The sequence below is a fragment of the Macrosteles quadrilineatus genome, unplaced genomic scaffold (assembly GCF_028750875.1).
Source record: "Macrosteles quadrilineatus isolate MER2022 unplaced genomic scaffold, UCM_ALF_1.0 Scaffold_7__1_contigs__length_78375512, whole genome shotgun sequence".
NCBI lineage: Eukaryota > Metazoa > Arthropoda > Insecta > Hemiptera > Cicadellidae > Macrosteles > Macrosteles quadrilineatus.
Window position 1 is genome coordinate 63,315,828 of NW_026542600.1, and position 144,179 is coordinate 63,460,006.

The 144,179-nt window shown below is 33.0% G+C and overlaps 3 protein-coding genes across 4 annotated transcripts in view; 2 read left to right on the plus strand and 1 right to left on the minus strand.

Annotated features, from left to right (window-relative positions):
• The window catches only part of LOC128999047 (uncharacterized), a 120,965-nt gene extending 88,422 nt beyond the window's left edge, over positions 1-32,543 (plus strand). The window contains exons 8-17 of the mRNA XM_054425404.1: positions 3,640-3,902; positions 6,992-7,130; positions 10,248-10,414; positions 11,817-11,955; positions 13,123-13,538; positions 15,621-15,768; positions 24,683-24,852; positions 27,205-27,379; positions 30,349-30,592; positions 31,534-32,543. Coding sequence (XP_054281379.1) covers positions 3,640-3,902; positions 6,992-7,130; positions 10,248-10,414; positions 11,817-11,955; positions 13,123-13,538; positions 15,621-15,768; positions 24,683-24,852; positions 27,205-27,379; positions 30,349-30,592; positions 31,534-31,689 — 2,017 coding nt within the window. The 3' untranslated portion in view covers positions 31,690-32,543. The remainder of the gene's footprint in view (positions 1-3,639; positions 3,903-6,991; positions 7,131-10,247; positions 10,415-11,816; positions 11,956-13,122; positions 13,539-15,620; positions 15,769-24,682; positions 24,853-27,204; positions 27,380-30,348; positions 30,593-31,533) is intronic.
• A 21,372-nt stretch (positions 32,544-53,915) lies between these two features.
• LOC128998683 (probable G-protein coupled receptor No18) lies at positions 53,916-114,123 on the minus strand. 2 transcript variants are annotated; one of them, XM_054424920.1, is made up of 3 exons: positions 113,864-114,123; positions 57,560-57,710; positions 53,916-56,323 (listed from the first exon to the last, which is right to left on the minus strand). In XM_054424920.1, exons 2-3 carry the CDS (start codon positions 57,697-57,699, stop codon positions 54,943-54,945), a joined length of 1,521 nt encoding a protein of 506 aa, XP_054280895.1. In that variant the 5' UTR covers positions 57,700-57,710; positions 113,864-114,123; the 3' UTR covers positions 53,916-54,942. The 2 variants fall into 2 exon arrangements, with proteins under 2 accessions (XP_054280895.1, XP_054280896.1); XM_054424921.1 differs by lacking the exon at positions 113,864-114,123 and adding an exon at positions 62,384-62,518.
• Positions 114,124-142,696: 28,573 nt separating this feature from the next.
• Positions 142,697-143,053, plus strand: LOC128999048 (odorant receptor coreceptor-like). Its single transcript, XM_054425405.1, has one exon. The coding sequence runs from the start codon at positions 142,697-142,699 to the stop codon at positions 143,051-143,053; it is 357 nt and encodes a 118-aa protein (XP_054281380.1).
• The last annotated feature ends 1,126 nt before the right edge of the window (positions 143,054-144,179 follow it).

Sequence of the window (144,179 nt, forward strand, 5' to 3'; positions counted from 1 at the left end):
CCCGCGTCCAGGTTTTACCATGAGTACTACGGTAATAGCTTATTCCCTATATGGGAAATTCGCTAAAATCTTAATATTCTTAAATAACAGATTTTGAGAATTTATTTATTTGTCAATTTCTAAATTACGCACTCTTTGTATTATTTCTTATAATGTTTAGATTATTAATACACTGGAAAATTTATTTTAATTGCATATGTTTCAAAGTAACTAAATCGCCCAATATTTGTATTCACAGATCCAACAGCTGAGCAATTGTTGCGTAGTTAAATCTTTTCGTCAATAGGTTTCAGGTTTCGAATAAAAATATTGAATTAAACATTTAGGAAACATTTAGCTTAACATATAATTGAACTAGAAAGCGAGTTGAATTCTCATACATTACCTTCTTTAGTAAAAACACATACAGTAAAAGTTTGTCCGCACAATAGCTAAACTTATTTCTTTCATATGTCTTTAATTTCGTAAAAATATTTTCAGATATTAAACCTGTACTAAGTTCGTACATCTTGTAATGAAAAATGTAATTGTAAACGATAATAGCCACGACAACTCAATGGGAATACGGACAAAGTTTAATTGATGGAAACAATGCCCTTCGGGAAACCCAGCGGACGAAGTCAGCTAATTTTAAATCTAGTGTCTTCTACTCCAGTTGATCCTTTTTGCCATAGCGATAAAATGAACTACCCTAACCACGCAAAATATATATTGAAAGCAACCTTTTCGCTTCAGTACAAGGAAAAAGTGCTATATAACATTTGTAAGCCAATAGATCGTTTACATGTACACGTCACGTACCATTTGATAACGTAAAGGCATACAGTGAATTTCACTTCACACAGTATATAAATACTCCTTTTCTTCGTTGTATACTACAAGTTTTAAATAAAATACAATACTCCATGCTGGCCAATCACAACATTTTAACAAACAAAATGAAAGTTTGGGCCCCTAAACCATGTGTCTTAGGGGCCCACAAACAAAACGTAAACTTAGAATGAAACATAAAACCACAAACACTGACCAATAAAACCTTACACAGCCAATTATCACCAATATATTGCAATGTCTAGTCCACTTAAATTAAGAATCTATATAATTAATACGCTACATGAAACTTTGTCGGTTGAACTCCTACGCCATTTCTTAACCGATTTTATCCATTGACGTCTTATTGGAAAGAGCGTGTCACGTAGATTTGCAAACTGGCCATACATTTTTTTTAAAGTCCCTTGGGCTCTGCCCCAGTGGCTTTGAAAGTTCCCATGTTATCCTTATGAAGAACATAATTGTTTACATTTTGATCAGCTGTATAATTTAATTGCTGTTATTTATTTTTCAATTCAATGAAACGCATTGAGTACATTTATTTACTATTTGAGTTTGTGTAAACATAACCTCCAAGACGGATCGTGTTAGTATGGTTGTATCTTAAATTTTGTATTTATCGCTGTTTTGTGTCGCTATGACAGATCGTGTAAGTATGATTGTAACTTAAATTTGAGTATTTATCGTTGTTTTGTGTCGCTATGACAGATTGTGTTAGTATGATTGTAACTTAAATTTGTGTATTTATCGTTGTTTTGTGTCGCTATGACAGATCGTGTTAGTATGATTGTAACTTAAATTTGTGTATTTATCGCTGTTTTGTGTCGCTATGACAGATCGTGTTAGTATGATTGTAACTTAAATTTGTGTATTTATCGTTGTTTTGTGTCGCTATGACAGATCGTTTTAGTATGATTGTAACTTAAATTTGTGTATTTATCGTTGTTTTGTGTCGCTATGACAGATCGTGTTTTAGCATGATTGTAACTTAAATTTGTGAATTTATCGTTGTTTTGTGTAGCTATAATTTGTTTATTTGTTGTTTTTTTCTTTTAAATGCCTCCGACGCTATGACAACGAAACATAGACAGGAGGCGTAATCGTGTAACGACCGCAGCTACAGAACAGTGACGCGTAATAGGCTCAACTATTAGGTTAAAAATGCGCCCTAACACTACCCCAAAACAACTTTCCGTTCTCAATTGGCCCTCTATCAATGACCTGTGTTGCCTGTACAGCGAGGCATTTTGAGAAGGAGAAAACCGACCGGAATGCTTTAGGTTTATCAATAACGAAGATAAACATGGTCTGAGTTACACACCGGTAATCTTTGAGTTGACTCTTTTAAATTCATTGTAAATATGACTGTTATTCGTTTTGAAATAACTCCTGTAATACTTTGCAATTGCTCGAATTCGAGCAACATGTACACTAGTAGTTAACTATTTTACATTGAAAAAATGAGTCAAATAACAGTTATAAGCAATTCTAAATAAAAATGAAATATCGTAGGACTACACCTTGAATTATTGAACAAACCACTAATTCCATTTAATAAAGTAAAAACCATGAACAGTGAACAAGGTGATATAAGAAATCCTAGAATACAACGCTTTATCAATAAGGACATAAATAAATAAAACTCGTATAAACCTAAACACCTTTACACTATTACCCATAACTCTAATTTTAACACTACCCAACTACAGGCACATATCTTCGATGTCTCTAGTATTCATTAGCCAAATCCTTCATTTCAGTACAAATTTATTATGGCGTTGAATAATTCTCAACTAATTTAGTAGCCTGTGACATGAGCAATAACATGTGAATATACGTTAACAATTAGAAAATATGTTTGAGTAAAACATTTGAATTTTTTAGCCCAGCTTTGAAGTTTCCCCTATTATTTAGAGCTATCAATTCACTACCTAATAATTTTGAAACTTTAAAACAATAAAATTGATCTTAAAGGTAGTAGATTGAGCTCTTGGAAACATAGATATGATGCATCAAATCACCCCTGATACAAATTACTAAAACGAATGTTTTTTTGCGGAGTTATTAGAGACTTAAAGTTTGTCAAATAGGTGACACCCCAGAATATTCCTTATTCAAGTCCACTATGAACAAAAACAAAAAATAAATATCCTCAAACTTAAAATGGGAAAATGTTTCTAAGGAAAAAAATTAAATACTGGATATTATACCTATCTATCTTGCAACTTTCCATGTGAAGTTTTCAATTACGTTCTCTTTCCAATGTCTAAACTACTTCGTAACGTCGTTTTTTATTATTACAGAACAATTGACATGTGTTGACTAATGATATACATTTATCGCAATTATAATACAAATCCTCTGTACAATTGACTACTTGCCTCAAATTATTTTTGCAGAAGAATCACTTTATCGCATTTAAATCTTGTCTCGTTTGCTTCAGGATTGCTATCTACAAACTTTCGGTGAAGGAAAGTGCAGTGCTATCTGCGAAGGCAGTTTGTTCCATTGAAGTGACCATTACAAAAGTCGTTAGTAAAAATAATGATCAGAATCTTCCTCAGCTACGACCCCTATGGAAAACCTCACTCTATTTTCCCATAGAAATCAAAATCCCATTAATTTTGAAATCACGTGCCTTTCATTTAAGTAACTACAAAACCAATTCTGGGCAACTCTTTTAATTCCACAATTGTGTAACTTGTTCAATAAAATTTCATTGAAACTGTATAGACTTTTTTATCTAGAAAAAGACCTGTTGTACATTTGCCATTGTTGATTCCTTTATATATTTATGTTGGCATTCAGGTTCGACGGGACCGGGCGAGGTCGAAGCAGTTGCCAATTGACCTCTGTGCCCTCTGACCATCTGGACCCAACGATGGACTTCAACGCTGACCGAGACTACGACTTCTTCGAGCGCGACAGGAACGCTCCGAAGTCTTGCACTCGCCCATGGAGTGGACTCCGCCCGTGGACTCAATACGGCTCGCAACGCTTACATGGGGTTATGGGGGGCTATGGGGGCTATGGTGTTGGGGGCTATAGCATGCGCCATCCATCCAGCGATGGTCAGTATACTCTCGCCAAGTATTGTAAAGTAGATGTAAGTAGACTAAGTAGACGCTGGTCGGCTTGTAGCTCACCCACTGTAGCGGGCTGTGCATAATGTATAATGTATCTACCGATAACCCAGTAATAAGCGTAGACATTAGCCATAAGTGTATAGTTTTTGTAGTGTATTAGGAGTGACTCTTTTTAAATTAAATTTTTGTCAACATTGTGATTATTTGTTGTTAGTATTTAAAACTGATATTTATTTAATATTTTTAATTTTAGAAATTTGCTCCTCTCACTTAAAAACCTTTAAGTGATGTAAGTATGGAATTATGAAGGAAATTGTACATAGCGTACATGAAGGAAATCTTTTTAGACGCGTAAAATTGTCCTTCCTTGTATAAATTTGTTTATTTATTTAGGTACTATTTTTTAATTAAATAAACCTCAATAATAGAATCCGGATTAATAGCCCACCTCAAAAGTTGTTCAGTGATCTTTCTCATTGATTTCCACTGTAAGAAGGGAAATACACTAACTTTCACTCAGTTTGGTTGTTAAGTTAAATTTCCATTCATAACCCTAATTATATATATTCCTTCCAAGTGAAAAATTACCTTTAGATTTTAAATTATATGACTACATGGCATTCAAAGTTAAACAAAGTACTTATTACTTTATATTTTGATTAACAGCAAAGATTTTGCTATGCATAATAAATAGTTAGTTATGTTTCAGAGATAAAATATATAGTGCAATAAATAACTCTAAACAAGAATTTAGTAAACTTTTGGTAATACATAAAGTGTATAGTATAAAATTAAATCAATTCCTGAAATAGGATAATCATCTGCATAAACCACTTTAAAAGTTTTTTTAACGGTTTCATTTAATGATTTACAACAACCACAACCTAAAAGAAAATTAATTTTTAAAAGATGCACAAAAAAGTGGTTTTTAATTTTATATATACATTGAGATATTATACGTGTTGTAAATCGACAACTAAAATCTACAGACGTTACCGATAAGAACATGCAGATGCAATATCGACATTTTAAAATATAACGTTACCCATAAAATTTGCATCATAAACTCGATAGGAAGACGGGAATATTCAAACAGTTCCGTTGGATTCACAGAGAATAAATAACGCTGGTGAGATTACTTCGTTTCTCAGTGGCAATACGTCTTATATCAGGGGCTCAAATAATGTTAATACATAAATTCTCAAAACTTCTTAATATTTAGTGCGTTATCAAATGAATTACTTGGGCCAAAGTTAACATATGTTTTGATATGGAAAACATTCCTCTTTTCAAGAAGAGGACCGTAATTCTTTATATTATTATGAGGCAGTTAGGTTAGGTTATGTTAGTTTATTTAGAATAACAAAAAAAAAACAAAAGTAATTATCACGTGTGATTTGATTAAATGGGAAAATATGCATAGACATTGTATTTGTGTCCTCTATTTTATTTGTTTATAAAAAGCAAACTTTGTAAAATTGTTAAATTTTTTATCATCATAAACCAAAATAAGCAAAAATATTCTAGCCTAACCTAACTGCCATAGCACTGTAATGAAAGGCGGCCCTCTTCCGGAAAATACCTGAAAACGCTACCAATTAACCGTTTTCAGTTGTATAACAGTTTCCTCCGTTAGGAATAGGCATTAATAACCTCTCTGACAGAGGCTGACCGACGCCCGTGCACGGATGTGTGAAAATCTAGGGAAAGATCTGCGAGCCATTGTGTGGTAAGGAGCGGCCTACCGTTGCGTTAGGTGGCGGCCGGTCACCGGTCACCGTACCTTGCATATCTCGCACATTCTCTTCGGCCAAACTTACTTCTATCTTGGATCGAACTTAACGTAGCGGTGTCATGCTCTGTCAATTGTAACGTTGTGAAGTAGAAATAATAATCCAACTTTGTCAAATAGATCGGTTCCTTTTCGCTATTAAAATAAATGTTTATCATGATTAAATAAACCAAAAATTATCAGTGACATTTAGTCTTATGTCAACTCAATGAATCAATTTTGATAGCATTTTAACCCTTCTAATTCAGTGTTGAAAAAACGGCTGATGTTTTCTGTGAGTGTCTCCGTTTCAAAATCAAAGGAACCGTTTTCTGTAGCACTGTAATCAATCGTTGGTACGAATAGTAATATATGTTGATATTGACTAAATGAGTTTTTATTACCTGTCATGCAGTTCCAAAAGTAACAATTATGTTACATGTTTCGGCGAGATGCCATCGTCAAACACTTCAGTACAAGGGACATTGAATCCGAGTGATTAGCTTAGTTTTTTTTTTTTTTTACTAAGCTAATCAAGCAGGTTGAGTACATTTATTCCCTGGACTGAAGTGTCTGACAATGGCATCTCGCCGAAACATGTAATATAATCGTTACTTTTGGAACTGCATGACAGGTAAAAAAAAACATTTAGTCATTACTGCAGTTTCAGGATTATCACAATGAAATATAGTTCATGTAATTTTAAAATGTTAAATAATGTTTCTTTTTAATATAACATGAATACTTTGAGCAGAGCAGATAGAAATAAACCATGTTCGTAACCTATCTTTCCAACTTAGAGATAAATTAATGTTTTTGGTGACCACTTTTAATGTAAAAGATAATCCTTTTTACGTTTGCCCTTAACACATTGAGTAAGACAAATATAAACTAGATAATACAAAAGCGTAAACTAAAGAAATCGTAGGAAAACAAACTTATAACAATGAAACCCCCTCATAAACCAAATTGGATTAAGAAATTAATAAATATTCTGATAAATCTTAACCATGTTAAACATTAGGTGAAAATTTTGCTATCGATCATAAAAAATTGATAAAACAACCACTGAAATGGGTTATTAAAATGCGATTAGTATCAATCAAAAATCGGCGTAGTAACTCAAATAACCTGATCCCCCTAAACCGTTAATTTACATTAGTTACGCTTTTAACCAAAACATATAATATCTTTGATCCTTATGCCAAACATGAACAGTATACATATCTCGGTGAACACGTTTAGAGGTGTATAGCGATGTATAAGGTGTACAGTATACATTTTTGTGGTGTATGATGTGTAGAATGTTTCGTGAGGATGAGGCCAGGGTTTCGTCTAGAGAGGTCCATCGTGGTCCTGACAGTATCAGCTCCCACCCTCTACCATTGCGAGACTGAGTGTGCCAATGAGAAGAACTTCGTCTGCAACATCTTCAGCTATCGGTTTGTATTACTGTCAGTTGATGTTGTCGAGAATACTATTTGAAATTCTTGAATACTTTTGAGGATCAAATAGGACCCAAACAACTTTGATCCTTAACGATTTGTACACACCTCACTTTATTGTCTAATCAAATGCCCAATGCAAATTATGTTTTCATAATTGGTAATTTATTTTCGATCTTTAATTACTTCTTTAATTACTGTTGATGCAAATCTTTAGATTCTATCGTTTGACTTATGTTAAAGCGTGTGTAGCGTAAAATACATGATGTCCGACAATATAACAGCAGGAATAGTTAGTACATGAAACTAGTACCAATTGTGACCAAGTTATATGAAGAGTGCGTTCTGAGAGTCTAATATCATGAGCATCTTCTGTTATTTTTATATTCAAACAGTATTTGTTGTATTTTTATTTTGGCTTTCAAATGCCGTTAAATCAATAATAGTAGATAAAAGATGAATATTGGACCCATCTCAGCCATGATACATATTTATATTTTGCAACACGTTATGACTTATGGCCCTAATAAGAACATCTTAGTTCAATAATACTCGTAGACGTCTATCCTGTTTACAAATCCGAATTGTAAATTAAACACGGCTATTCCAGTATATTTTACTCGTAAGTGACATTTGGTTCCTCTTAATAAAATGTGATTTCAAACAATATGTTACCATTGCTGCCATTAAATCTGCATTAAACTGTTTTGACCTGATCTGGTATTGGCCATCTTCCGCCATTATTAGTAAAAAATACCCCCGCCGCAGCAAACCTGCCGACTAAGCGAATTTCCATTTGTCTGAATTGATTTTCAGTTAAATATATTTTAATAACATTAGGTTTAACGAGTACCTAGGTTTGCTGCTTCAAGGAAACTAATAAAGTGTGTTTTTGAGTAAAATATTGATAGCTTAGTACAAAATAAATAAATTTGCCAAGTTTGATCAAAATATATTCATAAACAAGCAAACTACAACATTTGACAATATTCTCCATAAGAATAACATGGGAATTTAAAATTTAAAATTTTTTTAATTTTCTCCGTTACTAATAATTGAACAAAAATACTTTTATATACTAAATTTTTTGTTTTTTTAAGCTCTTTAAAAAGGCCTAAAGAGAAATTGGGAAATTTTGTGTTTTGAGGGTCAAAAGTGAGAAAAACCAATTTTTACCCCATAAAACCCCCCGTAAAGCCCCCTTCCCATGGTCCGATCGTGCTGGTTCGCGAACTCATTCAAGTTTATCCCGCTTTACACCTTTAAACCAAATTTCATCAAAATCGGACAAAAATTACTCAAGTTATCGCGTTCACGGACGTATATATATATATATATATATATATATGTCTATATATATATATATACATATATAAAAATTTGAACGAATAGTGTTTTTGGCCTCTGGGGACATCAAAATGAAAAAGTAAATCGGTCCCGGGTCTAGGTCTTACCGTGCCACCTACGGTAATAGCTACTTCCCTATAGGGAAATTCGCTAAAAACTAAGTTTTTACGTCATTTTTGGATCTGATTCATCTTGCACAGACGGCCACTGTGTCATACACTCTATTCGCACTAATTATTAAATAACAATTTAAATTAAAATAATCATGTTTCACCTTATGTCAGCTACAGCCAACGTCCTCTATCAATATTACGAATTGCCTAATTATTGTCAAATTGTTTCGTGTCCGTGTTCCCGTAAGTGTTTGCGAAGACCCATCATAACCCAAGGAATAAGGTGGATCTGTTCCACTACTTGATATTAAGTTTAAAAATTAACTTTTACGTTCGAAAAATTGGTCACCTGACGAATCCCAGATAATTCGGCAGCAAAAAAAGTATTTAGCCTTTCAATCTGTATGAATGTGATCCAGAGGCTAAAAGGTTTGATGCTAATTATAGTTAGCTTTTAACGTTTTGTTTCTGGTTTATACGACTGTAACTATCTCTGTGTGGTTCCTGTAAAGTCCCCTTAGTGAACACCCAGGTTTGTGTACTCATCTTGTTATTAACCTTGTTATACACCTTTTTATATAGGCATTCTCTCACATGAGAACAGGATCAGACTTCAGATCCCAATCGTCTTAAAATCCTTTATTTTAAATAGTCGTGATGTAAAAAAAATCCTCAATAATAGCATAAAATTACCATCACCAAAAATGGACTTCAACCAGGGGGTGGTCTTTATTGTTGCCGAACGTACAGTGTTGGTTGGTGGAATTGTACCCCACCCAGGGTAGTGACGTCAGGATGACATCTCGTTTTGTCGACATATGTAGTTTTGTACGGGTTGGAATTTTACCTTATTATAAAACCTTTGTTAAGGTATACACGAATGGCTTAACCATCGTCATAAAAAAAGAAAAAAAAACTGGACGGGCCAAAATGTTACTCCCCTGGAATTGTACCCCTCATCTGACTTAGGCTACTGATGCACAGAAATTGGCAGCAAGACCCATATGTATGCCGAAGGGAAGGTTTATTTTCTACTCTCGTTCTTAACCTCCCTTATGGATCCGTACTCAGGGCTTCTCACGGCGTCGCATATATGGGACGCTCTGTAGTGAACGTGTTAAAGCAATCTGTAGAGGCTTAAAGGTCGCGCCAATCTTTAACACCTTAGAGGGTATTCGAAACTACTTCATTGTAATGTAGTACAACAGTCCATTCAAGTTATGTTTAGGCTACTTAGTTGTAATGTAGTGTTCATGTATTGTTGTTTTGTAGCAAATAAGTTTATCGACAAAAAATTGAAAATGTTACTTTCAGGGAGGTATGATTCCAGTCCGTGCTCATTGGTTTTCTTATATGAGGTAAAACGTTTCAGGGCGTATAATCCCATTCTGTACATACGAATACAAAGATTGATGTTGGCAGGGCTTACAAATCCAGGTGCTACAATTCCGGGCCGCATAGGGCTCCTTTTAGTTTAAAATAATCCGGTTCACTGACATTTTGTCAACATTAAATATATTCCGTTATAAGACTAGCAGGGATTATAGTACAATTGTTCAACCCCATGCGTGACGTCAAAATGGGAGTACAATTTCAAGGGGGTATAATTCCGGCAACCGCCGTGTTATCCTAGTGTGTAATGTCCCACCCACAGGTACAGCCAAGGGCCGAGCCTGCCAGGGGACAACTGCCAGCTAGGCGAGCGTCTCTTCAGAGCTCTCGACCTGTACACGGACATCGTGCCTGACCGGGACTTTGACATCTACGCCAGAAACGAGTACGGCCGTCAAGGGTGCCGTCCCCAGCGTCCCTTCGGCAGCGGTATATACCAAGCTATCAGGAAATATTTTATAACATTCTCAAATGATTTTGGAAATCGAATAAGATTTATTTTTTTGTTATTTTCTACTTCACTAAAATTGTGTAAGAACAAATCGCCAAAAGGTTTTAAAGTAAATCGGTCTACACCTTTTAAATATTTATAGATGTAATGGGAATTGAACCCGCACCACTTGTACTGAAGTCTGAGCAACTAACAGCTAGACTGTCCACACACTCCTTTAAGCTAGCTCTCAAAGCTTAATCAATGGGGGCATTACCTCCTTCTTACTCCTTTAGTTTATAAAAAAAAACGAAACATGATATTTGTTTTTAAAATATTATCTGATTGTAATTTCAATGTTTGTACTAAATTTTATACAATTTGGAGCCAACAAATTTTACTTTAAGAGACCATTTTTTTATTGGAGTTTTATAGCTATAAATGCAGACTACTTTAATAAGCAACCTTAAAACACGGGTTTGGCATAGATGAACTAGTTGGAAACTATGTTTGAAAATAAATCCCACAAAGAGAAGCTTTAATGTTATAAATATATGTGTACAAATATATGTCGATATGTTTATAATGATGTTTCTACAGTATTTATTTTTTTCAGGAGTTGGACTACAATTGAATTGATTTTCAATACCTTACAATTCAACTCATATAAGTGATTACAAAGTGTAATGAATTTGTTCTAGGTTTCATCAAATTATTTCCACTTTAAGTTTCTTGTTGAAATAAAACTTATTATGTTCTAATCTACTTATAACACATTATCGTTGTTCTCATTCTAAAAGTCTAAATACACACATCATGTACCAAAAACTGTATTTTGATAGTTGGCGATGATCAATTATTAAACATGGCAAATAAGCCAACATTAGTCTATAGACTTAAGCACCATGCACTGCACTGTGCACAGCATGATTTATTTAGAAACTGTGATATTCAATATAATTTTTTTTTATTTTACTACCTATTTCTAAATAATTACTATTACGTTTTTCCTTGATAATACCTGTGACCCTACATGTATACTCTCAATTTTCTACACGCTCTAAAGTTTTGAAATATTTAATAACCCCTGTTGCGGATTATGAAGTAGATTTTGTATTTAGATGTCTCGAAAATCTTATATTGTTGTATGAAAATGTCTCTCTTTATTTATATTGGAAAATGAAGTTCTACTAAGTCAACAAAGAATATTTGCGTATGCACACACATGAATGTCCAGACGGTTGCAATGGACATTGGGCGTAGTTAAAGCTTCTTGAATTAAAATCCAACAATGTATTCACTGTTTGAACTTCTTTTTATGGTTATTTTATTCATGCGAGAAAAAACAGAATTGCCCTATTTTGAGCATACTTTCCTATTTACCGTTTTTATTTATTTCAGATTGCTTTGAACGGATAAGGAGTGGCCTGGGCCTACATTCTGGTATGACTAGACTTGCTGTGAGAGTCAACTCACTACAGGAGTGTGAACAAGCTTGCCTCATGTCCAGGTTCTTCACCTGCCGAGCCTTCAGTTTTAGGTAAACTTTCCTTAGATGAGGTCTAAATCTACTAAATGGAATTAAATGTGATAAAAATAATAACCTATTTACAGCTACTGAATACTGAACAGCTATGTGTAAGATTTACAATTATTTCCTGGCTCACAATATTTAAACATAGATGGTAGGATTTGTTAGGAATGTGACCGGGCGCGTCTAGAGCTAGCTAGAATTCCCATTGCAACTTTTTTAAACGTAATTGGTACTTCGGTGGGTAACCTTTAACTTTTATCACGAGAGGTAAAGTGCTATTTGTTAGCACTAGTCACATAGTCGACTTTTACTAATCACAATATAACATTGACATTGGTTAACTTATATTATAATTCCACTAAGAGACTAAAGTATGTCTTTGGGATTTGTGTCGTAAGATGGACCGTTTTATAAGAAGTAAGTTTAATAATTGACCTAAAGAGTAGATACATGACAAAATGTGATAAATTGATGATTACTTTTATTACTTATTGTCCATAAAAAACATTTAGTAAATATCCCTTTTAACTTAAACATGCTATAAATAGCACATTAAACCTCCTAAGGACACAGTCTGGATTCCTTAAGAGGTTTACCATATATCAGGACAAGGGAGGATAAATATTCATTGCCCTCTCTGCCTTTAAATTACATCTTCAAAACCATAATAAGTGATTGAATTAAATATGTGATAATAGATTTTTGATTTATTTTTTATGAGTGTTAATTCCCAAAGGTGAAAATGTGAATTTCGCAATGTACAACATTAAAAATTGTTTTTCTTAGAAGAAATATTGATTTTAAGAAATATTTTGACACAATAGTAAAAATTGAATTAAAATAAATCAGTCTTATGTTCTATTTCTTGTGAGCAAATAAGAAAATGGGTCTTATTAGTACGAATGTTAAACAAATTTGAAATCAGAATATTTAAATATTTTCTTACACTGCACTCAACCTTAAACATTCATGATATTACTACAAATATCTGCTGTAAAAAAATAAATTAAATTATTATGTTATACCTGAAAGCAACATTACAACTCAATGAATAGTAAAAAATGGCAAAATTATGTATGTGAAAAATTATTTTGGAACCCCAGTTATTAGATAAGAAAATTTTCAAAGAGACAATGAATCCAATCGTGTTAAGTTGTAAGCGAATTGTTGCAGGTACAGTACTCCAGTTATAGGCCAAGCGCAGGAGAACTGCAGACTGACAGACTGGCCTGTGCCCGAGATGAACCCTATGAAGCACCTGGTGGACGAGGCAGGGTGCGAGTTGTACCACAGGGCGAGCTACGGCCACGGTTGTGAGTTGGACCGATGGCCTCAGGTACAGGGAAGGCCCCAGAGTATACCCCCGGTCTACCGTCCCAACAAGTACCCCAGTTACGGCACCGCCCCTGGCAACTCCCTGTACTACGGTGACCACTCCGGACCCAGTGGCGGAGGGAAGGTGTCTACGTCGTCCCAGGCGTGGTATGGGGGCAGGCCTACTGGAGTGTCTGGTACCGGAGCTGGGGTATACCTTCCACCCTCCGCATATGGAGACACCTCAGGAATGACCTCTAGGCCGCTTGATGACTGTAAGTTTTATATATGTGAATATTTTTTAATGACGTTTTGATATGTTTGAGAATGAAATTACATGGAACAATTTCAGAAACTATCCAAGGTATAAAATGGGACTAAGTAAAAGTATTATTTGGGAATTGTATAATTTAAATGGTTTTAAGCCTTTGTACTTAGAAACAGGACAATTAATATTATTTTTAAATAGTTTTTTGTCACGAATATTTTGGGAAGTATGACATATTCTGGCGCTACTCAATAACACTGTTAGGGATTAAGGTAAAACCAGAAACAGAGAGAATATAAATTCAAAGTACTTTGAATGAAGGCAGATGGCTTCAAACAAATTCTACCTTCAATGTCGCAAAAATGTGTTCTATGAGAACAACATGTTCATTTCAAATTTTAAGGCTGGATGAATTACTTGAAAAGCTTCTGGAATACACTTTAATTCGAGTAACGTGCTTTGTTAGGCAGAATTTTGAATGTTAAACAACGCTTTTACTAAAAGTGAAAGTAATCATCTGAAAACACTTAGCGAATTATTCAAAGCCTTTCATCAGTGGGAGGTCATTAAAATTCACTTTGAACGCGGCAGGTTAATTGTAGTTGTTTTATCTCATCCCTTCTGAAATTCGATTATAAATATTTATGGCTTTGGTTAGCTTTATGTAATGAAATCTTTCTAGAAGAGAATCAACTTTACAACAAGAGATGACAATTTTCAATTTTAGCATTTAATGAAATCCCTTTATACTTTTGATTTGTGACATTAAGGATATCACGAAGGTGATACGGATCCTTGGTTTTCATATCATTCACCGATGTGAGAAACGGTCATAATATTAATGGAGTTAATATCTATTTGCAACTATTTGCAATACTATGCGGGGCCTACACACACGAATAAAAATGGTTAATTTATTCTATTTGATTTTTAAGATCTGTCCAAACCGTGTACTAGCGGATTATATAATTTTTGTTCAATATCTAGCCTCCCTTATAATATTCCTATCAATTAATTTGATAAAAAGAGTAACCCGTTTAGTTTTAATCAAAATCCATAGCCAATTATGTGTCTGCCACATAACATAGTTGTTTTGGACTTAACTAACATAGCTTGAAAAGTCCATGTGCTGTATGGCTTTTTACAAAGTCAAAAATAATTAAATACATTAGCTTATAGTTATTTTATCATAGCATTATTATATATAAAGTAGCTACATATACATTTTGTTCAAATATAAAACACTGAAAGTGTAAAGGTATGAATAGAAAGTTTAACGGCAAATCATACATTATGACTGAATTGAATGTTGAATTTATGAAACGTTGTTCAACAGTATTATTTGCATTATTCGCTGCTGCGTTTTCATTTTCCCAATCAGAGCAACATCATGTTAATGAAAAGTGACTACAAAAATTAGTAAATTATGAATTTTAAGGACACTTCACATAATTATAAATATATGTTTGGGGACAAATTAAGTTATTTTATTATTAATAGTATTATTATTATTATTATTATTATTTTTATTATTATTATTATTATTATCATCTGCTTTGCGAGAATGCATGCATGGGCGTTTCTCAGTGAGGGGTTATGTTAAAATCACTCTTCATGTTTTTTTTTTTTTTTTCAATGAGGTTGGCTCTGCCTAATAAACAAAAAACCTCGTGGTCTAGGAACCATGAAAAACAAAGACAACCAAATATAAAAGCAATCAAAATAGTATTCCGTAGATTATAAAGAAATTTACCTTTTTTCATTACATTTAGAATTTTTTAGTGTTATGCCAATTACTTTGTTTCAAGTTGTTAAAGTGCCTGCCACAAACCACCTTAGAAATAGTAGATTTAGGTACCTACATTTGTTCTAAAAGAGGAGAAACTTTTAAAAATAAATAAATGTATTTGAATATTTGAATTTCCAAACAATCTGATGTCAAAGTCGTATTAAAGAGTCTTTGAAATAGGTAAACAGTTTTGTAAACTCACTTCTAACGAGGGTTTAACATCGATGTACTTCGGAAGAGACCTTTGTTGTTTAAATATGAAAATCTGTACTGTGCTAATATTTGATAATTTTGTTTCAGTCTGCTACGTCAGCTACAACTACCCAGCGAGACTTCTGCCCAAGTCCATCCACAACTCTCTCTATGTCACCTCAGAAGCCCAGTGTCGGGCGGAATGTACACGAGCACGCATGCGATCCATATTCCGCTGCGCATCTTTGAGCTACAGGTTAGTGATGGTGTTCAACTTAAGTCTTCAGTCTTGATAGCAGATAAATACCCTTGACTTGCACTCTGAAGAAGACTGCTACGAAATCACTCTGCTCAATTCCATCTTTCGGAGACATTTTTAAATCCAACTAAATACATTTTTATATCCAACTAAATACATTTTTATATAAGTAACATGTACTACGAGTAGTTTCAAATATAATTGCTCATAACAAATCAATGATCACCTCCAAATTAATACTCAACTACCAGCAGAAACTTTAATTTCCATCATCAATCCAACCTCAATAATTTCAGCCCTGAAACTGTTGATAATGTAAACCTAATTAATAATGCTTGAAAAGCTCTAACCCGGCTAGAATCAAATTCATAGTCTTCTTTATGTTGAGGTTCATTCACCATGTAAGAAAGAAATGAAATGAAATGAAATGAAATATTACTTTATTATCACAAAACATTTCACAGATCCAGCGTTAGCTGGTGAAACAGGTGATATTGTCAGAGATCTTAAACACTAAGTTACATAACAAAACTAAAATCCACATAGCTTAAACTAAAATATATTTACTTATCATTTAAATAATCGGAATACTAAGAAGAATACTAAGATACCGCAGGAAAAAATACTGGCTCACTAGAACACAATATGACACAATGAATTGATCAATCTTTATCTCACAAGCAAGTTTCAAAGATATCAGTTTTGAGATTTATCCATAATGAAATAAGTTTGCCAAATAATTCACTTTTTCTACAGTACTTGTAAATTCAGTTAACCACAATTAACTTTAAGTTTAGTATTAGCTATCCTCACTACTATAATTTACCGTAGTCCAGTGTTATTGTAAAAAAGCTTAAGAAAGTGTCAAATGCTTGGAATACCTTAGCGTTAAGGCTTGATATTAATTAAGAAGAGTGGACTTTTCTCTATGCCAGTGCTCACCAAACACGAAAATCTAACCATCTCAGGAGGAAAGAGTCATACTTTAACGACCACCTTATTATCTCTCCCTAACACTTAAAACAACCATCATAATGTTCTATAGAACAATAAGGTTGTTCTATACAACCTTATTAACAACGATCTCTAATATCAACTAACTGTTTTCCTCTATCCAAGTATATGACACAATCAATGACTATGGTTACTAGAGCAGCTAACTCAAACTAGGTACTTACACCTTTTTAGTATTTTGACATTCTCTGCAAGTCTTTTTTTAATGGTTACACGAATTGTCTTAACAGCAGTCCAATTTGATTCTATGTAAAAAATTGTAAAAAAAAAATTATAAATGTCTACAAAATTACAATGTGTGGCAGGTCATATATCAATAGCCTATTTGCAAAACAAAGCCTAAATAAAAAATAGCCAACATATTAAAGCCTAACTATTTAATCAGTTACTAGCCTAGGCCTAGTTAGGCTCAACTAACTAATTTCTACTGTAAATTATGAATAAATAGTATAAACCTTCTGAAATATATTACATTAGTAGGAAAAATGGATAAAAGGAATGGTATTTGTTTAATAAAATTGTATTCTGATCCTCATAACATGTTAAAAATCTGCATTCAAATCATACAACCAAATCGGTGGGTAAAAGCGATCGTTAACGGCAAACAAAAAACCGTGATAAAAACCTAAATAATGATAATACATATTTTTCTGCCGAAATCGTAAATAATGGTAATTTAGAAACATAACCATAAAACATTGCAGACGGAAAGTTAGATTCAAATCAAAAAGGTGGATGACGTCAGAACTCGAGACACCAAAGAGAACTAAAATAAAGAGGTTAGATCAAAGATCGGGAATAGTTTTCAATCATTTTGCAACGAAACTAAAAAAAGGCTGAGAGAAAGCTACATGCAGACAATATATTTGGACTAAACCACGTAAATTTCTAAGCCAATAGGATTACGAGTTGACATTCAAGTCGGTGTAGGTGAACAATTTCTGAAAATTATCTCGTTTTTAACCAAAAAAAAGTAAGTAGAAGCTAGCCATCTTGAATCTGAGGCAATGAAGAAAAGAACTAACGTAACGTACTTCTCTTTCTTCTTGGGATAACGAGTCAAAGGAAGTGGCCATAAAATTATGTTTTCAATTTTAAGAAATTAACAAACTGTTTTTAAACTTTGAAAATGGCATAAATTCTATTAATAAATCAACTACAAGCAAAATAGGCCTACAATTATTAATTATACATTGAAATTAGCGAAGAAGACTGTAAGTAAAATATTTTGAAGATCTGCACGTTGACCAAATTCGCAAGTACATACCAACTTTTACAAATTGAACTAATATAAAAACTTTTGATAACAATCTATTAACCAAAGACTCCACTATAAACTCTATGATACCTTTCCCATATAGTTTAAGTCAGGTGTAGGTTTAACCTCAATTATCCCATCCATAATGTAGATTAATTAATTTTATCATAAACTAGGCTAACTCTATTACCTATTGTATTTAAATTATAACTTGGGCTATGTAAAATTAACTTATTGTAATTGATTCTAAAACAGTAAATAACTCTTTCCGTAATTGATGTTGTAAGTTATCATTTTCACACAGCTCCACCACGCACCCTAATATTTAGATAAAAAAAAAACGACCCTGAGATTAAGACAAATTAGCCTAATTAGATTTGCGTATTTCAACCAAATTTTCTTTCAAAATTAATTTAGGCTAAAAAGAAGATAAATGCAACAAATGCATATGTGTGGGTGTGTGCGTGTGCGTGTGTTTTATATTATTAAAACATTGGTACTGACTTGTTTCAATCCCTAGAATTTCTTATATTCTAGGACATCGTGAGAATTGAAAGAAAATACGGTTTAAAAATGAGCAGCATCAATGTTTGCATCCGAGCCGTAATCAATCTCTAACACGCCATTTGCCATGTTTCCCTCACATATCATACATCATATTTGGTTATTCGGAGGCGTACGTTATACGATGAAAACATATTTTGTGATTTTTTTAAATCTGAAGGCTGTAAATCTTTTACATTACACCATACCTTGTTTCAGGTTTCATTCATCTATCTTCATTAATGTTATGTATTTCGTATTGTGCAAATTGTTATTTAGGCATCTTTTATTTATTAAATAAATCCAATATTGATTACTTACTCTACATTTCCAAACGTTTATATACAATTATTGACTAAAATTTGAGATAATATACAATAACTTTAACGATCGTAGTATTATTATTGTGTTTATATTTGAAGTTCAACGGGTTTAGAATTCAAGAGCAGCGTCGTTAATATACAGGGTATTTTTCGCAACCTAAATTAAAAGTACCATGAGACACATTTTAATGCCAAAACAACCTTATATTTTGGTATCCCTGTTTTCTTTACTTCATTGTTAATCTGGTGATATGCATTGTTGTATAGTTATCTATGAGGTTTAGTGTAACTGGGAATTTATTGTAAATACGACGCAACACGTCGTTTCCCCAACCTCAAAGATTTATAGTAATACGTTGAAAGTAAATAATTGGTTTTATGCCAAGAAGGGTTTGAATAAGTTCCTAGGTGTTTTTCCAGTACCTAATACAGCAACTATCATTGACATATACAAATATATTGAAATATACAAATATAAGGAAACCAAATCCAAATTTGAGGAAAATTAAATCTCTGGTTTTAAGTGTAAATTAAACCAGGCAAATGAAAATTGGCTTAGTCTGATGGTTTTGCTGTGATCGGAGTATTTTCTTTTTACATCAGATTTAGTTTAATTAAATTTGTACTATTAATGACATGTACAAATTTAAGGAAACCGAATTTCAAACCTTTGTTGCCATAAAAACAATGGTGAATTTTCAACATACTAACTATTCGAAATGGGGAAATGCCATGTTTTGTCTTATTTGTAATAAATTCCCAATAACAGTAAACCTCATAGATAGCTATGCAACAACGCATATCAGCTGATCGACAAGGAAGTAGAGATAACAGGGACACTAAAATACAGGGTTGTTTTGTATTTAAAATGTGTCTCACCATAGCCATCTCTAGTATATTACTAGAGACGGCTATGGTCTCACAGTACTTTTATTTTGGGCTGCGCGTTAAAAAAACACCCTGTATAAGGTCTGTAAATAATAACCATTGTTGTTTATTACTAATTTAGTATATTTATAGAAATGTTTTATTGTTCTATGAAATAATGTATGATAAAATAAAAATGGCTTACCGAGCATAATGGTCTTAGGTGAGCATGTATGGATAATGTGACACCTTTAAATGCACTTATTTTAAGAACCCCCAAAGAAAGATAACAAAACACTGTACATTATACCGTGCAATACAAACTATTAGAGGCTGTATGTAATTTTATATGATTTTAATTTGTGAAATGTGTTAGTTTTGATAATAATTTGAATGAAAGCTACAGTAATAAATAAAAACTAATGTCATTCAATCACTAATCAAACTTGGATTCCAATCGAATGGTGGTGTCTATGTAAAATCGATAGGTTCTTTTCACCAATGAAGGTTAAATAATAAAATGAGTTGTAGGCTATAGAAGTTAGTATTATATCAAATAGTAAAAAAAAACGTTTACACTTACTTTTCGAAAGTAAAAAGTTTGGGTTGAGGTATCACTTCAGGGGCTAGGATCAGAATTGATCTAAATAAAAGAGGCTTTCTAGAATATAACGCTCCTAAAGTTGATGGATAGTCAGTTTTACCCATATCAAGATTGTAGGTTTTTCTTCCATAAACAAGTGTTATACGTTTGTAAAAGAAAGTAAACATACTATTGACAGCAGTGTGTAGTTACATAAGGTGATTTTTATTTTGTAGTTGTGATAGTTTTTTTTTCATTATTCACATAGAAACTAAAAAGATATATAGTATGTCTTTCAACCAATAAAAAACCTTTAGGAATTTGTCCGTATGAGGGTGTCTCAGTAGAATTGATCGTTCGAAATAATTAAAACCTTTTTATTCGATCTTACGGTTCGAACCGTGGTGAACTCAAATGAACAAGTTTTTTGTGAAAGTAAATATGTAGGTGAATTCATCAGTTGATAAGTATTTTATTTAACGATGCATATTAAATGGAGAAGAATATTCAAAGATAAGTGGTATAAGTTTAACTAATGGTTAAATGGGTGAATAATGGGTGAATCAGACACCCGTGCACAACGATTTGGACCAACGAGCTTTAACAAACGACCTTTTTATTGAAAATTTGCCATTTAAAATGTTTTTGTGGGTTACAATTTCAATATGTCAGGTTAGGGACGTTTGAGGTCCAAAAAGTAATTAAAAAAAAAAAAAAAAAACACACGTCAATAATCCAAGACATTTTACATATTCTAGAAGGGCGTTTTTGAATGTGAAGGAGTGCGATTTTCGAAAAATGCCAAAGAGTGCCTTGTAGAAAATATAATTCCTAACTGTGAAAATTCATTCAAATCTTAGCTCTTACCGTTTTCGAGGTATAGCTGGTTTTTTAAACGGGGTTTTCTCTAAAAAAGGAGGATTCAAGGGAATTTGGGGGGGGGGGGTTGTAATTTGAAAAAAGAACTTTTTGGAATTTCCTGGGTGATTTGGGACTGAAACGGACCTCCACAAAAAAATTTCAGATCCCAATAGCTATTCTAGAAGTGGGTAAACCTTTTGTATACCTGATCAGTGAGTTACACAAGCGGCTGTTAAAGTATGTGCATAGGTGGTCTGATTCACCCTATAGTCAGTGACATACAAAAGTAGGTATAACTTTTTACTAATTGGTAGTAATAACTGTAGTATAATTAGAAATAAACTTTTACTATTGATAAAATCAGGCATCCAATATATGGCCAGAATAATCTGCAATATATATAGTTTTCAAAATTAAGACGAATCTTGTCATGTTTATGACTGGCATTATTCACTTAGTTTTGCAGTTTATAATTAGTGTTTATTTGTAGGAAGCCACATTCATACAAATAAACACTAATTATAAACTTCAAAACAAAGTGAATAATGTCAAATATGAAAATAAACACAAAAATGCAACTTTGACATATTTGAAGCTCTTGAAGTGTAAAGGTTCTATGCAAATAAAATAAAAATGTCGAATAAATGTTTTTACAATTCTGTTGTATTTTTAAATGTTATATATTTTAAAAACGAGGATAACTCTTTTCATCCATACATAAATTAAAGTAAAAGGCTCCTGACATAGCTCCATAGCTTGAATGTCAAAAGGTATAGCAATTCAAAGATAACTAAGACATTAAAACCGTTGAAAACTGCAACAATACCAATAGAATACGCCATGAACTGAGTCAGGCTATTTGTACTGACTCGGATCTTGGAGTCGTAGAATCTATTTCGTTTGAAGTAGACTACGATAAATGGTGCATACCATGGATCTTCACCCACAACAGTCTCTTCAAAATCATAAGACAAAGAGTTGCAATCTGGCAAACAACTGCAGTCACACGTTCGAAAGCATCTATACAAGCAAATCTCTACAGAACTGTTGTGTCTAGGCAAGTGATACGGGACACAGCCACAGTATGTGAGTGAACAGTTTACAAGACATTCTGTCTCACAGTTCATCTGACTGTAATGTTTAAACATTGACAGTGGCTTTTCATGCGTAAAGTAACACCCTCTAACAGATGGATCAAACTGTTCAAGGCCACTTTCTGAAGTTACAATGTTGGGAAGTATAGATATTTTTTGGGGGGTGGAGTCGTCCATTGTGATATGATTTTTAAAGGTGAAGGGGATTTCTAGTGGATTGTGGATTACAATGTAGCTTTGTATGCTGTCATTAGTCAAGCAATGTTTTGCAGTTTTATTGTGTATGTGTAGGGTATTACTTACACTACTAAACTGAATCACATCATTCTCAGTCGTATATATTGGTGTCGTACTCATGTTTCCTCCAAAATATATCATATTGTCCAAAGTCAAGTGTTTTCCTAAGTAATCAAACCCAGAGGAAGAATACTGTTTCATCGGGAAAGAAGTAACAACATTTTCTTTGTAAATATCCTCGTGGTGGAGACCATTGATAGTAAAACACATACCTAAGGGCGATAACCACTTTTGGCATTCGTTTTCATCGCATCCTGTTTTCCTCTTCCATGTCAAACTATTTATCCGGGAATGGTATATGTAAACCTCATCAAGGCCAAAAAAATGTCCAAGGTAAGATGAAAACTGGTCATACCTAATAGAGCGTCTTCTAAACACTATTTTATTTGCCACAAACTCCGAACAAATCAACAAAGAAACAGCAAAAGCCATCATCTCATCGTCGCTACATTCTTCATTGATTTCACATTCATCGTACTCACACAGGAAACATTTCTCCAGAATCCCTGAGTAGTTGTAGTTGACGTTAAGAGTTGGTGGGTAACAAACAGTTATTGCAGGAAATGGAACATCATTGGCATAAGTTACGTTGCTCGAAAATACTTTAAAAGCGGGCGAGTTTTGCCATCTGTCGTACTCTATCTTGATAAGAGACAAACTTGTTAATAAAGCAAGAATGTGAACGAACAACCACAAGCAAGTATGAAACCAAGACTGGTTCTTCCCTACGAGAAACTTCATGCCTGGTAGACTCAATGACTGAATCAACTCTTGAAAGTATGTGTGTGGGAAACATTTTGTATCATAAAGTGAATGATTACACTCCTGTGTAGAAACCTTACTAGTTTGCTCAACAATGTCATAATTAACTTGCCTTGTAGATTTAGATTCAGCAGGTTTGTGCGACTGCAGGGTTTTTAAGCTCGACAATACTGTTTTCATGGAATCTTCTAGTTGAGTCACATGTCTCATGATCTCTTCGTTAAAATATTTTTGATCTTGGAGAACTTGGAGAACAGATTCTGTTGCGATGTGCATTTGCGGGGAATAGTTACCATCAAGCATTGAATGATCACGCTCCTCAATATGAACCGTTGTAGTTTTGTCAAATACTTCTGATTCAACTTGGCTTGTAGATCCAAGTACTACAGGATTGTGAGACAGCAGGGGTTTTAAGCTTGAATAAACTTTTTTCATGGCATCTTCTTGTTGAATCATCCTTCTCATTATCTCTTCATTTAATGTTTTTTTTTTATCTTGGTTTGCTTCGGATGTTGTTTCGATGTTCATCTTATAAGAAAATAGAGATATTTAAATACAAAATGTATATATTGAATCTCAAATAAACTATAGACGTAGTTGTCTCGTCAACAAACTCGTATTTATAAGCAGAAAGCTTGTTACACTTCGCTGGTACTCTGCACAATATGACCTAGTACATAATTAAGGGTTTTCATTACAACCACGCCTATTTTAATGAATTTTCGATGGTATGACGTGTATGTTTAAACAAATTCCATTACAGCACACATTACATTGCATGTCCACCACATGTTTAATAACAAACTAAGTTAACGGTGACTCATATAAATTTTATTAAATATTTATTAAATTCATTATTAAGTATTTGTTTGAAATTCTAAACAATAATTTTATTTAAGATACGTTCCGTGTTTGAAATGAAGGATTTACTATAAATATTCTTTACATTAAATATACATAAATTTTCCAAGGAAACAAACCCAATAATACCCATGTTACTCTGTATACAGTTTTAGAATATCGATGGATGCAATTGAGATGAGCCACCAACAGAGTCTACTGATGTAATTTACTAATTTCTATCAAATATGCTAACTTTGTAGACAAGCTAAGTTGAAAGTCAATTTATTGTTTAGCATGTTTTATGTTATATTAATTATCAGAGTATTGAAAACTAAAGGAGAAATCCCATTTTGACAGTTAATAAAAAAATGGCAACAGTTGGAATGTCTACTTCAGTATCTTTAGGTTAATTGCATAACTCTGTGATATATTGATTTCATACAGTTATTTCACTTGTGTGTGGCAGGGGTACTACTTGTGAACTGAGTGCTATCGAGCTACGGGATCTCAGACCGGGGTACGACTTTGTACACGACAGGGACTTCTGGCTGTTCTCATGGGACTTCAGCGACGCCCGCTGTTACGTACCTCCTTCAGGAACACCACAACCCCTCCCAGGGGCCATCCCCCCTACCAGTCAGTTCTATACCATAGTGTTAGTGTAAGGCAATGCGTGTAACGCGTAGAGAAACAAGACACCTATCACAGAAGAGTATAAGTAGCTATCACAGGTACAGCCATCTACTATAGTGGTCAAAACACGAAGCACCTATCCTAAAGATCTGCAGTCAGCTCCAAAAAATCCCAAATGATTTTCAACTAAGAGATAATGCTATGCCTCCTTCGGTCATGTCCTCAATTTAAACCAGAGGCTTCGAATCAAGATGGTATGGTTCCCAAGTACCATATAATCATGGATGGTAAGCTACGTTAGCTGGTGATGATTATAACCATATTATCACTTATGATAGGAACGCGACTGGGTGATTTAAACCCAAATATGAAAGAGGGATGAGTGTAGATACGAGCAAGATACTTTGTGTAGACGTGTTGGTTTAAGATCAGCTTTTTCTTTAGTCAGGATCATTTATTAAAAAAACAAAGTACAGTTGGTTCTAGTTTAAACCCATAAATAATCCACCCATAAACGCTATTGACTACTCTTAGAATTAAACCAACAGCCTTCTGATTTATAGGCTGTTATAGAGAAATGATTTCTCATTACATTGTTTACATAACATATGCTCAATTACTATTGTACCTCTACCGAATTACTCAATCCTCTTCCCAATCTTAGACAGAGTCAATGATAGCTTATACGGTATACGATTATTTAATATAATGTGTAGGGGTAAAATGTAAATTAAGTGGTAACATTTTTTGAACTTAAGTCATAAAACCTCGATTTAACTCATCTAGAAATAAGGTATCAGAATGTGATGAAATGTGTGCTCTTACATTTCGTAAGTAAAAAGTTTGGTTTGAAGTATCACCTCAGGGGCTAGCATCAGGATTGATCGTAAACAGAAGAGCCTGTCGAGAATATAACGATATTAATGGAGATGGATCGTTTGTTTGATTCATCACAGAATGAGTTGGCATGTTGTTAGTAATTTGTACAGTTTAATTTAACACTAATTATAATTATATGTATAATTTTAGGATATGACCTACAGGCTTGTATTTTTTAATTTTTTACAATCCGTAATACTATCAAAAAATCATCAAATGGAAGTAGTGACCATAATTAAATTAAACCATAGTTCAACTCTTAGAGAGCACTATTCTACATAGAACATAATTTAGTTGTCATGCAAAACCTTAGAAGTTATACTTGTAATCATCAGGCAAAATAAATTTCAAGTTGACATTTTCTTCACTTATGGGGTTCAGCATAAAAAAGTTTCAAAACTAATTTATTATTTTTAGAAATAACTAATATAAATATGAAATTCCAAGGTTTCACAGGTAAATTACAACTTTTACATATAAATATAAGCAATATAATACTCTGATATTTTTTGACAGAGAAATTTGTTTTGATGTTCTTTGGTCCGGGATCACTTATTGAATATAAAAATGGTATAACATTCCCTGATTCCGTTTGTGATCCTAAATTTGTTGTAGTGAGCAGCCGGTTTTTAAGAACACACATAGACATTAACATTTAAATAAATATAACACGAAACATACTGACAGACGATAAACATAAATTCGGTAACTATAGTTCCACCAGGTGGCTATAGTTCCACACACGACGCGGCACGGTCAGACGTTTTGTCATGACTCAAAGTCATGCCTGATGATGAGGTGTAGCCTTGAAACCGGTTACTTACTACCAAATTTAGGATCACAGACGGAATCAGTTAATTTTATACCATTTTAATATAGATAAATTCGAACTCCTAACCTTTTACTTATATTAGTTATTTCTAAATCCCAACATAGCCATGCGGCCTAGCAATTTACGCAAATTACGATCAGTAAGAAATTCCTTTCGTAATTTAATATCTCCTGGTCATGCATGCAAGTGGAAAACGTTCTACAGAGTAGCTTAAAAATCTTTTTATGTATGAAATAAGACATGCTATTCCTATGTGAAAGCTATAGCCAGTTTTAGAATGAAAATCAACGAAGTTGAATAGAGCCTCGGTCAGAGTCTGCATGTAGATTACATATTTCTGTCGACTTTGCCAACTTTTCGATCGACCAAGCAAAAAACCCCAGAAAAACTGAAAGGGCAGATCATTATAATATATAACATTTTTTCAACATAAACTATCATAGTAACAAAAACCCTACACAAGGGAGAAAATAGCACTGTATACTAGCACACCATGTGGCTCTTACAACTACTTTCTTGATTTTGTAAGATTTTATACAGAATTACACAGATGTAACCGATTCATATAAAAATGTAGTATGTTTTCAATAAGTCGATGTTTCATAATTAGAGGCAAAGTTCAATATTTCTTATTATATGTGTAGGTGAAACGTGGCAAAGATTCACCGTTAGCGGACGACCCTGTAGAGCGGGCACAGTGTGCTCTATGAACTTCGAGGTGGGCATCTGGACGTGCCCAGTGGACGACGTGGGAGACTGGGACTACTGCTGTAGGTCTGGGCATCACTGTGGCTACTCCGAGGGCTACAGCTACCCTTGGTATGCCACTTGTGTAGAACGTATTGTTGGATTAGAAATAATTTTATGTATTTGCATGGTGGCGAGTCGGTGACCCACTCGGAAGTGACACATACTACGAATCCACGACAGCATTGTCGTGGGCTCACGTCCTGGTACTGACACTAATATTTATCAGAACAATCCATTTTTATATTGTACTGGCTGCTTTACTTTTACTTGTAGCCTATTTCAGTCAGTCAAAGTACTTTACGAAAACAGAACTAAACAAAAGGTTAAATCAAGTATGTGATAGTTTATTTTACTCTGAGAGTTAAAGTAAGGTTTGTAGGCTCAATATTGGGGTTTGGGCTAGAATCGAAGCCGAGAACACAGAAGATCAAATAGTGTTTCTTATTACGCTATTAAAATATCAATAACAATAAACATCTTTGGATATCTCTAAATTTTAATAAAAACACTAGCCGATGAAATAACTTCAACAATGTTTTCAATAATTTGTTGTCAAGAATTTCAACACCAAAACTGTAATGTACCGGGTTTTTCAAAATGAATAGCTGGGTTTTAACGCTTTATAACTTTTATACTATTAATCTTACCACCATAAAATACGCATCATATGAAAAAGCAACTTAAAGAGCTTATGCCTTCCAAAGACACATTATTTAACAAAATCGATCCAGCAGAACTGTAGATTTAATTGTACAAAGTTAAAAAGTAATCTCCAACTTTTTTCATCACTATAAATTCGGAGGTTGCTTGATGTTTTTGCAAATAACTTTTAAATGGTGAGGAAGTCGACCAGAGTGGAAGGTAATATTCCGAAAGAGAATATAATTGCCTACAATCTACTATTATGCAATTTTTGAAAATACTCAAGAAAGGTACTAAAAATTGCCTCAAAATGAAAAAGTTGAAAATCCCCGTCTTCAATGAAGACAATAATAAACATAGCAAACATTAAATTTCACACTTTTTTATTTTAAGCCAAATTTAGGCAACATTTATTGAGTATTTTCAATACAATAAAATATACAGTTCTGCTGGATCAATTTTGTTAAATGATGTGTCTTTGGAAGGCATAAACTCTTTGAGCTGCTTTTTCATTTGATGCATATTGAATAAAAAAGTTTGTTTTGTCAAGCAAAGACAAACCAAAGAGAACAAAATCGAAGTTATCAATAATTAATTTGTGACTAAAACTAATTAAATACGGTTTTGTGGTGGTAGTTGTGTAAATTCAACTATGACTAATCTTTCGCCCTCTAATCAGTAGGACACTGCCCACCCAAAAAAGAAACGTTAAACACCGATGTAGCCAAAAAAGTATATATCTACAGTAGAAGTTTATTAAACGTTTTTAGAATCATATATATTTTGTTCATGAAGACTTATTTTTCTTACTTGAAATAATATATAATTCTTTTGATACATTTTACAAATTTATTTTAAATTTCGTTTTATGTTTACAGTAATTGCTTCACTTGTTTGATAACACTTTGTTTTGAACTATTCATTCTCTAGAATAAATCATGTTAAGTTTAAAAAAAAAAAAATAGCTACTTTAAATTACGTAATAGGTATGCACAAACAAAACAAAGCATGTTCACAAATGGCTTGTCACGGTAATATGGTTTGGGAATGCAGAACATTCCTAATTTAATTAACGTTTCCAGCTTCAGATCACATGTTTACATAGCACGAGACTTAATCTGCTTAGGGCATGTGTTCACCGTTAATCCGATCATGTCAAATCACTGAGGCATTTAAGTATTAGCATTAACATTAACAGTAACACTCGCGTTGGTTACTATTCCAAACGCAGCTCGGTAACACATGTTCATAACTTGTACCATCAATCAGTATTATGGAAGGCTGGATTTGGAAGTTGATGGAATAGTTACTCGCTTAACATCACAGCTGTTTCCTAAATTGATTCTCATTTTCATACACTTTTATCCTATAATACATTCAACATACATCGGGAAATGTCCAGTGAATTTCAACAAGAATGTTTGTTGATATTTTTTCTATGGATGATATATCATAAGGTACGAGTAGTCAACAGATTTTCTTATTTTATGCTAATTATTGTGTTTAATTTCTCCTTAACATTATAACTTTAATTGAAGGGAACAAATTCACATAATATAATTTTTTAAGTGAAATAAAGTAAATATGAGTTTGCATCAAATCATCAGCAATATTCGCAGTATGGGCAGAAGGGAAGTGGAGGAGTGTTTGTATAAAAAATTGTATTTTTATGCAAACAGTTACATTTACGAATTAAACATGATTCTTTTTTATAAGGAAGCTAGTGAGAGACTAATGGTGGCAATTCTCACTGTAATTAAATATATAAACAGTTAGTGCAAAATATATATTTCATTGTATACATAATTATTGTATTTTTATATGAATTAATCATTAGATAGTTGTGGTTCATGTCTAGTTCTAAACAGCATATGTATATTTGGTGAATTGATATTTCGCTTGAAAAAAATTGCGCATTTGCTAAACGCTTCAATGGTGTGCGAAAGATATGTTTACTGCAGTATTTAATAAGCACGTTAATCTATAAAAGGAGGAAAATAAAAACCCACCAAAAGAAGAACTATGCTATTTACCAAAAAAGTAATTAACTGGACAATAGGTAAAGCCAGGAAAGAAAGGTTATATAACAGTTACACTTAAATGCATCTGATCTGAATTATGTTAAACATAGGCATATGATGAAAGATTAAGTGTTTAAACCAAATTAATAATCAGCTGATTTCTTACTCTTTTACACCGTAAAAATGCTTCTTTCGATTATCAATAATTAAATTACGTTCCAAAAACAGCTGATTAGTGATTATAACCTAGTGTCGTGAAATGTAACTTTCATGTAAAGCTCAAAATATGGGAGCTTGATTACATTGTATTTTAAACACATCCAATTGAAATCTATGGCAATCATGGACTTACAAAGCATCTTTTATTGTTGATAGGTGCTACGTAGGCAGTGCTGACAAAGACCAATGGAGACCATGTAGCGATCACTACTACCCCTACGTTGGGGAGGACCGTCCCATGCACTGGCCAGTCGCCTACCTACATAGGGAGGGCCCTCCCAACGGTACCTTCCAACCGTCCCATACTGGCACTCCCAGACCTTCCCTCGTGGATGCCTTCCTCCAGACCATCAACAACCACCTAAACCCTCAGCAGAACACTTCTTCACCTGACTTCCAGGTATTATCATCAGCTCTACCAGAGTTATGTGTTTGGTAACACTTACTTTCGTACTTATTATTGAAAATACAAACATAGATGACTGTGCATGTCTGCATTTTATAGCATACATAGAAAACTATTAATTTGGCTTTTATTTAATCTCTACTTGATCTAGGTTTTTATTATAATGTAGTGTTAAATTGCAAACATCGCGAACGTAAGTCTATTTCGCCAATTCATATAGTTAATTATTCTAAAGGGTTGACTTAGGTAGTAAAAAGGCAATTGTTTGGTCCAACCTATTTCAAGGAATGTAAAAATTGCCACTTCTGTTTACAAATAAAATAAAAAACAATGCCCAAAGTAAAGACACTACTTAATTAAAGGTGTATTAAGGTAGATTCACACACATCAGTCACAGCTCGTCACAGAAAAGTCACTGCAAGCACGTCACAGTTTACAAAAATATTCCTTATTAGATTTATTATTGCGCTATTTACACTCATTCGTCGCAGTTCCGTCAGTCGCTCTGCAGGCGTCCGTCAGTCAATTTAAGAATTCTTTTCACCGATATTTTTGGATTGTTCGGACGCCTGACGGACGTGTTTGAGGTTAGAAAATAGTACTATTTTTATTTTAAAAATCTATTTTATAATTTAAGTAATGTTTGTAACAATCAACAAGACGTATGATGAAAATTTGATAGAATATTGTGTTTTAATTCAACACTTTTTTACTGTAACAAAACTGTAAATTAAGTGACGGAAGGATAACTGAAACCAAATGACTGACAGTTGGACTGAGAAATTGCGGATGCAACTGTGACTGGACTGTAACTGGTCGGTGATGGAACTGTGCTGTAACTGATATGTGTGAATCGACCTTTAACCCCATTGATTTTGGTTGTTATTAACTGTCTATCGTTGTTATTAAATGTTATTGTATGTCTATCGTTACAGGTAGTAGATCTGAAAACAGAACCACCACCCAACAATGTAAACGGCAGTGCAATGACGAAGCTATGGACTTGGGGCCAATCAAAATTTAACTCCACATTGACTACCGTAGACGTCAACAACGGTACTTCCAACAGCAACTCCACGTCAAGCAGTTGAGCAGCCAAGGTCAACCACCGTCAACATCAACAACATCAACATCACAACATCAAACGTCAACCGAGGGATTTGCCATACTCCTATAGCTCTTCCTGACAAGATGTTCGATGATGGTGTTATTTGATAAGTAACGAATATAAGATATGTCAATAGGTCTCAATTGTGTTTTCGCACTGAGAAAATGAACTGATGCTTTTGTGTTAGAAGAACGTATCAACCCAAGATGATTATGGGAGTGAAGGCGGTAAAAGGACATTGATCTCTTTTGTATTCAATTACTTTTAGGTATATAGAGGTAACTTTTTATTCCAAAGGGAGGCAAATCACGCTTTTTATTCATCATTTCATTATGAACACGAGTATGGTTATCAAACCTAATTGCTTATTTTACCAAGCATTTCGTAGGCCTTCCCAAAACTAAAGATAGTCTATGCTGATTATGTTTCAATTCAGCAAACTATTGTCAAAACGTAATTAAAGTGTTTTCAATGCTAGTGAAATTTTACAGGTAACCGATGTTTTATAGTAGTTTTCAAAACAATATAGGTCATGGTAAAAAATATAAAACATGAAATATACTTTTGATGAGTTGATGAGGCGAATCATCTAAACACCCTCATAAATAAAAGTTGCAAGTGTGATAATATTACATTTTTAATAAATACTATGAACACTGTTTAGAATATAGTATATTTGTATATTATTTATTTGTTATATTTGTATTTAATTTATGTTTGTAAAACAATTGTTTAGCTCAAGTGTGATTGAAATGGTGTATTATTGTTATGAACCCATGTGCAATATTTTTGTACGAGTACAGTATATCCTTCGTTCGGACAATGCATTTGCAAAGAAGTAAGACAGACAATGTACATTTTACATTTTAATAGAATAAAAATACATTTTTCAGCCCGTCGTCTCTTTTTCATTTCTGCCTGTGATAATTAATATGTAGTTTGAATTAGTATGAAGCTTTTTTATTTTAAGCAAGGTTTAGATTGTTTAATAAATAGGGAAGTGGTTTAGTGACCATTTGTATTTCTATGCAAAAACTGCAATCATACATTCTTTTAAGATATATTTACAGCCGCCTTTTAGCAAATTTCTCTATAGGGAAGTAGCTATTATCGTAGGTGGCATGGCAAGACCTAGGCCCGAGACCGATTTACTTTTTCATTTTGATATCCCCAGAGGCCAAAAACACCAGTCGTTCAAATTTTAATATATGTACACTATGTGTTTTTGTACTGTTATTGGTAACGGAGAAAATTAAAAAAAAAATTAAATTTAAAATTGCCATGTTATTCTCATGGAGAATATTGTAATATTTTGTAGTTTGTTCGTTTATAGATATATTTTGACCAATCTTGGTAAATTTATTTATTTTATACCAAGCTATTAATATTTCACTAAAAATACACTTTATTAGCCTCCCTCCCTAACTGACAGCAAACCCCCCTTTTAGTAGCAGCAAACTAAAGTACTTATTCAACCTAATGCTATTTAAATGGATTTGATTGAAAACCCATTCAGACGAATAGAAATTCGTTTAGTCAGCAGGTTAGCTGGGGCGGGGGTATTTTGTATGTATTACTGCAGAAGAGTGTATCTACTCTTTACAGTTGTACAAGACTTTTATTCAGGACCCATAGTCAAATCAAGTTAAAATTAAATACATTATTACTTAACATCAGCAAACGCAATAATATTACATTCAATTACAACCAAAGCCAGAACAAACAATAAACGAATCGTGTAATGTTTCAGTGACCTTAATCATATTACTCCATCCATGGTTTTAATAGACCTAGGCTGGTTTCCTTTAATACAAATGTAATATGTATTGGCAAACTGTTTTTTCTGGTGAATCCATATTGAGCATTATCTAACTACATCAAGATGCCCCCTTGAACATATACAGGGTGGGGCAATGAAAGCGCCCTAATTTATAAACAGTACAAACTCAATAATATTCACCCTATGGATATAAATAGCACACCAAAATACAGCTTATCTTTTGCCATTTTAACTTAACAACGTAATTTTTCCATTTCTTGAGAACAAAATCCTACAAGTGACATCATTGTCCTACTTGACATTCCTTTTTAGCCACTTGAAACTTCATCAAATACTCCTCCAGCACTTCTTCAGGAATCACTTTAGTTTTTGGACTATCCTTAGCTTCGGTTCAAGCAAATCTGTGGGGTGACTTTGAAAAACCTAGAACGTCAAGTAGCTTATTAGAACAACCCCCCCCCCTAAAAAAAAATTTGCCAACGTAAAGCTTTCAACAACAAAAGCTTTCTGGCAAATCTCTTCGGACTTTGAGTTACTTGGACTCATATTCTTTTAACATTTGCTGGTGTACAAAGAGTTTTGCGGCACCCACCGATTATTTTTGTTTTGTTTAAGCGATTATCCTAAATAATTTTACCCAGTTCAACATTGTTTTCCAATCTGGAACAGCACCATGTTGACCAAGGATGGAATACGGTCCATACAATATCTGGGTTTTTGCACAAGAACCACTATTTTATAAATATGTTTCCACATCAAAATCTCAGTGTTAATAGCCTCAGGCATAATATTTATTAAAATGGTATAGTTTAATTGATGTTTTAAGCACAGCTGATCATTCATTGTTGCAACAATTATCATGTGACAGGTAAAACAAATTGTAGGGTTCTGATTGCCTCACCCTTTACTAATATATTTCGCATGGTCTTGTTTTATAATTAACTCCCATGGAAAATACATATCTGTATTATTTTTAGCAGAAGATAACAATTCTTATACAATTTATGATAAATTAAAGGGTACAACTCTGTAAGGAGTGTCCCTTTTGCGTGTTGCATGTGCGAATCTTATGTGATTTGGTGTCACATATTTAGGAAAAAGAAAGCTGTAACATTCTTCACTTTAGTGGTCAAAGACTTTTAGGATTACTACCCATATATTTAGAAATATAGCTTAATTATTAATTAAATTGAATATTAATTAAAAAAATATACCATTCAGTACCATCCCTCCAAATATGATGAAGATGCATTTCCTCTTTTAGGTTTTTTTTTTAACAAATATGCCTTTTGATAAATAAAACAGTATGTTCACAAGACATGTTATGCAATATATTTAATTCAATTTAATTTCTCATTAATATTGTGTAGTCATGATATTTAATTTAATTAGATTTCAGTTATTATAACCGATATCTAAAACAGAATAAGTAAAAAAATGATACCATCAGGGAAATTTAAATACAATTTAAGAAGTAAGATCCAAAGGTAAAGTGTGACCAACAAAGACAAGCAGACATTTACTTAGGATCGTCGAAATGCTGATTGAACAACGAATCCATGTTCGAACGGGTAAAGGTTTTTCAGTTTAGTGTCGATTTAGTCTGGTGTAAATAAGCCAGTGAATTGCCTTGTGGATTTTTAAAGAGCGAGATCCAATGGCCGTTTCTATACAGCAATCTCCCTTCAAGTTTCTGTGTTTCGAATATAAATAAAACAATAATGGTAAAAATGTGAATTAGTTGGCAGTTCTATGAGCTATTATTAGGTACTATACAATTTGTCAGGAGCAAGCTGACCTAGTGGTAGTGCACGGGTCTTCGGTACCCATGGTGCCCGGTTCAATTCCCGCGAATCACTAAAGGTTTTTGATTTTAGCTGTGTCATAATACCACCACCCTTCAGGCCTAGCGTGATGTAATGTTTAAAATGTTAACCGGGCTATAGCCTAGCGTCCTAATATATGAAGGTTCGACATTAAAACTCTATACAGTTTGTAAACCATTACTTATTTGTATTTAGTGTTATAATATATATTGCGGGGATTTTTTGAAAGTTTATTTCTGAAAATTTAAAGCATATATTTAAGGTTTATTTTGAAGACAGCGGACGTCAAAAACCTTGGGTTATTTTAGTAGGAGCCCTAATTTACATACTTTTTAAATTAGTTGATTAGATTTGGCTTTACTTGCGACTGAGGAGCGGAATATGGTGTTAAACATTATTTACCGTTACACAGGATGAACCACAGTTTCTGATTTGTAATAATATACATTTTTACTTTATAAATTAATAGATAACGTACATTTTAGGTTAAAAAATCGAATTCGCCATGTTTTACTTGCATCCTAAACAAATTCCATTAGATGTATTTAATTTTTAAAATATATTTTTCAAATACACTTAAAAAAATTAAGGGGATACTTTACATCCGTTACTGTAAACATTTAGATCACGTGGTTTTTTCCTAGTTTCACTTGGAATAAGTTCACAGTAAATGAAAATTTACAATACGATCCAAATTTGGTCCCTGCTTTGGTTTATTTGAATTTAATGTGTAAAACTAAACACAACAATTTGCAAACTTTATGAAGATATATCCACCAACAGGCAAAATTTATTAATTACCGTTTAGGATAGCAAGGAAAACATAGTAATGCGTGTATAGCTTTTAATAATTAATGGAATGTTTATTGAACATTAATACTACAAACAAACATTTTAGTTTTGAAGATGTTTAGAAGAAAAATACATGTTTTAAATAATTTATTTTTTAACAATAACTCCCGAATTTTGATTTAAACTGTTAGTAACCTTCCTGATAATTCCCCATCTCATTGCTTGTTAAATTAAATACTTTAAATAGAACTTAAGATGTATTGTACATTTTATTATCTATTTTCGATCAAGATATCATTATTGTGGACTCTAAAACGAAATTTTACTTTGGCCCCGGAGCCAGGTGTTAACATAAAGATTACGGTAATAGTCCTTAGCAAAGTTTGTTAAAAGAAAAGTTATCCATTTGAATGTGATTATACAAGCACAGTTCGGCTTAATTATATAAAAGTTGGGGTCGACAGTGTGCGGACCAGACAACTTTGTCAATTCAACTTCAGTATTCGCTGCGGGCATTCCCCGCTAGGTCACTACACAACACAGGATAGCATGTTATCTGGTTGAAAACTAAACAACAAAATATCATGTTTCATCTACAATGCTTGTTTTGGTCAAGTAATACAATTTTTAAGAAGATTTGTTATTTCATGCGTTATCATAATATGTGTAGTATAGAAAACAGATAAGTTTATATTAAATTTTTGTCTTTTTGAATAAAAATTGAAAAATATTAAATGTAGATTTTTATGTAAACTTTCTTTAAATTACAGAAGGCTCTTAGTATATTACGTTTATGTAAGAATGTAAAAACAATTAATATTTAACAAACACACACTGTAATTGTATTAAAAAAATTTGAAACCCAAAAAGACGAGGAAAATGTTGCTATCCAAACTATTCAGGTAGGTAATAGTTTGATATATGAAATATTATCGAATACAAATTTGATATAAACAAACATAAGCTTAGTTTGACCATGTTTAATAAATGTTGGGTGTTAACCCCCTGTGCACTATACACATATGATTCCTTAATAAAAACCTAAGTTATCTTTTAGAAATTTCATGGGACGTAACTTTTATATTGAATTTCACCGCCAGAAGATCCGAAGTTATGATTAACTTATTGATTTCTCAACATGCTTGTCTTCTTGTTGTTATGCATTGTTAGTACAAAATACTTTCAAAACTGAGTGACTAACGCTCTCTGTAAAATCCTGAAAAGCAAGCAAATTTCCAATTGGTAACGTCTAATGTAGATCACAGGTTGTAAAATAAATTTAGAACATCCTGCTGAATTCAATAGACATAATTATCATATGTTTTTTATCTAATATGTGGAAACAGATGTTTTCCAGATGTCTAACTTTAGCACATTGATTTAAATTATATCTGAAACTATAGGCTACGGTAACTGTTTTGAGTGTCTTAGCAATATTTAAGGATAAATCCACTGTAATAAATCACCCTTTTTATTATATTTAGTAATTATATCTCATATAGGCCTAGTACTCTTTCACACCACATACAGTTGGCATTTTATACATCAGCTACCTGAACCAGGGACCAGATTTCTGAATGAATGACTGCTAGTTGGGTAAACCAACCTTTTAAATTAGTTCCATAAGTTTAAATTAACAGTTGTGCAAAATGAAAACAGCTAAAACAGTTCCTAGTTATTAAAATAAGTTGTTGTACCATTTTTATTTTTATTTTTACTTATATTTTAACGACGCATTTTTTGTCAAGTCTTCATAAGATAGTAGGTAGGTACTGGGTATTTATGCTGTAGAATTTGCCATCATTCTTTCACGTCATTTTTATTTAAGTCAGTTCACAATAAAATTAATGCTTACAATTATAACCAACAATACCATGCTTATAAGTAGGTTTTTAACATGATAAAACGTTTTAAAACTCAAAGAAAATATGTTGTAAGCATATTTTAGAGCCTGCCCTAGATTTTCTTATAAATATAAAATTTATCTAAGTTCATATAATTTTGGTGCAATATGCTTTATATTGTTATATTTAGTCAGTTTGAATCCTAAACAGGGAATGAACTGTTTCCGTTACGTGCATTTTATGAGCATATAGGAGATTCTGGGCGATTAGTAATGATATTAGTTTAACTAAATGTCATTACGAATTAATTAGGAACAAAAAATCTTAATTGACCGTATTCAAACAAAATACAAGAGTAAAATTCTGGTTTACAGTTGCAGCCTTCAATAATTAACATTATCATGACTCGAGCTTGATATATCAAATTGCGTTTGATGAATTGAAGGCGAAACCTATACCTAATACAAACGTCGACTAGGCTTTGTTTAGTCAGTGAAACAAGAATGAGAGTAATACAATCACAAGAGTGATGCATTACTTATGTTTATTAATACTTACTACTATGATTATTATTAATTATTGACTCTACTTATGTTTTGGAGGTTGCCACAAGGTTAATGTGGTATCCAAATTATATTGGAATAGTAGGAAATAATATATTTGTAATAATAAAGTTAGCTTTGTAAATCCAAACCAAAACGCACCAGCTTAGAAAACTCTATGGAATATTTGTGTAAGTAATAAGACCATTTTTAACAATAATGATAAATAAGGTAGTGTTGTTATGGTGTAACGTTATGAATCCAGAGTTAAATTTTAAATAATCACAAATAATACAGCAATAAAATTTAATACTGTAGTGTAAACATGTTTTTGGATAGAATGGAATATCTTACAATTCGCGTAGGAAATGTAGATTAATATTATATTAACTGCCAAGCAGTTGATTCTAAAAATTGTGCAATGAAGTAAAACCACTATAAAATAAAAAGCTGTAAATATTACTAAATGTTGAAATACACAAGTACATTCTTAGGTTAATAAGCTTTCGTTGATTTGTCATCCTTATTGAATAGTTGATAACAAGTACAGTATGTTAGTCTGGTATCTGTGGGTTTTAATATTTAATGAATCCGTCTTGTATTTTGTCAAATTAAATTTTATTTGAACCAAATGAAAAAAAATCAAAAATATTTCTGGTCCTTTGTTTTCATAATGAAATAATATGCGCATTTTGTATAACCTAAAGAGCGAAACATTCAATAGGTCTTGATGGCTTCTTAGACACTCATCAAAGATGTTTTGGATTTTACAGTAGGACAAATAGTCTACTCGCAGTATCTAAGGTCCATTGCACAAGATGTACCATGACATGATCAAGCAGAAGATTATGTGAGTGTATGTATCTCAAGAAATAAAGCTGATGTTGAGATGTCGTATGTAGCATGATGTGTTAATGTTAGTTCCGTATATGGACTGGTATATTACCCAACACTTGCTATGGTCAAGTAGATAAGTAGGGTGATATATTTGGACGTTTGCCGCCTAGAGGTGTAAGTATACATCAAGTATTTAGGAGTTAGGTATGGAAAAGTGGGGTGAAATAGATCATGTATTTCTGGGTTTGGCACATGATCATATGTTGGAAGGTATGGGAATGATATATGTGAGCGCAGGTAATCATCAACGACCAATCCAATGGCTGGAATCCCTCCAACCATCTTCCAATAAACACCTTTCTTCAGGGAAAAATTTCTAATTTTTCAATTTAATTAAGTACCTTTATTTAATCACATTGCCATTGTAAGATGTTAAGTGAGTTGTGATTTTAAGGCAATAAAATACATACAGTTAGCGTTTTTTATTTATTGAAATTTCTTTTTAGAACAACTATTGTATTGTAAGGAATATTTTTCTAAATCATATTTGTGGGTACAACTGAATTAAAATACAGTTCTATAACAGCCAATCTACAATTCGCAAGTAAATAAAAAAAAAAATAATTTAATTATTTTAATTACGAAGCACATTTCATTGCGTAGATTATTACATTCTTAAGAATCATAAGAAAATCCATCATATTATTAAAATAAATACTTTTCATCTGAAAGTAAGATTTCCACGGCTTCTATTTTTGTCGTTAAATATTTAAAGGGCGTAAGATCCGACTTTTCGTGATAAGTTTCCTGAGTGGAAGGCAATTTCCTCACTGGTAAAAGAATCAGTCAAAGCTTTCACACCAAACTTACTTCACCGGATCTTATTGAGTCACTTTTGATTACCAAGCAGTCTAACCAACTACTACGATACTAGTCTTAGACATAAAACTATTTCGCATTGATGTGTATTACTCTCAATCCTATTTCTAGGCTTTTAATATTTAATAAAAACTACTTAGTTTTAGAATTATTCGTAACATTAAACTTAAGTACATGTTAATATGATATTATTCATGCTTGGTGAGCATGTAAGTGTATTATGAATCTGTACGAAACAAATTAACCGGAAAATTTATGTGTTTGCAGGTTTGCTGTAGATTGTATTTGTTTTTCAAGTGTTCAGCTATTTAAATTCGTTAAAGGTTATTTTTATGGAAAAATTATTATTAAGAGTATGGCGTATGAATAACTATCCTCATTGCATTTTCGTAACTAAATAATTTATAGTACCAAAATAAAATATATATAGTGTACACATACCATTTAGAAATGACCCATTTTATAATATCATGACTAATGCAACACAGGTTTTCATATGTTGATAATGCACCAATTTAACAATGACAATAGATATTCTGAAGGTAAAATGTAATTTAAAAATCTAGTTTCATACAACCAACGACACCTCAGTACTTTGAGTGTTCTGCATTATATGAGAAACATTCAATTATGTGTTTTTTAATTTAAATCATATATCCTTTTTTGCAAAAGCAGTTGTAATGAAACTTATAAAAGTGGTTACAACTCCCCATATAGCTGTGAAAATATCACAACCATTATTACTTCCTTTATATCAATACATATCTGACAACTTTACACGTATCCTTAGTATTGGCAAATGTAGCGGAATTTCCATAAGTTATTTGATTATCCTAAACTTTATCTAGACATATAATGCATGGAATTCACCACCCACAGGAATGCCAAGTCACGAAGCGGTGCCACATGATTACGGTGTTACCACGTTATTGGATATTAAAGTGATAATATGAATAATGTTGACCAATGAAATGTAGTTGCGTAGCTCAGTAGCTAAAATGTGAACTACACTCATCAATGTGGTGTGAAACCAATTGCACAGAAAACATAACCTATAACCTATGAACTATAACCGTAGTATGTTTTCTGTGCCAATTGTTAGAACATTCTCATAGACTTAAACTTTTGAAATGTTCAAAACTACAATATGAGGAATCGAAGATAAGGAACAGCGCTGTTTTAGTCTTAAGTTGTCAGCGAGCAAAGGATGTAGGTACGGCGAACTTTGACACACTTTAGAAATGCAGACTTTTGTTGTAATTACACTTGAAAATTCAAATTATTCATAATTTTGCCTTTACACCTGTCTTCAATTCTCTCAACTTATTTTTAAAACTATATTAAATCCACACAGAATGTGTCAAGTAAAATAAATAAATACATTTAACGTTGTAAATGATTGTTTCCAAAATAAAATTGTACAAGAACATGGGATTGTTAAACAGTTAGCAAAACTATTGATTATCCCTAAACAATAGTGTTTAATCCTCATACATTCATGAAATTAAGGTCTATGATATCATATTTAATATCATAAGCCCAAAGTTTTAGACATTCAAGAATATCCTGTTTAATTAAGACAGTAGTATACGTGTTATATATATTGTTATGTGTCCAAAAACGTATAAAATAAATGGATATTTTTGTGCAAATAAAAAACGGTTCATAGAAACCCACTATTAAGAAAGCCCAACCAAAATGTGCATCGCTAATTTTGAAAAGTGAGACTTTTTAAAACTTTTTGGGCGGTATTTAATTCAGTTTAACAGGAGGAATGGGGACTTGGTCTTAAAGCTGGAATTAGCTTTTAGAGAATTATGTTTGAACCCTGAGATGCCCTTAGCTTTGCTCAGACGATATAAAAAGCCTGAGGGAATTTGTCATTGATGTGTGCGTGTGTGTGTGTGTGTGTGTTTGCGGAAATCGTTGTAGTTTTTCCTCCACATCCTCCTCAATTGGGTAACTATTTTAGTTAGGTTATAGCATTTGACCTCGTTATTTTAGTAATATTTTCCCACATCGGTTCGTAGTACTATAGTTTAGACATGAAATAAACCGACATAATACGGTACAGAAAAATACGCTCTTAAAGATAAAAAGTCATAAACTTTAGAAAAAATATTCATCAGCAACAATGTAACTATTCAATTATAATGGTTTGGCGTGTACATGTTAACAATGTTTAAATTATTGCCATTGTATTAATATTATCGACTAATAGCGAGGATGTATTCAAATATTAACAAAACTTAACTCATAAAAATATCTGTATTAAAGAATGAGATATATTTTATTATTTAAAATTTATTTACATCAGTTTTAGGCATTCAATTAGGAACTTCACATTGTTTGGAAAATAACTAGAGATCTCGACATCAAAATGATCCATAAATGCTTTGCTGATATGCTAATTCGTACTGCATTAAAAGTTATAAATACAATAATTTCAAAGTGAATTTATTGTAAATTTAGCTACTTTATACTATTATTCTACAGGTAAGACAATAATCTTTTTCACGCAATGAATTTCCCCTTACGAGAGTTAGAGTTAATAATGCTGCATGAAGATTCATATTTTAAGGTGTCACAGTCAAGACGTTTGTATGAATGTGATGTGACCTAAGTATATGACTCTCATCCAGTAAAAGCTTTTCAAACTCTACGTTATGAATAGACGGTAAATATACAAAACAGATGGTAAGTGGTGATCGATTTCGATTGGACACTCCAATCATCATCAGACCCAATAGGCGAATGTTGATAACTAAAAAAAATCAGTTCAGGCGAATGTTGATTCGCCTATTGGGTCTGATGATGATTGGAGTGTCCAATCGAAATCGATCACCACTTACTATCTGTTTTGTATATTTACCGTCTTGTGAGTAGCAGTATAAGCGTAAATATATGTTTTAAGTGTTATAAGACGTTTCTTTTATTGTTGATACCATGTCAAGTAAAGTATAAGATTTATTTAGTACCAAAGAAAAGGGTGTTAAGCCTTATCATAGGTGAAAAGTAAATATTTCTAAACATACATATAAATTATATTGATCTAAGCACATATAAACTTATGAGAAATTATAATGAAAATAGAGATTTACCAGAGATTTAGAGATTATTTACGATATCGAGAACACTTAAACAAATTGAAGTTTATGAACTACTAGGATTTTCTATTTGCAAATCTTAAACACTATATATTTTGTTTTTAAGAAAGGTCAGAAGATGATTTGGCCCTAAGGGGTGGATGAAGCTCATTAATGGTGTTTACGTGTAAATGTGAGATTTAATCACCTCAGTAGTTAAGTCTTGGCCCGTGTCATCCTTATCAGTCTACGAGTGTCCCGATGTACTGATAACACCAACACTCAGGGCAAAAGTCGCTGTTTGATATGACCTCGAAAACCCGGCCTTATTCACTTCTTGTCCCTTTATAAATAAAACTTTCCGTCGAAACAGGGGTGCTTGTTAAGCTATAATTTGGTCGATGATCCAACACGAACTGATCTATCAGTGAGGTCAAAAGTGTGCCGGTCTTATCTAAAATGCCTTTTTCTACTTGAGTGCTTTATGTTTTGATGTAGTTTTTTAGTATATGTAAAATCTACAAATCTACAATTTTTAACTGACAATTCGTTACTAAAGGCTTTTGATAGAAGGTTAATATATGTATAGTTTGGATGGTATATAATCAGAAAATCAACAAGGCCAGGTGATTTGACCATTTGTATATGCACTTTAATTTAAAGGTTAACATTTCAATTACGTTGTAAAATTCTAGGAAAGAACAGATTTCATTGCACTATAAATACAGGGGTTTTTGACGTTGTTCGTTAAATATTTTGAAGATTTATAGTTCTATAATCTATATTTTAGTTTTTATATGTATCTTTACATGTGTTTGGTTGTTACATGTTAAATAGCTAATTGATATAAAATCAAACAATACTAAGAAGCCGTTTAAATGTTCCATAAATGAGACTGAATATTCCGATAAAACTGTATGCAGAGAATTTCGAGACTGATTGATCCATGCTACCTGACTGCAAGTCACATCATGGATCTCTGAAAATTATTATATCCCCATTAAACAAATTCGGTCGAATTTGTACAAGCCAATTCTATGGGTTTAATAGTTAATGTAGACCACAGTATGTGAAATTATGTATAGTTAAATCTAATATTAAATATGAAAATTCAAACAATCGACGAAAAAAGGAACCCCTTTACAGCTTCTAAAACACTCTTTAGGAAATGACAACGCACTTATTTTTTTAGATGAAATTTGCGGCATTGTATTTTTTTAGACCTTTAATTTGATGTGCATGTCGTTCATAAGTTTATGATTTTCTTCCGAATTGTGACGTAACGTATAAATAGCATTGCAAATTCAATAACTCTTTGAACAGCTGTAATTTTTTACTCGGTCGTCCGTTTTTTAGTTAGGCTTTGCGGCAATGTGTTTTACTAACAAAGATCTTTAATTTGATACTAAACTCGACCTATGCTGCTATTTTAGAATTTTGTCTGACTCTTCGTGGGCTACCCCCCTTCAGGGATAAAAGAATGATAATAAAAGAGTAGACATTTATGGTTATTATTGATATACCACTCTCATTACTTGATCTATAATGGTAAAAATTATATTACTCTGTTCCAGGACTTTTCAATTACACTGTATGGAAAAATTACATTAGCATTGCCAGAAAACTTGTTAAAAACCAATTGAGCTTGAGCAAATGAATACAGTTAACCCGGCCCAGTCGACAGTTTACTTCTGTATGTATTGTCACCTCAATAGTCGATACCACAACACAGCTCACTTTAAATGTAACTGTATTGCAGCCTACACTTTGATGTAAACGACCCCCGAGACTGAGACTATGTCATTGTCTCAAGTTGAAATGCAATACATGACCAAAATTGGCAAACAGCTTCATGGATAGTTTCTTAGGGAGAATCAATTACAACTGTTAGAAACTTTCGCCTCTATGTGTTTTATTTCTCTCTATAATCGTATATGTCTTTAGGATACGTGTTGGATGTGACTTAAAATCCCTAAAACATGCCTTCAGACCAAGTGGATTTTAAATAACAGGGGCGAAGAAAGAAGGGTACATTAAAATCAACCTGGACATATATTTGCGTCTAAAATAAATAGTATCGACTAGATGGGTGATTAAGTTTACTTTGTAGTGCGCGCAGAACTGCTTTATTTATTAATTTCAAAAGCTTAACATTCAATAAAGAAAAATGTTAAATATTATTGAGCAATATCCAATAACCAGCAATATAGACCAATGATTTATTTTCTATGTGGTTAACATGAGAGTCCAACATTTCACCAACCATTTGGAGTGAATTAAAAATTAAATTACTTTAAGTACTGTGGTACACTGGTTTGAATGATGAGAAAATATTATAAAATAATTTCAGCAATTTTGCTTGAAAGTAAAAACAAAAGACAGTTTTTAAAACCCCCCTTAACCCGTGTTTAGTCAGATCGAGCAGGATGTACAAATCCATCTGTGGCCAAATTATCTGTTGGCTTACGTATCCTAGCCTAGTTATGATTGGAAACATATTTACGATAGTTAAAGTGACTAAGGAATCAAAAACATAAGAATGAGGTTTTATTAATTGCATTAAAATCGCCAGTTCTGTTACCGCACATTTTATGTGTTTTATAAAATGAAATAATGTGGAATAAGCTTCCAACTAAATATTGTATGTTTCAAAATATATTTTGGGTTATTTCTTAAATATTAAATACAGAATTTTCCTCCATAAGACTGTACCACTTGCTAGAAAGGTCTAAAACCTTTCTACATGCATATCATGCAACAATGAATAAATAACACGAATATGCAAATGGTTTGCATTTTAAGAAAAATAAAGCAATTAAAGGTTACTTGGACCATCCGATTTTGTTGATTTAAACAGTTTATTTTGTTTTTTGTTCAAAGGTTAGACTGTAGCGGCACTTCAGAATTCCAAAGATAACCTCTCAAGTTGAGAGTTCTTTGTTTAGTACTCTAAATATTTACAGTAAATAGGTCACATAACTGCTATGTACTATGGAGCCAGTCTACATTTATATTTTACAGCTACTACCAACATACAATACTCAAACTGTAAATGTATTACTGTAAAATATTATATTATATCCTAATTTCCTAGTTTTCTACAAATAACTCAGGATTGGAATTAATTTGGTTTTCATTGGTTAGTCTAAGAGAAAGTAATTACACTTTAAAACCTTAAACTGACTATTTATAACCGGAATTGATCTTAAGAGTTTCAGCATGCAGAATTAAATGAAATAGCCTATATACATTTATACTCTAATATAAAATCTATTAATGAGTGCTTTTCTACATGTAATACAGCTTGTTCAGTTAATGTGGCGTGATAGCAGTGAAAAGTCAAATACTGGGTATTATTTACCTACCGTCGTCCAAAACTCAAGAGTTCAAATTAATTAATACCACCACTTTAGGAACTCTAGCCTGTTGTCATGAAGTGACATTTTAACCAAACTTGATGGTAGTATATTTAGTAAAAAGGCATGCTATAAAACTAACACAAAATGAATTAGCTATTTTAATGTTATATTTTAGCATCGAATGTTTCTTACAAGATGCCATATATTAATAATTCTAAAGGCAAAGGGTTAACTTAGTAAACTTAAATTAACTTAGAAATACACAAGTCTCAGTCAAGTCCCATAGAAAATCACTATACCATAAGCCATTTAATTTATTATTGGGTACGTGAACATTGTAATAAGAGTAAATAGAAAAATAAAAAATCTGGTTTTATAAAAAAACCTGTAGCAGCAATTTAAATCAAGGGAATGTCTAGTTTCTTTATTGAATTTTTATTCGCGCAGGATCATAACATTACGGAATATCGACTTACATCTACTATTATAAATAACTTTGGTTCATTAATTAGGTTTGCCACCACGAAAAAGTTGCAAATTAGAAGACGTTTTAAAACTTACACCGTAAACCGGGGTTACAATGGTGGGGTAGCATGAAATGCTTTTTTTCTACGCATACGGGTTGGTATCACACACCACTGCTTGATTCAGTGCTATACTATGTATGATTGGCGTGTCATTAGATGACTATTAAGATTGTGTTGATATAAGACGTTTAAAAATAGGTAAGTACTTTAACTTATTACATTAATAGGAAGTTTGAACAAAATACAACGTCTGAAAACTTCTTACCTGTAGCCTAAACCAAACAATTTAATCAAACTTAACAAGATCACTACATAACCTCCACTATTACTGCACAGAATGGAGCAGAAGAATTGACGCCCACTCTTTATTTTGTTCCTAAATTTATTTCTATGATGTCAGATGTAGGAAACACCCTCAAACAGCCTAAGAAACTAAAGTAGCAAAGAAGGTACCCAAGAAAAAGAATATTTGGCTGACGAGCCAGAGGAAATAGAGCCAACGAGATAGAAAATAACTTTAAAGAAAAACAAACAAAACCGGATCAAGACTTGATGAAAGCATGAGTGAGGATGACACCAATCACACCTAACATTCACTACATTATCAGTGACAACTTTAGTAGCAGCTTTGAACCTGAGGATGAGATTGATCCAGAGAAACAAAAGAATGTATAGAAGATACTTCCAATATAATTAATCTCAGGAAGGTCTGAGTTCATGGTTGTGTCCCTGAAATATGATGAAGGGACGAAAAAGAATCGACCAAACAATTTGTTGCTCAAAATTTTCAAGATGAAGGTCAACTATATCAAGCGAAGCTCATGGGAAAAACATCAAAAGCAGAAAACATTTACTTTAACTTGTGTTTATTGTTTTAAATTTAATATGCAAAACTATACAAAACAAACAATCTACAGCAAGTGATTCACTTCAACTGGCTAACATAAGAGAAATTGAAATGTATTGTAATATTTGGTAACCATGTGGATAGAAAATACACCTGCCGCAGCAAACCTGCTGACCAAGTGAATTTAAATTTGCCTGATTGGAATTTTATCAAATTATTTCCGTAAGCAATACATATTTTATCCCCTATTTAAACAGCATTAGATTTAACTAGTGCTTAGGTTTGCTGCTATGGGAAAGATAAAAAGAGTTTTTTTACCAAAAGTTAATAGTATAGGACGAAATGAATAAATTTACCGAATGTTATCAACATATATCCATAAACAAGTAAACTACAAGAGTTTTTTTTTTGTTTTCTCCAGAAGAATAACATGGGATTCGAAATATACAGTTTTGGAATTTCTCCGTTACCTTTAATTGTACACCACTTCAATTATACAAAATTATTTGTTCAGTACTTGTAATGAAATGTACTATTGTGATACCCTTAAAATTCAAGTACATTTAGCGTATTTTCGGTTTTCAATTGTTATTTAAAATCTTTTTTGATCATGTTTACTGGTCAGTTAAATTATTTCTCCTCAAAACATATCCCAGTATATCCTTACTATTTCCATACGAACTATACACAACAAAGGCAATTGAATTAAACAAACTTTAACATAGCTGATAATTATTCTTCATCGTATAAATTACTATAGAAGTTTGTGAACTATTTGAATGCATTGTATGGCATCTAGTTCAAATTTATTGTAGGATATGAAGGACCTGCTCTACGAATATTTTACTGTAATTAATCACGGCTAGTGTGGCTCTTTGTTATGGCACAGTGACTTATTGCTGAGCAATCCAAACTCCATATTCGTTTAAAGTTGTGATTAGTTTTAAGCCATGCAATTTTTATTAGTGTTTTACAATAATATATTTTTTTATTTCACAGATGCATTTAGAATCATCTACTGTAATATTATCATATTTATTTCATGGATAACATTAATTACTAAGATAGAACGATTTAAATGAGCACTTTATTTGTATATTTGCCCTTTTAAATCGGATCTTACGTAGTATTTTATAATGATTTATACGGAAAGTAAATAAAGATAGGTCTTATAACACTTAAAACATATATTTACGCTTATACTGTTACTCACAAGACGGTAAATATACAAAAGATGGTAAGTGGTGATCGATTTCGATTGGACACTCCAATCATCATCAGACCCAATAGGCGAATATTCCAATAGATATATTCCAATAATAATATATAATAATAATAATAATAATAATATTCCAATAGGATTCGCCTATTGGGTCTGATGATGATTGGAGTGTCCAATCGAAATCGATCACCACTTACCATATTTTGTATATTTACCGTCTTGTGAGTAACAGTATAAGCGTAAATATATGTTTTAACTGTTATACGACGTATCTTTATTTACTTTCCACCTTATTTATTTATTTATTTACTTTTTTTATTTTAATTTTTTTTATTTACTTTTATACTTTTCGTAAATTTAATAACACGTACAATGCTGATCAAGAAGTTATTTAATGATTTATAGGCTAGTACTACTTAAAACTACGGTTTCAGGACGTATCAGTAGTAATTTTAATTTTCAAAATATATTGTATCACAAACATCCGCTAAGAAATGCAAACTTGACGATCCCTTGTAAGATTAAACGACAACTGGGTCGATATGCTAAAGAGCAAAGGTGTTAAAGAGGGGGGTTCTTTGTGTTTTAATTGAAAAACAACACTAGAGCCTGATCAACTTGTATGCAAAGGGGATTGTTCTTATTCTTACACAAGTGATTGTTTAACTTCACCCAACCGTTTACTTACCGTCCTTGTACAATGAGTTCTGCCTTAAGCCCTGTAGTATATTGTCATACACGTATTACGTATAAATATTGTGATTTATTAGACTGACGGATTTTAAATAATAATATTAAAACAACCTCTCCGCAGCAAACCTGCAGACTATTCGAATTTCTACTTGTCGGATTGGAATTTTCGCTAAAATATTCGTATAAATAAGTCATAATTCTCTTTTAAATAACACTAGGTTTAAAACTTCCCTTAGGTTTGCTGCAATATTGTTTTATAAACAAATAGAATAAAGAGAGAATCCTCAATCCGATTAAAGTTTTTATTTGGATTAAACTCAAGCAAAAGCATCTCTTGATGTATTCATACGTGTTATTGACTAAGTTAATACCAAGATATTATGGATATACATTTCCAAGAATATTTGATTGAAAATTGTTAATGCATGAAATTGTCTATTTTTTGTTTATATTTTACATTAGGTAATATTGAAATAAAATTTAAATGTGATACGACTTTACTAACTAAACTAAGAGTAAAGGTTTATTTAGTTGATGTTTGACCTTTGGCTGACTTTATAAATGCTTTTCGCTTGCCCACATCATTAAAATATTTTTGATATGATATGTATCATTTAAAGACTAGGCATAGGCCTACTTAGTGAAATTAACTCTTGAGAAGAAATGAAAACGATTATAAATATTATTTACAGTTGTCTTTGCTAGAATTATTTATTAAATGCCTAGCATAATTAATTTACAAGCTATAACACCATGAGAACCATGGCACCAAACGTAGTTTAACGATAAGAAAGCAATCATTACAGAATTGTAAAAAAATGTAATATTCGTTTAAATTGGTACAGTAATCTAGTTAACCATGTAGGTCAAAATTTATTATTTAATACAGTTTTCCACATACGAATACATTTTGATTAGCAGTGTATTTAGCACAGGATGTACCCGAATCGTTCAATACCGATCTTTCAAGTAATCATTCCTGGACAAAAAAAAAACTAAAATATCACTATCACAATTTCCCAAAACTCAAAAGTTGCCCCCAGTACAATTGCCACTTAGCTTTTTTTACGAAAATACTATTTTCGTTTTGATATAAACTTGTATAGTTAAATACAAATTGGTTCAAAGATGAATAACGCAAAAACGTATTTTTTTAAATGATGTTTACTTTCAAAATGGCGGTTGTTCAAAGTATTCAAACTTATTTATGTACTAATTGCTTTTTTAGCTAATCTTATTACATGCCAGAGATAAAAAGTTTTATAAAATCAGTTCAAAAGTAAAGGAAAAACTAATTTTTGTAATGCAGTTCACTAACCAAATAATGCGGTTCTTGGGTAACATAACTGCTTGTTAGCTATAACAATCAGCTGTTTAATTGTTGTTTACCCAATAAGTGCAAATGTTGATGTATACAGTATCTTAAAATAAATTTCTTCCTTATTTATGAACCAATTTTCTTAAATTTGGTATCGTTAGAATAAAAATAAAATTGTCTTCATAAAAGTTACTACAGTAGATTTGTTTTCATATATAGTTTTAGATTACATAAGATTAAACACAATAAACAGCCACCATTTGAAACCAAACATTATAAAAACATTACTAAATCATATCAACAAAAAGCAGTTTTCCTACAGTTACCTAACAATGTGCATGTTCTCTCACTGATTTGAGAAAGCAAAGTGGCCAATTCGCTCATCAGTGAGACTATGTTAACATTGTCTCACTCTGATTACTTTGTCTCACTCACTCCAGATTTGCAACGTGAAGGCACGAAATAGTGAGCGCGTAACATGCAGACAAGGTCGTATGCGCGCGAAATATGTCGGCAGCACTGGCTGTAAATCAGCTGGTGAGCTGTTGTACTGTTGTATCATTGAATGTAATATTAAAAGTTCACTTTTGTGTAAAAATATGTCACGTTTCTTTACCAATTTATTTGTTTTATGGTAACTGTAGGAAAAATATAATGTGCAACTCGAGTTCAAAGTACAATTGCCTCACTCGAGAAACCATTCCTCTCGTAAGTAAGTATTTCTCTCGAGTGAGTCAATTGCTCCCTTTGCTCACTAGTTGCACAAATAACTATTTCTTGGTTTCCCGTTGGAATAAATGAATAAGATAGGCCTAATTTATTTTAATAATAGGTATTTGCGTTATTATTCTTTGCACTTTTTTATTCAACTAGAAAAATCAGATATTGAATAAAAAATAGTTTCATGAAAAAGATGAAATGGCTGTATGGGTAATTTTTGAGTTTGAGAAATTTTAAACGTGAGTTTTTAGTTTGTCTTTGGTCTACGAATGAAACCTTCTAAAGAGATTTCGGGTATATCTTGTATTTATGTAACGTTACTAAGGGCTCCATTAAAACATGACGCGTGTGAGTTTATTAATGTATTGTTAGTAAAAAGAAGTCCTAAAAAACATCTCTGACGTGATGTTATTTGGTATCAGGAACAGATATTAAAGCTGTCGTATATTTGAGAGATATAGTGACTAAATGAATACTATGTAATGCATAAACTTAAATTTCCAAATAATTAGAGACATAGCAACCTCGAATTCTTCTTTTGCAGCTCATCCGCCTTCAAAAGAAAACTCCGCAAGGCTCAAGACAAATATGAGTGGTGGTTCTTCTACCATGTCATTTTTTACATCTTTTTTTTGCAACGCTCAAAGCCTATGTTTGCTGTTGTATTTTGTACATTATACAAGGTAATACCTTGTGTTTTGCAAAACCTATTTATGTACTTGGTTTTTCGTAAATTTCTTGTCTCTTTTGTTCCACGCCTAGTTTTCTATTTGTTTGCACTTTGTTACCATTGTGCATTTTGTGTACTTTTGTCACCTTGGTCACTCAACTCATCGCTATTTTTGTAAGCACTCGTTGTTATTTTTTTGTAAAAATTAATTTGTATTGTGTATATTTATAGCTTGCAACCTTTTGTACTTTACTATAACTGCTGACATACTTGTACAAAATGGCTCTGACCGTTGAAATAAATAAAATGACATACCGCCATTGCACTATAGTTAGTATTAGTGTTTGTTCAATACAACGATAATCTTATAAAGAATCAAATATTATAGGACATTTTCTACCAATTTGTACTCTAAATACATATTTTAAATATAAATCAATTTTAATAAAAAAGGGGTTGGAATGCCAGTAATGCAGTCAGTCTGATTTTGAAAACCTTTTTCGAATTGAAACGTTGTGTTTCTTTGATACCAGCAATTTTTTATGTCAATCTAGCAAGTTGTCTGCAGATAATATTACAGTATAACACAACATAGGACTGCCAGATAAAATTTTGGTTCTTCTGAATTATATTCCATCTTACTTCCTTTTCGCACGTGATATTTATTATCTATTATAGTAATATTAAATTACCATCAAATAGTGTAAAAAATTAGAGTTTTAGGGGACTCTAATGCATATGATTAAATGTTTCCGGTACCTTTAAGATGTACATACAACGCTTCTCTTTTATGCTTAAGTTTGATTTTTCCTCTGGCATTATACTGTATATTTGTTAATGTATTTTACATAATTTGTAAGGTTTACCCTACATCTTATATAGACTTTTTGTGTTTTGTATTTGGTAGTTTTTTGTGTGTTGTATCACGACTTGACTGCTATACTTTGCATATTTTTTACCACTACTCTCTGTAGTGTATTCAAACTTAGGTTCGACTTATGTATTGTTAGTTGTAATGTGTTAATTAAGTTTTTTTCACCTGAGGACGGGATCAGATTCCAGATCCCAAAACGTTGTGTATTTTTTTACCACTGTGATGGAAATTATCCACAACAAACCTTTGAACAACATTAACTCACCATCACCAACAATGAACTTCCAACAAAGAATTTTACTATGTTGTAGCCTATTAGGAGATTAAATTGATTGTTTATCTATTGATATTTCAGATAAACGAGGTGGCTGGTAAAAGAATGTTACACAAGTTTAATAACACAAGATAGCTTGGTTTATTCAATACATCAATTTGACATATAAAATTACATAAATACATGGAACTTAGTTAAGTAACGGCATGAAACTCAAACGGCTACTTACCAACGAAATAAATAATAAAATGCTCTAAAATGCAAGTAACAAAACAGTAAATTTTAATACTGCAAATGAAATAGGCATTAACATAGGAAACAGATTCTGACTAAACGTTACAGGAAATCGTCTATTTTCTTAACATAGTTTTTGGTTAAATAGTCATACTTTAAGAGATCATATCCCGCGTCAGCCGGTCAGTACTGTGAAATGCAGTACAATCTAGATACATCACATTTGGCCAGATCTACTCGAGATTCTCATTATGCAATACTTGACTAAGGATGGCACCAAAGTAGCGTGATGGCGACTCGCTACTCACTTTAGCACTACTTACTTCATACAGTATATACAAACACATTTACATCTATATCGATATAGAACCGAAGCACCTAAAGTATATTTACAATGACATAGAGAACGAATACTATAATAATACTAGGTAACGTTCGAAACTCACTAGTTCAATGGTGGGGACTGGGTCGTAAGTAGATGACGCTGTCTCTTCGATCTCTTCAAAATACGAGTTCGTTAAATGAAATGTATAGTTAATGAAGTGAATAAATAAAATAGAGTCGATCGGTAAAATAAATAAAGTTATAGGTGCGATAGAATTATACATATTTGAAAACGAACTCGTTTACTAGGAAGAAACCGATTAGATATTCGACAAATAAATGTACGAAGAGCGAAATTTATTTTCTTCAGAAAATCGCATCCACTCCTAAAAATATCAGTGAGTATAAAAAGTAATCCTAAATATAATGACTCAACAATATGCATAATAAATACTAGTCTTATCTAAATTAGATTAATCGAGTCTACAATTCAGCACTAAACATTTGGTAGTATTTAAGGCACCGGTCTCCTTTGTGAAAGCCCTTTGGTGTAGGCGATGCAGATAGCACTTGGCATTCAGTCAGTAGTCAGCACTCGTCAGCAGTATAGCTAGAGATAGATGCAGCAGACGTGGAGCGCTGCGTCGACGCACTACCACCACTCGAGAACGAGCTTCGACTGTGGTCCACGTCCAAGGCAACCTCCGGCACACAGATCAACGACTTGCCTGACACTTTATCGAACTTAGTCACTATCTGAACACCTCCCTCCCACCAGACCCGGCTTAAAAAAGAACCTGTCTTGACTTGTGAGTTGTTCTCGTCTCCGCCCTCGGCGAGTAGATCTAGAGCAGTGTGGCTGTAGTCGGCGGGAAGCCCTCGCGGCCTCTGGCTTTGTGCTCTCTGCCGGTCTCCAGGCGGGCACATGGCAGTAGATCGTCTTGTGATACCAAACAGCTTCCTGATATCCCTCTGTATCCTGCGGTTCCTATGGGCGAACAGCAGCGGCGAAACTACGGACGCGATTACCAGTAGTGTTAGGCTTAACTTGGCAACGGAGTGAGGTACGTGGATGCCGACCAACGGAGAAGTGAACAGTACGACGAGTGAGAACGGAGACCAACATACAAGACCCATCACTATCACTAGCGCTGATATCCTGGCGGCTCTGGTCTCTTCGCGGTACTTGAACATACTGGCGTTGGAGATTCGGCATCTTAGTGAGTTCATAATGAAACTGGAGGTACTTCTGAGGCTCGATCTTGTTGGAGATCTAGTCATCGAAGGTTTGACGAAAACAGTTGGATCTGCGCCGTCCACCGACTTGACTGAGAGCCTGGGCGACTCGGAAGTATCTTCTGGATCCGCAGATTGCTGCCCTGACACCGGCACTACGGCGTAGGAGACTGGAGGCGTGGATGCTACCGCGTTGCTCGTGTAGAACCCCGTACTGGATCCATTCCTGCGGGTCCTTTGGCTGTTCTCGTGGGCGGCGAAGTAGATGGAAAGGTACATCCAGCAAATGGCCGAAAATGGTAAAACGAAGGTAAGAACTGAGTAAATGACAGAAAATACAGATATGGATGGTTCCGTGATTATTGGAATGAGCGGAGTAAACGCCGATTGACGATCTCGGTCACATGACGTCCATATGATATTTGGAGAGTTATAGAAGAGACCGCCAGCCACGGCCCAGAGGCAGCTAAAGAACCAGGAGACGGAGATCATGAATCCACAGCGGGTGTTGTCGATGTGAGAGTGATAGTGGAGAGGATCTATGACGGCGTAGTACTGGTCGATAGCGATGAGCAGCACAGACATGACGGAAGCAGCACTGAGACCGGTGCTGACTCCCTGGCTGACTGCGCAGAGGCTATGGAAGCTCGGCATCAGCATGGAGTCCACCAGCACCAGCGGCAGCAGCAGCCAGCAGGACAGCAAGTTCGTCACCAGCAGGTTGATTACGAACCTGAAGATAAAATTTATATTTACAATTGTGAAGCTGTCTACAGTAATGACTTTTTAACTCTAAACTTGAAATAAAATGTGGTCAATTCTAATTTAAAATTATAAAAGTTCGATCCTACTTGGATTGTTTATAAAACGACCAGGAGAATCATATGATTATATTTACATTTGCCAGTTTGTAAATATCTGAAATACATTATCCATTTTTTTTAGTAAAGTATACAAGATTGTAGCAAATTATGGAGGGGTTTGTGCCAAAACCGACAATAGAGCAAAAATATGTTGTAGGTCCAATAAATACTTCAGTAAATAATGTAAACGTATCTAAAACAGAACAAATCCCCGTGAATATATGGAAGGATTCATCAAACTGCTCTTAGACATCACTTAACACTCAGCCGTATCAAAGACAACGACATATTGCACATTAGCATAAACCTGAAGGCACTATTCTCCATTAGACGAGCCCTGCCTGGCACACAGAACATTCACTTCTCACGAAGGGAGAGCGTTATAACATGTATTTTATGTTTAATCTTACAATGGTAATAAACAAAATTGATTTGAAAAACTCAAATAAACATCAAATTTAGATACATAAATTACATAGTAAGTTTGAATACATTTTAACTATCCTATGGCTGTTTTAATATTTTGTGCAGATTAAATTGGTTACTTAAAAAAAACTATCTGTAACAAGAGCCAAGGAAAATTATTTTGGTTCAGAATTAGATAAGTATGCCACTTTTTAAGTATAATTCAAATCACCTTAAATATCTATTACGGCAAGCATATGGGACTGAATTTGATTTCCGAAGATATCTTAAAAAGGAAAGGTGTTAACGAGTAGCATGTATTCTAGGTAGAGTGTCTGTTTATGATAAAATAAATATTATGTACAAACAAAATTAATGACGATATGTGAAGCTAGTGGTTTGTTTAAGAACATAGCCGGACCAATAGTTTATATTTCTCTCCGGAAAGGTAGGCTGAAAGAAACTATGTCCTTAAAATTTTTGCTATTAAAAATGTAATAGATGTATAGTTTCTGGAGGTAATGTAAAAAAGAGATAACTCCGAAATTTTTTTCTGTGTAAAATAGTAATTATTTTAGTAATATTAATTTATAAAATTCCATATCCATCCAATTTCACTATACAATTTTTTTAAACTAACTCATTTTCCACAACATACAATATATGTAATTTCTGTAAAGCTTTACCAAATTTGTACCAACCTGTTAGAAAGAGTTCGAAGGCCAGGCTTGCGATAGAATACTAGAAGGACCAGAGAATTGGAGGCGGTTGCCACGACAAATACAACGATGAGAAGTACATCGCAGACCGAAGATAAGTTCCAAGCGATTCCAAACGCCATACGGACGCCTCCTGGAACAAGTTAAGTAAAGTTAGGTCACACCCTCTCATAACTAACAAATGTTACAAGATTGACGACAATAGAGTGCATATGTTGATCGTTTGAATGAAAAATTATAAGTGCATATACACTTTCAGGTATCCAAATTTGAATTAAATTAATTATTTACTAATGTCTATCCAAGCAGTCAGTGAAAGTAATGTTGATCCAAAATAAAACGGATTCTCTTATTAAGGAGACCGTATTTTACAGTATCGCATAATCGTATTTAAGTAAAATGGAATTGTGATAAATCAAGGCATGTAGGTTGGCCTGTCTTCGCCTAATGAGCAATCGATCGTCGGTTGTTTAGGATAATAACAAAACAGCCCGTACTCGGGAAGACCAGATTTGATTTAAATCAATCAGTCCGTTGTGGGAAGACCGGTCCCCGGTGAGTCATGTGTCCAGGGTCGTCACCTCAGAGTATCTATGCTGAAGATCCATAAGCTCAATACCGTGTCTACGTTACGGCTTTAGAACAAAGGGAACGCCTCGATCCTTTCTTGTTGAACGCTTTGTTTTGAAGGTCAATATTAAACATGTTACGCGATGTCCAGCTGTTCAGGGTCAAAAAGGTGCGAGTATGTTATCGCAGTTGTATCTTAGCCTCATTTTACAAAACTCTCGTCAACCAATTTGTACACTAGAGTGTGTGTCATTTTATTTTCCAACATAATCACGTCACATATTCGTCGTTAGTTTTCAAATGTACCAAAATAAAACAAAGTTTGCTTGCATATTTTGTATTGAAAAGTCAACCTCGACAGATATATCCCTGTCCTCCCAAATCCTTATCGAGCCCGAAGCCGAGGTCCAATTTCAAGGCCCTTGCATGTGAAAGTGCGGGCCCACTCCCAGTGCTGGGTCCTCGCACGATGATGTATGGGATAGCGAGGGCGAGGTGCATGTCACGGACGCATCTCTGTCTGTAGCCACGGACCTTGCGGAAATCCGGACGTCCATCCGCAGGACTGGCGTGGGCATCTCGAGTGAAACTTAGCATCTACTGGTTACGTGTTCTACCAGTGAAAAAGCGAAAAAGAAGCTTGAGGTGTAAAATTGGTTTGCATATTAATAAAAAAAGCTTAAACAAGTCTATTTAGTCTAAATTGTCTATTATCTTTGATTATCTTAAATTCCTAATGGTAATAATTCATATGCATTAACGATATAAATATTTTTAGTTAAACATCATTTCCTTGCTCACATGCTTGGTTTATACTTTCAATATCCAATAAGAACATTTGCCTTTGAGATAAGATAGTTTTGGGAGGCTTATTCATAAATCGCTTGATAAAAATGCTTCTTGGGAGATAGGCAATTTGTTTTATCCATTAAGCATATAGTCAAGAATGACATATATAAGCAAATCAGTTTATAAGACAACGATTAAACAGTTGCAAATTCTATCTTGCCTTGAAATGTCTGAATAGTCAACAAGGTTTGGTATCTGTATACCATTATCAGAACACACTGATTGACCCAACCGTTGTTGAACCTAGGTTATCGGCGCTATAAACTTATTCAATTCAATCATTCAGCGATTTATACAAAAAGATAAGTGTTCGCTATGTTTTAAAATTTGTTTTATGTTTTCTTCTACGTTTTTTGTCAATTCAATATACAGCAAAGCTGTTTTTGTGCATTTGGAATGTGTTATGTTTAAGATGTATATACTGTAGCATATACATGCATTTTTTGTGTGCTTCTTTAGTTTTTGTAGTTTTGTATTGTGTGTTTATTCTATAAAGTGATTTGGTCTCCTTGGTTGTAACTTGAAAAATCAAAATTTTTATTGAGAATGTAAATACACGAATTTTCAGAAGATAAGTTGAGCCCTCAGTAAAATGTTTATAATTATTGACGTTTCTCTGTTGATTTTCAATTACTAAGAAGAATGGACGTATCATGTTGCTACGTATACTTAAAAGGTACATACATAATACAGTTACATAATGACTGGGACTGGTGGCGTCGTCCTGTAATCCAGCTACTAGGAGGTCACGAATTGTGGATATTTATAGGGATGCACTGTGGATGGGATGCTCCCTGGTGTGGATTAACGTCCGCACTAGTGATTACTACGACTATCCGCAGTACTATCCTAATAATTAGACCAATTCGTTAATTATGAGGGAAAAATGTGGTTCAGATTCCACAATAAACTGTAGGGTTCTTAGTTGCCATTAGCTGTATGGGCTATTAATTAACAGCTGTGTCTAAGTAACATGTCGGCCTTAGTCACTAACAAGACTACAAGATCGCGCCACTCATCCTACACTCATCCTTCACTCATATTTGGGTAAAAATACGCACATAGTGGCGTCCCCATCTTAAATAATTGATAATTGATAATTGAATTAATGACGGCTCAATAGAATTTTAAGAAAACGGGTTGGTTCTCATATCTTGGCCAACATTTGTTTATTGGTTGTGTTCAGGTATATGCTTTCTCGAGGTCAAAAATCTTAGACAACGAGTGGTAAAATAACGGGCGCTCAATACATCAAATAAAAGAGGTTAAACGGAAGTATAACACCAGGTCAGATAGTGATGTTATCCTGCTACAGTAGTGGAGTGGTAGGCCTACTGTATGTGAGTCATCATAACATTGTCTGAGCCAGCAGGCAGCTGCCAGCGAGCCACGCCGGCGCATGAACGTAGCGCGTGTAGTGCTGGTGTAGTGTGGTAGTGGCCCGGGGCATCACCAAGCTGAACTCGACAGGCTATCACCCGAATTTAAAATTTCCATCATCTAGTCTTACATAATTTATCTTCCTCAGATAATTGTGTGTACATCCACATTTCGCGTTATCAATTGCCAATGTTTCGCGTGAGTTCTTATAGGCCCAAAAACTAAAATTTTGTATATATTTTCATTTTAAAACAGCAAAGTGGTTCGAGTATTAGTAGTAGTTTAAGTTGAAACAAAACTGAAAAATTATTTTATTATTTTGTTTTATTTTGTGGCAACCCAATGGATATGTTTTTCATAATCGTATATTTAAAATAATTACAGTATTAATTTTAAACACGTTTGATAAATTAATGTTTATTTTATATTTATGTACCCAAATAAGTGTAATCCTTTACACAATTAACGTTTTCAATTACCAGTGCTTCAGTCAAAGCTTTTGTAAACCTTTGGTTTTCTATTCGCTCATCCCGTCCCATCACTGTAACTTTGTACACTTTGTACCTATCAGCCTCAGATGTATTACTTAGCTTTTAACCTAATACGAATTATACTTGAACAAAATCGAGAAAGAAATTAACTTTTTGTCTTTATTCTACGATTTAGTAACACATTTTAATTTGAAGGTTTAAATGGACACATGTAGGCCTATCTATGGTAGGGTAAGGATTTGCAGTAGTATGGCAATAAATACTAGTTTAAGCTGCTATTTATTATACTTACGTATAAAAGCACGTCAAGATAAAAGCACAAAAGACCAATTGTTTTTTTGTTTGGAATCGATTCATCAAATTTAAATGGTTGAATTTGGTTGGCCAAAAGACACGCCTATTGTAACAATAATAACTTCAGATAGTTGTATCGCTATAGTAAAAAGCTATTTTAAATAGTATACATTGTTCTCGTACTACGGAGAACCAACAATCGGTTTGTACGCAGTTTCATGATAGTACAGGTCAATGTGCGTTTGTAAAAATCCCCTTGACCTTTATCATGCCTCCTTCACTTGGGCTCGGCAAAGACTTGTGTAATCTAAAGGCTATTTTTATCTAGTAATTCCCCTTACATCGACAAAGTATCACCCACAAAATAAACAAGCTAGTATCAAAGCTACAATCAAGAGACCTTCCACGTAGACTAATAAACATTAGTTATCGCTTGTAAAATTGTTAAATTTCATTCTATGATAAGTTTATTGTTTAGAATGTAAAACTGAGATATTTTGTATGAAGATTAACTGTAGATTATCGAAGCGAAACCTGAACTTTATAGCTTTATAATGCATAACAGAGAGTTAATTATTCTTGGTATTTTTGAAGGTGCCTTGAGGGTCGACAGGGCTTCTCAAAATAAATTATACATACAAAGCCAGGGAGTGTGGGTTTTTCATAATTAAGTCAGCTACTCAAAAGACTAATAACTCTGCTTCTTAGTACAAACGCGATGTACTGTTTTGTACAGAATTTGTTGTACTTTAATTGAGAGAGAATTTTGAAAAATAAACGTTTTAAATTGTAAAATGTAGTTGTTCATATTAAACTCATACAGCTCGCATTTGTTCTCAAATAACACTGATACAAATGCCTTAGGCGTATGAATTAAATACGAATATTGCTGGGAAAATACCAATGTTTTAGTCGTAATGGTGTGCTAGTAAAAAAATAAATAATAAACATGTAGTAAGATTATATTTTCTTACAGGTTGCAATACATGGAGAAATCTTGTTTATTAAGAAACATCAAACAAATGCGTTTAAATATTGGCAGTTTCATAGAGATTCAAACAACGAAAATCCCCACAGTTAGAAAAACCAGGTTCATTCCAATACGATAAGTTACCAATACCACATAAACTGGGAATTTAGATCTGTTGGGAAATTACAATGACATATCTTAAAACTGGAAATCGTATTACAAAAGAAAAATCACGAGGAATAAAATACATACCTTAATGAATCAGTTAAGCCAATCGGAATGTAACCCCGAGGAGTTTGACCATAATGGGCAGACTTCCCACCACCGGACTAACGCCTAACCGATCACAAAACTTACTGACTGTCGACTACAGACTACTGACTAGTGACTACTGACTGACCATTGCGCAAGTCATCTAGACTTTGGCCTGCACGCGGCTCACTAGCGATATTCAGGCGTACACCCTCATTGACCTCTTATCACAAACCGATCACTACTGATAACACGGGTCAAACATGTCTCATCGGTAACGAACGGGACACACTTACATGGAAATTCCCTGCACTCCACCCAAGTGGTCCGCCTCGACGGTCAAAACTAGAGTGGTTACTTTGTCCATTGGAAATGTCCATAGAAACATGTTTACAGCGTTGCGTCAGACATGATAAAGCACAAGAATGTTTATAGGCCAATCTGTTTAGTGTGTCAAATATGTAAAGGCTCGTTGTTATTACAACAGAGGGTTTTGAACAGTTTACCATCTGATTAGGGTGAAACAACTGCTGTTGCTGGATCATAATTTTAACCATAATGTCTGATCACACATTTTGAAACTGTATTCATGCTGTAATATTTTACAAAGTCGTGTATCCCGTCACAATGACTGATTCCATATTTTTTAGGCAAAAAATAACTATCACATTCATATTTCATGATCGAATTAAATTGCACTCAAACCAATCTCAACACCTTCGATTTCCTTTAGTCCACTTTTGTGTTTATAAGCTAACAACCTTTTGTTGTTTTTAATCAATAGATCACCATAACATTTACCATCGTACACGTTTTAGATCATATTAAAATTATATTTTCAGTTTTCCAAGGAAGATCCAAAACAAATCATAGTAAAATTTCACTTAAAGTCACACGTTGAACTTGCGTTTATCAGCAGTCACACTGCGTGCGTTAATCAGTTCGTAGTTTTTTAGGGAGCCACTCACTCGAAAGGCAAGGTTAACCACCTGGTTTGTTTCTGTTTTTTGGTCGTTGTCGAGCCTCATTGACAACTGTCACTTGTTTTGTAAGAGGAAAGTGAGTTGAGCTCTACCAGCAGAGCTACTGCGTTACGTAAAATAGCTGGCGATGTTGCATTGTGTGCGCAGTTTCACTTCCCGTATCACCCAGTATCTGCCGAAATCGCGCCGCGCCGTTGTCACGTATCTTATGAACACCACATACAGATTTTAGGACACGTTGATATGTGAATATTGAAATTTGAACACTGATATAATTCACTTAGCTTCCACCTAAGTGAGACATCTACGCAAAAACATGTATGAAATATGACCAGAATATGGATCAGACTATTGACATTATTCTGTGAAACATCCTGTTATATAGCAATGAAGACTGGAACGCAAGGATAGAAGTTAAGTGTGAGGTAGTTAGAGTAGACTCAGGATAATAATGCAGGCCAATCAACACTCAACAGTCACTAGTGTCAAGTTGAACCGAACCTTGTATTCGTCCTTGAACTCAGATGCCCCGGGTTCTTTGTTGTACAAAGATAGAACCGTCAGTTGTCTCTAGGCTGTAAATAAACGCATTAACACACTTCCTACGATACTTACACTACGTCCGAACTAATAGTTGCTGAAATATCAGTTACTTTTTTGAATAGTGAATTTTAACTAATTAGTTGATGGTGGTGTGCGGTCAGATTATTTGCATTTAACAAAACCCGATTCATAGTAGAAAGTAGTGTAGCCTAGTGCAGTTATATTGCCTGACTAGTACAAGTGCTATTTACAGTAGGCCGGGCCGTGGTCGACTAGCGCGACGGTAGAATGATGAAGTGAATGTGCTATATATAGGTCGGCATTGTATGACAAGTAGCTTGTTTGCTGTTGTGTGATGTGTGATTGGACCTATCCACTACATTCCAACGTGTCTATCTTACTGCCAGACATTGAAACTAACTCTGCTCCAAATTAAAACACGAAATAAAATATAACCAGCATGTGGTCGACTTTGATTCATCTAGTTTCCTTTGGAAAATTCTGATATTAAGCTGTCGCGATAAGAAACCCAAACGTCCCAAACCCTTAATCACTTTTAAGAAACCCGAATTCACAGTTCTAAAAATAAAACATCATATATTCAAGCTATTGGATAAGTAACCCAATCATTGTAAAACTTATAAAAATAACTTTTACACTTATGCCAATACGTTTGTCTGTAAATCATTCTAATAATGCATTATAAATTTATTGTGATGTATGTTTTTTTGTTATATTGTAGCCATTGCTATGAGGTTTGGCTATTAGGAAATGACAATGTAATTCCCAAACAGATCAGTCACTTTGATAACAGCATAGGATTAACTCGGTGACACACAAGGCAAAATTGTATTAACCGAGAGCGTTGATGTTGATGGTTAGAATTATTGAAATAAATCATGAAAATATACAGACTGTCCCAAAAGTCCCGGACCGGTTAAATATTTTCTAAACGACAATAGATAAATCAATAAGATTTGGTACATCAACACCACAACTAAAAATCTACTTTTTTAAGGAAATATCAATTTTCTGCCACATCATGGAGACGTCCCACAAGGAGTCAGAAGGAAATCTTAAATAGAAGCATAGGTTGACATGTACATCAAATTAAAGGTCTTTACTAGCAGAATATATGAACCATATTTCCAGAGTAGACTGTGCTGAATATACTGATTACCTTACGAAAAGAAAATTACAATGACATTTTATACAAAACCTTTTTTATGTAAGAAGGTATTATTTAAGGCGTTGGAACTTTCTGCATTCAAGCCAAATTTCCCCAAATCACCCTCTATGGTATTTGTAGTGCCTATAACCATACATATCAACAAAATAAAATAGATTGGTAGGATTTTATGCTTTTTTACCTAGATGGATATGTGCATAGGTGCAGGGCAGTAGCGAATCTGCTTATACACACCGTACATTTAAGAAATAAACTAATAAACAACAAATTAATCCCGTGTATATGAACAGTTTGTGTAAATCGTTTATAAAGCTCAGTTTCCCCACCACAACAAGGCGGTGTATACACAAACAGCTGAGCGAGCGGTCACTCAGAAGTAAGTTTCATTGACCACTTGCATTGTCACGGTCAACAGTTGTTCTGTGGGTCATCACGTGATGTGAGAGACATCCTCGTTCACTCAGCAGACTCACATATTCAGCACAGTTGCATTTTTGATTCAGTTGTTAAATGCATATTATAACAAAGCAGCATAGTCAAGTGCTCGCTCGCTATAAATTATAGTCTAAATCAGAGTTTACATGTTTGTTATTATGCTTTTTAGCACCGCTCAATTTGCTCCTGCTTATGAGGAAAAAGGCTTATAAGTAATTTATAGCAAGTAATCATAGTGATTTAAGTATGAAAAACATGCAGAAGAAAAGTCGAGGTTTTACATAAAAAATCCCGAGTAGCGCAAAGAAGTATATGAAACTTACAATCTCTATTTAGGAGTTCAGTGGGTTTTTATTTATAAGCCAAAAGACTCTTATGTTCCACAGATAAACGGTTAGCTATCAATACAAAACATAAGCAAATTGGCTTAACATGATAGGTTTCACTGTAAAAAAAAAACTGTTGTAGCATAACAGTCTATTGTTAGCAATTCAAATTGGTAGCATATAGGAAGCTTTAAATACAAATCAAACTCTACAGTAAACCAGTATGATAATATAGTTCAAAGTAAATAGACAACATTAGCTAAATGGATTAGTTTTATTGCACTAGAGAATTGAATAAAGTCTAAATGTTTAAGATTCTGTAACTAATAACAATTTCAAAGAGCAAGAGCATTAAGTGTTTTCACAAAACCTTCCCCTAGTTTGAAAAAAGTTAGACGTAGAACTTACGCACAAAAAGCTATCTTTCAAAGCTTAAGATGGATGGCTTTTCTTGATTTCGTACAAGACGTTAAATGATGGTTTATGGAGCACTTAAGTTTGTGGAAGTGGATTGCGAACTGTGAGGAGCGAGCAGCAATTACACCAGACACGGTTTCTTCAACACTACCTTTGAAGGTGAAATACACTTTAAAATAATTCACCAACATTTCTGAGGAAAGGTTGACATACAATAAACAAAGACAGCTGATCTAAGTACGGAGGGATTTAAAAAACTGTTGGACAGTTTTACAGAAATATGTGAGGAAAAGTAAAACTTGAAGTGCAACTACTGCACCAAACTGGTTTTTGGAAATATATAGATAATAAGCATGGATATGTGAAGACTAAAATGAATGCAAATGTGTAAGAATTGACTATTAAGCACATAAATGATATAAGTAGTCATTTGGGTTGTGAAATATGGCTTATTTGCCATGAATGCATTTAAAACTCATACAAATTACGTCGGATGTGGATGTTTTTCGTGCTAATATTTGCATGAGATGGAAATTTTTAGTCCAACCGTCAAACTGAATATAAAATACACAAAGAGGTTATTCTCAATTTGAATAACACTTTAGTTCATTTTAATACTTTGCATGATTTGATTTTATCCACAACACTGGAACATCTATGTTATGTGTTATTATGTAGGTGTTTTCAAAACATTTAGGTGAATATATTATTAATATTATTTACTATATTCTGCGAAGTGCGAAGTATTCAGAAGGCCCAAGGTAAACCTAAGGATTGACAAGCATGTAAAATATGAATATTTCATGATGTAGTCTACATGTGATCTGACCACCGACACGCTGGTCTCTTTTAGTTGACCTATAGATTTTGATTATTGACACCCTGTAGACCTACTGTCCGAAGATTGATTGTTCATAGCTAACACAGTCACAAACAACATCTTGTCTTATACAACAAAGTAATTACTCGAATGAAAATTCCATTATTTAACAACACAAATGGTAAATAACATTTACCAACAGTTGTTTGGTCAAATTAATAGTACTGACAATTTTATTCTTTCTACACATGAAGGGGACAAAAAATATATTTCTTATTAAACTATATAATTTTTTAAATTGGTTGTCTTATAAAATGAGTTAGCTTACTTGTTTATATGTACAATTATTTATGAAACTCTTAACAAAAAACTGATTGCAGCTAAAAATTTAGGTTTTATTCCACACGTACACGATTTAACGAGTCTTGGTTTCGTTACTAGGTTTTGGAAATTATCATAAATGTTACAGTCATATAATGTTTAAAGCTTTACGGTAAATGCTTGTTTAAATACTTGTTAAATACTAGTTTACTTGTTGAAAAGTACGGAAATGTCGGCAACATTAAAATGAAAATAAAATAATCTATGTAATTGCTCACAAAATATGTTACTACGTACACACTGTTCACATTATTAAAACCTGTTTGGATTTAATATTAGTCTATTTCTACTTTTCACTCATTGTATTAACATTGTACATTGTTTTAACATTGTATTTTATAATTTTATATGCCCAAACCAGGTAAGAAAATCAGGCGTAAAAATAAAATTTCTTATACCAAAAGCAAATTATGAAGTCCAAGCAAATTTAATTAAGTTGATTATTGCTCATTATTCATTTGAGGTCATAACTCCTGCTTAAATTGTAATGAAAGCAAATTGTTAAGTTTACTTATTCATTTATATAACCCTTCATCGTTCACAGGTGTTTTCACAAAATTGAGTGAACACACAATTGTGGTGTCAAAATATATGGTTAACTTGCATATAAAAAGCCACACCAATAGAATCAGCTGTTCCAATGCCCAATACTGTAGAAAACGGAGTTTCATGAAAACTTAATGCTTTTAGTTTGCTCGTCATAGTTTGATTATGAAACCAACTTCTAAGCCAAATAATGGAGTACGATGGACCAGGGGCTTTCCCTTCTGCTTACCAAGTCATTAATTAATTAGCTCAAAGTTTGACAGAGTTGCAGCTCCTTCATACTCGATGGACAACAGTTTGTTATTAGGGACTAGGTAACATGAAAGGGGGTGTAATGAACAAGATTTAAGAAGAACTACGTCGTGTAAGTTCTCTGTATTAATTCTTAGTGTTTACTGACTCGATTCTGTTAAACTTAGAATATTATATGTTCAAAGTGATAAGATTCATAAACTTTCATACAGACGAAACGTTTGACAGGAAAGTTTCTATAGTGGTATTGATAAGTGGATGTGCAACTTTTTGATATTATGATTAAAAACATAGTGGGTGATATTACTATTTTAATTATGCTTAACGTTAAAGGTAAAGAGGTTATTTTAAAACCTAAAATTCCGTTGAAACGTTGATTGAAAAAACTTTTCTTGGAAAAATAGTTTTTACGAGTAAATAGTCGGCTGCGAATACAAATTCATAAGTTCCGATGATTTGAAAATACCTTAGCTAGGCTAGCATTTAACTGCCTGAGTTGGTTAATATGAATTATGATTGCAACAGTTTACATGTGTTAGTGTTATACATTATTCCTAAACTTAATCCTACAGCCAAATATATGAAGCGGTAATTATGTACTAACATCTTTTTCTTATTTCTTCTAAGCTATTCATTTTTTAAATGCCAAAGATTTAAGGGCAAATATCTAGAGCTTGTAGTTTCTCAACAGTTTCCGTACTGTCAACCCTTTATGGACTTAATTGGATTGTTTTTCGCAACAGAACACGATAGCTGTAGTGATTCACAAGTGTTATGTTCAATAGAAAGATATGATTTGGTAGTCTAGTGTTGAATCATGTACTTAGCAGTTTCAGACACATTACCCAGATAACCAACCCATACTGGCCTTCTTATAACGACATAAAAGGTCAAGAATGAAAAACACCCAAAACTCGCGAACCAATTTGGCCATGATAAATCGCATATGCGTACTCGATGGTTCTTTGGGGAAATTCAAAGTTGAGGCGCTCTACGACCGGCGAGGATTACAAATTTTCTCTTTTTGTAGTTTGTGGTTAACAAAATATTTTTGTATAGCAGACTTACAAATTATGTTTTGGCGTAAAGTTAAACGTATTCGTAATGTTACAAATAAATCTGTAAATAAGTAATGTTACATTTTTCAAATATTACTCCTAGTTATTATTTTTTGATGCTAAGAAACATTTCGTTGTTTATGATTACTTTAACCAAGTAACTCATAAAAAAGTTAAGTTTTTCCGGACCTTAATTATTGTGTGGATCAGCATTATTTTGTGACTAGAAGTGAGCATTTTAAATGACACTCGTAAATGGTGCCAATTTACAAAGTCTAGAACATTACTGGCTTAACTGAAAGTATATAATTATTTTTGAAATATACTATATATTATTATCAGCGTCCTTTGATTATTGGAATGTCCAATACAAATTTTCCATCCTCCTAATATATTTTCCTAAAGGTGTGTTTATTAGGTTACTAAGATATTGCAAACGTTTAAAACCATATCCAAACTAAAAATGCTCACTAACACGACCCGTATCAATACAACAAAGTTATTATTTAATAAAAAATTATATCATTGATATTATTTTGATTTGACTATCGGTCAATGCCTTTAACAATTAGCTTGCCACAACCATGGGTGTGCATTAAAAGTATTCGTTTTTGAGTTTAGCAAAAACTAATATAGCAGTGGGTGTGGTGTATTCGTTATGAAGTTTATTCATTTAATGTTTAGGTCCGGAATGTATATTCTTACACGTAATATATCACAACAATATCATTTCACAATATATGGTGATGACAATCAGATGGTTTATGGAGTTATAGATTTCCGTCCCGTAATGAGTTTACTGTACATATATTCTGAAGCTGCCTAGTTCGCAATAAATACGGTCAAATGCACCAAAGCCATCCGGAACATCTAGGTCATAAATTAAACAGCGACCATGCTGCTGTTCCGCCTCGCTCATCGATCCCTTCGCGTGTCAAAAATTACTACTTTTGTCTTCCCATATAAGAGATTTAAATTTTAAAACATGAAAATAAGACGCAAAAACTTTCGTAATAGAATGATTGGACTATCTAGCTTTATTCTAGTTAACAGCTGTTCCTGTAAAACAATGATAGATTCTGATTTATACATGTAATATATTTGATAGTATGTAACAGTAGTTTGGATTCGTCATTAAAACTAATTTTAAAGTAATTTAGGAAAGTGTTCATGATCAGGATGAGGTTTGTAATATTAAACACTTTTGTGATGGCCAAAAACTCATTTGGATCGAGCGAGATTCTACTAAATAGTTTAATGAACTGCAACAATTTAAAATTGAATATTTGACACATAATTTATGTTATGTCAATCATCATTCCCCGTGGTTTAAAAACTCAACATAAACATGTACATTTTTTTACAATGAAAACACATATGATTTTTCATGTTAACTGGAATCATTAATACTTATCTCAAAATGCATAAAGGTGTTTGTATAAACTCAAGACTACTCTTTGGAACTACTTGGCTGTATTCTGACGTATTTTGAAAGCATTGAACCGTTGTAATTACCAGGTTGACAAGCTCAGTGGCGGTGCCTCACTGAGGAACCCACGACATCCGCTAGAGCACGCCCCACGTCACCATAGACGTGTATGTCTATGGACATTCATTATTACTGAACATTCATGGTCACTACGTCACCACCACTTTTAGGGCACCTTAGACATTGTAACCACTCTGTAGGCCCGTTGCAATCCCAGGGTACCTCATCTCATACTTTGTCACACAATTAAAAGTTACTAAGGAACGACGTCAAAACGTAACGGTGCCACAGGAATAGTACCGTAGTACGACGGTGCCCACAATACGTTACTATGTTATCACTGCACCTCGGTATTACACAAATCGTCACTAAGTTACCATGAAATTGTTGTATAACGAAGACGTAACCAAGCCATTTATATATCATTTTAACAAAGGCTATGGTACTACGATCTACAAAAAATATTTTTACGCGACTTTACAGGGTGTCTTGCAACCATATGAACAAACTTTGTCACGTTATTCAGCATGTCAAAAGAAACACAAAATTTGATACAACATGTGTCCTATCTCATTCCGTTTTCGGTCTATCTGTCTGTATGTGATTTTTACTAAACATTCATAACTCCTTGACCACTAGAGCTAAAGCGTTGAAAATCTGTAAAATTTTTTATCTTATTGACCACAATGTTTGTGCAAAATATGAATAAAAACTCGTGAATCGTTTAAAAATGGCAGTTTTTTAAAATAGTTTATGCTAAATTCTACGCATTTTTTTTTGTTAATTTTACCAAATATTTTGAAGAAATGTAAAATCTAGTAAATTTTATGCAGATTATAACGATTTTAAATAGAGAAAACTGTAGGTATGGCAGGAATAAAAGATTAATATCTCGGTTATTTTTTGTCTAAACTAAGCTTAAGATATCGTTGTAATCTGCATATAATTTACTAGATTTTACATCACTTGCAAATATTTTGTAAAATTAACGGTTTTCATGGAATTTCGCATCAAATATTTTTTAAAGTCGCCATTTTTACACGGTTCATAAGTTTTATCCATTTTGCACAGACATAGTGGTCAATAAGATAAACATGTTTACAGAATTCCAACGCCGTAGCTCAAGCAGTTGAGGAGTTATGAATGTCTTAGTAAAAATCACATACATACATATAGACTGAAAACGGGATGAGATAGGACACGTGTTATATTACATTTTTTGTTTCTTTTGACATGCTGAATTACGTGACAAAATTTGTTCATACGATTGCAAGACACCCATATTGTGCTACTTACCAATAGAGCAACACATTGTGAGGTAACATAATCCAACAAAACGGATCGACCACTGTATTCAAAATGGGAATATGTGTTTGTAGGTAATAAAAATAGTGTATATTATTGAAGTTTCACAAACCCCTAGCCTAATACAGTACTCCTATTAAACAAATATTCAATCCGCCAATGACGCTTAGTCCCACATCACAAATATGTTTCCGCAGTTGCCACACCCGTATCATAGCAGTGATCTTCACACAAAAGAATGTGAATTGCCAGAAATAATTAATTGCAATTTATCAGTCCAGTAACAAACACATTAGTTGGATTTGTAAACATTGATTTGCAAGTCACAATGGCCAATCACTCGATTATCAGCTAGGCTTACAATCATCAGTCACGAGACAAAACATCCAGAAAGTAAAATAAATAGTGTGTCATGAAGTATGTATCCATTTGCATTCCTTCACACCTCCATCATGGAAACGAGAGCTCTATCTCATTGATACTGACTGGTACGTGACTAACCTACAGCGTTAGTTCTCGGTTCATGGAATGAAACGTAGATATTTTACTTATCCATTGTTAACTGGCTTATCTTACTGACTTAGACTCGAGGACTATTAAGACGAAGAAACTGAAATTTCCACGACGTTTTATGATCATAATCCACACTGAAAATGTCACGGCATATAGGAATAAAATATTTCTATAAGACAGATAAGCATTTGAAATTTGGTTTTTTTAGAGTGCGTTAGGGTAAGTTAGTAATAAATAATAATAAAATAAGTAATCAATTAGTATTTTCCAGTCTGTATTTGTCAGTTGAAGAGCCTAAGTGCTAGTGCATTGACGGTAATCCCTTGATTTGGACCCTGGGGGCCCTAATTCCTGATCGGGCTCTTCAGGAATTAGTTGAGCCAAACGGTCCTTCTTTATTTATTGGATAAATGGTACAACACTTAGCTTGTTGATGGATTCACACATTTGATACATGGATACCTTTCAAAATGGACAGTACCTAAAGTAAGGAGTTGACGAACGGAAAATTGGACGCGTAAGTCAATAATGGAGTTAAGTCAGTATCCCTTATTAAAGCTATAATATCTTGTAGATATCCTACACAAGCACAGTGTATGGGTAATATGTTTAATTATACGTTATTTCACATGAAAAAGCAATACAATAGCCACTGTGTATTTCCCTGACTTTGTTGTTATGCTTTCCCCCTGGCTAGATGAGTTCTCCCAGTTTGCAAATTTTTTAAAATGCTAAAAGGTTTTAACGATTGTTTAAAAATATTGTTATTTAAAACATAATTTATTCTTATAAAACATTATTGTAAACGCTAGAATTAAATTCACAATGGACTAGAAATTATTCAATTTCAGATTATAAATATAAATATCTACGTATATTATTTTAAATTTGTTGATTCATCTAACTCCATTATAAACCCATCCTTTGTTCATATTTGGGTTGAAATATTCTCAGTTGCATCCGCTTTTGATTTTAACAGTACACGTAGACTTCTCATCTTATCGTCAAACTTTATATTTGTTTCATGTTGGTGAGCCTTAGTGTCGACATGTTTCTTTCTCTTATTTTAGGGTCGATTTGATGATTTGTGCTTAACTTTTAGGCTATATAAGTAGAGGACGACCAAGCAAATGAAAGAAGTTAAATTATTTTATGTTTTGTGGGTTAAAAGGGGGTTCACACGTTTGTACCAATATTAATCACAATCGGATGATTTTTGCTTTTGGCCTCTAGGGACAGCAAAACGAAACAGTAAATCTGTCCTGGGTCCAGGTCTTACCATGAGACCTACCGTAATAGCTTATTCACTATATGGGAAATTCGTTTAAAGAAATAGTATGCAAAACATGCCTTTACGTGAACCGGGAGAAACCAACATTCAAATTGTACTCAGCTGATTTACAGTAATAAATTTATATGGGAGTATGTCTACATATAGTAATAGTTTAAGTATTGTAAAGGAAATAACAATAGTTGGTATGGATAGCATTCTAGAATGTTCATGATTCCATTAGTTAAATAGCGCATAAAACGTCGGCTGCGAGTACTGCATTAAATATCGATACCAAAAGTGGTTGGATAATGAGCAAGACCTCTACTATATCAATCATCTTGTTGGTAGTATTTTCAAACGACCTTCTCTTACAGATACGCGTCCCGCCTTTACCCTGACTCTGTACCCGAGCACTCCTGACCCAAATTCCCAGATATAATAATCTTACAATAATTGCATAACCAATTTGCTATAATATAGAGCCAGCCTTTACAAATACCTCTTGGATTCCAGTTATATCTAGGTTTTTACACAAGTGATTCATATCACAAGGTTGATCGTAATGGATTTTTAAGATTGTACCCTACACGATTCCACACCGCTTCCGGAATTTTACTTTCATGAAGATAGATATTTTTATTATTTATATATTTTTGCTATGAATTTGCTAACATTATGTTTCTAAAAAAATACATCAAAGCAAGGAAATTACCTTGTAAAATGGAATGATTAAATAAGTCCAATAAAACACATCTTATGTCAAACAACACTTTATAATGTGATAAAATACATAGTACAAAAATGGTAATACATTTTGGGTCACTATGGCACTCCAGCTATTTTCAGACAGACCTTAAATACACTACCATCTCATAATAACTGTTTTACAGAAGGTGTGCTACTGATCACTTACAAAGAACACGTGAGAATTAATTATCATGGAGATAGTATTTTTAAATTATCATCGATAGTTGTCCTTAAATAAAATAAACTTTTGTTTTATTTGAATTAAGAAATTACTGAAGAATTATTTTTTATCTGTTTTTAAGGTTAAAACGTTCCCTTCATAGTAGACCTCCTCTTATATGGACTCCTCAGGACCGAGTCCAGTCCGGAAAACGTTAATCCGATGCCCTGTAAAACTATACTGAAGATCACGCTATAATATACTGTACGTTCGGTAATAACGTCCACAACAACCACAATCTAGAGTACGCACTGATGCGACTGCTACTAATACGTCGTGTCCTTGGCTATTACGGATTTTAAAGTATGTTCAAATTTAAAATTTCCTTGAATTTAAACACATTTTTTTATTTCGAATAGTTTAGTTATTTCGTCTATGCTATCTTTTCATCAAAAATTAAATAAAGCTTATGAGTTGAACTTTCCTTATAAGTAAGTAAATAAACAAAGCAGTTACCATTTGTGTGAACAATTATTACACTTCCTTTTACTACCATTCTACAAATATAAAAGTAATAAAATGGCAAAAAATATGCAATTTTAAGTCATATTAGACATAAGTTAAAAAAGTTACTATGATGAAAAAGGCTTCTCCGAAGGAGAACATAGTAAACTATTCCGTACAGGTTATGAGCATCCGGCCCAACGGCACAGAGTAAACACCTAGTAATAAAAACTTAAATGTTTGAAGCAAGTGCTGCAATTATGTTGATTTTTTGCTAGAGCTTTGAGTGGCAGGACCAGTCCCTGGACCAGGTTACTTGCAAGTGGCTGCCGTATTGTCTGTGTCTGTGTTACTCAGTCCAGTTACAAAACACTGTCTTCCCACCGACAAAACCCGTCACGTTCCGTTTTAAGTTAGTACCGTTTGTACAGCGAATGTAGTACACCTATCAGAAAAGTCGGCTTTGGTGAAGAGGAAAAGCCTTTGGTTGTGGTCATAATGATAAGTTGAATATTTAGTCACTCAAAGTTGATACGCAAAAACTTGATTTTAAAATACATTAAAATTAGGGAATTTTATGGTCTTTAGGTGTTCTTTATACATAAATAGAATATCAAATAATAGCAATGATGTGAATAGTCCGGATGGAATCGATGAAAAACCTAGGAACCTAGGAATTAAATGTCTTCGTATTGTCACTCCACTTAAAGCCCATGCTGTTTTAGGATAATGATCAAGTGTGTGGCATTAGGATCTCACAAAAATATATAGGCGATGATAATAATCACTCTAGACTAGAATATAAGACTAGATCCAAAAGCCCACAATTAAATATTGTCGATACTAATTGCATGTCACCTAATGTTCTTCCTATTTTAACAAAATTTTGTTACAATTTCAGCAACAACAAAATATATATTATTTATATTTATCAGATCATAAGATTGAGTGAATTGGGCATTTCTGAAATAAGATCACACTAATTCTTCTTTCAATAATATTGAGAACATTCCAAAGATCGATTGTAGAAGACTAGGCTAGTGTGACGACATCAAAGAACAATAGATGTGAAATGACACAACACGACAGATAACTAACGACTGTGATATGATATGTCGCTTGATAGTTAGTTGTAGACAATATTATCTCACAGAACGCGTTCTATCTCCTCTACCCTCACCTCTCTCCAGCTCCTTATCCAACTTATCCAAAAACTGTATCACCAAATCTAACCTTCAGCACGTCTTTGTTTTCCGGACTTGTTTCCTATGCTTAGAAAGTTTTATCGTTATATTTGATTAAGCTTCAGCTTGAGGAAGTATTTATATTGGTTGTAATTCGAGTATAAAATCGGGTGTATGGTACTAAACAGATTTATATAATCCATATTGCATTATAACTCCAAATATATAATATTAATTTGTGTGATTAAGGAAGTCTGTAAAGGTACTGTTGTAACTTAACGAAGGTAAATTTATCAACTTTAACTTTTTTAAAATTCACACTGTATGAGATAAAACATTTCCTATGTCTCTCATCTTTCGAATCATAATATTCATTTTTAATTTGTCGACTATCATAAAGGATTTCAATTTTAATTCTATCTGAATTAGGCAAAATATCTATGAACATGGAGATATTAACTGCATTAGAAGAAGAGTTAAATGCGTAAGTATTTGCTTACCAACAATAATACAATATTCATGTGCTGCAATATTTACCAAATTTTAAATATAATTGTAAGTAAGGCGTTTTCCAGTATGGCCCTAAAAAAATGCAGAATTGCTTTCTTTTATTTTCTGATCTCTACTTATTAAATTTCCACTGTAAGGTTTAGAGTATTATAAAATATTCGTTTATTGGAATTCCCATTTTTTTCCAGCTCACAAATTAACATATCCAATAAGATTAAATTACTTACAAAATAATACATTACTTTGTTTTTTCTAATCACACGAAGGCGCAAGCCCATGGATAAAACAGAAAATATTATTCGTCCTATTAAATATTGTAATGCTGTTTAAAATTTTGTCAAGAAAGATTATCTTTTTATCATTTGACTTTTAAGAGGGATAAAACTATTCAGAATTCTCAAATCGTATTTTGATTACCTGCGAAAACAACGTTGGACGTCAAAACCGTTTGTTTACTAAAATCTCTGACAAGAATCAGTAAACAGATCTTGGTAAACACACTCTATCACTGCTCCATGCGATCGACGACAGCAAAGTCATTGAATCAAAACCAAAACTTCACGATGAATGTTAAGCCCAATTATGTTTTGATTTGTTTTTTAAACGTATAGTATTTGGTATCATTACTACACCAACCCCAAGTCCAAATGAGCATATTTCCAACATCGTAAACAGGGCAAATCAATTACTGGGATTTATTCATGGGTCAACAAAGGACCCAAAATTCTCTTATTGTCCTTTACAAAAAACTCATTAGGCCAATCATTGAATACAACTCTTGGATAACTTATCAAGTTGGATAACTTGGAAATGCTTGAGAAAGTCCAAAACCATTTCATAAAGATTTTGGGATTCAAAATTGGCGTTCAATATTCTCAAACCCCAGTTTGTGACCTGGAAATACAATATAACCTTCAACCTCTTCGTATTAGACACAAGCTCCTGGATATTATCTTTTTGTGCACAGTTCCTGGACTGCCCAAAACTTCTTAGCTTCATAAACTTCACTGCACAAAGAGGAACACGCTTTAGATCCTTATTCAAACTGCAGTTCTTCCCAATATATTATGCCAGATACAACAGATTTATCGTCTACACCGGCTAGGGAGCGAAGTTGCAGCTAATATCGACTTTTTTGGCGTTTCAAATTAAGGTCTTCAGGATAAGATATAATTTATTTTCTGTAATAATTGGACAAATTCACATGCCTTAGTAACCGTGGAGAGAAATAAATAAGTTATACTTAAAAATTGCATATACTATTCATATTATACCATATGTTTATTAGACTTTGTGTTTAAGTATATTGGGACATCAATGGCAAGTCGAGCTTTAATTGTATCATAGTTAGATTGACAGAGCAGGAATTATATTTCAATCAAGATCTTTTATTTTTATTTATAGGTTTTTATCAGAGTGCAATTTTAAAGTCTTATTATTTTTTATAGCGATGAAATCATCTGACCAAATCATGAGCGCGACTATCTTTTCATGCCTTAAATTTATGTAATCTTACAGAGTACTTGGAGTGTGTCATATGGGTCGTTGCATACATTGAAAATGCGAAAGCTTTAAAACCTCACAGGATTTTAATGTCAGATGTTTCTATAAAATTATAAAACTCTCTAAAGAATCGGTAACTCTCAGATATTAAAGTTTATTTATAAAGTGCATTCTTTATTTCGTAATAATTTTTAATTCAAGGGAAAACATTTTCCTTAAAATTAAATCCTTATTTTATTGAGTTAAAATGCCACTGAATAAGTAAAAATTTTATAAATATAAACTACCATCAAATTTAGATACATTAACTTGACTCTGGATGAAATCTATGCCATAACTCTTTGGGTAATTTGAAGTTTCTAGCATTATGTCGAGGTGAATATCAATGATTTAATTATACTATATGTTTAATAGTGTATAAAGTACCGCATCTGATACACTACCAAATACGGTACCATTGCGCATATAATTAACTATTCAACACTAAACGGATGGATAACAAATAATCTGGGAATAGTGAAGGTCGCAGTTTAGGTTTGACAGAATGTGCTTACAGTAATGACCTCGAATTCTGAACGGGCTTTGATAGAGCCATTGATAACGCTGAAGTTGAGACGGAAGCCATAATGTTTGTCCAGTCGGCCTTACACTACAGTAATTGCACCCTTGCCCTCGGGGGCTTAATTGCTTCACTTGCCTCTTTGACGGATCATCAATGCCCCGTGTACAGTTTGATCTGATGATACCGAAGAACTCAAACCCGCTACTCTCGGTACTATCTCTTTGTGTGAAGGATCATTAGTTGCTCAGTGTACAGTTTGATCTGATGATACCAAGGAACTCAAAATCGCTACTCTCGGTACTATCTCTTTGTGTGAAGAATCATCAGTTGCTCAGTGTACAGGTTGATCTGATGATACCAAAGAATTCAAACCAACACCTAAATAGATTACTCTCGATACTATCTCTTTGCGTGAAGAATCATCAGTTTCTCAGTGTACAGGTTGATCTGATGATACTAAAGAATTCAAACCAACACCAAAATAAATTAGTCTCGATACTACCTCTTTGCGTGAAGAATCATCAGTTGATCAGTGTACAGGTTGATCTGATGATACCAAAGAATCCAAACCAACACCTAATAAATTACTCTCGATACTACCTCTTTGCGTGAAGAATCATCAGTTGCTCAGTGTACAGTTTGATCTGATGATACCAAAGAATTCAAACCCAATACTCTCGATACTATCTCTTTGCGTGATGGATCATCAGTTGCTCAGGGTACAGGTTGATATGATGATACCAAAGAATTCAAACCAACACCTAAATAAATTACTCTCGATACTACCTCTTTGCGTGAAGAATCATCAGTTGATCAGTGTACAGTTTGATCTGATGATACCAAAGAATTCAAACCCAATACTCTCGATACTATCTCTTTGCGTGATGGATCATCAGTTGCTCAGGGTACAGGTTGATCTGATGATACCAAAGAATTCAAACCAACACCTAAATAAGTTACTCTCGATACTACCTCTTTGCGTGAAGAATCATCAGTTGATCAGTGTACAGGTTGATCTGATGATACCAAAGAATTCAAACCAACACCTAAATATATTACTCTCGATACTGCCTCTTTGCGTGAAGAATCGTAAGTTGCTCAGTGTACAGTTTGATCTTATGATACCAAAGAAGTTACAGCCACTACTCTTGACACCCACTTTGTTTGGAATGGATCATCAGTTAGTGCGCGCTATGATCCGATAACAGACAAACAGTTAACCAACAACCATTTCTGTAGGTGAGCGGTCATTTCTTTGTATGCAAACGATACCAAATTAACTCTAAAGGAGCGAATCCAACTTAACTAATTTAACTTTCTGCCTGATTACTTAGATTGGTCCATTCGTTAATTTTGTACAGTTACAGCTGGCGATGACAAGCCACTCTTAGCGTACAACAAAAACACTGTTATATCTAGCAAGGAGTTTTTCTATCTGTGTTAACACATGCTGTATGCTTAAGTAAATGTTTTTGACCTTATTTAATTGTTTCTAAGAATCGATTATCCATCATAAGCCTGTATACACATCTTAAATTGTGTTACGAAGAAAGCTTCGATCGAATACATTCATTGAAACCAGAATACACACAATAACACAAACAACAATGGATACCGGTAGAGTAAGTATTTTCTTTAATATACCTTCCAATATTAACCCTTTTGAATTGCCCAATACAAATAGATTCTGTATATTAAACACACGTAACGCTGAAAACAAGGTTGTCCTGTCGGATAAAGTAAATCCCTGTATCGATAAAAATTGATCAATCAGTTGATTGGTGATTGATTACAGTGCGAAAGAGATTGATTGACACATAAATAAAGTAAGGGCCTCCCCGCCATGGTTCGTCAGGTGCTATGCTATTGCAACGGTCTAGCCAAACACCATTTATATTGAGAGTTATATTGGCTTTCGGGCTTAATTACCCTGTTATTGATGGTGTATTGATTAACTGCACCGGATTAAAGTATTATTTTATTGTTGTATGCCTAGCTTAGTTAGTGTTTTTTTTTATTTTATTTTTTATTTAACGAATTGCAACACAGGCTGTTTTCTAACTAGTCATTAAGTAAAACCTGTAAGTCTATTGGTGTTAAAATTATCATCAATATTCTATCTTCTTCCATCTTTATATAATTGTGGCTCAGGGTTATTGCTTTTCAAAGGCAAAAAATGTATACAAGACCTTTTACAGTACAGTTTCTAAAATAAAATGGGCTAGATAGCTTCTAGAACTGCTTTAAAACTGTTCATAAATTTGTATAGCACCATTTAGCTGCATAAATGTAAAATAGTTTGTATAAATGGTCGCAGCTTTACAAGCGTGTTTGAGAAATAAAGCACAAATGAATACTTTAAAAGAGATAAAGAACATATAAATAATTTGAATACAAATTCAAGTTATAATAATTTAACTGGTTGAGGTACATCTTTATAACAATAGAAAAATATATAACAACCAAATTTACCGATTTGCCATGAAAATAAAGTGAGAACAATTGTTTAATATCTACGATTCTGGTTACATTGTCCGGTTAATATACAGTCAAGTGTCACGCTGCAGTTAACGCGACTTATTGTCGTGATGACGCGCCAGAGGAGTGAACGATCTTTATACAAGAGTGGCTGTGGGGTCCGGGTATACATGCGGGTCTGTCGACACGAACCTTGCCTCATCCAGGTTCCCAGGTCTAGTCAGTAGTAGTCATCAACGTCAAATGGGCTTCTCTGATCATAACATCATAACGGAAGCTCGATGGTTTTACAACCTACAAACGTGAATGGACCTCACACACTATTAGACGTTGGTGAAAAGTCCCTTTACGTTCTTGGAAAAACAACCTCTGGAAACTCCTGATGACGCGAGTAGGCCTAGAGGATTTTATCGAAACGTCGTCGCTGTTGAATATAACAGCACTGAAATGTATAAATATGACAGGCGTGTCTGGAAACCAATGACGAGCAAATGCATGTTTTCTCATAGTCGTCAATTCTCGTAATAACATCTCTTCAAACATGATCATTGTTAGACACCTACCGAGCTTAATTATGCGTGTAATCCCTTGTTCTACTAAACAGTTTACTCAATGTAGAATCCAGAGATGGTGGTCAGAATCAGAGACAAGTAGATTGAATGAATGGAATCTCACATTGAATCAAGGCTGGGATAAGTGAAGAGGTCAACTGATCGTCGTCCGATGCGTTCGGAGCGTCTGGGCTTGTATAACCTTGTGGAAACTTACAGGCATTTTTCTAAGGTTGTTGACTTTTCATAAGCCATTGTTTGTAATCCAGAGGCTGCTTCTGGAGGTAGAAGGTAGTTCATTTTGCTCAAAAGACCGATAAACTATAAACTGACAGAGCTGTGACATGAGGTTAAAATTTGGCATCAAAAGTGTGTTTATTTCTTTTAAGTCAATGTTTTTGCAATCAAAACTAAAATACGGAAAAAATATGTACCGCATGTTTTTACCTTGATTTTCAAGTTCTTTATGTTGCGATTTTTTACATGCAAACTTTTCATAAATCTGATCATATATTTTGAACTAAAAACCAATAGTTTTAATTGGAACCAAAAACTATAACATAATTTTAGATTTAATTTTGATTAGACATATTAAATGGAATATTATTGTAGCAAAATCGTTTATTTATGAGAAACTAGCTGTATGGATGAACATCACTTTAAGCTAAAAGGATTCTGAAAAATTTACTCAGGACAAAGGTGTTTACATCAATATTACATAACTGTTAACAGCTTCCTTCAATTACTGAATTATTGTTTTGACAGAGACTTCGTTAAATACTCAGAATAGCATACACTTTAAATTATCATTAAGGCCTTTTAACGAATTTCCCCACGGGGAAAAGATATTTCCAAAGTCCTAATAAGACATAGGTCTGGGGGCGATATATCTGCTGCTAGAAGAATTATCTATTTATGAAAAATAAATTTGTTCATGCATAATAAGTTGAAACTACAATAACTTATATGTGATCGATAAAAAACAGGCTGGGTATTGGTAGGATGAGTTTAGGCTTTTTTTCAAGTGTTCAATCCTGTAACTGGGGAAATCATCGATCTGTTAATATTTTATTTTGTATATACATAATAGAATTGTTTTGAATTTTCACGAAAGGTATTGACAATTAATTGCTATTCAATATAAACCACGCAATAAGGAAATCAACTTAATCTTTACCAACAAATATTTACAAACAATAATAGGCAAATGAATTATATATGCAATGCAGGTTCTTTTAGTCTTATGATAAAACTACTAATCATCTGTCTATCGTATTTAGTTCATGTAATGGTTAGGAATAAATACATTAATACACATACTTTAGTCAAATAAATAAATAGATAGACAAGGTATACACGTATATAAAAATTACTTCATATTTCATATTCGTAGTAAGAAATGCCATGGTAAATATCCTAGATAATAGCTTTACAAAATGTTCTATACCCTTACTGTGTTGATATATCGAACAACTATGAATATATACATTCACTTACAGAAATAGAAACAAATCGAAAACTTACTTAAAAATTTATCATATGGATTATTAAAACCGTCATACTACTAATCCAGAATCCAGCTCATGCATTGATAGGAACGTTAACAACACATAATACACTCTAGTCAGCGTGTAAGTGTCTATGTTGAACATTTGTGGGAAGCACAGGTTGTGATAATCCCATATCAGTCACTGAATCATTTACGCTCATCTTATCAGTAAACGGTCTGTGATACCATGCTTTATTAATATCCATCAGTTAGCTTTATTCTTTAAGGCAGTTTTAACATATTTAACACGTGCGCTAAACGGAAAAATATACTAACTGTTCATCGCCATGTCGAAAGTTCATTTTTAAATTTTAATTGTATACGTATTTGACGAAAACATTCATCTATAGCTAATCCGTTCATATTAGACAGAAACGGAAGTAAGACGATACACCTTGGCAAAGTTCCAATAAAAGAGTTTGAAATAAATTGTAATTTTATAAATAGCCTCTTGAAGAACAGTTTGATTTGCGAAGAGAAGATTTCAATTTCAAAACATTTGCTTTATATAGTCAACTTCGTCGTAACAATTCATGTTCTATTGCTAATTTAAATGTTTACTGAGTATGCAAACTAAATGCGAGCAATTTGCTTACTTAATGAACAATATACCTCAATAAAGACAAATCGCATTTATTCGGTACTTGGCATGATGGCTCCACTGAAGATTTAGGTGTGCTATAAGACAAGAATTTAAGACAATTAATTTTCAGACGGATTAAGAAAATAACTAGTCGAGGTCATGGTTTCTTCTAACGAGTGAAAATAAAGAATTTATGTGAACCTAAAATTGCGTAAATTTTGTGGTCACCAAAAAACCCCACAAGGTACTGTACGCATATATGTCCAAACGAAGATGGTTGTCAGCAATGCTTTTGTCACTTACCAAATTCTTCCCTCCGATTTTTAAAACTTTTTTATTTATTTTTTAAGGGTTAAGCCCAATCAGTAGCTGAGCATGGTGGGTAGCTTTTATACCATCTTATATTCATTATAGTTATTGTAATTCATATAATGAGTAGTAAGCCTATTACTGTATTACATTTGATTACTGAAATTATGTCTTCAGATTTGAAGGTAGCTTATTAAAGTTTGTCGTTTCATTAATCTTCAGATGCAGTCCTTTAAAGGAAACGAGAGCTCAAGGAGAGTAAATGATTTCGATTGCCGATTTCAATTCCGATTGCTTCGCGAATTAGTTACAAGGCTGTAAAAGGTCCGGAGACCCTACAGAAGGTTAGTTCAAGGAGTTTCGAGATGATTTAAGATACGGAAAGCCTTCTATGAATGAACCTACATTCATGTGCCACAGAGCTCATGCTTCATTTAACGAATAAACAATTTTAAACAACAAAGAAAAGTGAATGGCATAGTAATCAACCAACCTTTCTTCAACGATCGCTCTAAAATCTACTTCAAACACCGCATTAACCACAAAACTATATCTCTGTATCAACTGGGCCAAGTACCACCCTATATTTCTATGGTTACGCAATTAATTTACAATCTAGTGTAACTATATATTAATTACTGTATTTAATTTAAATATACAAACATAATTAAATATCTCTGTGTATATATTTTAATGTGATGCCGTTTTGGCATATGCGGTTTGAGCATGATTTGATGGAAGTAAAAGATCGAACCTCATTTTTCTTTTCTAGTGTTTGCCGTTTTTGAGAAAAAGTTAATTTACAAAAGTTACAACAAAAGCTTTTTGGGTAGAGTAAAAATTCTGAAACTACACAAATTAATTCATTATATATGTGTCTATACTGTATTAAAGTTTGATAAAGTTCTGACGTTTAGTTAACATTGTGCGAATTTTCAAAGTCATAAGATGATTTTTGATAGTCTAAAAACAGAGAGTTTTTACCTTCCGACTGTCATAAAAATTTCCTAAACGAGCTAAAATGTTTTTTGTTTTTACAGAAATACGTAGAATAAAACAACAAAAATGTATATATACTACGTGTTTTTCTAAGTTAGTTTGGTTACTTTTCTGTAGAGCTCCAAACTCGAGTGTTAAACTTTTTTCCCCGACAGGCACGATTGCTGGCTGGCTCACGTTCATGTTCACGAACGTGTGCGTGTGCGTGATCGCGTGTGCGTGTGCGTGTGCGTGTGTGTCATGTAGGCGAATACCACTAGGCTACTTATTACCAACACTGACCCTTGCCGACCTGTTTATTTATGTATTCTGCCGATAGCGACATTTTATTTTTAGATGTGAACCAACACTAGGGTTTTATATCCAACTGGAGCGTGTTGCTATTGGTTTAGCTTGAGTTTTCATTATGTATGGTTTTCAAAACTCCGTACTGTATCAGGAGAAAATGTTTGTTTAGGATAACATACATAACAACATGTATGTTACTGTTTAATTCCGTAAAAAATTACGATTTTTCCAAAGGTGGTTCTAGAAAGGTTTAGTTATTAGTATATATAATTGTTATTTATGTTTTGGTTTTAAAAATAGTACTGCACAGTCGATAAGAAGGTGAAATTAAATATTACCTCGAAGAATAAATTTTGTGGGTAGAATGGATATCTCTAAAATGTAGAATTGTTTAAATTACTCCAGTTTCTGATAATAATTTTTGTTTAATTTACGGTTACTAAATTTAAAAAATATAACAATCAAATAATATATCTTTTCATTGCGATAAACTAAATCTCGTTGTGCCAAAAGTAAAGGCATCAACCTATAATTACTGCAGGAAACTAACAATTATTGAGAACTTATTTCCCGGACAACTTTTATATATATGAAGAGGGATAATAAAAGATGAGTTTGTTACCTGAAAGTTTTCCGATGGATGTTGACAGCAAACTAAATTGTATTTACCTTTCTTGTTCAGGATCCCGAGAGAGCGCAAACTTGGTGGTTTTGTCATGGACTGAAGTTAACAACTCTGATCACAAACATACTCTGCAAACAACCACACTGTCCATCATGCTCGGGACGTCGGCCACTGATTATCAGACGAATCGCGTTCAATCATCGGAATAAGTTTATTGATTGCTTTTTTTTAAATGGTTTGTCACATAAAATATTGTGCCTGATTTTAGTAAATGCCCAAAAGATTATGAACTTGAGTAATATTTTTATTTTTTACACACTTCACATTTTGTTGCATATTTACTCTGGACGTAATAGTATATTACGTTACTAGTCCTGAAAATAAGTGTTTACCGGACGAGTGTGGTCGTTCCCGTGCGAGACGAAGTCGAGTACGGGATTACCATACGAGTCCGGTACGCACATTTTGGACGAGTTACGTACGATAGTTTACCAAATACTACTAAATCCGTACAAATCCTTATATATTTCCACCAACTAAAGGTCTAAAAATCCCTAGTCATAACCTCTAAGAGAGGTTATGTTTTTGTTTATAACAACTCACTTCCATCTAAATACAGTATAATCAGCTAAATGGTGTCCGGTAAAACTCATTGCAGTACAGTAGTACGCAATGAAACCCCATTTGAATAAGCTGGCGGCAAACAGCTCTTTTCTGGACTAAATCCTTGCGTGGGAAGTTCGTCAAAATAATGTAGTGTGGCGTAAAATACTTTTAAAAGAAAATGAATATTATTGATTAGTTTTCTAACCAGCACATTGCGGCATGGAGCAGAACAAAGAGCGCGCGGCGACAGTAGGCGACAGGCGGTCTGCAGGTAGGTTAATTTACGTCGTCAGCGCTACCGAAGGTCGCATACTTGGGTAGAACATAGCACAACTACAATACACACATGTTGTGAGGAATTGCTTCACCTCAGTCGAGATATCAACTATCCAACAACACAACGATTGGCGAATTGTAAACAATGGAACAAAGAATTGATACTTAGACAATTTATGATGAAATTACAAAAATATCTTGCGAGGTGTGACGTTCAATAGTTAAATGTAATCGGTACAGTGTCTACAAGGACTTAGGCTGAAACTCTATGAGCATCAGTTCTAGGGTAAAGTTTGTATGTAGACAGATAATAAATTATGGATACATTTATTACTAAGATACCTATGACATTTCAATTGTGTTTTTTAATAACTCGTTTATGTTACCTAAAAATATTAAGTTTTTTGGATTCATTTCGAAAAAAAGAGGATCAATGAACGAAGTAAGCTTATTTAAACAGTTTAAATCTATATAGAGCTGAGATTGATATTGAAAACTTAGTTCTACTAATTTAGTAATTATCTCGTCTTTAGCTTCAGCAATAGACAGTTCAGTAACTGCACAGTGTTCAAAGTTATTATCTGCGCTTAAAGTTTAAAACAATTGGTCAACGAATTCACGTTATAATGTGAATGCCATGATAATTATGTTGGAATATTTTTATGTATGTCATTTTTTAAATTCTTATTAAGTATTTGTGTTACGTCATAAAACCCGGCTTAATATATTAAGTAAGTAGGGTTTTATGAAGTAATACGTATTCTTAAATTAGGCATACGGGTTGGTTGAAAAGCATCATGTTTAAACAATACTTAGGGTGACGTAATGAAAAAATTGGCAAGGAAAATATTTAATAAAATTTTGGGTATCACTAAAGCCCGAGAATATGATGACTTTGAGTAATCACTTGTTTTGCAGTTGTGTTTACAAAAATACCCCCGCCACAGCAAACCTGCAGACTAAGCGAATTTCCATCTACCTGGCTGGAATTCCACTAAATTATTCCCTTAAAATTGTCAGATTTATTTCATATTTTAAAATATCATTATTTTTAATTAGTACTTCGGTTTGCTGCTACAGGGAAGATAATAAGGTGTGGTTTTATTGAATATATTAGTATAAAGGAAACAAATTTACAAAAATTCATAAAAATATGTCCAGAGACAGGCAAGCTACAACAGTTTATTTATTCTCCATAACAATAACATGGTTATTTTACATTTACACTTTTTGAATTTTTTCCGTAACCACTAGGCATACAACACCTCCGTTCCCATGGTCCGATCATGCTGGTTCGCGAACTCGTTCGAATAAATGTAGGTTTACATATATATATATATACCAAATTTCATCAAAATCGGATAATTTTTGCTCGAGTTATCGTACTAAAGGACACATATATAAATATTTATGAACTTGAACAGACGGTGTTTTTTTGCCTCTGGGGACCTCAAAACGAAAAAGTAAATCGGTCCCGGGTCCAGGTCGTACCATGAGACCTACGGTAATAGCTTATTCCCTATATGGAAAATTCACTAACAAAGAATTATTCAAATATCAGCAGCTATAATGCGTGAGGTATGGTCAGTATTTTAGTTATCAAAAATCATAAGGCATGAGACGTTGCCAGTAATTAAAAAATTATTATGGTAAATTATATATAATTGTAATCTGTACATGGAGACGTAGGTAACACAGTACAGTACCTACCTAGTAGGATATGTTTCCTTTTTAGTAGATAAAAATTAGAATTATTTACGTTGGTGGAAAATCTGAAGGAGTAATCTGAGTAGAGGATAATTACGTCGAAAAATCCTCCCTAAAGATAATAATTACAGATTTTGTGTCGGAAACAGCTTAAGTTGTTAAGGACTTAACAAGGATGTCGCTTTCCCATCATCTTTCTAGTGGGCTTTGATTTAGTCCTGCAATACCCCTTCATGTTTTAAAGAAACAAAAATCATTGGAATAGACAATGGATATGTTTTAAGTAATGGTAATAAGAAATCTTTTTACATGAAGAATAAACATAAATATTTTATGTTTGAGTTATTTGCATATTTGACGATGGATTTTGAGTTTGGATTAATTTATATGCGTTAAAATTCGTATAACGTATTATCCTTTTAAAATAGTTTTAATTATTTTGAAAACCAATTACTAATGAGCACAGATAAGTAGTTATTGTGGAGGTCGATGTAATTGACTTTCACCTAGAGTTTGGTGTTAAGAGTCAAAGGAATCAAATAAAATTAAGAATACACAGAAATTTATCTTGATAATATTGCTACTTTCTACTTTAATAAAATTATCTGCCCGTCTTGCAAGGAGCGACCAAAGAGCCCTCAAAAGAAATTCCAATTACTGAAGAAACGTTTTGAGTTACATTTTGCCCTCTTGAAAGTCATTCAAGCGAACATCAATAATTGGCAAAACCGTTGGGAGCCAACAAGCTTTTCACGGGCTTCAGACTATTTCAAATGATCGCCAATTATAACAAAAGATCCAGAACTTTAGACATCACATAATCTATTCACCCAAACGCCGAACAATGGTGTTAGCAAACTTTACCTATTCTGAGTTGACCTTCAAGGAACATTTATCTTGCATTGAGCATAAACTCTCAAAACTGTCATACTCTTGGATATCGACATACTATCAGATATAAGATGATTAATATAATACATTCTATAATATTGTCTTAAAAACTCTATATAAAGTTGATTTTGTTCTTGCATTTCTATTTGTTATTTCACAACAAATTAATATATTTAAAAATTAAGTTATTGTTATACAATGAATAGTATAACATCAAGGTTATAACTAATTGTACAGTAAAATTTGAAATTCGAATTTAAGAAATTACAGTTAAATATTTTGATTTATGTTTAAAGGTACAACTACAAGTTTAAAAATAATAAAATAAAAATCAAACACTATTTAATAGTTTGCAATTATAATTCCCTTTAACGTATGTAAGAGCCCAAACGCGCGTAGGAAATATCAAAGGGTTTAAAAATATATATCCTGATTAATTAGATCAAATTTCACTTTAGATTTTATCTACAATTGATTTGCTAAATAGCATAGCATATCGCAAGTTGAACATTATAACAGTTTCGTTAAAAGAGCTGATGAGGGCAGGAGATTCCGTGACAAAAGGTCTAGGTCTAGTTGTTGCCAAAACGTATACAAAGACATGTTGATGGTTCTACTCAATGGACCAACTAGCACCCAAAGTTGCCCGTAAGTCATGGAGCCATTACGGTAGACAGTTATTATAGAGTTCATCATGATAATGGGTCTACTCTCGTACTATATAATAGCAGCTAACACTGGACATAACCACTTCCTACGGGGAACTACCGTATGGACGGTTATATGTAACACTAAAGTCTTTGCCGGGCGGTGGCAAAAATCGGGACTTAACCTGCTCAATCATTTTTGTATTTGATAGCCAAAAACTTCCTCAGTTTAAGTTGATCAGTATGACATCCTGCGGAGCCATTTAGCCATAAATCAGACTTATTCATAGTTATTTTGTAAAACTACCGAACCCAAAAATTGGCATATATTGGACATGGAAAGTTTCATTGTGTATTCAACAGTTTGACTGAAGTACAATAGCTACCGGTACTGAGGTACATCTATTTGCAGAGTAGATGGGAAGGTTAGCCCAAGCTATTGTTGGCGCGACGTTCGCATCTTTTAACAGCTCAGAAACTATCGGAGCTCACTGTCTACAAGAGAATACTTTATTTATATTCTTAAAAAAATTGACGCAGTCACAAAGGGTAATATAAATTGTATAACGTCAATAACATTAGGCTAAATAAATTTTATGTAAGTTAATTTAAAAACCGTGGAAAGTCATAAACTGTAATCGATTATTGTAATAAAGTTGAATATACCATTATGGTATTTTACTTAATATTGTAAAAAATACTTAACTTAATGTCGTAGTTAATTTTCAGCTTTACGTAGCGACGAATTGTTGATTAACCAAATTGGGTTAAAATTAATAACTTCTATCCACTTAATGAGTTGGTTATATTACGTATACCCATACTTTGTGTTACATAATCTTGTGTTTTAATTTTACGTTACTCTGGTAAGAGTTGACCGAAAATAAAGAATCGTTATGTCCTAAAAATTCCTCAAAGACAGATTTGTATTTCAATTGTTTCACCAACCAAGTATACAAAGTAGGAGATTTTACAAAATAGTATGTTAAAAGGCTTGATTAGGTGGAATACAATATAAGCAGCATTAGCTTTGTCTACGTAGCTCTGTATACGCTGACTAGGTGTCCAAATACAACAGCTTATGTTCAGGACATCACATGAGCGAAGATTCTATAATGACTCATTCCAGCAAATACTTGACATTTAGACACAATCTCCTTTAAATGAATTTTAAATAATCCTATATCTGTTAAAGAAAAAGTTAACCATTTGACTAACTGAAAATTTAAACTTGACAACAAATAATGTAACAGCAGGGAGACTGAAAATTCCAACTATCCAGCATTAATGAGATGTATGTTTCATATATACATCAAATTAATTCAGAAATATAGGTAAGATATATTTAACAGAAAATATTTTAAATAATTTAACGGGTAACTTTTGCAATGTTTATCCAAACCTAAGGAGAAGACATGAGTGAGCTGTATTGCTAGGTGTTCTTTACGCTTGGATGATGATCAAAGGAGATTCTAAACAGAGAGGCAAGTACAAGTATAAAAGAGCATTGAGTAATATTCTTTCAGCAATGCTTGGAATCTAGAATATTTGTCTCTTGTCGAAAAATACTTGTATTTTAAGTTAAGTTCTGTTATGTTTTGTCCTACGTTCAAACTTTTGTAGATTTCAGTCTACAATTAGGGCTACTTTTTGTTCGAAATGTTGTAGTTAAATTAAATATAAAAAATGCATAAATAGTTTATTCTAAATACCTATAATCCTCAATAATACCTATAATTGATATGTTATAGGATTTTTAACGGCTCGACTACAGGAAAATGAGCACGTTAATATGACATAATACGCCAATACAAAATATTCAATTTGTACAATGATAGATCACTTCATCATGATTAGTTTTCGAAATGTCGTTTCTTATTTTTTATTCCTACTAAGTAAATATGTGTGGTCCCTTTATTTATTTGTATTTTTATTACTAACCTTGAGAAATTCAAAGTTTTTATTTCACTTTAATTTAATATAGAAACACATAATATCAATTTGACGTTGTATTTAGCCGCAAAACTAAATTTAACTGTGAAACTATTTTACAATGGATGGAATCTACATCTTAAAACGTTTTTACTTAAAAATACTCACTCCATGTTGTATAAAAGAATCATAAACATCTACGGGAAGCAGTCCAAATTCATCATTTTTTGGGGAAATGCCGGGAGTCTAACCCGTCCCTGTCGCACCGAAGTCTGAGACGCTTACCACCAGGCTTAAGGCAACATATGAACATATTCAGGAACATTATTAAGGGAACATATTAAGGTTCAACATATGAATTATTTAAACATAATTGTATTTACACTGAAACCCGATTATTGGGTCCTTAGAATGAGCTACAAACTTATAAAAAATAATTCGTTCTGGATTTCAAATAAGTGGTGCTCAAAGTCAGCTTTTTCCAGATTTTGTTACATAAATAGGCAGAAACCAAATGGGTTGAAAAAATGTTTAAAAATACTAGACGTCAAAAACCTAAACCACACAAACACTGAATAACTTAGTGGTATCAGCAATCTGACTCTTGCTTTCTCCTATTATCTAGTCAACAACCCTTATCATGGGTAATCAATGGGAATAATATACGGGAATAGCTTTGATATTTTATAGAGAAAAACATAAAATTTACACTTACTTTAAACTGTAGTGTTTAGAACGATTGGGGTTGTATTATTTTTTTACTAAAAGGACATACTAAACTGTAATCAAAATCGTTCGGGGCTTTTTTTTAATAACATTTTCTGTTTTTTATGGGTTTTCATATCAAAATTTAATATCAAAATGAAAAACCCTTTTAACTTGAGACAATGAATTAGTACCAACATATCAAACTCCATCAATATATGACCACAGGTGTGGTCTGTGGCTATGTTCACATCCACACATAACTTCAAACCCACTTTTTGGGTTCAGGTTCAGGGGTCCAAAACGTACACATCCACCTAAAACTTAGACTCGGAAACTTTGACGAAAACCATAATTTCTCCACATAATGGAGGAGAATGTAAAAACTAAAAATAAAACTGAGGTTGAAAAATGTATACAGAACTCCGAACTTAAAAAAAATATTGCACATAAAATAACAGGTACGAAGTTTTATTTGACGAAAGATGAACTATTTGTATACAGTATAAACAGCTCTTGAGTATATTTGTTTGACAACGATAACCAATGGAATGCCCAACGAACATCCTCTATGCACTGTCAAGCTGGTTACAATTGTTGTCTAAAGCCATAGAAATGCATAGGTTAGAGTTAAACAAATACTGATACACGTAGACACAATGAAAGTTGTTGGTTAATTAAAATTGCATGTTTTAATGTAAGCAATTTGTGTGCTTATTCGTTTAGATAAGAAAACTTGAAGTAATCATAATTTTAATAGCATAAAATTGTAACAGTCCACGTTTTAAACTCGTTATCTAGAGATCCATTTAACCCTTATACGCAAAACTGAGTAAAGACGAACAACATAGGAACTAGATTGACAATTAGGTGGTGGCAATAACTAGAGCTGTGAAATGTATTGAAAGAGCGAGGAGTGTCCAAGAATCGTTGGAACTGATCCAAATTACCTCACGGCCAATTACGAAAACTGTATGAATTCATACAGAGCAGGATACGGTTTGGCTGGAAATGGGATGCGGAGGTAGTCTATTATTTCCCATTGAAATATTTAAAGTTCATTCATCTTGTAGAAAATGGACTAAGATAACTTTGTAACTTTAATAACATGACCGAATTGTATTAAACAACACATTCCTGATTACATTCCTGATTACATTCCTGAAATACATTTAAAAACACATGGAAAAGACAAAAAAAAAAACTTCGGTCTAACACTTTGAGTAACAGTTTGCCCTATTTTGTAGTGATATTGTTTTGTAACTGGACTTGATATTTGAGATGTCAGATCAAGGAAAATTAACTTATATTTCTATATAATGTATAAGTATTTACGGCTATATATACAAGAAGCAAAATGCACATAAGAGTAACAACACGTGTTATGATGAATAGTTGCTTCACATTCTTCGACTGTAACATAATAATGGTATTGAGAAGCTACGCACGGAGAGATGACAAAATAGTAAAATACGTTACATCTCAAGACGTCTCATACCAAGTCTCATGCCAAGTCTCATATCCAGTCTCATTGAATGAACCAATCTAATGTCTTCTTTCGTTTATTATATTTACAGTTTCATGATTACAAGACTGAATTACTGCGTTACGGTCCCAATTATATTACTTAGCATATTTCCCATTTTATTTCTTTTATTTTAATTCTTATGAACTAGCATTATCGAACTATTAGAACGGGATTTTATACAAAAAAATGCTTTTCGGAGCGAAAAAATGGGTTTTCGCGTTTTTTTCTCAAAACGTTAAGTTGCGCAGTTTTTCCAAAAAAATTTCTAAAGCTTAATAAAAAAAAAATTAAGTATGTTGAATCATTGTTATACCCTTGAAGGTTACGGGGTATTTAGAATTATTTTCTTATTCGTATAGATAATGAGTTACATAAAACTTGGAAGATTCATTTGCTTCATTCTAAGCTATCGGAATTTTACTAAAAAACACACACTATAACCTTCCTTGCAGCATCAAATCAAAGTAATTATTTAACACAAAGCTATTTAAGGTTATAAATCTGTTAAGGAAAATATCTCAGACAAGTGTAAATTAGCTTACCCTGCAGGTTTGCTATCGCGGGGGTATTTTGAGATATGTACCCTATAATTATTGTATTTATTACACTCAATTGGTAACGAACCTGAAGGGACTGAGTAACGAAATCGTAAAAAGAAAGAAAATGATAAGATTCTTTTTACAGAGGTAAAAAAGTTAAGATTATAATATCCTCTCTACCACTATGTTTATAGAGAAATTCATACAATTATCTTTAGAAAATAAAATAACATAAATATCATGCCCATACCAATAACATGAAAAAACTAATAGTAGTTTACGCAACGATTGCGAAAAGATAGTGTTAACGACACGAATAGAAAATTTAAGGTACGAGCCTTGGCGGTGTCTTAAACTTCTACGAGTGTCGTTAAACTATATACGCGAGTTGCGTACACTACTTTACCTACGACAGTGTTTTAATTTCTAAAAATCACTACTCATTATTTGCAAGAGAGGTTATGTTTTCGTTCATAACCTCTCATTGCCACTGACAGTGATGCAACGAAACATTGTACCAAACACTAATTGCACCACTCAACAATTAAATTGGCCTGAACAGCTGATTAGTTGAAGTTCGAATCATTAAAATTTTACTTCTTCTCTCTAAATTCTTGAACCTCATTGGTCCGTTACTCGTGTTGTTATGAATATACTGTAAAAAATGAGTATACTGTTATGAAAATAAACAATGCGCTGTTATGTGAAATTTTTCAATTCTAATAACTGAACTGAAACGGATACATTAAAAAACGGTCGTAGGTAAATACATTTAAAAGAAAAAGTAGGTGGGTCACTATTTTGCTATATCAAGGATTACCTAATATTGACTCCTGATAATATCTTACAACCCATGCACTATTAAATAGTTTTACCAAATTATATTTAACCATATTAAATTCGACTACTGCTATACAACTCTGTTGTTTTGGCACCTAGTCCGTGACAACTGATATGTATCACGACTGTGACAACTATTCAGGTTATGCCACACTGATTACGGAATCTGTTATTCATAATACTAAGGTTAAGACATAGATAGTGTGTTTAGAGGTTCATTTTTCTATATTGGCTTCTAGCATTAACCATTCGTTGTGTGTATGTAGTTCTGCTAGTTAAAAAAAACTCGTTTAATCTAGGCTTAAAATCCTTATACGAAGATTCTAATTACGTTGAATTATTAACTTTTGAATTCTAAAGTAGACCAACTATATAGATCGGTTAGGTTAGGTTAGGTGGTGGTGATTTTTTTATTATTCAAAAAGAACATAGTTGAATGAGGATACTTTCACTTTGGCCACTGTCGAAATGTTGTTTTTACCCTTGATATTTCATAATTTGATAGAATAATAAAGCAAATAATAAGCACATTGATATTATGGCATGGTAGTTCGATAGTTTACAGTAAGTTTAGCACGGTAAAAAATTGGCGTATTCTACATAAATCAGCCTTTTACATCAATGTTCTATGTCGGTGGCCTAATTAAACTAAATAGACGATTATTCAAAACTGGCTACCACTTTAAAATGGTAATGGAATTAACAAAAATACAATCTAATCATAAACATTACGACGGATTGAAACCACCTTATTTGGTTATTACACTCATAAATTGCCAACCTTGATTCGAACAATAGGTGACAATATAAACGAGCGGCATAGCGACGGGCGTGAGCTTTATTAATGACGAGAGTGAAAGAGGTGCATTGTTGGTGTAACACATCTTTGCAAGGAAGCAAGAAAAATGAGTTTTCCTACATTGGATAGAAGCAGGGTAGAATATAATGTAGTTTTGTTTGTTAGTAAGCATTAATATCTAGCAAAATATACTATGCTACCTAATTGTAAGATTTGAAATATTTTGATATGCGAAATACATTTTCAACACCCTAGCTTGAATAGTATATCGACAAGCGAAGCGTGAATTTACTAAAAACCTCAAATCAGCTGTCAACCTGAAAAACTTAATCTTAACTTATCTTAATAAGTGTGAAAATCACAGTTATTGTTTTGTGTTTGAAATAAATACAAATATCCTATTGTTTATCATCCAAACCGGTTCTAAACTGAAGTGCAAGGACCCGGAGAGGTAGGATTTGAATGTGTTTGGGTTAGACAAAACATGGAAAAGAATATTACGCAAAACACAAAGCTATAAAACTAAGATTTAAGTAGGGGTTATTTTAACCGCGGGATAACTTAAATTTAGAATTAGAAGCACTTGTGCCGACTTAAAGGTCACATGTGACGGTTAAATGAGAAAGATTTGGGCAAGCTCGTTCTGAATGTTTGCCAAATTATTCTACTTCTGGTCACTGGGTAGTCCGTCAGAAAGACAAACTGATTTATTGACAGAGAGTATTTGGAGAAATGTGCCATTTGATGTTCTCTCAATAACTAACTGGAATATAGTTTTGTTAAAATGAAATGCAATGAAATGTAATTAAATGAGAAGAAATTAGATAAAATCAGATGTAAGTAGATTAAATGAAGTGAAATGATGCGAGATAAAATGAGATTAAGTGAGATTAAATTAAATTAAATGAGATCAAAATGAGGTTAAATGAGATGAAATTAGGTGAAATGAGATGGAGTGAGATGAAATTAGGTGAAATGGGATAAAATGAGATGAAGTGGGTGATACGAGATGAAGTGAGATAAAACGTGGAGAATTGAGATGAAATCAGGATAAATGAAATGAAATTCGGTGAAATTAGATGAAGTGAGATAAAGTTTGATGAAGGGGGGGTTGAAGGGAGGTGGAATGAGATGAAATTAGGTGATACGAGATGAAGTGAGATGAAATTAGGTGAAATGGGATAAAATGAGTTGAAGTGGGTGATACGAGATGAAGTGAGATAAAATGGTGTGAATTGAGATGAAATCAGGATAAATTAAATGAAATTCGGTGAAATTAAATGAAGTGAGATAAAGTTTGATGAAGGAGGGGGGGGGTGAAGGGAGGTGGAATGAGATGAAATGAGGTGAAATGAGATTAAATGAGATGAAGTGAGATGAAATGAGGTGAAATAAAATGAAATTTGGTGAAATGAAATTAGATAAACTGATATGAAATTAAATAAAATAATATTGTATTTCCCGTTTATTTTATACATGCAGAACATTGTATTTTGCTACTTATAAATAATACAGCAAACAACAATAATGCCATTTAGATAACAAAAATTACACACTGTAGAAATAAAGTTAACGAAAATATAAAGAAATACCTTCGATATTCAATGCAAACCCCTACATAGGCAAGGCTTAAGTTGCGATGTGGATTCATTTAAATGGTAAGTTGTAGAACATGTATATGGAAATAAAATAAACATTTTCACTTTCATTTTCATCGACTGATCGAACTTTATGTGTACAAATGTCAAATAAGGTAATATTAATTACACAAAGAGTAAGTTTTCAATCCCATTACTGTATACTCTAAAATTATAACAGAATAAACGTAGTTTTTGCGTGTATACCTCCACGACTCTCGTCACTAGTGTCAAGAGATAGGTGATGCAAAAGGATAATCTTTCCGAACATAATGTATACATTTATCTTATTAGATTCCTTTTTGCACATTGAATCTTCATAATGAATAACAACCAAAGGAGATCAAAATTCTTTGCACACTACTGATCCATGCCTGATATGATTGGTAAATATTTCTATCTGACTCAGCGATATGTGCTCCTGCTCAATCGGAGCTGGGATGATTCGGCAAATTGTCAGTGGTCAATCAGCATTATTGTTAACCGTTATGTTTGTAAACAGCACTTGAAAGCTTTAGTGGAATGGAAGTTGTAGTAGCATTTTAGCGGCAGTGAAACACGTATCACTCAGTTCATAAAAATTATTACTGTTAGCATAGGATTTTACTACGTTATTTTTTGTTCAGAAAGATTTAAATGATTATAAACTATTGAGTTGTCGGTCAGAATTAGCAATCAAGTTTCAGATTTTAGTAAGACGATCGTATGGATTCTTGTGTGTCTGAGTTGGTCTCATGTATCGTATTTTGCCAAGGCACGCAATGCTAAGTAATCGTAATCTCACCTAGGTATTGTCTACCGACTTTGGTATACACTTGATATTTTCCTAAGGATGAATTTGATATGAAGTTATACTTCTCCATCAAACAATGGATATTAAGCACGTTAGTGTTCTACGTACTGCTTGGGGCTATTGAAATATGTCAGGATATATAAACTTGATTTCAGTTGATGAGCTGTGTCTAATTGATAGATAAATGTTAGAATACTTTGTTCTATTTTCTATGGTTTAAGTTTGTGAGCTGTATGTAATGTGCAATATTGTGTACATGTAGTCTACCATAAGATGGTCTAAACTATATAATGTGCCAGTGTATCAAGCAATGTTGGTGGTCTTACGCCCAAGGCTCACAATTACACCTCGCGCCTGTCGTGTATTTTTAGATTTACTACCCATTTACCTCGACATTGCTCGTATAAGTGACGTGGCTAGTTTATGATACATACAAATATATTTGTGTAGGTTTACTTACCATCAATTTTCCGGTTTAATTTTATTACCTAAAGCAAAACGACATTGGTGCTAAAACAAACCAGCAATAAAACCGTATGAGTTCAATTTAAATGGATGGAAAGTGTTTACACTACTTGTTTGCATTGAAGTATGTTTACGTTCTGAATGAATATCAACAGAGTAAAAAAAATGTTTCAGTAACTATAGTTTGGAAGTTAATATAAAAAGTCATATTTGATTCAACAGGGTGTTTCCAATTTGTCTAAAAATATTTTGTGGACTTGTTCCTTGGTCTAAGACAAACATAAAACGCCATTTAAGCTCTGTTATTTGTCATCCGATTTTAACAAACAAGTTCTCATTTGATTTGGATTTCAATTCTATATCTTTTTGATCTGAGAAACAATTTTCTTAATCTTTACGGTTTTCATGAAATTTGGAATTAAGGATTGTAAATGGCCGCCATATTGAAACGGCTTAAGATATTGGAACAAAACTTTGTAAGCTCTGTTTACCTACTAAAATACACATTTATTTAAATTTTGAAATTTCTATCTTGAAAAATGCTCAAGATATAAATATTTTCTTAAAAATCACAAACAGACCGACAAAAAAGAAATCCAGGCATTTTAGACCCATGCTTATATGGCATTTTATGTTTGTCTTAGCCCAAGGAACAAGCCCACAAAATATGTCCAGACAATATGGAAACACCCTGTATATAAAATTATTTATTTAATCAAAAATACAGTACTGTAAAATACTGATTACAATGAACAACGTCTTATGCCTGTATAGGTGGGCTAGATAATTGGCAAGATGTTTCACAGGGTCATTTTTCTTATAAACTTTGGTTATATTTAACTAATATTTATAATTGCTTCCGTGTACACGCTTATTTCGTAGATGGCTAAACTTGAGTTTCTATTAATGCTCTCAACAATTATTGTTTTTTTTTTGTTTTTTTTTTAGTTACTAAAACTGCTGGAGTTGTAAGGAGTTTCTCTGCGTCCAAAATGCATTTCATTGGGATACCTCCTTTATTTAAATCCTACACAGTAGAAATATTTTGTAGGAAATGTGTTTTCAACTCAAAACAGTCGTACTGTCAATATTTACTGTCAATATTTTATAACTTAGACTCCTCCAAATATTTAAATGTTCATCCGTAAGAAGAAGTTGAAATAGTAAATTTTAAAGGAACGAAGTAACAACAAGAGGTCAATGTAATCATTCTTGTTTAGACTAACTTAGTAAGTGTAAAAAGTGAGTAGGTTTAACTATCTTAACAGGGCAGTTAACTGAGGTAGGCTTTAACTGTGATTGTAAAGCAAGATTGTGTTTAGACACGGCGGGCGACTGTGGACTGTATGGCCGATAAAGTAACTTGATTGACGACCAGGTTGTAGGAATACGTCCTCTACTCTGGCAAAATAGGCAATTTAACGATCTGGAAATATATAAGACACAGACTTTGGAAATACGTTTTCTCATTGGTATGGATAGGAAAAATTGAGCTTACAAGGTTATAAGCAGAACACACAAAAACAGTTATCCTAATGAAAAATACAACAAAATAAAATACAAGACACGCATACACAATGTAGTCCTTATCTTTTAATCCGGGCGTTAACCTCTCGACCTTTGGCACCCCTGAGAGAATGATTATGGTATAGTTGTTAAAAAAATTGGTGTTTTTTCTTTTACTATTTAACTTAAGACTTAGGATTAACATTATGTTATATCAAAAAAACACCTCGGTGGATTTACTAAGTATAGAGAGATGTTGTCAGTTATCTCTTACAGTGGTGTGATTTTTAAATCTAACACTCACTACCCCCTCGAGCTTAACTGTAAAACTGCGTGTGTCATCTTTACACCGAGCATGTTTCACATTCGAGACTCATTTTCTGTGACATCGTTTTTCATTGTTTTAATGTAATAGTTAACATTAAACAATACTTTGTCTAAATTTGAATAAATAATATTAGGTACAATTACATGTAAGATTACCCGTAATAAACCTAAAATCATATATACCGGTTGCAATAACGGAAACATAATATTCATATTTTAAAAGTTAAGGAAAAAATATTTTTAATTTATGGTGACCAGTTTTTTTTCATTAAGTAATAGTTAAACTTTTAACAACAATGTTTAAAATCTTGAAATCATGGAATATCCATCAAGTAGCATATAAAGCCACATACATGCTACAAAATGTTTTTATATTTCCCATAATAGTATATATAACAACAATGTAAATTAAAAATCGTTACTCGTAAAAATGTAGTCATCGGCTTTTAAACGATTAGTAAAAATACAAACAAACCCCTGGATTAATATAGTCCGATATTGTTTGAAGAGCTTATACCAGTTGGGGCGGAAAATAATTCTATAAAGAGAAGATCTTAATAGCCGAGAGTTTGGAGATGACATCAATTGAGTTGGCAATCGATGGCTCAATGCAACGAAATACAGTATACTTCTCTCAACCAGTGGGACTTCCTAAATAAAGCTTCCTTGCGAAAGATATACCTTAGAGAATATCTCAACTATTTTAATGTTGCTAGACAATTGTTTTATACAGTTATGTATGCTATTCAGTGTGTTTACCAGGGAATTGTTACAAAGAAGAAAGTCGCCTTGTAACACTACGTATCTTTAGTCATGTCGACACACTGCACATGTTTTGCAACTGTTTTTACCGCCTAGCGGACCTCACATGATCCACTTGGCGTAGTCAAAACACAACACTTGGTCCACATCTCTTCATGCGGTTCATGAAAAACGGAAAATTAGGTTACTATCAACCTTATCGGAGATATTATTGCGCAAATTCTTAATCACGATTAGTAAAAAACAACGTGTTCTCGACATTTGGGAACTGATCCCGTCGTCAAATTAAAATACAGGAAGGAAGGACTATTTGTCAAGGGGACTATAAAACTGCACACGTGTATAGACATAAATGTTTCCCTTGCTACAGTCACCAATAACAACTTTTGCAATAACTGAAGATTGTGTATAACCACTATACAGTACACCCCCTGTAGAACTAGTTTTTATTTACTTTCCAAGAGGCAATAAGTACAACAATGAATTTTTTTCCTTGTTTTCGTAACCTTCGTAGCCTAAAGAAGAACAAATGCTACAAGACAAGGTACATGATTCAACAGCTGTAGAATCATGAAATAATCTTAGAGCGTTCAGTGTGAATCAATATAGTATTTTAGAGCCAGCCGGTTATGGAATAAACTTCTTAACATAACTTTAGTCACTTACTTAGTCACCAGCTTATAGATTTGTCTTATTTAACATTTGCGGAAAAGATTTGTGGCTGAAAATAAAAAGTCAATCACTGATTTGTAGTTAAATTCCAATTTGCAAATAACTATTCATTAAAAACTCAACAAAAACATTTAGTCGATGAGTTCATAGAGGATACTCGCAATAATAATAGTACTCGTACTTGTAATGGATGTAAGAAGCCTTTGTTGTTAACGGCAAACGGAAATGAAACGCCTGTTCATATATCACGCACCTACGGACGAACATAATATTTATCACTTTATAATATTGATGCTGGAGTATACATGTCTGATCCACGTGAGTAATTAACCGGCTATATCGAGTGCTTCATTCAACTGATAAACTGATATTGACAAAGCGGAGATAAGGGCTGTCAGGATAAGTCCCGTCCTAACTTGTTTACTTCCTAGCTTCCCATCAAACCAGGAGTTGACGAACAATGTACCTTGCTTAATAGCGTTGTCATCGAGGTAACAATGCATATTTTTATCCTTTAGCGAAAATTGGTTTTATAACAGATTTTAGGGAACGTACATCAAACACGATATATTTTGTTCAGCATTTAGTAAATCTCCTATGGAATACAGACAAACACCTATATGATTATCAAATAACAACAGCGTGATGTATATTGGTTCTACTGTTTGACAGTAGGTCTGCTAGCAGTAGAAAGTGAGGCTTCGTTCCTCCAAGTCCTGGGTCCTAATCTCACCTATCACGTGTGAAGGATTGAGTTAACAAAACTTTGTGACAGTTAATCTTCGTTGGCCACTATAACACTACGAAGAGTATCTTTTCCGTAAAGGTGAACATAAACCGTAGGTGAATTATAATGCTCTGCATACACATTTGTGATCTTTTGCATCTTTTGAGTATAGTGTTTAGAGGTCCGCTTTTCGCTAACTATTTACAAAACTTACAAAATATATACCATAAACAAACAATTCGATCGTACGTTTAAATGGAACGCGCGAAACAAAGTACCCGGATCGTAAGAGATTAAAGGTGTGATTACTTTTTAAAAGCGAATTATTTCCTTGATCGCTATGCGATGAAACTACGGCCAGTAACAACTGGTTGGAGGACTTCTCTACCAACCTTGCGGTATTTGTGACGAGCATCAGCTGGCAAATGACTAGGAAGAGCGTAGCAGATGTGTGATTATTGTGGTGGATCATGATGCCAGAATTGTCCTTATGCGGTCAATTCTCCTTTTGAGTTATTTATGTGAGTATCATCTAATCGCACGACGAGGAAAATATTACTCATATCTCCCAAGGAACGCCATTATGGAACGAAATCTAAAGTAAATATCGCAACCTTGTTGCACTTGGAGATGTCTTATGGAGTCGTCTGAAGGTGAGAATACATATTTTAATCGTTTTGTGTATATTTTGTCCTAGGACGCTGCAAGAGCCCGGGATTGTTTTTCACATTACTTCAGGCTAGACCTAGGGGTCATTTTCACTTGGATAAAAACCATTGGTGATTTGGCGGGATTCGAACCCGGGACCTCAGGGACCGAAGTCCTAAGCTCTAGGTCCAACTCGCTTCCCGCCGTTTTGCGTTCTCTATTACAATTTTACAAAGTAAAATTCACTCAGATTTCTTTCCGTTCTGATTTTATAGTGGCTAATGTGCACTGAAAAATCAGGAGTTACTTCTTTGTGAAGTTTCTTCCTAAAAGTATGATTTCTAGTTCATTCTAATCATTTCATTGAAGCTTGCGTAGCACATTGAATAAGGAATAACAAATTAGAACACGCAGAAATTCTTATACTGTATTGCATTATACTTGCAGATATTTCGAGTTAAAGTTGTGGTTTCGAAGCAACAACAAGTAATAGTGCGTCCACGTTACAACATACCTCTGCTTTTGATTCAAGCATCAAACCATTTTACACGAACACCAAATTACAGTATAAATTGTACATTGTCAACTGATTATTTGTTGGCTTATTTCTAACGTATTTAAAATGCTAATCTCAGTCTTTGCATTGTGTCAATGGCATTCACAAGTGTTGCTGTAATTTATCGGTAAGGCGCCTGTCCCTCTGTCCTGTCCCTGGTTTCCTGTGTTTCCTGTTCCGTACGTCATCCTCGTCGTGTCTGCCAGTATTGGTTACCATGACGTACAGGTGCCTGGTGTAGGTTGGAACGTCATATTACTATCAGTGACGGCCTCCTCCACTATCAAGTCCCTGAGGAATATCGCTTCCTCGTTATGCTTACCCACAAATGAACTATTTTTAGCATTTCAAATTAGTTGAGAATGCTTTTTAACTCTTTCAATGATTTAGGACAGCTTGTTTTGGTATTTAGCAATCAGGTTGTCATAGTTTTTAAAACTTGTAAGAACAATCGAAGCAAACCAAGCGTGATTTATTGGGAAGTGTCCGTAATTGGCCAGCATGAAAGTTTTTAAGGATTTTATCATTATTCGATGCTAGACTGCTATATTCTGAAAAGTTACATAATATTATATAAAATAATTAAATGTCCACTAACAACAGACCTGCAGTCATTTACACCTAGATTATCATCCAGTACTGTTGATGAGTGCTTAGGTTTACAGCTTGAAAATTGTGTTCATTGACTTTCAAAAGACTACAGTGAAACGTGTCCCCCATAAGCACAGAGAACATACTACTATAATGTAGTAGTTATAGTAGTTTGTTTTCTGTACCATAAGTTAGCTGGTTTGTTATGTTTACCTCTTCAACAATAGAGTAATACAATTAAACCATCTAAAGTTACGTAAACCAACATGTAAGTGATTGGTAAATAATGATCTATTTATCTTACAAGATAAGGCCAATTAGTTTTTTCATTTATTTTCAATGCATAATGGAGGACTTAACATCGCATACTTATAAAAGAAAAAGATACAATTACATATATCCACAATCGGTTTCCTTTAACTCGATGTGGTATGCGTATTGTTTTATCCAAGCTAATGTACTATTTCAAAAGGAAATAATAGAAATACAGGGTTATTACAAATGATGTTCATGATTTCAAACATACATAAAATATAGTTTTATTTGTTATACAAAGAAATAAAATGGTTACAACTTTTGAAAAACTCAAAAAGTTTCGACGCAGATACACAGAACTGTAAATGCTCGATACGGGAACCGCTTGTGGTACGACAGATGTCAATAATGTAGTCAAGCTCTTGCTAGACTTTGAAAAGTGTGTCTTGATCTATTGTTTCGATAGCATTGGTAATCCGTTGCAGGATCTCAAGTATGCTATCTGATAATGGTGGTGTGTACGCCTTATCTTTGATGTATCCCCACAAGAAAAAAATACAGGGGGTGATGTCCGGAGATCTTGTAGGCCAGTTCAGGGGTGTGTCATTATTCAGACCACCGAGCTCGTTCCATATCTCAGGCAGCACATTGTTAAGTTCAGCCCTACTACAAGTAACATTCAAATGCAGCCATTTCTCTTAAATTTCAAAAGTGTCACTTACTTGCCAATATAGTGGTTACTAGGAGGATCGTCGTTAAACCTGGTTCTAAAGTGTCGTTGCACACTAATAACAGATTGGTTAATGTAATATTCCAACTGGCAAAAAGCTTTCCTGCCTTCAAATTCAACCATTACACAACACTTACAATAATTGACTTGACAAACAGCTGATATGCACCTAAACCAATGTAAATGAAACTTTATGAGTTTTTCTTTCCAATGGTACCAACTAAAATAGTCTTGAAACAAATTAACCCAGTAATATTTATAATCAAAATCAGGAACATCATTTGTAATAACCCTGTATAATTCAGATTTTAGATTCATACACTTGACGTAAATAAATAAAACATTTAAACCTTGAATTTGTATGCATTTGTATGTATATATATAAATTTCATTAAAGCACGTTTGTTGACTGTATTAAGAGTTTAGAGAAATTACTTTTATTTATTCAATTTAGAGGATTAGAATTAAGTTTATATTTTGGAAATTTTGGGGGAAAATAAAGACCGATTAAGGGTTTAAACACACATCCAGCGTATCGTAGTGATTTATTGCTTACTGTGGGTATTGTTTAATAAACAAGAGTGTATATGTGTTTTATCCATATTTCAACTGTAATTCACACCATTATGTAAGAAGGAAATAGTTAAAACTGTCTGGGTAGTAATAGGTGTTGTGCTTAGTTCCCAATCAGATTTCCGGTTCGGTGCTGATAGTTTCAAACTGAGTAATCTATCCTTTATCACGACGATTTCTAAGACTTACACAACAGTCAATCTAAGTCATAACAAAGATGTCATCTGGTCATCTCATTCAACACTTATCCTTCAATCGTCTCCGTCACAAACTACGCATCCTGCTGTGTTGAAGTGTTAGTAAATCGATCAATCAATATCATCAATGCCAATCAGAATCAATATCAATCAGTTTGCAATATCATCTTTGTGTCTAAACCCGGATCATTTATTTAAAACATAGGTTGCCGATTTACTAATATTTTCTCAATATCAATCACCTTGCTCTAGACCATATCACACACGTTAGGGCATTTGAACAATGCCAGAATGTCAGCTGAGCTTGTCGTCCAGGTCAGATTTTGCCGACCCACAACTGAGCTTGACCTGGCCGATCCCATTTCGCGAACCGTCCCACTACTACTACCTAGTGATGGATCGGGTCACATACACGGGCACGACCAACCCGTGACGCCTTCAGCTTGTCGTGAATTATTTTGTGATCTGTTGGAACGGGTAAATCAAATTATGGTAATTTTCTGTCACCTTATTATTAATATGATTTACCTGTTAAACCATGTGATCATTTGGCTGTGGAAAATATCTCTAATTTATATAAGTGGCATATAAGAATGAGTGACATAATAGACTGTCAAATTCGTTATTACATACATTGACTGTAATGTTCCCGAATCAACTTATTGTAAAGGGAGATTGGGGCGAGGACGTATAGGGATGCGGGCCCCTCATGTATCCTTCGCGTCCATAAGACTATGTCATGCTTTAAAAACTACAGTTAAAACTTATAACGTCAAAAATCGTAAAACTTATTACAACATAACAACATTATTCGCAGTTAGAATTACTTTAAAAATATTTTTTCACGCTTTTGCAGTTATTATTACAATAGACACATTTAACATTATACATGTGATGTATACATTATCATTATACATTAGAAGTTACTACTCATATTCGTATATCTTACTTACAAAACTTTATTCAGTAATTAATAGTAGGAAAATTAAGAAAATCGATTAATGAAAATGTTATTTCATTACGAAATGATTACTGGTAAAACATAAAGATGACAAAATATATTTGCTTTCAACAGTTTATTAAAAATGAGATAATATGCAAGGTGCTCAAATTGGACGTAGAACGGTTATGCTTGCAAGTGAATAGAAAGAGTTCATTTTGACTCCTATTCACTTGAAAGCATCTAGATGTCCTGAATTGAACAAAAAGAGTCAAAATACTGGATGCTCGTAGCCAGACATAGACTTGAAGTAGTTGAATTTTCCCCGAGATCATTAATTCTTAACTCATGTTCCGCTTCCGCCGCTGGTCGACCTCCGACCATCGATATATACTCCGACATGGTCATCGGCCTTCAAGACTAACATACGCTAATTATGTCAATTTAAACATATAGATGTTCTGCATTAGTTGCGATAAGATCATCTAATGAGTTTGTAAACGAAGATACTATCTTAAACCGATGTATAAGCTTACAATGGATTCCACTGACTAACGATGTAACGTCCTTCAGTAAACATAGTAAATATTATATAACCGATACCGATTAGAACATGTAATAAGCCTATTCTTTTGTTGGGAAATGACTAACCCATTTTTTTAAATCAACCTGATTGTTTTGTTCGGTTTTCATTCCTGTAATGTATGAATTTGTTTACTGTGATAAGCATCTCTTACACTTATGGCAAATTAATAACACTAAAATCCGTCATTGAGCATATATCATCACTATTAAGTGTAATGATTAAAAAAGTAAAATATTTCCATCTGTACCAACCAATATCCATGCATTATTTCTTAGCTTTATTAATAAAACATGTTTGGGAAAATGCCATGTGCTTGCTACTTCATTCTTAGTTTTGAAAAAATATATGTATAATCTTTGGGATGAAATTCAATTTTAAGTCGAAAGTAGACGCGTGATTTGGTATCCAGTAACAGATTGACCAATGCCACAGATACAACCTTATTAAGTTCCCAAACTGATCTTAAATGGTACGGCATTATAGTAATGTACAAACAAGTGATGAACGGATAAGAAAACATGATATAACACCATACTTAAAAGATACATTTTGCTGTTGTTCAACCTATCTAAATCAATATATTGATAAGCAATGATTTACAATAAACAAAATAGAAATATTCTTCCAAGGGCCAACGTTAAATAAACCAAATTGACCAAAGTCAAAAAGAGAGAAGAGGGAAGCTTAGCGTGTCTCCCACTCATGCAGTTTCTGAAGCTTCATTTGCAGTGTTCTTGAACTTTCAACTAATAATGGTGTATTCGGAAAGCTACATAGTTGGTCGACCTTTCAACCCACGTCATGAAGCTCCTCCCTTGCTGGCTCTTCCGCTCCTTCGGTATTGCGAGACCTTATTTGAATATTTTTAAGGTCCATAACGACTGTTAGATGATCCTGAATACATCCCACCCTGCATTTGTCTTGCATGTATAAATAGTTAGTAGGGCTAGTTGTAAATAGCCATGAGTGCAGTTGTTTCTCCTTATGGCTGTAAAGTCCTTTCTTTAGATCGTTCCCTCATGTTATTAGTTTCTGCATCGATCACAATCATAACGCTCACAAACAACACAACGATCAAGACTTTCGAGAACCCCTTTATATTAAAGAATGTTTAAGGACCTCTTATTATCTATATATCTCTATTTTGTATGACCTCTTATTTTTACTGGTTTTGGAGTTTCTGTTGCAAAAAATTTACTCAACTTTAAATCGTTTTATAATAAATAAACATATAACGATTTTTACAAATTTGTTTAAAATAATTCTCATCTTCATTGCTCAGTACCCTTGTAATTATTCTTTTATTCTTTGACATCATCAACTGCCATTAAGGCATTAGTTCAAACCTTACAAAAATAATCCAAAATACAACTCTACTAATTAAATAGTATGCAGAACATCCAAAAAGTAATTGTGTTTTGATTCAAATAAATTGCAAATCTTTACTAATTATTCAACAATAACATCCCCATAAATCAAAACAAAGCTTAATTTGTCATTCTGAAGGAACTAATAGGAAGGTAACTTTAAAAACTGAACACAAAAGTGGTTGAGTATGTTAAACCTATATTGTGCTATCGGCACATATTTCTGTATCTAAAGATATTATTGTAAACATAGGCTATAAATGCCGTTTGATATGTCTGGCCAGTTCGACAACAAAGAAGCAGTACCTAACTGGTTTCTTATCTCGTACTTATTTGCATTTAGTCATGGTCTAAAGCTTGACTCATTCATGGCAGTTTACAAAACTCGATTGCAGCTTTGAAAAACTGCGATTGCTTCCAATGTATGTAATCAACCACTGTGCCTGTAAAACTGCACCTTTATAATCGCTTAGAATTATTGCTCATTTCTGGGTTGGAAAGTAAAATAACTACGATGCAAGACGGCTGAGGTAGTTGAAAAATAAAAACATAACTTTGCGTTTGATTGTAATTCGTACTAAAACGTTTTTTTTGTGATTTTAAAACCGTCCTTTTGTAAAATACTTATGGTCAAACTAATTTTTGTTCTTTGAAAAATCAGAAGAGTTAGTCGTTACCAACATTATTGCATCACCATTCACATAACTTACTTTCCTAAAAACAGTTAAACATGGTCAATTTAAACATTACTTGGAGCCTAGCACAGCTAGTTTAAGAAAAGGTTTGTAGCAAGACAGATGTATTATGGCCTAAATGGTTTCAAAATGTGATAAGGCCAATCTTAATTCGGTCCTCCTGTATGCATTGAGAGTTCAGTTAATTTATTTTATTTGGTACTCAAATTCCCCCAAATGGCATTTGGTATTTAATTTACAGAATCCATAGCAGATAAATAAACCAAGCTTTTGACATGTTACAACGATATATGAAAAATGTATTTATTCGTACATTAATTTAATGAATACCGAATCATGCAATCTTTATATTAAGATCATTGTAAATTTTGCAAGAATATATTTTAGAGGTGGCCTACAATAATTTTCGTATCAGAAAACATCCTATAAGTTAATCGCAAACGGGAAAGAAATATATAAAAAAGCTTTAGTATAAACGCCAAGCAGAATTATTGATTAAAGAGAAACCATTACTACTCAGCTAAAATGTACAGTAGTTACATTCACAAATGGATCCCACTTCACAAACATTTTGAATCATTAACTGTATCGTTATAACGTGAATAAACTATGATTAATTTCCATTTAAATCCAATTAATTGATCCAATGCTTTTGAAATATTTCCATAACTTCCTTACCTAATAAAGAATTATTAATCATTAGTCGGTGTGGTTTGTGTATCCTACGAGTTCATATTGCAACTCTTTTCTTACAGCCTAATACTTCAATTTAGAATAAACTCATGTTTTATTGTTAACAATTCGAGATATTTACTTCCACTAAGGCAACTCAGTATGTATTTTAAGTCAAATAAATTATTTATAATCGTATAAACTTCGAAATCTTAGTAAAGGGATAGTAGTTCACGTATGATTTATTTAAATTCATATTAAAATACATAAACTTATTATTCTGGCCTGTAATCCAACACTCATTATTTTGGTTGGAACGTAAATCATTGAAAAATCATTCAACTCTAGCTAGGTATAATCATAAAGCAACACGATTTTAGTTTCTTTTACTTCTCAGTAATGATTTATAACAAGCTTAGTGAATCAGAATAAGCTTTATTTATTTGATCTCTCAAATATGACGCAAGGCAATAAGGTTAATCTTCATGGGCGATATCATTACTGATACATGTGCAATTACTATTTTTAGATATCTTATGCATTTTTAACTTGTTTGAAAGATTTTTAAATAGAATGGAGACACAAATAAACAAATTCCACGTCCACAAATTGATAGATTATAGTTCATACAATTTGGCTACTTATTGTATTTTATGACAAGAAAGTTTATAGACTAAATATTGAGAAAATCTAGTTAGGTGGGGACTTTCTGGCCTAAACCTTTTTCTTGCCTATAGACTATGTTTCCCCTTGTATGTTATTGTCTGTGCAGTTGTGTTACTTTCATAATGTGGTGAAACCAACAACCATGAGTACCTACACGAATACGTACATTTTACCACAAAACGAAGTTTATTGAAAACTGGACTAAATAGCCAACGCCAACTTAGGTTTAAAAAGCATGCAAACAGAATAAATTATATCGGTTTTTCCTATTAGAGCTGCTTGATTTGTTTAATCGTTTATAAAGTAAACCCAATAATAATCGTGGTAGATTTATTTTAAATAATGGGGCTTGAAGGATAAAGAAGACTCAACGTGTTGAATAAAGACCCTGTTAAGGTTTTAGTTTGACAAAACTGGAATTAGGCTAGTGGGTAGGTTGATGACAATTAGTATTATGAGGTGAATTTAGTTAGCCGAATTTTGAGGATAGCAATGAATGACATTATTCATTCATATATGTCACGAAAATCCTAATCACGATGTTGTACGTACATTTGTTGAGTATTTAATATTTTTGAGGTTGTTACATACAAAATCTGAGTACAAAGTGTAATGTTCAAATCATGGTCAAAGTGTGTTTACTCGATAAAATTATCGCTCAAAAAAGTGCCACTTTGCTCAATAGATGCCAAGATATATTTTTCTGCAACACGATAATTTGTTATAAAATCTAAATCCACATTTCCCGAATACATTGAGGAGTTTAAAAAGAGTTTGTGAGGAAAATGGCTGACACCAAATAAGCAAAGATTTGATTTTATATGTTGACGAGGTAAAGAACATTGTAAGATTATGGCAAGTTCGTTTCTCGGTCGCAAAATATTCTATCATGTTCCCGTCGGAGGCTGCGCCGGCTCGGGAGTCAATAAGAACTGGTTAGGTTCAGTTCTACTTTGAGAAATACATCGAGGAATGTTCTAGACTGTCCTTACACAAGTCGGAGGTCTGAAGAACACTCTTATATTATATCTAGATAAGCAAACACGTCTTAATTCCATGGACAAAGTATTCAACTCATTCACTCCCCCCACACAGCTGTATGGCTTTAAGAACAACTTAAAAATATCTTCATTTATTACTTTTTACAATAGAATTTAAAGACTTCTTCCATGATAAAATATTCTTATTATTATTTAACTGATTGACAAAGAGTTTAATGTTAAACACTAATTTAAACGTTGTAGTAACAAATTAAGTACTGTCCGACAAATATGTTAATTTAATTATTGCATATTGCAATAATGGGCTCTTTTTAATCTTTCCATTACAGCTTTATTTTAACAATTTTAAGCGGAATGAATATTCTTTTAGCCATACAGCGAATAATGAAAATAAAAACAAACAATTCTTAAGGCAAACAAAATATGCCAAAGCAGCGTAAATGCTTTGAAAATAAACCATCAAACATAACAAACAACTATTGTCATGCCATAAAAATGAGAATTGCAAAAAAATCTAAATACCCTTACACACAAATAGAAACGCTAATATACTATTACTTACAGAATCAGACTGGCAAGTAGAATAAACGACGGCTATGTCCAGCAGAAATCAACAGAGTTTGCTATCACTTTCTGAAATTGACATTCTAACACGGATAAAACTGCTCAAAACCGTTGTAAAATTGACACGAACCGGAACTAAAAACAGAATGTAGTCGCACAAACAATGTCATGTCTCGGTCGCAGACGCAGACGCAGACTCAGACTCCAGCCACGAGAGTGATGACTCTAGTTTGCTGAGCCGTGCAGCTGTGTAGCTGTGCTGTGTGTGGACTGACTGAGTTGAGTGGTAAGCCTACGCTAGAGAGGTAACGGTCCCCCACCAACAACCTCCGTCGAGCCGCGGGCCGGCGGACCACCGGACAACGAGACCACCAGGCGACCAGCAACCGGACAACTAGACAATCGGACTCATAGAAAACAAGACAACTGGTCAAGCACACAACCGAACGAACGGCCAGACAACCATAAGATACGACAAACTGACAACAGGTCAAATGAAGCCTACTACAATCAAGCCAACAGGACAACCATATTACCAGTCAACACGAGAACCAGGCTACCATACAATTTGACAAAAATAACTAGACAACTAGAATAAAGACAACCAGAGAACTATAATATAGACAACCATACAACCGGAAATCTACACAACTGACCAACTAAACAATCAGACAACCATATATAATCAGATAACAGGACAACCACCTAGCTACACTTGCAGTGAAAATAGCCGGACAAATAAAAACGACAAACTACCGCACAGCCAGACCAGGCAACATAGCTACAGCAAACCATTCAATGCGACAACCCGACGACTGAACATTTATAACTATGAACCAGGCTCACGTGCTGAACAACAGGTTAACTAGACACTATGATTACTGGATAAATATACAATAGGATAACCTGACAACCAATCAACTACTCTAGAAAGCAGGACAACCAGATAACTAGAGAACAGGACAACCATAAAGTAAGATATTTAGGCAACCAAATCTCATACCAGTTTCCACACTCAACTCCGAACTAACCTACAACCTCGATCAATCCATAACATATTGGACAACTAGACAATATAACCACCCGACAACTAGACAACCGGACAGCAAAACAAATTATTCATTAAGACCACCAAGCGACGCAAGATCGGATTAATGTACTATCGAACAACAGGACTATTATAAATAACAGGAACACTGGATCAATGAACCATCGATCCACCAGAAAACCTGACAACAACAACAAAAATGCTTTAGAACAACAGGACACGGAGACGACTTAGAAGCCGAACAGACGAACAACAGGACGAACTTTGCAGCGAACATTTGGGCTACCCAGAAACCTGACAACCTGACAACAACAAAAACTCTGACCCATTACGTCATCGGACAACACAAACACTGTAGCAACCAACTATAGAGCATCTATGGGTTTTCCAGTTGAAAGGATTGACACCATTTAATATATTGTCGCAAAGATATTGGAAAGCATAAATAAATAGTTTGCAAACTGAAACTCATTACATCCATCGGACCTTTAATTCACTACCACTAGTGGAATGTGGTTAGGTTAGGTAAGGTTTTTCTAACTCTATACTAACCTAACATAACCTAACCTAACTAAAGTTTATTTCGCTACCACATATATTGCTGTAAAAACTAGTGGTTGTAAATTAACGGAAAAGGTCCCATCCATCAAATACGAGTAGTTTTAAATTATAGTTACAAACTTGCACCATACCACCTTAAAATTCATGGGTTTTAAATTTTTAAACCAGGATATACCGTTAAAACCCATAATAGGTATACAGTATACAAAAACCTACATACACGGTGGGGATTTACTTAAAAGTTTAAAATAAATCCACCGATTGTACTTTGGTATGGAGCTGTTAGTAAATATTGGGATTTTTTCAACGTGAGTCGATAGAGCGAGCCCGAAGCTGCGAGTAGCTGTCTCGACTTTGACATGTAGGAAATGAGAAGGTAAGCATGCTCATCCCACATGACGAAGCTATATCAGCTTCTACTTTGTGAGCATTTTCGCAACCCTCATTTTTTAACTACAAACATCATTATGTTGCTAGTTTTTGGTTTTTTACTTTGTGTGTCTTACATTTAAGACTTTTTTAGAATAGAATTTAAGCAACTATATTTAATGTTCCACTGTAATTATTTACTTTCTATTCCATAGCTTGTTATTATATTGATATAGGTTTTTTTCCAATATGAATAAGAAACATAATATTACATGTTATTTGTTAACGGGAGTCGCTACTGAAACTAGTGATTTAAAAAAAATCCTTTTAAAAATTATCATATATACTTTTTTAAGTTCATTTAGTCTTAGAAAACGATTTACTGCTGTTAAAGTAAAAAAAATTTTTACATACTTTTTGGAGTTTTTAAAGTTTTTTGGCGGGGAAAAATGGGTTTTTTTAATCTCTTATAACTATTTAACTACTGAACCAATTTTATTGTTTGATATCTCATTTTAAAGAGCAAAGAAAGTATAAACTTTCTGTGCATACTCATGTTATTTTCTCAATTAGTTTATAAGTTATGGCTTCAAAAATAAGTTTTAGAAAAATTTATAGGTAATACGTTTTTATAATTTTTTTCATGTACTTTTATTTACCCAATTACAATATCCACGCACAGAAAGTTTATTTATAGTATAAACAATGTGTGGTAAAAATTTCTTTCATATAGCTGTAATAGTTAAAAAGTTATAAGAACTTATATAAAAAAAAAAACAAAAACAAAGTCGCGGAAAACAGCGGTTGAAGTTTATACTAGGCCTAGTTAATGCCCCAAAAGAGGTGTGCACGCTTCACTTCAAATATTTTTTTACTGTGATAAAAATATATATTACATACCAAATTTTATGTTTTTCTGAATCCTTACAATCCATAGAACAAGATAAAAAAATAATAAAAAAATCATGTTTTTTACAAAATTGGTAATATTTCAGTAGCGACTCCCCTTAATATGTTATGTTGGGATTCAGTAAGGTGAAATTTCAATTGTGTTAGTACAAGTTATATAAGCAGGGTTGCAATTTATATTATTTTAATGCAAATTAGCAAACACAAGGTTGTCGTTTCCCATTATTATAAAACATGTTCGGATCAAGTAAATGTTGACAATCGTAATACACAAGATAATAATCTACCAACAGAGTCTTGTTACGACATTATTAGATCACATCAGTCTAAACGTGCCATGCATGGCGTCTATACCTTATCCTGATAACTGTGTAGTTTTAAAATGTTTTGGTAACACAGGGTTCATTTGTGTCACTTAACAGCTGCTTAAAAATAGTTCATTTAAAAAATGCATTCTGACACCTCTAAACCATTCTAAATCAACAGTCTCTAACAGGTTTTAATTTGTTACATGTTGACAAACTGATTCAATATTTATTATGTTTTACTTAAAATATTTTCCACTTGTATCCATATAGACACATCCCTTTTAAGTTGTTCTCAAGCTCTTACATAGGTCTTAATAATCATAACTTTAATAGGTTTGGCTTTTATAATATTTTATGAATGAAATGTTTATTCTACAAAATTGCTACATGGTACAAATGTTTTAAATTTTTACAACAAAAATATTTAACAAACAAAAAGTATACATGAATATACACAAAAAAATACTACTTTGTAAATCTTAATTTTAAATAAAAAAATTGAAAACCATTAAAAATTAATAAACTTTAAAAATTTTTAGCTAGTTCAACAACTTTTAATTAGGTATGTGGAATCAGCAGACATAGACACAAAATCTGCTTGTGCGTCTGCTTGGTTGTTATAGTCTTTTAATTACCTTAATTGGTGTATTTTGATATTTGAAAAGATGTTTGATAAAAAAGAAAAAGAAAATACAGTACATTAAAAATAATGGTTTGGGTATAAAAAGTTTTGATTGAAATGAAATGAGTGATAGATGTGTAATGATCATTTTGTGGGAGCAAGTGTAACCATACGTCAGCCAGGCTACAAAAAAAGCTTCAAAATAATGCTTTCAAACACAGTGAGAAGTCACGATACTACCTTTGTCTATGAAATTGCAACATATGGTCTGTTTGGCCTGGGATTATTTATCATTACAATTAACAAAATTACCTGTACAAGCTATCACAAATCACACTATTTCTTTGTAAGAAGTTTCATAAAGAGTTCATCAGCTGCATTCAAGAGGCTGTATTCATCGCAGCTTTCGCAATAGATTAGTAAGATCCGGACCCGGCGTAACCTTCCATGATATTAATCATTCACTAATGAAATTACCTATTCAAGAGGTTTTTTAGTCCAAAGGAAACATTTAAGCTGAAAAGATTTGTCGACGAAACAGGATTTGTGCTAAGTAGTTAAGTGGATTATCTACAAAGCTTCTTCTGGTCGTTAATAAATTAAGTGAAAGAAAATCTGTTAACCTGTGCTAATAAAAAATTGGTAAATAAATTTATTAGTATGTGGTAGCATAAAAGTATAAATAATTTAAGGATGTATTTGGAAAAATCTTGTTTGGTGAAAACTGAATAGACGTGTATTGAAACGTGTGATAACTCCTTAGACTATGTCCAGATCATTTGTATTTAGTACCATGTACTGAAACATTAAATATAGGTCATCAGTCTCGAATGAGAACCAAATCACAATATTATTTATAAACTCAAGCACACTAAGGACATTGGCATCCAACTGTGAATTACTGTTGCGCAATAATATAAACATTCACCATTTGCAACATATTTATTATAAAATAACGTAATTATGTACAAATATTCGTCAGTTTCCTTCACAGGGAAACAGTTCGTACAATTCATAGCAATTCCACACATAAATATTTTTGCGTTGCTATTTTTTTCAGTAATTTTTGAAACAGTTTAAATGTTGGTTGTTCGAGTGCACGAAGGGAATTTTACCCTCACATTACACATGTTTCCTGCAGTAACAATGAAACACAAAAATCGAAATAATAACGTGAAAAAGTCATTTATTTTGTTTTTTCTTTTTTTTAGGAAGGAGGTAAAAATGCATTTACGCACACTGAGATGCTCAATAAAGTAGTGCCGGACTCCCGCGGGCTCAATGTCTCCAGACTATCGGCTAAAAAACACCTAGCCTGGAACTGTTTATCACATTACTTCAGGCTAGGCCTTTTAAACTTACCACTAGGGCATAGCATTTACAATTTCTCACGTATTAGAATATAAAAAAATTACTATTATCACTTTTATTGTACTCAAAATGACATCGATTTGTCTACAAGATGAAGAATTCCTTACATATGTCACAGTAACGATTATCAAAATATGGTAATGTTTGGTACTACTGTATTTAAAGTAAGCGGAATAATCTGATTTACTCATATCTACAGCAAGCAATACCATCGCGATTTCATGCGTACATAACCTCACCAGGCTTCAGTGGATTTTTTAAAATTAATAATTGTAACTTGTGTCAATCAATCCAGTTGTCCAGGATTTTTTTTATTCTGAGAACATAGTTTTTAAATTGTCAACTGAAGACTTATTGAATTGAACATTAGTTTAATAAAAATTAGAAACAGAATGCTGTTTCGTAGTTTAGAAAATGCTTTCACGAGAGAAAATATAAATGATTTCAAGAATTACGAAATATCTAAAATATGTAATATGAAATCTAGGATAGGTGGGGGAAACTAGATGTTCTGTACAAACATTAATTAACTGGATATCATTTTATTTTATATCAATATAATATTGTGACGAATGTAATAGAATATGGAATCAAATGTAGTTAAGTTAGAATGGAACAGTGATGTAGTTCAGCGTAACTTAGTTGGAATTAGTTTGCCTGACGGACAAACCTATCTCATGCAAACTGATGAACCTTAAGCCAATAATTCAAACCAACACGATTGATTCAAGGAAAACCTGAAGTCAAAAGAGTTTCCCTATTGGCTGCTGAAAATACTTTGCCAAGCTTTGTCACAATAGTTGTTATTCAGATTGCAGAAAACATTTACTCTAATCGATGCAGTCTACGATCACCAGGAAAATGGAGTGTGTTCATGTATTTTTTTAAAATTAATTATAATAATAAAATCTAAGGCTTACCATACGATCCAATTTATTGTTAAGTGGAGACCTAGGTTTCTACGTCGAAACGTTATCGACAGTCCTTTGTCTCATAGGCTAGCTAAACTTCTAGTTTACCATCTCTTACTTGAGATATTGTCGATTTAGTCTGATCTGTACAAACACTGAACACATATAAATATTTACAAAGACATAGATTAAAACAACTTAGTTTTATTTATTATTATTAACTTATTATTAACTGTTTTAATCTATGGCTTTGTAAATATTTATATTTGTTGAGTGTTTGTACAAATCAGACTAAATCGACAATATCTCAAAGTAAGAGATGGCAAACTAGAAGTTTAGCTAGCCTATGAGACAAAGGACTGACGATAACGTTTCGACGTAGAAACCTAGGTCTCCACTTAACAATAAATTGGATCGTAAGGTAAGCCTTAGATTTAATTATGTTCAATAACGATCCAGAGGCTATATCTCCAAATTAATTAATTATATTCTGGAATTATATCGGAATTTTATATCTTGTATGCAATTTCTTGGTTTGCATCTTGGTTTTAGCTCAGCAGGATATTAGTTGTTACTAGGACCACAGTATTTTATTTTCATTTTAGGGGAAAATGTTGCCAAAATCTCTTTGTATAATTACGTTAAACATCCTGATCATGGAATGGTCATATGAATGAATGCAGCTTATATTGCCTTTTACCAGTAAGATTTATGTGTGTGTGAGTCAGAAGGCACAATATCTCTTGTAAATAGGATTTTGACAAATTGAAATCATATGAGTGATTAGATATTTATACATATGAGTGATTATTGTACATTTGAAAAATATTACATCCATAAAATATGATAAGCTATGTCTGAATGTTATTTTTCATAAAAAAATATATCTTATGTGTTACTGCACGTTCGCAAAATTTCATGATTTCATGTCATTGCTATTATTACGTTATTTTTCAGCTTAGGTTTTATATATAAATATATGCATGTATTTACAAACAGTCATAGCTATAAAAGCCTCAAATAAATCATACTTTGACTTGTTTACTTACTTTTATATTATTTTTAATTACACACAAAAACATATGACAAAAACTGTGTGGTCAGATGATCAGCTAATCCTGCGCTGTCTTCAGCAGCTTTGAAATTTCACGTTTTTCAAAACAAAATCTGATTTATCTTGAGAACCATTAAAGGTACATTATTGAAATATTTACTACTTATTCTAGACAAAATTGAGCAAATATTTAGCTAGAATTAGGGATATAAGTTTATTAGGTACTGAAAAATATTATGTTTACTATTTTTTATATTTCTAAACAAAATTTAAATTTAATGTTTCAATTCAAAAAAGTATCAGGGATATTATTATGAATCTACCTAAATATGAAGTTTATATAACCGTATTTAAAAGAAAACACACATTTTTATCAAAATCTATAAAAAACTTTCTTAAGAATATTGATTCTTAAAAGCCCTTACAAATGGACCGAAAACCTTTATTTTATTTTTTCCACCTATAATTTGTATTTAGAAGTAAACAATATTTTTCTGTTTTTTGTCACCTTATATCATACAAAAAAAAAATATTTTCACCACTTTCCTCAACAAATAACAGGATCGCCCTTTTCAGTGTCGAATACCCGGCAAGTTAATGATAATGTTTAAATTAACGCATAATTTCAAACAATACTGTATCATTATTTTTAAATACTATTAAATTATTTAGCTACTTTAATAAGTAACGTAAAGGTCAACGATAGTACCTAGTCAACGATAGTTAGTCAACGATAGTTTTAATATTATACCGCCGAACGTTCTAAGCTTTTAATTACAAAACTAATCCCTGAATTTTGTTTTTAATTTTATTTTTTCCATAAACCTTTTTATTCATATCATGGCACGAATTAACATAGTTAAAATCCAACAACGAATTAATTCCAAACACAGGTTAGCGAATCGCATTCATATATCATTCAGTTTAATAAAACCAGTGACACGTCGGAGACCAGATTTACCAAGCTCAAAATTGTTTTAAGATTTAAAATAGTAAGCTTATAGTAGTTTACGCAACGATTGCGTAAAGATAGTGTTAACGACACGAGTGGAAAATTTAAGGTACGAGCCTTGGCGAGTGCCTTAAAAGCTTCTACGAGTGTCGTTAACACTACGCGAGTTGCGTACACTAGTTTACCTACGACAGAGTTTTTATTACTAAAAATCACTAACTTCTAAGAGAGGTAATGTTTTCGTAATGACAGGTTATGTTTCGTTGACAGTGATTCAACGAAACATTGTACCAAACACTAATTGTACCACACAACATTTAAATTGGTCTGAACAGCTGATTAGTTGAAGTTCGAATCATTACAATTTTTCCTCCATCTCTCTCAATCCTGGAACCTCTTTGGTCCATTACCCGTGTTGTTATGAAAAACTATGCTGTCCTGTTATGAAAGTAAAAGTAAACAATGCTGTTATGAGAAACTTTTCAATTCTAAAAACTGAACTCAAATGGCTACTTTAAATAACGGTCGTAGGTACACTGACTAACGGTATGGTATCATTTACTAACGTTTTCATTTTTAAAAGGTTGCGAAACATCATTTGAACAACATGAAGATTATTTTATTTGAGTTAATACACAGTAATAACTGAGGAAATGCAGAAATTAACGTTCTGAAGGGGGGGGGGGGGGCAAGAGTCACCGTTTCGGCCCACTAGCGACCTTGGTGCGAGGACATTCAGCCGCAGCTCAAAATGACCAGCGACCAAGGAGCACTGGCCCCATATCTTCTCTGAGTTCATCATATCAATACCCACCATATCGCAAGTAATATACTGTCAGTTTTCCGAAAACTGTGAACTTAGAGGTTATCGATGTCCGTTTCTGCACTCTTATCGCGGTATGCCAAACATTTAAAATGTTGGGTTAACGATTTCATCTGGAGTCAACTATTCGGAAATGTTATCAATATCAGCACATTAGGTCTGATAATCTAAGGATTCTACGAATAAGCTTGAATGGGGTATTCGATGAAGATTTGTCATTGCTTTCTTTAAAGATTACGATTAGTGAAATATTTATCTGAAAGCGTCTGCTATGCTTCTAGTCTTACCATTTCACTCAATTAATTATTTTACGGAGGCTAGTAATATACTTCACCATTTTTTTTTTATTGCTATTTTCCTTTCTGGTCTAATATTTAGACCCCACCCGTACTCCCACATCCAAATTCAAAATTCCTCCAGTCACATAACTGATTATTGGTACACTAATGATAAATATAAATCATAGGCTACTAATACGACGGAACGTACACTTGACACTTGACGACGTGTTGCTAACTGTTGAACATTTCAAAAGTGTGCCCAACTCAAATGACAATTACTTTAACAAGACCTCTACTAGCACAGGCAGTAGGGAATAACAATTTAGAATTAACATGTCAGACTAAAGGTTGATTTACAAATATCAGTTACGTCACAGTAAACCAAAATATTCTTTAATGAATTTTCTATTGCGTTATCTACACTCATCCGGCGCAGGTCCGACAGCCGCTCTGCCGGCGTCCGTCAGTCAATTTCAGATTTCTTTCCACCGATATTTTTGGGTTGTTAGAACTCCTGCTGCACGTGTTTGAGGTTAGAAAAATAGTGTTTGTTTTTTTTATGATCGTGTTTATATTTTAATTACTTTTTGTAACAATAAACAAGATTAAGGATCAAAATTTGGTAGAATATTGTGTTTTAATTTACCATTTTTGACTGTAACATCACTGTAAAATATAGTGACGCTAGTCGCACTGAAACCAAATGAATGACAATTTGACTGAGAAATTGTGAATGCAACTGAGACTGAACTGTGACTGGTCTGGGGTGAAACTGTGTCGGAACTATGTGTGAATCAACCTTAATTCCAACAATCCTCTTTACGCCGATTCATTTACACCTTCCCTCTTTACGATTTCAAGGGAATATCATGGTTAAATCGTGTATCATTATCAAAATCCTAAACTATTTCAAAACATGCTTTATTTAAAAGTAAATATTCAAAACACTGACGTGATGGCTATTACAAACAACAAGTATTTTAACAAACTCCCTTGTAACAAAAATTGCTTAAATTCAGGAGTTTAATTGTTAAAAAATCCCTACTATCCTCTTTAGTTTTTAAAAGGGGAATACACTAAAATTATTCACATTCACCAGGATTCAGCTAAAAAGAAAGCTAGAAAGTTTAAGTAAATATTACGACCAATAAAAAACAATACCAGTGAAAAAAAAAAACAAGGAATGCCTAAAGACATCTTTGGTTGGTAAAAAACTTAACGAAAATTGATAAAAAGGGATACCCCCGCCGCAGCAAACCTGCCGTCTAAGCGAATTTCCATTTGGCTGAATTGATTTTCAATCGACCTATTTAAATAACATTAGGTTTAACGAGTACCTAGGTTTGCTGCTACAAGGAAACTAATAAAGTGTGTGTTTTAAGTAAAATAATTATTGCTTAGTATAAAATGAATATATTTGCCAAGTTTGATCAAAAGATATCCATAAACAAGCAAACTACAACATTTTACATTATTCTCAATAAGAATAACATGGGAATTTTAAATTTACAATTTTTTTAGTTTTCTCCGTAACCAATAGCCGTACAAAAACACTTTGATATACTGAATTTTTTTTTTTTTTTAAGCTCTTTAAGGAGGTTTAGAGAAAAATTGGGAAATTTTGTGTTTTGTGGGTCAAAAGTGAGAAAACCCAATTGTTACCCCATAAACCCCCCCATAAAACCCTGTTCCCATGGTCCGATCATGCTGGATCGCGAACTCATTCAAGTTTATCCCGCCTAACACCTTCAAACCAAATTTCATCAAAATCAGATAAAAATTTCTCAAGTTATCGTGTTCACGGACACATATATATATAAATCTAAATATATATATATATATATATACATATATAAAAATTTGAACGAATGGTGTTTTTGGCCTCTTGGGATATCAAAATGAAAAAGTACATCGGTCCCGGGCCTAAGTCTTACCATGAGACCTACAGTAATAGCTACTTCCCTATAGGGAAATTCCCTAATAGTGTGTACTAACAATTCTGGATTCTTTGATAAAATGTATTATACTTGTTAGGCGTGACGTTTAAGTCCTTGGCTAGATTTCCCTATTTCCTCAAAGCCCAGTTTCGCTTGATAAGAACTTCCCGGTTCCGGTGTATGAGCATTTTCAGATCCTGGTCTGATTTCAGCCCAGTTGATGAATGGTAGATTAATCAAGCTGGCCATTAAATTGGCATTGGTTTAAAAGGTCATTCTTTCTTGTAAACAAAGCTGTAAGATAGCATTGCTGATAGTATTAAATGAATTTTTAGTCTGAAGAATCATAATATGTGTACATTATATTATATACAAACCAATAAAATGGTAAAAATTTAAGAGTTTTTGGGGTGTCCTAACTCAAAACCAACGTAAGTTTTTTTACTATGTGGTGACTGATCATGATTCAGTAATTTATTTTTCTGGTGAGCTTAAATAAATAAAATTAGCATCCTTATGACGCCCCCTCGTGGCATTTTCGAAATAAAAAACAAACAATGGTAATATACAAACATTTTACAAGTTATTTTACATTTTTATTTCCACGGTGTACCTTTATATTTAAGTACAAATCTAAGCTGCAAGAACTTAATTTTACCTAGTAGTTTTGTAAATATTTATAATTATTAATTACACGGTTCTTATTTTATTATTACATTACACCTGAATGAAACGCATCTCGCTATAAGTTAAGAATGTGTATTCATAGGTACAACGTTAGAATATAAATAAATTTAGATCCCCACAAAATCGATAGTTTTTAACAATTTTGCTGAGTCCAATGGTGGACTCGTACTGTTAAAAAAAATAAACGTTTAACCTCTAGAAACATCATAATGCCTCCAGCTATTTGCAAGCTTTCTCGCTCAAGCAAACATGTAAAAATACGTAGAATAAATTCGGACAAAGGATTTGGCGTGGTTATAATTACAATACAATTTTTAAATCCTTTTTTCGATACGTACTTTATTCGGCAAGGCAAGTTTTAGGACGGCTTTTACACACTGCATGCAACACCAGTAATGACCAACAATGTATTTACAATTTAGTTGTGACAGCATTTGATCAAATCCAATCCTTTCCAAAGGTTAAAATGTTTTCCAACAACATTTGGCTCCTTAAAGAAACTTAAAGAGTTTTATAAATACACTCTGCTTCACTTTGTCAATGAAAGCAGTTTTAATTAATAATATAACCATCAAATTGTCTTTAGGCACTTACAGCTATACGGCTTTACACATGGCAGGATGTACAGACAGGGCTCTTGAGAATGCTATAAAATATAAAGTATTTAAATATTCCAGTATTAGGCAGCAGTAGCATTGACCTTGCTGCAAGGGTTTAACCAGTATACATGTAATTGGTATTAGATCTTAAGAAAATTTTGAATTAGCCACTAGATCATTTTGTAGTGAAATAGTGAGGTTATAAAGCTCAGTTCCAATAATAAGCTTAAACTTAATCTCTTTTAAAGAGTCACCACCCATAAACATCACACAAATTCTTTTAAATAAAATAAATCGAGAAGTTTTTATTCTATATAAATGTGATAATATAAAACACAACTCTCAAAATATAGTTTACGCACATTACTCACATTACTATTATAATGCTTAGTTGGAAATTCTTTAGATGCCATTCATCAGTTTTTGTGAAACAAATTTATGCTGATAAGGCGTCACTACTATACACAATAGTTTGTTCACCCAATATGAGTAATCTACTAAACTTAAACATGACGACAATCACATGTATGACAAGCATGAGTAAACAAACAAATCAGTATATTCATTAATATGCAGTCTTTGCTAATGTCTTAATTTAATTAATTTATTTATTTGTTTTTATTTTTGAACATAAATGGCAAACACCATTTTGTAATTGGGTTTTAACAAGATAATTAATATTCAAGAAGATAATCAATCAATGTTCAAGATAATCAATAGCAAAGAACACAATTAATTGAAAGAAATATATTATTTAAAAAAACTATACAAAACAACAACAAAGAGTAACAACAATTGATAAAGATTTTATAAATTAATAACAAGGATTAAAAATATTTAAAAATGAAAACGATACAGTGATAAATACTCTAGACAAAAAGAAAAATTTAAATTGACGGAATAATATTGCTTGGCAGTTGGCATTTCCTCTCACTGATTGTGTGGCATTTTAGAGGCACCACCAAAAACACACTCACTTATTTATTTATTTATTTTACGGTTACACCATTTTTACAATTCAATACATACATACATCAATTCAATACCAACATCACATGCTAATAGAAAAAAACTAGTTGAATAGCAAGCATAACAATAGATAGAAATTTGGAAACAATAACAATCGATAAATACTACAAGAAAACATGCGACTAGATAACAAGAAAGACAATAACTACATCAATAGTACAAACAATATCAATAAACCAGTAACAGATGGCAATAATGACTAGGGAGCATTGATTGACTTCACTGCACATGAAAAGTACTTAGAGTGAATGATGGAATTTAATAGAAGACTTCAATTTTTTAATCAACAATATTTAGCAATCTACTTATTTCTAAAAAAGACTAATTACGTATTAGACTAAACTATTGCCAGATTTTTTTTTAATCGTGACACAGTGTATCTGTTTTTGACTAATACATATTGATATAACCAATAGATTGTTCTAATTATAAAATGGCGGGTTTTATCTATTTTTTTAAATAGTTAGGAAAATGTAATTTTCCTCTGACATTATAGGTTGGCATTAATAATATCCTTAAATTGGTCTCATTTCCTCCCTAAACAGCATCTATTCGATGCTAATTTGTTACAAACACGTTAAATATTATTTTCTCTGTAAGAGTGGGGACTGAAAATATGACTTTCCTTCACACTTTAACGTTTATTTTCAATAAACTAAGCTTTGATATGACCCCGGGAGAAAATCTTACACGCAGTCAAACGAGAAGTTATCGGAGCTATGCTGTAGGGTCATTTTCTCAACCCTTCTTGTTTGGTATTTATTTAAGCTGAAAAAATATATATACGTCTAATAACACTTGTAATAACATATTTACACTTATACACACTTATTTACACTTATATGTTGTAACTCACAAGACGGTAAATACATATACAAGTTGCTAAGTGGTGATCGATTTCGATTGGACCCTCAAATCGACTTCGTCAATATTTAATGTTATTATTGTTCCTGCATGTTAACTAGTCTTTACTCTTTATTGCCACTTGCTGTGATATTTATCATATATTTATTTTCTCAACTTTGTTTCGTTAATTCTAAGTGTAGGTAGTAGATAGCTGTAATGGTCACACGCATGCATTATTATTACGTCACCTTTTTTTGGCCATCTGTAAAAAATGGCAATGTATGTACAATGTAAAATGGTGTTTACCGTATATGGATAAATAAATAAATCATCATCAGACCGAATAGGCGAATGACAAGAATCAAAATGGCGTCCCTTATATACATACTATTGGTTACCGAAAGTACCGGCCAATAAGTTTCTATAAGTACAACTCGATTCAAAATTTACTTGCTCATTATTTCTGTTTAGTAAGCTTATTTCCATTTTTAAATTTTTCCTTGTAAATATACAATTCTTCCCAATAGTATATAAGGGACGCCATTTTGATTCTTGTCATTCGCCTATTGCGTCTGACGATGATTGGAGTGTCCAATCAAAGTCAATCACCACTTACGAACTTTATATGTATGGTAAATAAGTGCGGTAAGTCTTGTGAGTCAACAGTATAAGTGTAAATATATTATTTCAAGTGTTATTATACTATATATTTTTGTTTGTTCAGGTAATTTAATAACACGTACGATGCTGATCAAGAAGTTATTCATTTATTTAAGCTACAAATAATAAGAGTAGCTTGATGACAAAGAATAATTAACCAAACTGTTTTAACGAATGTAAACAAAACTGGTCAGCCAGGTTGTTGAGTTTCCAGTACGAAAACATTCATTTTTCTCATTGCAGTTTTACAGGATTTTCAAACTTCAACTATTATCTTATAAAACTTTGACAAACTAATATTGTGAAACTGTAAAATCAGTTGCAAAAATAGATAAGAGTTTTAACCATATTTATATTACTCTATGTACTTTTTTTGGGTTGTGCTAAAAAAAAACACTTGTATATATGTTTAGAATTGTTTATCTTTTAATTATATCACTTTGTTAATATCATATCACGTGTATCTTTTAATATTTGTTGTATAATATGTGGATAGTCTATTTGAATTAATATTTTATAGCAATCTCCTTTGTTTTAAGTCCATGTTTGGTGTTGATAAGTTCACATTAGCACAGTCATTATTGAATACAGTTTCCATCAAGATTAAAAATACAATAATCTAACCTCTCCTTAACTCCTGACGCACCTCCAGATGAAAACTAATCTCAGAAAAAAGTAATCTTGGATTCATTACCTTAGAAATCACACTCCCCACCGTTCTTGGCATCTTAGTCCCAAAAACTAACCTCGCCTCTTCTTCGGCCAAGGAAACATCTGTAATGAAAGCAAATGCATTCTTTGCAGGAGAAGAGGAAACATGTAGAAACCTAAAATAAATGTAATCTTACTTTTAGCAATTTGTTTATACTGCTTTCTCATTCTGTAGTTATAAATCATTAATCCATGGTTATAATATGGGTAACCTTTATGTTTTCCTGTAAACATAAATGAGAACGAGGGGGCTATTTTCGTATAAATATTGTAAAGGCTGACATGGACAAATATTGAACACATTAAACAAACTACTGTATTATTAGTATTATTTATTGTACATCGTTTTTTCGTACATATCCAACTAATAAGCATTCAAATTTTATTATCGCACTGGCATATTACTCTCTACAGTCTACACCATGTAATTTGTAATTATGGTAATTTATACCAATCAACGGAAAAATTACTGCCAAATGAAATAATAGTCTCGTTTTATCCGAAGAAAACCTAAATGACCAATTAAGCGAACCAGACTAATTGTAATCTATTTGCTGTCAGTCTTGGAACTTTGTACAGTTCAATTTGACGCTTTGTGTTTTGATTAAAACAAAAAAATGTTAAAGCGTAATAAAAACTGTCCTCAATTTCTTATACCAGCCCCAAAATGTTCTACACTCACAGTCAAATTAGTAGATATTGAGCGAGGCTTAGGCTACCCTTTGTGACTTGATGATAGAATTTACAATCAAGTTTCTTTGATCAATTTGAAATCACAGAGATGATGAAACAGTTGAGAGTTTGTGATGTTTTGTTGATACGATCTGGACAATATTTGTTTTCAATATGTACCGGGTAGTCCTGATGTAACGAAAGAACAAACACATACTCAGTCTGTTGGGACTGCTCCTCTTCCAATATAGGCTAGTGATTTATTTTTCATCTTTTAGAATATTTTGTAGGTCGAATATTTTGAGAAATAATTGATCAGGTGATGTATCTACAGTTGAGATTATGATCAATCCCTTTTTTACAAAACAAGACCAGACTATAATGGGTTTGAACCGTTTTTTCTTATAAGCGTTTGAACTGACTAAATTTAAAATTCCACTGGCGTAGACACGAGAAAAAATAACTCGTATTAATGTGCTTTATGCTAAGAGAAGATTGTATTAATGGCATTGTTAAAATGCACTAAGATTCTAAATACTAATATTTTGTCATAGTAAATATATTTGTTGAATAATCTATATTAGAATCCTTTAAAGTATATCTGTTTGCTTTTGATTCTTGTTCTTGGATTGGGATGTATAAGAAAATTAATTATATCACACCCAAGAAAAATGTTAAAGATAATTTATACATTCATTTGATCTCTTTTCTAATTACCGAATACAACATCTTCCTTGATTATGTAGAGCAAGGGACCAATTAAATTACCAAAGCCTCGAAGGCGTTAGCAGCAGGTAAAACCCTCAACAAAAACGGTATAGTCTCTCTATCCCACTCGTTTTGTCAGCTCTATTACTCTCTTGACTACGTAACTATACCATAAAGCTCCAATCAATTATGAATTAATCCAAAATACATTTTTGGGAATTTCCCACACATGGTGAACAAGTAGTATGTTACCGCACATCCCATGGTACCACTTTACTTCTTCGTTTTGATGTCCCAATAGGCAATTATTTATTCATTTATATGTATGTCCTGCTACACGATAACTCAAGTAAAAATTGTCCAGTTTGATAAAATTGGGTACAAACATGTAAACCTAGGTTTTACGGGTGAGATAAAAATTGGAGGTTTCCATTTTGGAAACTTAAAACATAAAATATCTCAGTTTCTTTCCAAAACATATTGCAGAGCCCTTTGAACAGATAATTTAGTATATTGATGCATCGTTGGGGGTCTAAGGGTTCTGAAGAAAATTCCAAAAAACTAATATCTTAAAATTCTCATTTAATCTTATGGAATCCAAGAAAACTTTTGTAGTTCATTGTTTAGCAAGAAACATGAACCGTTTTTGATCATTTTTGAAAAAAATATTTGATTTCATACCATGCCATTAACACACAAAAACACTTAATGACATCTTGTAGTGTCCAACCTAAGTACTCACTAAACCTTATCCTATTTAAATACAACATGATTATGGAATTTTTCAGTCAATTTCCACGAATAAAATTGCTTTACATTAAACACGCTTATTCCACAGGTTTGCTGCAGCGGGGTTATTTATAACAAATATGTAAAACTAGTTTTATTGTTGTTTATTTTACGTAAATTAACTATGTCAAACTCCAGACAAAAGAAAATAAATATTTATAACATTTTCTAATTCAATCTCTCTTCTGGTATTCTTTGCTTATTTTTGTACTTAAATCGAATTAGTTTGATTATGTCTAAGCACGAGAAGGAAATTAAGAATTATTTGAAATAAAAAGAGTATTATTTAATTCATTCAAGTCAATATGAATGCTTATGATTGAAGAATAATATATATTTTATCTGATCTAAAACATGATAAAATAAAAATAAATAATTTTTGATGCATTATTCCTGCATACTATCTGATGACATTCTGGCTACTGTTTCTAAATAATTGAGTTTTGAGTATATGGATACTACTTATTTCATTTTGGTTATTAGCTTTAATTTAGGTATTTCAGTGAAATCTTTGGAAATTAGAGATCAATTATAGTTACTAATTATTTTAGATATTTATTGTAAAATATAATAAATCATAAGCCATTTAAATATTAGTAATTCTGTGTTTTTCTCGTATTTTAACCATTTACGCGGATACATAACTTTTGTTACGATAACACTTCTTTTATTTGTTTCTTGGTTACTTTTAGAAACTATATATAATTTTTTTTCCCTTAATTTATATTTTTCTGATAACCTTTTATAGAAATTACAGACATAGAACTGAAAACACTTAGACTGTTCAACTTCATAAAAACCTGTAAATGACCCCACATAACGAGTTAATATCAAAATAGTAAGTACTTGGGATATTCCTAAAGTGACAACAAGCCATGTTTTTGATAACGGAGGCAATGTCATCTGATGAAACCAAGCTGTGGGTTGCACGAGACGTGTACAAGGGCCGCGAACCGCGATCACTTCCTTACCATATCATCGGTATTGACAATCTCGGGTCAAGGGCTTACATCTAGGCTGAGTCGCAAAACATATATATATCCCATTGCGAAAAACCCCAAACTCATAAATGAAATTTCACATGACCTCATTGTAGTTTATGAGTGTACTACTCATTCTTCTGAAGATTAGTCACAAAAAGATATACATGTCATTGTAAAAATCAAACTCATAAAAGACATTTAACACTGCCTCAAGGTTTCTGTCTCTATGCCAGTGAATTTTTTTATAGAACATTCCAAACGCATTCCTGGAAATATTTATAATAGTTGCTTCAATACCTTTTCCTACAGTCACCCGACAAAGTTGGCTTCCTTGCACTGATTATAGTACAGAAAGTTGCTAATTGCTGCATTTACTTACTATGTCGCACCGTTTATACTTTGTCGCACGGTTTATACTCTGGCGCACACCAGTATTCCAATCAAACAACAACAAAAACAGCATGGTTTTATTATGCACGTATCCCGAGTACACTTTTAGGAAATGGGTTGGCAACACTTATAGATAATATTAATATGATCAGCTGATTGACTACTGAAACTACGATGGAACCTGTCATTTCGTGTTTATATTAAATTTTCGTTCAACGCTTTGTTTGAACATAACTTAAAGTTTTTGAAAGAATAATTCATTATAAGTGCCTAACATGTTTGAGAATAATGAACTCAGGGATCATGAATATATGTGTACACCAGAAGAAATGTAGCAGAAACTGCAAAGTTCGAGTTTCATTAAACCTGTTTCCTGAAAAATCAAGAAAGAAGTATGAACTGTTTTCTTCTTGGTGCGTAAGTAAGAAAGTTAGAAAATTACTTGTTTATTCTTTTTATACTGATTATTACTGTTTATAAGTGTACCCTTGAAAATAACTAACACCTAAAGATACTACGACTAAAATCAGCTGGTGCAGTTTTTATTTCATTCCGTTCAACGCTTGGGTTTAACCTAACCTCAAACCAAATCAAATCAAAATGTCTTTATTTCGCATCAAATAAAAATTGTTACAAGCATTTTACAAATAATACATATAAAATATAGGATATATACTAATTTTGCTAAAATATAACTAAACGAAATGAAACCCACATGGGAAAACCCGTGCATGGGAGTGAGTCATTATTGAACAGAAATTAATAAAAGTTTTGAAAACATAGACAAATTAAAGAAAACACTTAATTAGGTGGCATGATTGTACAGCGCTAGCGGAATGAAACAAATAATGGCATACACCTAAAAACGTGTTGTCCGTGTTTGTTTAGACTAATTATTTATATGCTTTATAATGACTGTAGAAAAAATATAATGTGTAACACGAGCACAAATGGCCTTTGCTGCACTCGAGAAACATTCCACACATTGGTAAACATTTATCTCGTGTGCAGAGAAGTGCCACTTTGCTCAATAGTTACACAATAGTTATTTGCAATAACACACGAAAATACAAACGAACACGTACGAAAACACGTGAACACAAAGATTTGGCTAACTTGTTTCAAAGAAAAAACTGCGGAGCTTCTCCGATTATATTATATTTTATATTTAATATATTATATTATATTTTAATTATATCGATACGACGAGGCAGACTGGTACAGATATTTTCGTGTGATATTTTTTTTTTACTGGCGTGTTCAAAATAAACGAAAATTGTCACTCTTGTGGCGTAAAGTTCCCATTTGAGAGTCAATACCGGTAGCCTAGACAGACTACAAAAGTTACTCTGGCAACAAAAGTTATTTAAACAACTATTATGTTTACTGGTAGTGATTCGGACGCTAACAACATGAAATTGGAAATATTGATCACTTAATATATACTTTCCGTTGAAAAAGTAACTTTTGATCATCATTGGCATGAAACATACCTCCTTTTTGTTTTCTTGTATACTCACGCAAGTGAATTTATTGTAGAGAAATCGTTCTTCATTAAGGAAAGCGGTCTACACTCCTCAATTTTTTTATAAGCCTGAGGTTAAGAAGTAAACTTGGGTTATATTTTCGTGTTATAGTATCCAAGTAAGGTTATGATGCTCAACTAATAGAATTCACGGATATTTGTTTTGGTTTTGATTGGGCTTAGATGCAAATGATAAGTTTGGTAATTTTTATGGCTAAAGCATCAGTTGGTATTAGTTTGTAACAAAGTTACGAAAACTATCTCTGAAGTTCATCATTTTTATCATTTGGGTTACATGAACTAACACCAACAACTTTTCTGTGGTCTATATAGCTTAGCTAAATATTTGTAATCTAGAAAAATAACAGTTAATATTATTGTCATTAGGAATTTTGTCACGCATCTTTGTAAAGTGAGATATATAAGTACACAATTATGAGTATGTGCTCGGTTACTATTCCTTCATTGCAATAGTAGACATTATAGACAGTACACTCAGACATAATTATATCTATGACTTATGTTAGAGCGACAGGCGTTATTTATTGCACGCCTTCAAACTCTCCAAAAAATAAGGAACATGTCACACTTGCTTGAGTTGAACAAAACCTGCAGGCGTTAGGCGAGTTTTCAATTTGGTTCATAGTATTGTCATGTTTCATAATGATCGATTGTGGTTTGGTGGTTGATACACGAGTATAAATTAGTGAAATCAGTCCAATTATAAAATCTTTAATAACCAAGAATTAATTCTTAAATAAGGGTTAAGATATATTTTTTTATTTGCTGTTTCTATGTTCACCTTGTCGGATTTGTATGTAATTGATAGTGAGTCGGCCATTCTTATTTGCTGCTTACAAAAATCAAGAATCAAAATTTTTATTCTATTAGACATGTACATGCATTTGGATACGTCAATAAAGTGGATTACATGCTGCAAAACCACAAGTCAAAGATAAATTGCAGTACATAAACAAATCAGGCATAAACAAAAAGATCAAATAAGATACAAAGGTCATTTAGATGGCACAGTGAAGACTACGGTATACTTACAGAAAAATAGATACAAGATATAATTTAGTGAAAAACATTATTTACAAAAGAAATACTTTTGAAAAAGGCAGTGACTAGATTACGATTTCTTTGGTTGAACATTAAAAAATTATCGCAGCCCAAAAAAAGGGTGTACAGTCAGCCACTGAAGAATTTTACATTATAGTTTTGTAGTATAGGAATTCGATTAGGAAACATACGATTTATTAAACCCAACACCCACTATTAAGGGGCTATTTTTAACTTGTATACAATTTTGCTAATAGATTCAAACTCCCTTAAGCAAGTGTTATAGATTTGATTTATGTAGCAGAGTACATACGTTGTGTTAAATAGTCATAGAGATTTTACATAGTCATTTTAGACGTTGACCATAAACTATTATCACAGACAATAGAATAACGTTACTCTATAGTGCTATTATGTTTTATAGCCAACCGTAGTTGAGTTATGGTTAATAATCTCTTTTCGTACGACACACAGAACACAAAGCGGTAGGACGCTTGATGACACTATAAATATGTATATATACAGTATTTGATAAGATAGCACTCGGAGCTCGGTGCAGGGAGGTTTTGTATATTATACGCTGTATTTTATTCATCACAGCTGATGTATTATCTTGATTGTGTAATCTAAAAACATAACCATAACGTGTTTTATATCATTATTATTGTAAAGTTTCATTAATTGCTATTTAACTGTTATAATGTATAATTCTTTTTTGACTTGGCCCAAATAAAACTAGGAAAGCCGTCCACAGAAAGTCAAGCAGCTCCCCAAAAAAGTCCAAGGAGAAAAGAAGAAATGCACCTGTGTTGCATTACCACAATCTTGTTTTGAATGGAGTTTTTAATTTGTTTATTGTAGTGAACTCCTCTTGTCCCGTCGGTATCATGGTTTGACCATGTATAAGACAGCACGAAAACCAACCAGAAAGCGAACTACAGGTATTGGATTGCAGTCAATCATCTTTTTAGTCCATTTATAAAACATTTTCTGGGGCATAGTTTTGAAGAGACTACTAAAAAAATTATGTTCATTACCACATAGCTAAAAGCTATTGGTGGTTGGGTTTCGGACCTGGGACCGAAGTCTGTGCTCTACCTGTAGACCAGCTCGCTCCCCATAACTCGATCCTTTCAAAGTACCTTTACAACTAACAAACGAAACCTAAAGAGAGCATTTTAAGTAAAACAAATATAAAGAAAATTGAAAAATAGTGGTAAAGAGCACCACATGAAATATACAATGTAAAAGGATTGGCAAGTATTTGGATCTCCTAGGCCAAGCCTGACTGTATCGCAAGAACATGAAATACGAGTTAAACTGATAACTAAACCCAATACTTAAATCTTACTACTGTTAAAAAAACGCACATAGTTCAAAGGTGTATTGAATCGATATAAATGATTGTTATAGCAGTTATAAAAGTCAATTATGAAGAAGAGTTATAAACATCGTTTGCCAGTTGTGTATTTCCCAGGGGCAATGTGAACTGTATCGACCATCTCGTAGACTATGCAAGAAGGTGTAACTGATAAAAGTTTGACGAGGCACACTTTGAAACAGCTCTGACCAGTTGTCCTTCATTTCAGTAGACCAATTGAAGGCGACGACGCACTACTGATCATAACCGCATAACTGAGGTATTCCATAGCTATTAATCAATAACTTGGTCAGTTTTTAGGGCGCCTCTTTAACTAAATTTCTTTTTGTTAGTCAGTTTATGAGTTTCTTTCATTTTCATAATTATTATGAAGTTACACCAATCATTCTCAGTAATCATTTTTATTGTATATTTGAAGAGGTTCCTCTTTACTGTCTCCCCCGTACATATGGAGAAAGTATTGTTTTCGTCAAAATTTTTAAGTTTGAGTTTTTTGGTGGATAAACCTTTTTGGGTCATCCTAAACCCAAAACAGTAGTTTTTGAAGCGATGTCTGTTTGTGTGATGGTGTGTGTGTACAAAGGTGCGGACAAAACCTGTAGTCAAACTTTTATGAAGTTTTGTATGTGGGTACAAATCCATGGTATCCCCAGGTGTTTTTCTTCTTACTTTATTTGGCAAATATTTATTTTGAATGGTGATTTCCCCATTAAAACCCATAACACAAAAGACCACTCAGATTTCCAATAAAAAGGCTGAAACGATGTTGATTAAAATTTAGTATGTTATGGTACTTTGAATTAAAAACAAAATGGTTACACCCCTAATTCTTTAAAATGCGGTCCAAAAGTTATTGGAACTTAGGTTATTTTCCCAAAAAATATCATAGTTACTCCCATCGCTTTATACGTGTCAAAATGCTGATACCGTTTATTTTAATGACAAATCCTTACACTCAGACTGTTTTTGGTGAACCCGGTGAACCTAGACTAATGTATTCATTTCACTATTTTTATTAAAATTTCCCATTTCAAGTTTATGCTAGTATTTTTCTCTGTTTCTCTGAGACACGGACATACACCATACTACTTTAAATTACTACGTAATAATACGGAATAAGCAATACAAGGCAAGACACCAATTGTTTGCTAATGGTGGATACCACAGTGACGTCAATAGCTGGGAATTATTTATTGCTTTATTACTTGTTGAACTTGATTCTGTAACAAAATATGAGGTTCCAAAATTGTGTTGTGTAACACAATTCAAAATAGAAGAAATTGCACATGAAAAAATTAGAGTATATTTATTGCCTGGCTAATCAAATTGAATACTGTCAAAGCAAATGTTTTTATGTCATGACACATTTTCTGTATTATGGTTTTAAGGCGAAACGTAAACCGAGAACTAAATGTAAAACACAAAGATTATTGTCTTTAACTCAATAAAGTCTATTAATATCAATGCATATCCTAAACAAAACACAACCATTTTTAGAGTTTGTAGAAAGTTAGCATATTTGACAGTAGGCCTATCATAAAATCTTCTATTCTTTCTTGGAATGCTATATCAAGGAACAACACATGCAGATAATATCTTGTTTAGTACAAATACCATCGATGACATGATATTAGAACAGAAGAGTTTGTTATGCACATTTGCAAAGATAATCGGCCATATAAATAGCCTATATTCTTATTCTAAAAACTCGTAACTGTTGTGAACCACATTTAATGTATCTTTCTTTAAAGTTCAGGATGATTCGGAATATGAAAGGCAAACAATAAACAGGCAGTATGAGAACATGAATTATAACTGACAATGAAAATAACTTTTAAAAATAATCATACACTTCATAGAACTAATCGAGACTACCTTCAATAATTTAGCCTACAGGTTTAATGTATAATTCCCTATTTTTAGTAGTTAGTGTTTTACCTGTAGGAAATACAAGGGACAGTTACATACATGAAATTAAGTCAAGATGGGCAATAATTCTATATTTAAGTAACTTTAAAATTTACTGCACCTCCAGATTCACGATGTGATGTTATCCAGGCCTAACAGACAGAATAAACTAAAAAAATACTGTTACTGTGCCTTAGCCTATCAAAACTTCAAATTTGTCTTCACTACTTTTTTTTATGAGTTATTGAGTTCTCATTGGCAACTCATAGTGAAGGTTTGCACTCATTTACTCCAACATACTTGACAAACCTTCACTAATTAAAAATATTACAATTGACATGAAGCTAATACTTGACGTGTTGACCTGGTAAACTCCAAACAAATAAACCTGATTTAAAAATTTCTAAGCTAAGCGAAAGTCATCTTTCGGTTAGCTATACAGCCAACCTGCATACTTAGCAAATTTCTGTTGGTTAAATTCAATTTCCAATCAAATGTCCTTAAACCCTGTTTGAAAACTTTAGGTTTGGCGCTACAAGGAAGTTGGCGATGTGTGTTTTAGTGAAATGTTAATTGCTTAGAATATCACCAATAAATTTGCCAAATTGGATCACAATATTATAAACAAGCTAACTAAAACAGTGTATTTATTCTCAATAGAATAACACGAGAATCTTAAACTTAAATCATCGTAACATTTTCTCTGTAGCCATTGAACAAAATGACAGGAAAAAATGCTTCAATAAAATAAATTATTTGTTTTTTAAGCTATAAAAATTGGTTTGGAAATAAATGGTAATAGCTTATGCTGTAAGGATCGAAAATGGGATCACCTATTTTCACACCATAACTCCCACCCCCATAAAATCCCATCCCCATGGTCCGATCATGCTGGTAAGCGAACTAATTCAAATAAACGTAGGACACGTTTGTACCAAATTTCATTAAAATTGGATAATTTCTTCTTGAGTTGTCGTGCTAACGGACACACACACAGATATCACTTCGAAAACCACTGTTTAGGAGGACCAAAAATGGATATTTTCCCCTAAACCTCAAACTCCAAAATTTTGACTTAAACAATTCTTTCTCCCTTTACATGTATAGAGAGATAAAGTAAAAAGTAGCGCAAGTGAAGAAAATCCTTACTTATAAACCTCTTTTCGAAGTACAATAGAAATTAATTCTATTGTAGAAATTAATAGAGATAAATGAATTTTCCTGTTTGGTTAACAGTCCTGAAATATTTTGAAGCTGCGAGGTAATTTTCTCATGCTACATGAAAACAATTAGTCCTAAAATTGGTATTTGTTTCATCAATACAATTAAATGAGCCATTTTGATTAAATAAGTCTCAAAATAATTTAAAGCCAATCAAGATATAAAAGCCCCTATTCATAAATGTACCTCTAATTAGAAGGCCTGTTAACTGTTACACAAAATGTCTTGTCACCCAAGTCCTCTTACGCTTGGTGTCAGATAAATTCGTGGTAATTTTAATTAAACCAAAATGGATAGCTCATCTTCAGCAGAATATTTTACTGAGCTCTAAACTTGAGGTGAATATAATTTCAACCAGTATTTATATACAGTTGTTGAATTTAACATAAATAAATGATTTAGCAAGCTCATGTGGCGAGGTTTATCAGTGAATTTCTTATTTCTTAAAACTAACCTCTGTACACAAGTATCAAGTTTATCAAACGTCCAAAACATCATTAACATAATTCTTATCTTTAAACATCTTTTTTGGATTTGTGTTCATTTTTTTAGTCTTAACATATGAATCTTAAAACCAATATTAGGAATATAGGAAACAAAATTATTCAAAGAAAAGATCAGTTTAAATTTTTAAAAGTAAATTTTTGCATTGAATAAAACACCTCGTATTACATATATATGGAGAAGTATTAAGCTCATAATGGATAAAAAATTAGAAAATATATTGAATTAAAACTAAAACTATGTTAACGTGTGCTACGTGTTATTCTTGATGAGCTGGAAGGCATTATTAATGTTTGTTTGATAGAATGAAAATGTTGAATCCTTGTCACAAATTAAAATGCGGTCATGTGTTTGGTTATAGATTGTCCTAGAATGTTTGGTAATAAAAGTGTCGAAGCTTCAATACGTTCCTTAAATTCGATTTTTAGTGGTATTTTTGATCACCAATACATAAGAGAAGACTAAAGCAATAGTTTAAACAAATATGTATGTCTAGTAAAACGAAACCTGAAAATCCTAATTTTACAAAAAGGCTGTTTTGCGTTAGATTTTAAGGTTTCTGAGAATAGAAGAATGCTAAAAAGGTCATCTTTACACTTCACTCTTTTTCTTTACAACCATCCACCTTTTGTATGTACATGGTGGTTATTAAGTACTTTCCCCCTATGTTTTTCTACAATTTATGTATTTAGTGATTTGCAATTATACGGCTCATTGCATAGGTACATACTACATACTCTGCATACTACTTGTATAGGGGGGTTACCAGAGGTTAACAAAAATTTTGGTTTTCTAAATCAATTGTGCAATAAAAACTCAGAAGGGTCGAAATGTAACCAAACTTCAGTGTTAGCAATAGCATTAGAAACTTTTTACTCGTATTTCAACTTATTACAATACCTACCTTGATTTGGTATTACGTTTAAAATATGTTGTTTTGTACTTCAACAGAGGATTAAATTAATCTTCACTGAGTAATCGAAGGTAAAAAGGTAACGGACGGCACGTTGTCAATATCAACTCACATTTGTTCTAATGGTTATAGACACGATGGTGATGCAGAAGATACGCAAGCATGGGTTTGCGGAAGACATTGGCCTATGTAAAGTCATTGTCGATATTAACTAACATTTGTTCTAATGGTTATAGACACGATGGTGATGCAGAAGATACGCAAGCATGGGTTTGCGGAAGACATTGGCCTATGTAAAGTCATTGTCGATATTAACTAACATTTGTTCTAATGGTTATAGACACGATGGTGATGCAGAAGATACGCAAGCATGGGTTTGCGGAAGACATTGGCCTATGTAAAGTCATTGTCGATATTAACTAACATTTGTTCTAATGGTTATAGACACGATGGTGATGCAGAAGATACGCAAGCATGGATTTGCGGAAGACATTGGCCTATGTAAAGACATTGGCCTATGTAAAGACATTGTCGATATTAACTAACATTTGTTCTAATGGTTATAGACACGATGGTGATGCAGAAGATACGCAAGCATGGGTTTGCGGAAGACATTGGCCTATGTAAAGTCATTGTCGATATTAACTAACATTTGTTCTAATGGTTATAGACACGATGGTGATGCAGAAGATACGCAAGCATGGATTTGCGGAAGACATTGGCCTATGTAAAGACATTGTCGATATTAACTAACATTTGTTCTAATGGTTATAGACACGATGGTGATGCAGAAGATACGCAAGCATGGGTTTGCGGAAGACATTGGCCTATGTAAAGTCATTGTCGATATTAACTAACATTTGTTCTAATGGTTATAGACACGATGGTGATGCAGAAGATACGCAAGCATAGATTTGCGGAAGACATTGGCCTATGTAAAGTCATTGTCGATATTAACTAACATTTGTTCTAATGGTTATAGACACGATGGTGATGCAGAAGATACGCAAGCATGGGTTTGCGGAAGACATTGGCCTATGTAAAGTCATTGTCAATATTAACTAACATTTGTTCTAATGGTTATAGACACGATGGTGATGCAGAAGATACGCAAGCATGGATTTGTGGGGGACATGTGGCCTCATATCCAGATAATGAAGCTCTCGGGCTTCTGGATGTTTGAGTACTATGAGGAGAATGGTGGGGCCATACACCTGATGCGTATGCTCTATGCCGCGATCACCACTATTCTCATGGTCATGCAGTTTGGATTCATCCTATTGTTTCTCATTTTCGACACCTACAACGGCGACCAAATAGCTTCTGCTACCATCAGTTTCCTCTTCTTCGCACACAGCATCACCAAGTACTTTTACTTTGCGTTTCGCAGCAAGGCCTTCTACAGAGTGCTGGGGTCATGGAATCACGTAAGTTTAAAATCCGTGTTCATTTAAGGCTAGTGGGCTACGCCACAATTTTATTATATTTTGATACTGATTGGTTTTTTTTATTTTACGCCAGTTAGTCAAGAAACTAAATGCATTTATGTCATTCAATAAATTAATAGTTGCAACAAATAAGATAAAATAAATCTACAAAAGTAAGACCTGTTCATTTTATCTTCAGTACACATAGAGAAATAGACTGTTAAAGGTGGAAAACAATGATTATCTCCAGAAACGTAAATCTAGAAATAATTATGTCACTACAATCTACATTTTAAGAAATTGAAAATTCACCCGTTACTACACTAGAATTGCATTATTAATAAATATGTCTTCAAAAAAATATCTATTGATACAAAAAACCTTTGCAAGACCACACCAAGGAAAATGTAATATTAATTTCCCTAAACAATTTCATTAGACTGGACTAGTTATTATATTTGCATGGCATTGGTCCAGTCTCAATTTAATAAAGTCTCGATATTTCCAGTGGAAGTGATAAGAAATATACGTTTTTGAAGTAGTATAATGGACGTTGGCGATGAAAGAACTTATACATCCGATTGAAAAGTACTCCATTCAGATACTTTTATATTACGATCACCTGTTTTCTTTTTATAAAAAATAAGTAAATATAATAAAAGTGTATTAAGAATGACTCAACTGTATTAGGATGCCGTTAGCGATATTTTGAAAGTTTCATTCTTTCTTAAATGTTGCAATTTCACTTTCTTTACGTAAAGTATGGCTACATAGTAAAAGTTGGGTCGTTACTAAATGTAAATAATACTTAAGATTTGTTAAGTGAGATAGTTTATTTGTACTGTACCATTAAAACTGTTGACTGTATCATCTTTCTGTATACATACACAATACAGTATGGGTTTTCTCTGTTACGTCCCTTTTTCGGCCGTTCCGCTCAACCGATTTTTACTATTGAAGCGTCATTGTAACGCTTATGATTTAGTGGAGTGACGAATGGTAATTAAAAGATTATTTTCTTTAGGGCAGGGCTAAGCCCCCCTAGGTTTAGGGCTACCTCCCCCTTAAGGTACATAACTGTTGATTGTGCATAGAGGATTATATCAAATATCCAACATATTCTCTCTGGGCATAGCCTATCATGATTAACTCT

Bases quoted from the DNA above. Each gene is read 5' to 3' on its own strand.
- LOC128999048 (XM_054425405.1), top strand. From the start codon at position 142,697: ATGCAGAAGATACGCAAGCATGGATTTGTGGGGGACATGTGGCCTCAT.
- LOC128998683 (XM_054424920.1), bottom strand. From the start codon at position 57,699: ATGGCGTTTGGAATCGCTTGGAACTTATCTTCGGTCTGCGATGTACTT. The intron at 56,324-57,559 runs GTTGGTACAAAT...TTTTATCTTCAG, and splicing joins CTTCGAACTCTTTCTAACAG to GTTCGTAATCAACCTGCTGG.